Raw genomic sequence first — 144,179 nt, 5'->3', positions numbered from 1 at the left:
GACAGATCCAGAGATTGTAGAGAGCTTCAGGGAGAGCATTAGGGAACGATTGAAAAGAATGGGGGAGAGAAATACTGTAGAAGAAGGATGGGTAGCTTGGAGAGATGAAATAATGAAGGCAGCAGAGGATCAAGTAGGTAAAAAGACGACGGCTAATAGAAATCCTTGGGTAACAGAAGTTATATTGAATTTAATCGATGAAATAAGAAAATATAAAAATGCGGTAAATGAAGCAGGCAAAGAGGAATACAAACGTCTCAAAAATGAGATAGAGAGGAAGTGCAAAATGGCTAAGCAGGGATGGCTAGAGGACAAATGTAAGGATGTAGAGGCGTATAACACTAGGGGTAAGATAGCTACTGCCTACAGGAAAAGTAAAGAGACCTTTGAAGAAAAGAGAGCTCAGATGGAAACCCAGTTCTAAGCAAAGAAGGGAAAGCGGAAAGGTGGAAGGAGTATGTAGAGGATCTATACAAGGACGATGTTCTTGAGAACAATATTATGGAAATGGAAGAGAATGTAGATGATGATGAAATGGAAGATATGATACTGCGTGAAGAGTTTGACAGAGCACTGAAAGACCTAAGTCGAAACAAGGCCCCGGGAGTATACAACATTCCATAACAACTTGGGAGAGACAGCCCTACAAAACTGTACCATCAGGTGAGCAAGACGTGTGACACAGGTGGAATACCCTCAGACTTCAAGAAGAATATAATAATTCCAATCCGAAAGAAAGCAGGTGTTGACAGATGTGAAAATTACCGAACTATCAGTTTAATAAGCCACACCTGCAAAATACTAACACGAATTCTGTACAGACGAATGGAAAAACTGGTAGAAGCCGACCTTTTTTTTTCTTAATTTCATTTTGTTCGTTTTCGTTCATTGTATCTGCTCGGGGCGGGCGTCGAAAGACAGCCGTTTCAGTTCGTTGTTGATCCATTAACTCAGTTTTTTTATTAAAGAGGGCAGTTAGCCCTCTGACCGAACACGCAGAGTTACCGTGCCGGCTGTTCGTTTCTGTTCGTTGTATCTGCTCGGGGCGGGCGTTGAAAGACAGCCGTTTCAGTTCGTTGTTGATCCATTAACTCAGTTTTTTTTATTACAGAGGGCAGTTAGCCCTTTGACCGAACACGCTGAGTTACCTTGACGGCTGACCTCGGGGAAGATCAGTTTGGATTCCGTAGAAATGTTGGAACAAGTGAGGCAATACTGACCCTACCACTTACCTTAGAAAATAGATTAAGGAAAGGCAAACCTACGTTTCTAGCTTTTGTAGACTTAGAAAAAGCTTTTGACAATGTTGACTGGAATACTCTCTTTCAAATTCTGAAGGTGGCAGGGGTAAAATACAGGGAGCGAAAGGCTATTTACAATTTGTACAGAAAGCAGATGGCAGTTATAAGAGTTGAGGGGTATGAAAGGGAAGGACTGGTTGGGAAGGGAGTGAGACAGGATTGTAGCCTATCCCCGATGTTATTCAATCTGTATATTGAGCAAGCAATAAAGGAAACAAAAGAAAAGTTCGGAGTAGGAATTAAAATCCATGGAGAAGAAATAAAAACTTTGAGGTTCGCCGATGACATTGTAATTCTGTCAGAGACAGCAGAGGACCTGGAAGAGCAGCTGAACGGAATGGACAGTGTCTTGAAAGGAGGATATAAATGAACATCAACAAAAGCAAAACGAGGATAATGGAACGTAGTCGAATTAAATCGGGTGATGATGAGGGTATTAGATTAGGAAATGAGACGCTTAAAGTAGTAAATGAATTTTGCTATTTGGGGAAAAAATAATTGATGATGGTCTAAGTAGAGAGCATATAAAATGTAGACTGGCAGTGGCAAGGAAAGTTTCTGAAGAAGAGAAATTTATTAACATAGAGTATAGATTTAAGTGTCAGGAAGTCTTTTCTGAAAGTATTTGTATGAAGTGTAGCCACGTATGGAAGCGAAACGTGGACGATAAATAATTTAGACGAAAAAAGAATAGAAGCTTTCGAAATGTGGTGCTACGGAAGAATGCTGAAGATGAGGTGGGTAGATCACATAAGTAATGAGGAGGTATTGAATAGAATTGGGCAGAAGAGGAGTTTGTGGCACAAGTTGACTAGAAGAAGGGATCGGTTGGTAGGGCATATTCTGAGGCATCATGGGATCACCAATTTAGTATTGGAAGGCAGCACGGAGGGTAAAAATCGTAGAGGGAGACCAAGAGATGAATACACTAAACAGATTCAGAAGGATGTAGGTTGCAGTAGGTACTGGGAGATGAAGAAGCTTGCACAGGATAGAGTAGCGTGGAGAGCTGCATCAAACCAGTCTCTAGACTGAAGACCACAACAACAACAACAACAGGAGGAAACCATACATACGACGAGGGGGTCCAGTTGCATGGCCTGCTCGTTCAGCGAATCTCAACCTGTGCGATTTTTGGTTATTAGGCCATCTCAAAATTATCGTGTATGCAGAGCCAGTTCCAGATGTGGAGACACTAGAGCAGCGTATTCATGCTGCCTTTGACACTGTTCGGATGCAGCCTGGCCGATGTGAACGTATGAGACAGAACATGCCACGGTAAGTACACGCATACGTTGAGGTGCATGGAAACCAATGTCAACACATATTGAAACTGTGGCTGCACGGTACAGCGCGTATTAGACCGCAGTCTCTGTAACAAAGTATGACAGAATAAATGGTCTCTAGCGTGGAAACCATGCACTTCCGTATATAAGTTCATTAGAAATTTTTTGTTCCATGTCCTCTCATTGTTCAATCCTTGTGTTTGTACATGCTGGAAAAAATCAGCCTGTAGTACAATGCAAGCGGCAGGCCAATTTCTCCGTTTCCGAATTGTTCGTTCCCAGGTGCTGAGCAGTAAGAAACTGCCTTTTGTCAGAATCATTTACAGTATATCAGTGGATTTTCCTGTTTACCCGTATCGCGGCATGATTCCCAACTCGTCTCTGCTCCACTTATATACTCTCCTTACTACGTCATCTCCCGTAACGCCATCAAGCTCCGGCCGGAGTCGCCGAGCGGTTCTAGGCGCTTCAGTCTGGAATCGAGCTGCTGCTACGGTCGCAGGTTCGAATCCTGCCTCGGGCATGGATGTGTGTGATGTCCTTAGGTTAGTTAGGTTTAAGTAGTTCTAAGTTCTAGGGGACTGATGACCTCAGCAGTTAAGTCTCATAGTGCTCAGAACCATTTTGAACGCCATCAAGCGGCATTCAGTCTCGCGTAGGGCAGTGGTCATAACTTTTTGGCTTTATCGGTGTTCAGTAGACAACTCTCTTCCCGGACTTACGTCCGAGTGAACGTTGTTTGGACCCCTTCGGCAGAACGCCTGAAGTCCTGGCACATCGGCACAACGGGTCACTGCTGGCTTCTAGAGGCCGGTTGTCCAGTAGTGTGAAGCTGTACCGCATGTCATGCTGGATAGCCTGACGCACTGTATGTAGCAGCATTGAACATTCCGTCTTTCCATGCAAGGGCATTTCACCGCCTTTCGAAACTCTGTATGCTACCGAAGAATGTGCATTCTTACACGGTAGGGACTACACTAGGCCTATGATCAGTTTTCGGTTACACCTTGTATCAGTACCACTGCATCACCTGTTACAACGCTGCCAGAGCACGTTTTAGTGAAGACATGATCGTCGTACATCATGTTGTTTCATGGATATCGAATATCCTTTAACTTACAGACATGAATGTTGTATAATCACTCTTTACTAAATTGCACAATAATTTATGTATGAGCAAGGAGACCAAAAATCAACATGTTTCTTCTTTGAACTATGTTATTTCTGAATATCACCAAATTATTCCATTCCCTTTCTAACCGCATTTCATTGGCACGTTAATGGAAGTAGCATAAATACAGTTATTTTTGTCTGTTTCACATTTTATATTAAAACTCGCTGTATCTGATATCCACCGGGATTCCATCCACATAATGAGAGATAATTGTTATATTTTGCTCGTACCTGACTTAATGCAAAGGAGAGACAATAGGCTGGACCTGAATGTATTTCTCGACTAACAATGACAAAGTACAACAGTCGGATTTTTGTTCATTTTTTTCATTTATGTAACGTGAAGTTCAGAACTCAAATATCAGTCTTTCAAAGCAGTTCAATGCAACTCTAAACAATTCTCAAGAGAAGTAGACGTTGCAGTTTTCCAACCGTCTCTAATTCCCTAAATCAAATGGGATTTTTAAAAGGGGTGCTTGGCACTGTGGGAGAATGCTCGTCTGTCACATGGTTAGCGCACGTTAGATTCCAGTTAGATTCCAAATTGAGGCAAATTTTTAAGCAAAAGTAAGCCTTTCCGTGAAGGATAATTATTTTTTTCGTTTGTTTCGAATCGGTCTTTTTTTATTAAAAACGTATCCCTTCTTGTTTTTAATTACATATACCGCACAGACATCCCATTTTCTTTGGAAATATAAATTCTTAAATACCGATCATTTGTAAAGAATTGTTAATGAAGACCATTAAATAAAAAGGAGGTTAGGGAATTAATTTTTTTCATCTTTATGTATTTTGTGCTTCTCGGAAATGCTCGAGGAATATACACCTTTGTTTAAAGATTTGCATCAGTCAGGAGTGGAACCCTGCCCGCTTATACAGCAGGTGAGCATCCTGCTAAGGAGGCACGCTAACCTTCGAAATAGCTGACTCGCTTTAGTGAATTAACAACGCTCGGAAAACTTCAAAGTCGATTTTCTCAAGAACTCTTGAGAGTCCCATCGAACTTGTTTGGGTGATTCATTTGTGAATTTTGAAAGTCACGTGCCATGAATGTAGAAAAATACAAAACATCGATTAGCGTGTGATCTGGTTGTATGTAACAAAAACTGTTTGCAGAACTAAAATTAATCACCTAAGATATACACACAAGAAGGAAAGCAATTGTTCAAAATATTTTCGCATCGTAGTTAGCTCTACGTCAAGAAAGAAGTACGATTACACAATATGTAGATGATAAATAATAGGCAGATGTGAAAGCCGCCGAAGCAAGAGAGGTAGAATAGAGCTATAGACTATGTAAAGTACACGCTTTTGCGAAATGGGGGCAAGCCTCGTGTGAAAGCAGGAGCCGCCGGTAACGACATCATTGTCACAAGCTCTGGCATACGAATTAATGGCTGCACTCAGCGCTTGCATCATACGCATAGTTCAGCAGGGTTCAACGTGCACTTAATGTATTTCTGTAATGCTCTCCTATGTAGTGGCCGCTACCAGTACATTTGTATCGAAGAAGTATACACATTATCTTTATGTCTTGTAAAAGCATTTTCAAGATTATTATTCCGGCTACAACTTTAACATGTGAGATTGTAACAGTTCTGTATCACAGACGTACACTGAGTGGCCAAACGTCATAAGCTGAAAGCCTGCCCGCCTTTAATTGACTTTCACCAGGGAGTTAAACCCTGGTTTCATGTCCTCAACCATCTGAAAGTAGATACAATTTGACTGAGATGCTTACAGTTTCGAAGTGCAAAGAATTTTTCAAAGTACAAAAGAATTGACGAGATGCGAGTAGTATTCGCGTACTGAGGGTTCCACACAAACTTAATTTTGTATATGGGAAGCTCATTCATTTCAGGAATAGAGAATCTCGGCCATTTTTGCCAGTTATCGACATTGATAGTGAGGGTGTCGGTCCGAGGGATTCCAAGATTTTCGAGAATGTTTTAATGTCTATAATATAAAAATGACATAAAGTCATGCTGGAGGCAGGCGACCACTGTTATAATAATCAGGAGTTCTCCGTTAAGTTTGACTGGGTCGCGATGGTTTCGGATTTTATCCATCTTCAGATATCCAGGAGATTAACCTGCGAACGTTTGTTTCACATACAAGTTGAAACGCCATATCTACATGCAATAATCGCTCGTGGATATGTGACGACGGAAAATGCCGAAACGCGTCATATGAACAATAAAGCCATTCCTTGCCTGATGTTTGACTTTTACCATTGCGATCCAGTCAGTATGAATACAGAACTACTGACTGTTTTAATTTAGAGTTTGACGTCACGTAACAAATGAAAAAAGAAATCTTTTTGTGTGACATAATTATGAATTAACGACTTTCGGATTTTTTCTTTTACTAGTACTGTGGAATCTTGCTTCTTGCCAAATATCGTGATTCTATTGATTTATTACAGCGTCAGGGACCTATAGTCCTTAATATTTGACATAAGTTTCAACATGATGTGGTTACCCGTTCCATAAAAAAAATAAGTTTTTAACAGTAAGATGGACGGACAACAAAGCGATCCTATGGGGGTTCCGTTTTTATCGATCGAGGCACAGGACTCTAAAAATGTGGGATCAATCAGAGTTACCCATGACAAAATTGAAATTAGAATCCTCACTGTAGTCCTAACGCATCTTCTGACTGTATTTGTATCTAAATTGTTTCTCAGAGATACAACTTCCGCAAAGCAGATGCTTTTGAAATTTGTGTCCTACCGTACAAAGTACTCTGAAAAACTCTGAGACTGTGTGGTAGTAGAAATTATCTCAAGGACCCCGTCTCTGCTGGCACGTATCTCGAAGTTCCACAGCAACACAGAACTGCCTGTATAGCTGAAATTATTAATAATGCATTTCCAATCACTACTTAAGGCAGGTTACTTTACCCCAGATTTGAATACCATTAAAATGATTGGGGTACATGTCACGAACGTAGCAATAATTCCTACCCAGTACCTTTTATATGTTACGGTGATAGAAATTCTTCTTCGGAATAGCAGGAGTTGTAAAGCAGAAACTTTTTCAGTGTATTTTCAAATTTAACTTTGCTCTCTGTCAGACATTTTATATCACTAGGTAAGTGATCATAAAATGTGTTTGCAGCGTTGTGCACACCTTTTTGTGTAAAGACAACCTTAATGTGGCGTAATGAATGTTTTTTTCTTTTGTATTGTACTTATGTAAATCACTGTTCCTTTTGAATTGCAGTGGATTACTTACAACAAACTTCACGAGGAGATAAATATACTGTTAAGTAATAGACAAAATGCCTAACTCCTTAAACAGATGTCTACAAGATGAACGTGGCTGAGCAGCACTTATTATTCTTGAAGCAAGCTTTTCAGCAATAAGGCTTTCTTCGTTAAAGAAGAGATAATATTATTCCACATGACATTATTGGATGAAAATAGGCAAAATACGTCAACTTACTTATCTGTCTTTCCCCAAGATTTGCAATGATTCTAAGTGCAAATGGGACTGAACTAAGTTGTTTTAAGAGCATCAAAACGTGATTTTTCCATTTTAAATTTTCATCGATATGGACACCTATGTATTTAAAAGTTTCCACCCAGTTCATTATTTCCTCACAATTTGTTACACTTATTATTCGCGTAGTACCTCCAGATGTGCAGAAATGGATATTTCGGGTCTTTTTTAAAATCGCAAGTGAGACTATTCGCAGAAAATCAGGCAACGATACTTTTAAGAACATTGTTTTGAGACCATTCGCAGAAAATCAAGCGTTGGTACTTTTAAGAACATTGTTTACCATATCTTCTGCTACTGTATGTATACTTGGATTGATTACAATACTAGTGTCATACACAAAAAGAGATAATTCTGATTGATGTGTATTCTGCATCTACATCTACACACATACTCCGCAAGTCACCGCAGGGTGCATGGCGGAGGGTACACTCTACCACAACTAGTCGTTTTCTTTACAGTTCCAGTCCCAGGTAGACCGCGGGAAAAACGACTGTCTATATGCCTCCGTATGAGCCCAAATTGCTCGTACCTTATCTTCGTGGTCCCTACGCGAAATTTATGCTGGCGGCAGTAGGTTCGTTCTGCAGGCAGCTTCAAATGCCGGTTCTCTTAACTTTCTCAGTAGTGTCCTTCGAAATGAATGTCTTCTTCCCTCCAGGGATTCCCATTTGAGCTCCCGAAGTATATCCGTAACAGTTGCATGCTGGTCGAACCTACCGGTAACAAATCTAGCAGCTCGCCTCTGAATTGCTTCGATGTCTTCTTTCAATCCGACCTGGTGCGGATCCCAAACACTCGAGCAGTACTCAAGAATAGGTCACACTAGCGTCCTATATGCGGTCTCCTTTACAGATGAACCACTCTTTCATAAAATTCTCCTAATGAACCGAAGTCGATCATTCGCCTTCCCAACCACAAATCTCACATGCTTGTTCCATCTCATATCGCTTCTCAACATTACTTCCAGATATTTAAACGACGTGGCTGTGTCAAACAGGGCACTAATAGTGCTGTATCCGAACGTTACTGGTTTGTTTTTCCTACTCATCGACATTAACTTACGTTTTAGATTTAAAAAAATACAGAAGGAATTGGAATTAGAAGGAATTGGCTGTAATTTTGATGATTTATTAACAGCAAAATCGATTTTCGATCACATAATGATCATCTTCAGTGCTTCTGTTACTGATAATAACTAGACACCAGTGCCTACAAGCTTTAATTTGTACGCTAAAGCACTGAAGGTGATCATTATGTGATCTAAAACCGATTTTTCTGTTAATAAATCATCAAAATTACGGTCAACGCTGACCTTCCTTCTAATTTTATTTGTCATATGGTTGTTGTGCACACAGCACTCTATGGAGTCGCCAATCAACTTACATTTTTCTACGAGGCCTGTTCAGAAAGTAAGCTCCGATTGATTGCCAAATTGAAACCACAGTGAACATCAGAAATGTTTTACTTGTAACAATTAGCTACACCTTTCAGCTACTTCTCTACGTAGTCGCCGTTCTGACTTAGACTTTTGTCATAGCGTTGTACCAACTTTTCAATAGCCTCATCATAGAAGGCAGCCGCCAGTGCTTTCCGCCAATTCTCCACGCTGGCCTACACCTCGTTGTCTGTGTCAAAATGTTGTCTTCAAAGACAGCGGTTCATGTGACCAGAGATGAAACTCAGGGGGAGACAATTGCGGACTGTATTGTGGGTAATCTCACATTTCCATTTGAAAACGATACAGGAGCATCTTCATTGCCCCTGCAGAATGCGGCTGAGAATTGTCTTGAAGAAGAAACAGCACGACAGTTGTGTAATGTTAGCTGCATAGCTTCAGGCGAAATTTCTCACCAGGCCCTCGTACTTGGCGGCAGACACTATTTTCTAGACATCTTTACGCACTCACTGCGAGCTCAGAAATGAGAAGAGCGACGTGATGCTAACTGGGGTTATACTAGAGACACTACCCAACACATCTGTGCAAAGCTTTATCGGATTTTCATAGTCGTTTCCATTTCGCGACCGATCGGAGCTTACTTTCTGAACGCCCTTCGTACATTAAGAGCCAACTGGCATTTAGCGCACCAACTATAAATTTTGTCTAGGTCATCTGGTATCAACCTACAGTCACTTATCTTCAACCATTTCTTGCACACTATAGCATCATCAGCGTACAACCTCAGATTGCTGCCCACCCTATATGCCAGATCATTTATGTACATAGAAAGTAGCAACCGTGTTATCATACTATCCTTGGGCACTGTTGATGTTACCTCTGTCTCCGATGAACTCTCGCCGTCGAGGACAACGTACTGTGTTCTATTACGAAAGAAGTCTTCGAGCCAGTCACATATCCGGGAGCCTATTCCGTACGCACGTGTCTTCTTTAACAGTCTGCAGTGGGGTACTGTGTCGAATGCTTTTCGTTCAAATGGCTCTGAACACTATGCGACTTAACGTCTGAGGTCATCAGTCGCCTAGAACTTAGAACTAATCAAACCTAACTAACCTAAGGACATCACACACATCCATGCCCGAAGCAGGATTCGAACCTGCGACTGTAGCGGTCGCTCGGTTCCAGACTGTAGCGCCTAGAACCGCACGGCCACTCAGGCCGGCGAATGCTTTTCTGAATGAGATTTTCACTCTGCAGTGAGTGTGCGCTGATATGAAACTTCCTGGCAGATTAAAACTGTGAGCCGAACCGAGACTCGAACTCGGGACCTGCAAGGTTCGCAGGAAAGCTTCTGTAAAGTTTGGAAGGTAGGAGACGAGGTACTGGCAGAAGTAAAGCTGTGAGGACGGGGCGTGAGTCGTGCTTGGGTAGCTCAGTTGGTAGAGTACTTGCCCGCGAAATGCAAAGGTCCCGAGTTCGAGTCTCGGTCCGTCACACAGTTTTAATCTGCTACCTTAATTTAAGTATTAACTGTATTTTTCTTACTTGTCACTTCTTCTTCCGTATGTTTTTGCTTTTAGGAAGCTTTAATTGTCGACGGCTAGTAGTAGTGTTCCATAGATTTCGTGTTTGTTTTGAATACAGTCAGAGAGAGTCCCTTTAGTCAGCCATAGTGCCAGTAGTGTCAGTGTCGTCGTAACTGCCGTCTGCTTCACGTCTGCTGTGCAGCGAGCTACCTTAATTTAAGTATTAACTGTATTTTTCTTACTTGTCTCTTCTTCTTCCGTGTGTTTTTGCTTTTAGAAAGCTTTAATTGTCGACAGCTAGTAATAGTGTTCCATAGATTTCGTGTTTGTTTTGAATACAGTCAGAGACAGTCCCTTTAGTCAACCATAATGCCAGTAGTGCTAGTGTTTGTTTTTAATACAGTTCAGAGACAGGTAGTGTTATTTTCATTGTTTTCTACAAGGAGTGGCTAACAACCACAGTTTAGTCAACAATCAGCCGCCTTTAGTGAATTAGCAGTCTAGTTAAAAGTTGATTAACTCTCTACAGTAAATTGATTTCTTAGAATGGATAGGATGTGTGACTGCTGTGTACGGACGCAGGAGGAGCTGGCCACTGTTCGCGAACAGCGGAACGTGTTGATGGCCGCGGTCAGCCGTCTTCAGGCTGCTGCCTCGGAGTGTAGCGGCAGTGGGGAGTCTGGTGCGTCGCATGGTACACACCAGGTGTTACATGCTTCACCCACTGTCCCTGCTGTCGAGACATCTTCGCGGGTACCGGGCGCGGTTGGGCCACCCTCTCCCCAAGGGGAGTGGCGGGTTCAGCGGCGTTCGCGACGCACGAGGCGGAGGGTAAATGTGGAGGCTGGCCGTGTGGCATCGACCGCTCTGCCTGTGAGTGGACATGTGGCCCCTCCTTCAGCAAGGTCCGAGCAGGCACACGGGGGGAGGGGTTTATTAGTTATTGGGAGCTCCAACGTTAGGCGGGTGATGGAGCCCCTTAGGGAAATAGCAGAAAGGTCGGGGAAGAAGGCCAGTATTCACTCTGTCTGCCTGCCGGGGGGTCTCATCCGAGATGTAGAGGAGGTCCTGCCGGCGGCGATAGAGAGCACTGGGTGCACCCGACTGCAAATTGTTGCTCATGTCGGCACCAATGACTCTTGCCGTCTGGGTTCAGAGGTCATCCTCAGTTCGTACAGGCGGTTGGCGGAATTGGTGAAGGCGGAAAGCCTCGCTCGTGGGGTGGAATCAGAGATAACTACGTATTTGTAGTATCGTTCCCAGAACCGATCGCGGTCCTCTGGTTTGGAGCCGAGTGGAAGGCTTAAACCAGAGGCTCAGACGATTCTGCGGAGATCTGGGGTGCAAATTTCTCGACCTCCGCTATCGGGTGGAGAAATGTAGGGTCCCCCTGAATAGGTCAGGCGTGCACTACACGCCGGAAGCGGCTACAAGGGTAGCGGAGTACGTGTGGAGTGCACGTGGAGGTTTTTTAGGTTAGAGAATTCCCTCCCTAGGCCCGACAAGACGCCTCCTGAGACGTGGCAAGGTAGGAGTAGGCAAAATGCAACAGGGAATAACAATATTAATGTGCTAATAGTAAACTGCAGGAGGGTCTATAGAAAGGTCCCAGAACTGCTCTGATTAATAAACGGTCACAACGCCCATATAGTACTAGGGACAGAAAGTTGGCTGAAACCAGACGTAAATAGTAATGAAATCCTAAACTCAGATTGGAATGTATACCGCAGAGACAGGCTGGACAGTGAAGGGGGAGGCGTGTTTATAGCGATAAGAAGTACAATAGTATCGAAGGAAATTGACGGAGATCCGAAATGTGAAATAATTTGGGTGAAGGTCACGTTTAAAGGAGGCTCAGACATGGTAATTGGGTGTCTCTACAGGCCCCCTGGCTCAGCGGCTGTTGTGGCTGAGCACCTGAAGGATAATTTGGAAAATATTTCCAGTAGATTTCCCCACCATGTTATAGTTCTGGGTGGAGATTTTAATTTGCCGGATATAGACTGGGAGACTCAAACGTTCATAACGGGTGGCAGGGACAAAGAATCCAGCGAAATTTTTTTAAGTACTTTATCTGAAAACTACCTTGAGCAGTTAAAGAGAGAACCGACTCGTGGCGATATCATATTAGACCTTCTGGTGACAAACAGACCCGAACTATTTGAAACAGTTAACGCAGAACAGGGAATTAGCGGTCATAAAGCGGTTACTGCATCGATGATTTCAGCCGTAAATAGAAATATTAAAAAAGGTGAGAAGATTTTTCTGTTTAGCAAAAGTGACAAAAAGCAGACTACAGAGTACCTGACGGCTCAACACAAAAGTTTTTTTCCCAAGTACAGATAGTGTTGAGGATCAGTGGACAAAGTTCAAAACCGTCGTACAATATGCGTTAGATGAGTATGTGCCAAGAAAGATCGTAAGAGATGGAAAAGAGCCACCGTGGTACAACAACCGAGTTAGAAAACTGCTGCGGAAGCAAAGAGAACTTCACAGCAAACATAAACATAGCCAAAGCCTTGCAGACAAACAAAAATTACGCGAAGCGAAATGTAGTGTGAGGAGAGCTATGCGAGAGGCGTCCAATGAATTCGAAAGTAAAGTTCTCTGTACTGACTTGACAGAAAATCCTAAGAAATTTTGGTCTTATGTCAAAGCGGTAGGTGGATCAAAACAAAATGTCCAGACACTCTGTGACCAAAATGGTACTGAAACAGAGGATGACAGACTAAAGGCCGAAATACTAAATGTCTTTTTCCAAAACTGTTTCACAGAGGAAGACTGCACTGTAGTTCCTTCTCTAGATTGTCGCACAGATGACAAAATGGTAGATATCGAAATAGACGATAGAGGGATAGAGAAACAATTAAAATCGCTCAAAAGAGGAAAGGCCGCTGGACCTGATGAGATACCAGTTCGATTTTACACAGAGTACGCGAAGGAACTTGCCCCTCTTCTTGCAGCGGTGTACCGTAGGTCTCTAGAAGAGCGTAGCGTTCCAAAGGATTGGAAAAGGGCACAGGTCATCCCCGTTTTCAAGAAGGGACGTCGAACAGATGTGCAGAACTGTAGACCTATATCTCTAACGTCGATCAGTTGTAGAATTTTGGAACACGTATTATGTTCGAGTATAATGACTTTTCTGGAGACTAGAAATCTACTCTGTAGGAATCAGCATGGGTTTTGAAAAAGACGGTCGTGTGAAACCCAGCTCGCGCTATTCGTCCACGATATTCAGAGGGCCATAGACACGGGTTCCCAGGTAGATGCCGTGTTTGTTGACTTCCGCAAGGCGTTCGATGCAGTTCCCAACAGTCGTTTAATGAACAAAGTAAGTGCATATGGACTATCAGACCAATTGTGTGATTGGATTGAAGAGTTCCTAGATAACAGAACGCAGCATGTCATTCTCAATGGAGAGAAGTCTTCCGAAGTAAGAGTGATTTCAGGTGTGCCGCAGGGGAGTGTCGTAGGACCGTTGCTATTCACAAAATACATAAATGACCTTGTGGATGACATCGGAAGTTCACTGAGGCTTTTTGCAGTCGATGCTGTGGTGTATCGAGAGGTTGTAACAATGGGAAATTGTACTGAAATGCAGGAGGATCTGCAGCGAATTGACGCGTGGTGCAGGGAATGGCAATTGAATCTCAATGTAGACAAGTGTAATGTGCTGCGAATACATAGGAAGATAGATCCCTTATTATTTAGCTACAAAATAGCAGGTCAGCAACTGGAAGCAGTTAATTCCATAAATTATCTGGGAGTACGCATTAGGAGTGATTTAAAATGGAATGGTCATATAAAGTTGACCGTCGGTAAAGCAGATGTCAGACTGACATTCATTGGAAGAATCCTAAGGAAATGCAATCCGAAAACAAAGGAAGTAGGTTACAGTAGGCTTGTTCGCCAACTGCTTGAATACTGCTCAGCAGTGTGGGATTCGTACCAGATACGTTTGATAGAAGAGATAGAGAAGATCCAACGGAGAGCAGCGCGCTTCGTTACAGGATCATTTAGTAATCGCGAAAGCGTTACGGAGATGATAGATAAACTCCAGTGGAAGACTCTGCAGGAGAGACGCTCAGTAGCTCGGTACGGGCTTTCGTTAAAGTTTCGAGAACATACCTTCACCGAAGAGTCAAGCAGTATATTGCTCCCTCCTACGTATATCTCGCGAAGAGACCATGAAGATAAAATCAGAGAGATTAGAGCCCACACAGAATCATACCGACAATCCTTCTTTGCACGAACAATACGAGACTGGAATAGAAGGGAGAACCGATAGAGGTACTCAGGGTACATTTGAGGTCATCAGTCCCCTAGACTTAGAACTACTTAAACCTAGCTAACCTAAGGACATCACACACGTCCATGCTCGAGGCAGGATTCGAACCTGCGACTGTAGCAGGATGTAGATGTAGATGAAGTTTTGTTGCTTTTCGGAAATTTAGAGGTATGGAAAAAACCTGTTGTCCTTCATCCATAGTTTGCAGTATATCATGTGAGAAAAGAGCAAGCTGGGTTTCGGTCGGGCGATATTATACAGAAAATCGAGGGACTCCGTGCGAGATTACTTCGCAGTCAGAATAATGTACCCGGAAGCGCGGAGTGTGCACGAGTACGTGACATGAGAGGTGTTCCCCACCTAAGCAAACGCCTTTGGAAGTCCCTGCGTGTGATGTTGGTCGTTGACTTCCGAGACCTATGCGGCACCTTTGTTTCTGTACAGTCCTGATAGAAATGGGCTCCTGATGGCCCGTTTTCAAGTTGGCAGAGGTGATTCACAGTAGACTGTCAATCAAAAATGGTTCAATGGCTCTAAGTGCTATGGGACTTAACATTTGAGGTCATCAGTCCCCTAGACTTAGAACTACTTAAACCTAACTAACCTAAGGACATCACACACGTCCATGCTCGAGGCAGGATTCGAACCTGCGACTGTTGCAGCCGCGCGGCTCCGGACTGAAGCGCCTAGAACCGCTCGACCATAGCGGCCGGCGACTGTCGATCGCCCCGCGTGGCTCTCACTCCGTTTTCAAACAGCCGAAGTCGTCCTGTATATTTACTATCCATTATACACACTATCGACCTTTGCAATCAGAAATTTGTTTAATCTCCAATATGCTACGCCACTTATGTCTTACACCGATTGCCATACCAAGTTCAAGTTCCGGTAACTCGGGACGTGCTGACATGTTAACTGCATAGCTTTCTCTTACAGAATGTCAGTGTATCAGCGCTACACTCGCACCATATCTCGCACTAGCCACAACATCTAGGCTTTATACATGCACATGTTCAAATGGGACAACCACTCTCATGTATTTTTGGCACTCTGTTTAATTCTGTGTCTAAATCAATCGTGTTAGAAATCACCACTCTCTTAATATTTCGCCTACAGCGCAATTAAATACACTGTAGGAGTTTCGCTGGGAAGCCCTTGCATATCCTCCACATAGTCTCAATCTCTCTCCGGGCGATTTCCGTATTTTTGGAGGCCTGAAGAGAGAAGTTCGTGGTCGTAGATTTGCTTCAGCTAAAAGAGCACGCCTGGATACGGTCATGGTTTCGTAGACAACCGCAAACATTTTACCATGAAGGCATTGACCATCTTGTCTCACAGTGGGGTAAATTTCTTAACAGTTATGGCGATCACTTTTGAAGTAATAAATAGGTTACTTTCTGTTTTCCATCTGTCTCGTTTTCATTTGACTGCCCCTTGTAGATAGACACAGGTAAATTAGTTTGTTATCAGTTAATCTGATAAAACCTCAAACACTGTATTAAACTTCTGTCTCAGTTCGCAGCACTAAGAAATTTTCATGAGTCATACGTGCAGTTCTCTCACATAATGTTAAAAGGAAATTCATGAGTGCAAAGAGGAGTAAAGGCTGTTCTTAGTGACAGGTTTTTTGAGTAGAAAGAAATCTCCAGCATAAGCGTAAAGTAGGTTTTCCATATATAGTTAATTAGTTCTAAGAATCTGCGAGGTGTGCCAGGAGGCGACTGCTTGCTTCTCGCTTGCTGGCCGCTGGCACACGGCCCAGGGCCTAATAGCAGCTTGCTCAAATTCCCAACTGGACACCGGCCTCTTGCATCACAAGCTGGACTCACCAGTCTACCCAATTTTTCCTCCAGATTCCAACAGTCCGGTTTGTACAGTTGCGTATCTGCACCTGCCATCACTTTTCTTTATTTAATCTTGCTGCCTCCTTCGAATTCGACTGTATCTGGCACTCTTATCTAACGACACGATACTTACACCTACTACTGTCACAAAAATTTCGGATACGTACGTTTGTGACACTCTTTATTGTTATACAACGTAACGATCTGTCGTAGATGAATGCCTTCGAGTAAGTCACCGTATATCACCCTCCACTAAGAGTACTATTAATCCTGTCACGGGAAAAGGCCAAGTATAACACTTCTGGACAATACTAAATTAGCAATTCTCCGATAATGTTACTCTTGTGAAACGATTTTAATTTGACCGTGACTGTGCGTTATAAATGAGGTATCGGACTAGATTTCGTTTTTCGAAAGATTTTAATGGAAAGGAAGCCGTAGCAGAACAAACGGAATTCGAACCAAGGTAATAAAGTAAACCGCACTTTAGTAAAAGACATGGATGTGTGTGATGTCCTTAGGTTAGTTAGGTTTAAGTAGTTCTAAGTTCTAGGGGACTGATGACCTCAGATGTTGAGTCCCATAGTGCTCAGAGCCATTTGAACCATTTTTCTAGAAAAAGAAAACAGTCGACAGCCTAATTAGGCAAAGTTGCACCAAGTACTAGCACTATTCAAGAAGAAAGTTAATTATGAGGATTGATTTTACTTGACACTGAAATTATTTTTGCAATCACGATACAAGACAGTAGCGTACTTCAGGAAACAATTTAACAGTGATTTGGCATGGATAGCACAAGAGGAGGATTAAAATGTTTTGTCGTCAACCGTCTCTCAGTAACACTGTATAATAAAGCAGCAAACTAATGATCATTACAAATAAATGATTTAACTGATGTCGTAGCTCTTCTAACCTGGACATGAGGTTGTTTTATCAGTTTGATTATTGGAAAATGCTGTCAATCAGATCTTTATGTTATTTATTCAGATTACTGTTTATTTTACGAGTCCCGCCAGGTTAGCTGAGAGCGCTAATGCGCTGCTACCTGGACTCGGGTAGGAGTGCAGCCCCAGATCGAATCCGCCCGGCGGATTAACGACGAAGGCTGGTGCGCCGGCTAGCCTGGATGTGGTTTTTAGTCGGTTTTCCACATCCCCCTAGGTGAATACCGGACTGGTCCCCACGTCCCGCCTCAGTTACGCGATTCGAAGACATTTGAAGCACGTTCACACTATTTTATGGTTTACATTACACGCAGACAGCTGAGGTACACTGATTCCATCCTGGTGGGTACAGGGTGGTGACAGAAAGGACATCCAGCCACCCTTTCAATCAATCATTCCAAATCCGACCGTAACCATGCCACAAAAAAGCCTTGCAGTTCGGCCGCCAAATCCACCTTTTATATTTCCGCCATGGGGTTTCGTAGTGGAGGGACCTCCCTCCAGGTTTTACGTGATTACAATCCTAATTACTCTATGGATGAACTAGTACCACAAGAAAGTTTTAACATATCCATCCTTTTACAGAAAATTACTCTTACATTTACGCCCAAAATCAATTATTGCGACATAAATAATGAATAAAACATTTACACATATGTTACATAAAAAAAATTGATGATACAGAAGTCACATTAAGTAAAAGCAGACAAAGAAGCTAGGTAAGTTAAGTGCAGGTAACATCGATATTGGTGTTACAAGCGGAAGTGCCGACCAATAACCCATCTCTTTTTTTTTTTTTATAAAAACATATTGTCCGACTGCAATGTCACTTATCTGGTTTCAAGGACTTAAATTCTGACGGGTATAACACTACAGCAGTCTCTTTACTATCCTACTGCATCTATACAGCTGTATTTCCGTGGCTCTCCAACAGTCATTATGCTAATCGATGTGTTTCCGGGCACAGCCGGATATACAGGCAGTCCACGTATAGAACTAATATTTTCCGTGCATGAATAGAGAAATATTCTAAGAGAATCGAATATTATTGCTGCAACGCATAGGTTTGCTTTTTCTTTTCTTAGAGAGTGGGATATTAAACCTCACAGATATTAGTAATAAGCAATGAAGGTATTGAAAGTGTGTCATTCTGTTGGTAATGCTAATGTCCGAGGCATCGTGGAATTAATAGTGAAAACATTCTGAGCATTTGCCTTTTTACCCACGTGAAGACATCGGCTGATAATGTTTTTCATTGCCAGTGTTATGGCTATTATCGTTTCGAAAGAAATTATTTGCTTTTGAAGCTCTGGCCTTTGAAATCAAATGGCACACTTCCAACATCTTTTACACCCACCACTGACAGAGGTTGTACATGCCATATCGCTTTCTGCAGATTTACAATGCAGGTGCATATGCAATAGCGGTAGCATGCAACTCATTCAGAAGGTGACTGGATGGTGTGCAGGAGGTGGGCTACATTCCATACTGCCCCAACTCTTATCGATTACTGATCACACATGAAAAATCTGAAGATCCACAGCTGACGGGATTATTGTTCTCTTTGGTCAAATATCAGTGTCACATATAGTAAAATTTATTGTTGATATATAATCGATTAACCTAATGTTATAGTGACATAATTACAATACCTAATACTAGCGTTCATATTTACAGTAAGACAATGAATAAAAGGGCAGAACAAGTGATCGGAAACTGGAGTACATTTGCTAAGATCAGTGTGCGGTGGCAATGTGTAAGTTTTTAATACCACCACTTAGATCCCTCTTAATGGAATTTTATTATAGAAATAGCCGTCTAGTCTTGAAACTCTTAATGGCTTTTTCTTCCAGCACCGCAGGGTGAAATATGCAACACCATCTGTTCACATCTTGCATGTCATATAAACTGTGAAACAATGGCTGTCTGTACTGAAGAGCTGAAGAAAGCAACTGACTGAAGCGGACTGCAGAAATCCAGAAGGAAGTAAACCGTGAGTTTCAGCTAACTGTTTGTTCATCGATGCTATTTACAGTAATTTACTGACTCCTTGCTTTTCAAGGCTACATTCAACCTTTTGAAAATATCATACTAGAAAGTTGCTGCCCTGTAAAAGTGACCCGTCGAGGATATTGTACGTTGAATTAAATTACACGTTCTGAATATAGAACGTGGCACTCATGTCCACAATGTCACAGTTTCTTTTACGTCTGTCTGAAAATACCCCTGGTGTGAAGAGACGGCCCTAGCGTATCCGTAGGTTGATTAACACATCCAGCCCTAATGTCACAAAATTTATTGAAATCTTAATTTTGGTTTAGGATTAGTAAAAGACAAATTCTGAAGTATCTTAATTTGTTATCACACATAAACACTAAAACTTATAATTAGTCGTTCAGTTTTAAATATAAGAAGAAAATTTACAGAAAATACACTTTTTTGTCATCAGTAATCTGACTGGTTTGTTGCGGCTTGTCATCAGTTATACCCCTGTGTCAACCACTTCATTTCAGAGTAACAGTTGTATTAAACGTTCTTAATTATATATTCCAATCTATGTCTTCCCTTAAAGTTCTTTATCTCTACGTGTGTTGGCGTACCACAGGACATGGGCTCTATTCAAGTTGTAAAGGTTTATGTAAATAAAGAACTGTATTAATCCACGTGTGCATTTGTGTTGTAGAAAGAGGATACAGTACGGTTCCCTCAAGTAACATTGAAATTATTCTTGGATGTGTTTAACCCATATCCTACAATCCTGTTCCTTCTCCTTGGACGCGCGGGGTAGTCGCGCGGTCTTAGGAGCCTTTCACGGTCCGCGCTGCTCCCCCCGTCGGAGGTTCGAGTCCTCCCTCGGGCATGGGTGAGTGTGTTGTCCTTAGCGAAAGTTAGTTTAAGTTAGATTAAGTAGTGCGTAAGCTTAGGGACCGATGGCCTAAGCAGTTTGGTCTCATAAGACCTTACCACAAATTTACAATTTTCCATCTTCTTGTCAATCTTTCTCTTAACTTCCTTTCCTGGCCGATTCTCCTTCTCACTCCTTTTCTTATAAGTCAAACTGATTTTCATCATCCTTCTACAGCACCCAATCTCAAACATTTCGATTCTCTTCTTTTCCAGTTTTACCTCAAGCCATAATTCATTTTCATCCAATGCTGCGCTCCAAACGTACATTCTCGAAATTTATTCCTGAAATTAAGACTCATGTTCAGTAGTAGCAGACTTCTTTTGGCCAGGAGTTCCCTCTTTTCCCGTGCTAGTCTCCCAGTTAAGTCGTCCTTGCCTCGTCCGTCGTGTGTTATCTCCATTTCGTCTACTTCGTGGTCCGCTATTTTGATGCGAAGGTTTTCGCCTATCTCGTTTCTGCTAGTCCTCATTACTTCTGTCTTTCTTAGATTTACTCTAAATCCATAGTTCGCGCCCATAATAGCGTTCATTCCATTCAGCAGGCCCATAATTCTTCCTCACTTTCACTGAGGATAGCTGTGACATCAGCGAATACTGTCACTGAATTTTAATCCCACTCCTGAACCTTTATTTTTTTTCGTCATTGCTTCCTCGATGTACAGATTCATCAGTAGGGGCGACAGACTACATTCCTGCTTTGCACCGTTCCTAAACCGAACATTTGGTTCTTGGTCTGCCCTTCGCATTTTTCCTTCTTTGTTCTTGTACATACTGCACATTATCCGTCTTTTCATATAGATTACTTCCATTTTTTTGAGGATTTCGGATACCTTGCAACATTCTAGCTTTCGAACTTTTTTCTAGGTGGACTAATCCTATGAAGGTGTCTTGCTTTTTTGGAGTGTTATTTACGTTACCAAGCACATTCTAAAACCAAACTGATCGTAATCTAACACGTTTACAAGTAAAATAAAATCACTAGTGTAGTAATATTGAGTACAAATTCATTAGCTTGGTGATGGATGGTGTGCTCTGCCTTCGGGTCTCTCCTGTAGCTAGCCCGCGGATTGGTTACAGTCCTTGCACCCCCATGTAGGGCCGCCTTCGCTGGCGTATTGCCCATTCAGATTATCCTGAGGAATTCCCCACTTATGTAGCCATTTGCATGTCTAGAACCAAGTACTCATTACGGAATTAACAAGTCCCCCACACGAAAGCCATTTATGTGGGTGCTTACTAAGTAAACTAGAAAATTTACTGTCGAATGTTTGTTTCTGGACATCAAGACAGCGTCATGGTCAGAATAAATAATATGAAAAGCGTAATTCAATAAGCACTCAGTCTACAAGTCGCGAGGGATAGGAAGCGACGGCGGGCGCTGATGACCGTGCAGTTGAGCGCCCCACAAACCAAACATCATCATCATCAGGAAGCGAGGAATGTCATCTGCGATCAGGGCCAGGTGTGTAGCACTGGGACCATTCAAGTACAGAAATAACTTCAGTAGTACTGGGAACCTAAAGATAAACACTTAAATACAAAAAGAAGGGATTGTCATAAGCGATTCTGTATTCAGAAAATTAATCACTAAATTGGCAAAGACAAGAAGAATTCAGTGAGAGGTACCAGAAACACAGATGCCATATAATAGCTTCCCTTATCAACGTAAGATACATTCTGGAATTTCTGAATCCTGTTTCACTGTACTAGACCACTGCGACATCGGATACAGCATACTGGGGTCCCTTATTTGCGATGAAAAGAAAATATTTCACAAAGTACACAATTTCCTAATTCATGGACGCAGTTACTCTCCCGTTGAAACCACGAAAGGAAGGAAAGGTCATTGGAGAGGACGATGAAAGGTACCCTTATCTACGTTTCGGGGGCTGGGAAGCTTTTTAGTAGCTGTTAGTGTGATATTTACTGTCATTCTGCTTTGAATCACGTGGCCTTACTAAAAGCGACTTTCAAGGTGTCATCCTCCGCAGACGACACGTAACACGACAGTCTTTCATAAAATAGCAGCATATAGAATTTTTATGAAATTTATGTAATTCAATTACAAAATATGTAATAGCTCGACATAGTACCTTTCAGTTTCTGTACATTTATTGCATCGTGAAATTTACTCCGTCTTCTTTGACCATAATATTACACTCATTATCATTTTGAAGAATTCTTCATTGTGGCTAACAAATCCTAAACGGAAGGGTGGAGGTCGGGCCTCATTTGCAGATGTGTAATCTGAAAACTGCAGTTTTTAAATTAGGTGTAAAGTTGCAGCTGCGGTGTGGGGAGGAACGCTGCCGTTAAGGGGAAAACAAGAGCGCATGCAAACGGACGGATTTTGTGACGGCTTTGTATTGTCGGTTTCACTTCTTTACGCTCTACTGGCATTATTCATTATTTCATTTCTCTCGAAATACTGGTTCAGATTCAATATACGAGGGTCACTCCAAAAGAAATGCACATTATTCTTTTTAAAATCCATCTTTCATTCTACATGTTTGAAAGTTTTACAGTGTGTAGATACATCCTTTAAGAACAATATTTTCATTTCTCCACATAATTTCCATCCCTCTCAACTGCCTTATACCATCTTGGAGCCAGCGCCTGTATACCCACACGGACTAACCTGATGGAGCCACTGTTTGGCAGCGTGCACAAGAGAGTCATCATCTTCAAACCTTGTTCCACGAAGAGTCTTTCAGTTTCCCAAAGAGATGATAGTCACATGGAGCCAGGTCGGGACTGTAAGGCGGGTGTTTCAGTGTTGTCCATCCGAGTTTTTTGATCACTTCCGTGATTTTTAACTGACATGTGGCCGTGCATTGTCGTGCAACAGCAAAACATCCTGATTTTGCCGATGTGGTCGAACACGACTCAATCGAGCTTGAAGATTCTTCAGTGTCGTCACATATGCATCAGAATTTATGGTGGTTCCACTTGGCATGATGTCCACAATCAAGAATCCTTCGGAATCGAAAAACACTGTAGGCATAACTTTTCCAGCAGAAGGGTGTGGTTTTGAATTTTTTTTCTTGGGTGAATTTGCATGATGCCACTCTATTGATTGCCCCTTCGTCACTGGTGAAAAATGATGGATCCATGTCCATCACCTGTCACAATTCTTCCCAGAAATTCATCTCCACCATTCTCGTACTGTTCCAAAAGTTCGCTGCATACTGTTTTTCTTGTTTCTTTGTAAGCCACTGTCAACATCCTGGGAACCCACCTGGCACAAACCTTTTTTTAACGCCAACACTTTCAGTATTCTGTAAACACTTCCTTCCCCTATCCCAACGTAGCGTGACAATTCGTTCATTGTGATGCGTCTGTCAGCAGTCACCAATTCTTTAATTCTGTGCACATTGTCTGGAGTGTGTGTAGTACGAGGCCTACAGCTGCGAGGACAATCCTCAATATTTCCGTGCCCGCTTTCATCACGTAACCTGCTTGCCCACCGACTAACTGTACTGCGATCGACAGCAGCATCTCCACACATCTTTTTCAACCTCTCGTGGATGTTTCCCACTGTCTCGTTTTCACAGCACAGGAATGCTATGACAGCACGTTGCTTCCGACGAACGTCAAGTGTAGCAGCCATCTTGAAGACATGCTGTGACGGCGATACTCACGGGAACAGGTTGAACTAAGTTTGAAAACAAGCGGGAAGAACGTATTTATACACTGCAAAACTTTAACACATGCAGAATGAAAACTGCATTTTTACAAAAATAGTGTGCATTTCTTTTGGAGGGCCCTCGTACAATATCTGACGAAAAGAGTCTGGGCACCCCTATGTAATGGGGAATGGAACACTAGTCGTTACGGGAGGCCGGACAGAATAAAAGGAGGCGGGGATATTGTGTTGTCAGTAGAGGAGCAGTAACAGCAGAATGGGTCGTTCAGAAGGACTCAGTGACTTCGAACAAGGAGTAGTCATTGGATGTCACTGGAGTAACAAATGCATCATGTTCATTTCAAATCTTGTAAGGCTGCCCAAGCTGACTGTTGATAATGTGATCGTGAAGTGGAAACGAGAAGGAACGATCAGAGCTAAACCAAGAGCAGCGAGATCTAGTCTACCAACGGACAAGGACTGTCGAATATTGAGGAGTATGAATGTAAAAAATAGCATGAAATCAGCGGAAGGAATCACTCGTTACATCCAAAAGTGTTACCATCAAACCAGCTAGCACAATAACTGTACATACGGAGTTTAAAACAATGCGGTTCAATGGTCGAGCAGTTTCTGAAATCTCAAACATTCCCGTAGCCATAGCTAAGTGACACTTTTATTGGTGCAACGAGAGACGCCACTAGACAATGCGTGGGTGGAAACAAGGGACTTGGAGTGGTGACTCAAGCTACACCCTGTGGAAATACGGTGGAAGGGTTTAAGTTTTTCTAATGCCGGGAGAAAGTTACTTGGCATCATGTGTAGAGCCAACTTAAAAGTACGGAGGAGCTGGTGTTACGGTATGAGGGTGTTTTTTGTGGTTAGTGAGTGATCCCATTATTGCGCCAAGAAAACGTTATATGCAGGAGGATACGAGCACGGTTCACAGAATTTTGTACTGCGTACAGTAGAGGACCAGTTCATAGACGATGACTAATTGTACCAACAAGACAATGCACTCTATCACAAAGCAGCATGTATGAGTCAGTTCGCGGGGAGAACAATGTATGGAAAGCCTCCGCGTGGTCATGAATCTCTCCAATTTTATAGTGATGGTCTTTTCGCGAAATATACGGAGGAGAAGCAAAATATTGGATGACTCTGTTAGGAACGTACGCTTTCGAAACTTTAACAGTAGACTATACCGAGATGCAGAACGCCTCTCTTGCAGCTTCTGATGATGGAATTGGCAGATCATCTCTGTATTTTCGTGCTTACCAAATGAGCTTGTAACGGAACCTGCTGCTCCTCTTTGGATCTTCTACATTTCTTCTATCGGTGAAATCTACTACGCATCCCATACTGACTATCAATATTCAAGTATTGGTCGAATGAGTGTTTTGTAAGCTGCATCCTTTGTTGATGGACTACATTTCCTGAGGATTCCTTCAATGAATCTCAATCTGGCAGCTGCCTTACTCGTGATTAACTTGGTCGTTATACTTCAACAGCACGGTTACTTCTAGATATTTTATGGAAGTAACTGCTTCCGGTGTTCGTTCTACAATTGTGTAATAATACAATAAAGGGTCTTACTGTCTATGCATCCGCAGTAAGTTACATTTGTTTGCGATGAGGGTCAACTGCCACTCCCTACGTCAGGCGTCGATCCTCTTCAAATCTTCCTGCATTCCGTCGTAATTCTCTGATTTCTCGACATTTCTGTATACAACAGTATAATCCGCGAAAAGCGTCATGGAACTTCCGACTCTATCTACTAGGTCATTTATAAATAGTGTGAAAAGTAATGGTCCTGTAACAGTCCTCTAGGGTATGCCCAGAAGGTACTTCTACGTCTGAAGATTCCTCTCCGTTCAGAATGACATGCTTTGTTCTGTTTGCTACAAACTCTTCAATCCAATCATACAGTTGGTCTGATGTTCCGTAAGCTCGTATTTTGTTCATTAGGCGTCAGTGAGGTACTATATAGAATGCCTTCCGGAAGGCAAGGAACACAGCGTGTACCTAAGTGCCTGTATCTGCTGCTTTCCGTGTCTCGTGGACGAAATGAGCCACCTGGGTTTCACGCGATCGTTGATCCCGGAACCCATGTTGGTTCCTGCAGAGGAGATTTTCGCTCTCCAGAAGTGTCATAACACACGAGCACAAAACATGCACCAAATTTCTTCAATAGACCGACTTCAGAGATGTAGGCATATAGTTTTGTGCGTCTATTCGACGACCATTCTTGAAAACGAGAATGTCACCAGCTTTTTCCCTATCATTAGGAGAGCTTCACTCCTCTAGAGACCTACGATACACTACTGCTAGTAGAGGGTCGAGTTATTTCGCATACCTGTGTAGAATCGAACTGGCATCCGTCGCGTCCAGTGGTATTTCCTCTGTTGAGCGATTTCAGTTGCTTTTCTATCCCTTGTCACTTACTCCGGTATGTCATTATGTGTGCAATAGCATTGGTTCAAATGACTCTGGGCACTATGGGACTTAACATCTGAGGCCTTCAGTTCCCTAGAACTTAGAAGTACTTAAACATAAATAACCTAAGGACATCACACACATCCATGCCGGAGGCAGGATTCGAACCTGCGACCGTAGCGGTCGCGCGGTTCCAGACTGAAGTGCCTAGATCCGCTCGGCCACAGCGGCCTGCTGCAATAGCATTCCTGAAATGGACTGGTCTGCCCCGAGTCCCACCCTACGCCCAGTGGAGCACCTTTGGGATCAATTATAACTTCGACTCAGCTTCAGATCCCAGCGTACAACGTCACTACCGAATCTGATTTTGGATCTTGAGGAAGAATGGACTGCCACTCTCCCACAACAGTCAGACATCTCATTGAAAATGTCCCAAGTAGGGTTCAAGCCGTCATAAAGAGGAAGGATGGACACACTCCATATTAATGTCCACTAATAGGTGTCCAGATACTTCTGATCAGATAGTGTGCACATCCCAGAACAGTGTGGAAAAGGCGTTCCGTCTGAGAGAATGAAGCTTGACAGTATTCTTGGGTGGAGTACACGTGGACAACTGTTGTGGAAACTGCCATTACCTTTCCGGTTCATAATTAACAATTCATGCTGAGTGTGGTGTAACAGTATATGCCAAGAACTCGTCTCACCTCATCTCGCGTTGCTTATCGCCTTAAAGAATGTGAAAGTATGCCCATGCATCATTTTTTGTTCGTCGCTGATTTTTCGAGGCACCCATCTACCGAGTATAGACTAGGACATCTATGGATTCATTGCAGGTGGTACGGAAAGACGGTAGTACTGAACAGATTCGCGGAAAACTGTCTTGAGCGATTAGTTCAACAACCCACACGCAGTGAAAATACTTTGACATTCTAGCTGCAAAAAGGATTTACCTTATCGGCAGTGTCAGTTTAGAGACAAGGGTCAGTAATCACGATATCATAATGACGACGGCTGCAAAAGTTAATAGATACTTGAAGAAGACTAGGACAGTTTTGAAGCTGGAAAAAACAGATAAGCCGTTGTTAACTTAGACAATGAATGGACATCATTTAACTTCAGTATGACGGACGTAGAGAGATTATGGGTAAAGATTAAACTAATTGTAAATCGTGCTCTGGAGACATATGTGTCAAGTAACTAGATTAAGGATGGAAAGTACCCTTCGTGGTTTAATAATCAGATCCGGAAAATGATGAGGAAACGGAGATTGTTGCACTCACGGTTCAAAGAAGAATTTAGAAATGACAACGGGTAAAAGTCAGTAGAAATTCATGGGTCTATAAAAAGATCGATGTGCGAGGCACAAAGCTACTTCCACCGTCATACGTTAGCAGAAAATCTTGCTGAGAACCGGAGATAATTCTAATCGTAGGCAAAGTTGCTAAGGGTGTTGAAAGCTACTATTCAGTTACCCGACAGCTAGTCTGGTGCAGCAATAGAAGACAGCAAAATGAAAGCTGAAGATTCAATTTTTGATCTCAAAACAAACAAAAAATATTCACGCAAGAGGATCGCACAAAAACACCATCGTTTGACGCTCCCACAATTGCTTCTTGGAGAAAATGGAAATACGTATCTCTGGTGTTGAGGAACATCAAAAAAATTGAAAATAGATAAAATAGGTTAATCGCAAAGTCTGAATTAAATCTCAGCTCGGTTTTACTGATAACACTCTTTGGGATAACTAAATTTGTCTATTGCCCAGCACAATGACCCAACGTTGAATAAAAAGAAAAAAAAAAGAAAACAGGTCACTCCTATACATAAGAAGCGTAGAAGAACATATCCGCAAAATAACAGACCAAACTCCTTAATGTCAGTTTGCTGCAGAAATATTGTGTATATTCTAAGTTCGGATATAATAAGTTTACTTGAAACCGAAAAGATTCTGTTTACAAATTAGCCCAGATTTAGAAGGCATCACTGGTGCGAAAGTCAGCTTGCCCTACTCTTGGGCAAGATCCTGTGAACGTTGGATAGAAAACCACAGGCAAATTCCATGTTCCCACACTTCCGGAAAGCATTTGACAGAGTGTCCTCTACAGAATGTTAACGAAGGTCCAAGAATACAGAATGGATGTTCATAAAGAGTAGCTCGAAGACTTTTTAATCAGCAGAAGCCAGTAAGTTCTCATGGACGGCGAGTGTTCAAATGGCTTTGAGCACTATGGGACATAACATCTGAGGTCATCAGTCCCCTAGACGTAGGACTACTTAAACCTAATTAACCAAGGACATCACACACATCCATGCCCAAGGCAGAATTCGAACCCGCGAACGTAGCAGCAGCGCGGTTCCGGACTGAAGTGCCTAGAACGGCGAGTGTTCATCAGAGAAAAATACATCGTGTGATATTACAGTGTTTAGTGGACTGTACCATTGATCAGTCTCCACCACTCGACACATGGAACAAAAGTATTTGTAAGTTTTATAACATTATAGGAAATGAAAATGCTTTGTATTGTACGAGGGGCGTTTGAAAAGTCCATGCAAAAATAAAAACTACTTACGTTTTTGGGGTAAACCTTTTTTATTTTTCGACATAGTCTTCTTTTAGACCTATACTCTTCGTCCAACGCTGTTCTGATTTGTTGATCCCTTCCGAATAATAGGAATTGTCCAAGTCTGCAAAATAGCTGTTAGTTGCTGCGATCACCTCCTCATTTGAATAAAATCTTTGTCCCGCCAGCCATTTCTTCAAATTGGGGGACAAATAGTAGTCCGAGGGAGCCATGTCTGGAGAATAGGGGAGATGTGAAACGAGCTGGAATCCTATTTCTATTAATTTTGCGGCCACAACTACTGAGGCGTGTTCTGGTGCATTGTCGTGATGGAAAAGGACTTTTTTGCGGTCCTATCGCCGGCGTTTTTCTTGCAGCTCGGTTTTCAAACGGTCCAATAACGATGAATAATATGCACCTGTAATAGTTTTACCCTTTTCCAGATATTCGGTGAGGATTATCCCTTGAGAATCCCAGAAGACAGTCGCCATAGCCTTTCCGGACAAAGGAATGGTCTTTGCCTTTTTTGGTGCAGATTCTCCCTTGGTAACCGATTGTTTAGATTGTTCTTTGGCCTCAGGAGTATAGTAATGTATCCATCTTTCGTCCACAGTGAAGAAACGACGCTTAAAGTCCTGTGGATTCTTCCTGAACAGCTGCAAACCATCCTTGCAACACTTCACACGATTCCGTGTTTGGTCAAGCGTGAGAAATCGCGGAACCCATCTTGCGGATAGCTTTCTCATGTCCAAATGTTTGTGCAAAATATTATGTACCCGTTCATTCGAGATGTCCACAACACTACCAATCTCATGCACCTTAACTCTTCTTTTGGTAATTTGCTTGAAGATGAATTTATGTATGAGAGATCTGAACGAAAGATCTGTTAAAGTCAAGTGAAGTTTTCTTGGCAGTGATGTCACACTCATCTCATAGTGCAAGAAGTGATATGATATAGCAAGATACGACTGTACTGGGCACTACCTACTGTAGTTGAATAGTTAGCTCGAGGCCCCACATGCTATGGCACGAAAACATACAGGGTAGTCCATTGATAGTGACCGGGCCAAATATCTCACGAAATAAGCATCAAACGAAAAAACTACTAAGAACGAAACTCGTCTAGCTTGAAGGGGGAAACCAGATGGCGCTATGGTTGGCCCGCTAGATGGCGCTGCCATAGGTCAAACGGATATCAACTTCGTTTTTTAAAATAGGAAGCTCCAGTTCTTATTACATATTCGTGTAGTACGTAAAGAAATATGAATGTTTTAGTTGGACCACTTTTTTCGCTTTGTGATAGATGGCGCTGTAATAGTCACAAACGTACAAGTACGTGGTATCACGTAACATTCTGCCAGTGCGGACGTTGTTTGCTTCATGATACATTACCCGTATTAAAATGGAACGTTTACCAATTGCGAAAGAGGTCGATATCGTGTTGATGTATGGCTATTGTGATAAAAATGCCCAACGGGCGTGTGCTATGTATGCTGCTCGGAATTCTGTACGACATCATCCAAGTGTCCGTACCGTTCACTGGATAGTTACGTTATTTAAGGAAACAGGAAGTGTTGAGCCACATGTGAAACGTCAACCAGGACCTGCAACAAACGATGATGCCCATGTAGGTGTTTTAGCACTTGTCGCGGCTAATCCGCACATCAGTAGCAGACAAATTGCGTGAGAATCGGGAATCTCAAAAACCTCGGTGTTGAGAATGCTACATCAACATCGATTGCACCCGTACCATATTTCTATGCACCATGAATTGCATGGCGACGACTTTGAACGTCGTGTACAATTCTGCCACTGGGCACAAGAGAAATTACGGGACGATGACAGATTTTTTGCACGCGTTCTATTTAGCGACGAAGCATCATTCACCAACAGCGATAATTTAAGCCGGCATAATATGCACTATTGGGCAACGGAAAATCCACGATGGCTGCGACAAGTGGAGCATCAGCGACCTTGGCGGGTTAATGTATGTGGCGGCATTATGGGAGGAAGGATAATTGGCCCCCATTTTATCGATGGCAATCTAAATGGCGCAATGTATGCTGCTTCCTACGTAATGTTCTACCGATGTCACTACAAGATGTTTCGCTGCATGACAGAATGGCTATGTACTTCCAACATGATAGATGTCCGGCACATAGCTCGCGTGCGGTTGAAGCAGTATGGAATAGAATATTTCATGACACGTGGATTGGTCGTCGAAGCACCATACCATGGCCCGCATGTTCACCGGATCTGACGTCCCCGGATTTCTTTCTGTGGGGAAAGTTGAAGGATATTTGCTATCGTGATCCACCGACAACGCCTGACAACATGCGTCAGCACATTGTCAACGCATGTGCGAACATTAGGGAAGGCGAACTACTCGCTGTTGAGAGGAGTGTCATTGCACGTATTGTCAAATGCATTGAGGTTGACGGACATCATTTTGAGCATTTATTGCATTAATGTGGTATTTACAGGTAACCACCCTGTAATAGCATGCGTTCTCGGAAATGATAAGTTTACAAAGGTACATGTATGACACTGAAACAACCAAAATAAAATGTTTAAACGTTCCTACGTTCTGTATTTTAATTTAAAAAACCTACGTGTTACCAACTGTTCGTCTAAAATTGTGAGCCATATGTTTGTGACTATTACAGTGCCATCTATCACAAAGCGAAAAAAGTGGTCCAACTAAAACATTCATATTTCTTTATGTACTACACGAATATGTAATAAAAATGGGAGTTCCTATTTTAAAAAAAACGCAGTTGATATCCGTTTGACATATGGCAGCACCATCTATCGGGCCAACCATAGCGCCATCTGGTTTCCCCCTTCAAGGTAGACAAGTTTCGTTCTTTGTAGTTTTTTCGTTTGACGCTTGTTTCGTGAGACATTTGACCCGGTCGCGATCAATGGACCACCCTGTATGTATTTGTTACACTCAGCTTAATTGAGCGGCCCAGAAATGTGGCTGGTCTCAATGTTTGGCTACGTTTTTCGTTATAGGGTCAATTTTTAAGCTGAAATAAAATATAAAAAACAATGCGGGTAGGTGTTGCGGTGAAATTTAAAAAATATATTGAGTCACTCATGTTGATTTATAATTTGAACAAGTAGTTTATTTCTATTTTTTCACGAATAGTCTTCAGTATATTGATAAACAAAATACAGTCTGATGGGCTTTTACGCAAAGATAGCCTTTAACAACTGATGCTACAACACTTCAATATAAAATTCATATGTCGCGATCACGGCACTCGACAGTCTGTTCACAGTTCACAAAATTCACTATTGTCTGCTGTCCTAAACCACTATATTGCGCTTCACTTGATCGCTTTAGAACGTGGCTACATACATACTTGTCCCAAACGTGGCTACCAACCCACAACTACTCCCACACGGGCGACACGTTCGTCTCTTAGCGCCGCTCAAACCCGACTGTCCTCAAAGATGGCCGCCCTTTCCACCCTCGAAACGATTGCCTAACTCAGAACAATGTTTGCCAAAAATTACGAATATTCTAAAACTAAACACAAAACACACGAAACATTGAAAAGTATGGAAATTTTCCTGGAAACAACAATTTAAGGTAAAGTTTTCTGTATCTCCACCGTTTCTCACTAATAATGTTCTTGTGGCGCGATATTGCTTTTCCCTGATTTTTGATACTAAACGCAAATAAACAAATAAAAATACGTACTTAATTACTCATCTACCTCTTTAAACTTTAGAATGCTGCTACTAGTTTCGTCTCTTTAAATTTATTTAATATCAAAAACAGAGATTTTCTCAGTCTAATCCCATATTCCGACCTCTCATTCAAAAATGGTGCATATTCAGCTAAATCGGCTTATATTAATCGGCCAAAGCATTGCCGAGATATTAGCTTTTGAACTTTCATAAATTTGCAATTTTTAAGACAACAATAACTTTCAAACTATTACATATTTTTGTGGCGCGACTAGATAATTTAGTTTTACATATTTTTCTATCCATGAGTGCAAACTTTCACCTCCGTGTCACTCTTAGTTTTGTTTTTATCAATTTTTCTCTGGCATATAAAATTCTCCAAGCTCGCCAACACGGCCATATGCGCCCCTGCCAAGCCTCCACTCGGGTTTTTCCAACGCCGCGTACACGTTAGCCGCTCGCCACCGGCCCCATAGCAACCGCCAGCCACGTGCTCTGCGGCGGGAAACTCCCGCTCCAATCTCCCGCCACAGCTTGTACGCTCACAAAGAACTCTGTATTATCGAAATTATGCGATGACGCTAGTGAAATTTGGTTGGCTTTATTTCACGATAGTTTGAATGAAAGTGACTTTTCGGAGATCTTTTTTAAGCTAAACGAACTTTGTGTCCCGTATGGAAAGAATAAATACAAATTAATGGTGATATAAGTTTTCAAGTGACAGTTCATAATAAGGAAACAGAATCTTCTTAGCGAAAGAAGCGAAACTTATGTCAGCATCCATAGAGGTACTGTTACAAATTACTCTACGTACAATATTAATGTACAAGCTCATCGTACTCCTGAAAGGTCTCTGTTAAGCTCAAAGCCAAAGCATTCATTAATACTGATAGTGCAGATTAATTGAGTTTATGCTTCGTGGATTAATTACAGACTACTTTAAAACTGAATATTGACTAACCAGAGATAATGAATGGAGCTAATGCCGCATGAAATTAATATCTGCGAGGGATGTTCGGAAAGTAAGGTCCAATCGCTCGCGAAATGAAAACTACAGTGAAAATCGGATATATTTTATTCGCAACAGTTAGCCACACCTTGTAGTTACCTCTCTAAATTGTCGCCTCTCCGACTTGTACAAACTTTCCAGTACCCTCGTCACAGAAAGCAGCCGTATGTGCTTTCCGCCATTCTCTAAGCTGGTCTGCCTTTCGTTGTTTGTATCAAAATGTGTCTTCGTAGCCAGTGGTTCTTGTGAGCAGAGATGAACAACGGAGGGAGCCAATTAAGGGCTGTATTGTGGGTGATCGAACACTTCCCATCGAAAACACTACAGGAGCGTCTTTATAGCCCTTGCAGAATGCGGCTGAAACTTGTCTTGAAGACAGAAACGCATGGCATTTGCGTTATGTGGGCTGCATAGCTTCAGGCGAAATCTCTCACCAGATCTACATACTTGGCGGGAGACACTGTTGTTTTAGGTTTTTCTACATGATCACTTTGCGCTCTGAACTGAAAAGAGCGACGTGAAGCGATCGGCAGGCACACTAAAGACACTGCCCAACACATCTATGCAAAGTTCCATTGGATTTTCACAGTGGTTTCCATTTCGCGCCTAATCGTACCTCACTTTCCGAATACGCCTCGTATATCAGTGGAATAAACAAGACCAGGATAAGGAGATTTTCACATCTCAAATATTGCAACTATTAATAATAAAAAAACTTAAGTCCTCGACGATCGTTAGTCAAGATGAAATGTCGTGTGACGAGGGCCTCCCGTCTGGTAGACCGTTCGCCTGGTGCAAGTCTTTCGATTTGACGCCACTTCGGCGACTTGCGCGTCGATGGGGATGAAATGATGATGATTAGGACAACACAACACCCAGTCCCCGAGCGGAGAAAATCTCCGACCCAGCTGGGAATCGAACCCGGGCCCTTTGGATTTACAGTCTGTCGCGCTGACCACTCAGCAACCGGGGGCGGACGTTCGTCAAGATAGAACATGCATACTAATTACACATTGTCTTCGAACTATACAGTGGCACAAATTAAGCGTTACTGCAGCATCATCAGGTAACTGACAGGTAATACATTCCGTTACGGCATAAGAAATACGACGGGCTACAATAACTGTCATGAACGACTCAGCAAAGTGTGATACACAAACGATCTGCAACTGTTTCCTGATGACCCTGCAGTGTACGGGAAACTGTTGTCATTGAGTGGCTGTAGGAAGAGACAGGATAAGTTAGACAGAATTTCCACAGGTGTGATGAGTGGTAGGATTGTTCTATATGTAGTAAAATGTAAACTAACGCAGGTGAGTAGAAAAGCCATTCCTGCAACATTCAAAAACTCTGTTAGTGGCGTGCTGCTTGATACAGTCAAGTCGTTTAAATATCTAGGCCTAACGTTGCAAAGCGATATGAAGTGGAACGAGCACGTAAGGTCGGTTGTAGGAAAGGGTCATGGTCGACATCGGTCTTCAGGAAAAATTGTAGTGTAGCTGTGTCACAGGGGAGGGGGTGAGGGGGGGGGGGCAAAATGAAACTAGAGTGAAAGATATTTTATGCACGTTAGAAGAGGCAATCCAATTCCCTTCATTTGCATCTGGAGCAGATGATGTAAGTCTTAAGATGCATGATATACACTGATAACCCAAAACGTTATGACTACTGCCCACCGCGACGTTGAATGCCGCCTGGTGGCGTTGCGGGCAAGTGACGCGGTAACAAAAGTATGTTAGCGGAGTAGACACGGACGGGGAATTACCCTAGCGAAGGTATAGGCTGCAAATGAGGAAATTCATTGAGATAAGCGACTTTGACAAAGGGCAGATTATTATTACGCAGAGCCTGTAAACGGCGAAGCTGGTCGAATTTTCACATACTACTGTCTTGAGCATCTACAGAAAGAGGTAGAAGGACGGTGACCACTAGGCGCGAAATGGTCGGACGTCCACGACCGTTCACAGATCATGGGGTTTGGAGGATTGCCTGGTCTGTAAAGCAGGATAGATGGCGATCTGTGGCATCTCTGCCCTAACAGCACAATGCTGGTGTACGGACAAGTATTTCGGAGCACACCGTTCATCGTACATGTTGAACATGGAGTTCCGGAGCAGACCACCCCTACGTGTTCACATGTTGAACCAACTACATCGTCAAGTACGACCGCGGTCTGCAAGGCGCCGTCGGGATTCGACTATCGATCAATGGAAGCGTGTCGGCTCTTCGGGTAAATCAGATTTTTGCTACACTTGGTCTATGGTCGTCTCCAGAAATGCCGTCATCGAGGTGAACGGTGGCTCGAAACGAGCAGCGCGCCACGGACGCAGGCTGGTGGTAGCAGTTTTATGCTGTGGGAGATAATCTCCTGTGCTTGCATGGGACCTATGGTGGTAGTGGAAGACACAGTGACAGCCGCGAACCACCTGCATACCTTCATGTTCATGTATTCCCCGATTGCGATGTCATCTTTCAGCAGTGTAACTGTCCGTGTTTCGAAACGAGAATCGTGCTTCAGTGGTCCGAGGAGTATTATAGAGAACTAACGCTGATGTCTCGGCCACCAAATTCGCCTGATGTGAATCCTGTCTAATCCATCCGGATCGCTATCGGGTGGCATCACTGCGTATGGAAATCAACGACACGTTATTTACGCGAATTACATTACATGTGCGTAGACATCTATGCCACATACCTCCATAAACCTACCAACAAACCGTCGGATACATGATACGCAGAATAAGTGATGTATTTTCTTCCAAAGACGGATAAACAAGCTACGAAACAGATGGTCATAATGTTTTGGCTCATCAGTGTATTTTTTCGGCGAGTTTTGTGCTGTCTAACCTCTATAAATGAGACCACCAACAGAAAACTTGTGACACATTATTGAGTACTGATAGAATGTTTAGGATTTTCACCAGGTCGGATTAAAAAGACATCGAACAGTTCATAGATGGGCAGCTAGGTTTGTTGCTGGTAGGTTCGATGAACACACGAGTATTACGGAAACGGTCTGTGAACTACAATAGACATCCCTGGAGGGAAGACGACGTTCTTTTCGTGAAAAACTACTGAGAAAATTTAGAAAACCGGAATTTGCGACCGACTGCAGAATGATTCTAATGCCACCAAAACACATCTCGCGTAAGGGCACGAAGACAAGGTAAGAAAATTAGACCTCTTATGGAGACATATAGGAAGTCGATTCTCCTTGTCACATTTGCGAGTAGAATAGGAAAGGGAATAACTAGCAGTGGTGCAAGATATCCTCCACCATGTACCATCTAGTGGCTTGCGAGTAAATGTAGATGTACACATTTTGCAGTATTTGTGGACGTAACAGACCTCACCCCAGTGAGCCCCGACCTCGCTCCATACGATTAACGTAAATCATAAAAATATTCATTAAGTTCTAGCGGTGTTTGCGTAACAGTTATTCGACAAACAATCTCACTCATTTAGGTCTGATGCCCGTGTACTGCCTCTCTTTACTACTTTGTGTTAGTGACATTGTGCCACTAAATAGCGACATACTATCATCATAAGTTCACCTACTACAGTGGCACCAGCTGTATTACTTGTTGGGATTCCTTGTCAATGGTTCAATAGGTTCGGTATACTCTAGATCTGCTGCACAAGACAGACAAAATTACACGAAGAATACGACAATATCGTGATGAGAGAAAACTTCCATGATGGATGGTCGTTCTCTAGTACCAACTTGGGAAAGGGAAACTTTCTATGGAGTTTTCATTATGCTGTCCATCCTCGGTATACCTTTGGATCTGTCTGTTCTTCCTGAGCCTACTGCCGGTCACTGTTGTGTTCCCAAGATTTGTGTGTCGCGTACAGTTATTCTGTGAGTCGTGACTACAGAGGTTACAAGCCATTTCAGACTTAGCAGGTTGTCTGCCCTTCAGTTGAACCACAACTGATTTCTTCCACGAGATGCGTTACACGTGCACTTTCAATTTCATGCTCAGATTTTACATCACATCTAATTACGTTGATAAGTGTAAGTGAATTGTGCTGTAATGATTCATTACATATAGTTTCATACATTATGGATTTCGATAAGGTTGGTGTCCAACGTTCAAATTATTAAGTTTTTCCGGCCTATCCTGCCATACCAGTCAAAAAACAAGGCGATTTATGTTTCACGGCTTAGCTTAATTGGCGGTGCAAAATAAAAGCACGGCAAAGCACGTAGTAGACACCAGGAGTCGAACTCCGGTGTATTTAAGATCACGACATGAACAATACGCCAAACTCTGTTTAGAGTCCACGCAGAGAGACCATGTAAGTTCACTGCTCAGAGAACCTGAAAAGATGACAAGACCAATCACTGAAACACTGTGCTCCAGAATGGATCATCAACACGGATGGAATCCTGGAAACGTACCTTCAAACCATCATCTTGAGAAATCCTCAGAAATCGCACCCTCTAATACAATTGTTTATAGTTACAATTATCCTCCGCTATTTCATATTCGTATTGACACAGTTCGTACTCATCTTGTTGTAGTTTTACCTTTTAATAGCAAAAGTATTTGCACGGAGTCAAGCAGCAGAATAGAATAACGTTCCGTGACGCTTTCGTTGTAACTGAGACAGTTTCTGTTTCAATATTTGTATGCGAAAGTGAGCATTTCTGCTAGGTTAAAGGTGTAGCAACAAAATTTATTTTAGTTTTATCGTGGAACTCTTCCATTTGGTCCGTATTTGCTTACAAAAATAACAATATGGGAATTGTGAGTCCGCCTTGATGCAAAACACTTCTGTTATTTATTTATTTGTTTACTTACTCGCCAAACTAGTTTCAGCGACAAATATCACCATCATCGGTGGGTTCTTCATATCTAAAATATGCATGAAATAGCATAGTTACAAAACACTGTAAAACGTAATTACATGTGTACTGTTTGTTTTTTAAATATTGTTTACTGTGAATACTTTCACAATACCTTATTTATTACACATTACAGAATGGTTTTAAGATTGTTGTCGCTGTTTGCGGCATATTTTCTGCATTTTTCTGTTGCCGTTTTTCTAAGTAACAGCCTAGTACACACCAAAACTGCATCTACAACACTACCGAAATCCCAACTGTATAACGCTGACGTACGCAAGTTCACATTTTTTTATTTGTTTACTAACAGCAGGTCACACAATTGCAGATGACATGATTGACATGATGTAAACCGAGAAAAATGGCAACAGAAAACCACAGAAAATATGCCGCAAACAGCGACAAAAATCTTAAAACCGTGCTGTAATGTATAACAAATAAGGTACTATGAAAGTATTCACCGTAAACAATATTTAAAAAACAAACAGTACACATGTAATTACGTTTTACAGTGTTTTATAACTATGCTATTTCCTGCATATTTTAGATTTAAAGAACTGACTGATGGTGGCGATATTTGTCGCTGAAACTAGTTTCGGGAATGAATGAATAAATAACAAAAGTGTTTTGCCTCAAGGCGGACTCACATCTCTCATATTGTTGAACATTTATTATTCTTTTATGACATCAGAATTTTAAAAAATAAGAATGAAAATATTTGTTAAGAAGATTCATTTATTCTGTCAAACATTGACTACACATGTACAGCAAGAAGCTTAACATTAATTCTGACGCATCACGCTAAAATAAACGCTTACGCTATATGCTGAAATGGCTCCTTATTTCCATAACCTGTTTGCATCGTCTGTGTATTTCACACCGCAAAGAAAAGAAAAACCATATGTCATGACTTGACTTGCGTCCAGTGTAGCGGTAGATTATGCTGATAAAAACCCTGAGGATAAAATTATGGAACGTTCACGTGAAAGTGACATCAATAGAGACAGCACTATGGTCAAGACACTAGACTCGTAGTCGGACAGGAAAGGATCAAAAAGCCCCATCCACTCACGCCGATTTAATTTTTTGTGTTGCCTCTAAATTACTTTGGGTAATTACTGGGTTACAGAATGAAATTGTCGCTCTGCAGCGGAGTGCGCGTTGTTATGGCAGATCAAACCTATGTGCCGGACTGGGACCTTTGCTACTGGCAAGCAAGTGCTGTATCATATGACCTACCTGCATACGACTTACGACTCCTCCTCACAGATTTACTTCTCCCAGTAAGTCATCTCCTACCTTAAAAGCTTCACTGATGTTCTCCTGCCTCAAGGTACAGTCGTGATCAAACGTATCCGAACGACCAGAATTGCATTTCGCCTGATTCACATGCAACCCACATAACGCAGCTGTCTAGCAGGTCCTCTAATCGCTCCTTGGTACACTCGTTTGACTATTGAAAATGGTTCCAACAAGTCACCACTAGAAAACACTGCTCTGTATCGCAATAACTCAAGGTGTAAAGTATTACTACGATACTACAAATATCAGGCAACACCTTATCACAGGTAAGACTGTCCTTCAGGGTTGTAAGCTCACATTAATTTTATAAATGACATACCTGAAATGTTACCACTCTCATTATTACGTCAGATAGGTAATGCACATAGTAAGTTCGTCGTATTCATGATTTCCTCTTCAAAGTAACATACCGTACTGATTATTTAACACAAAATGACATTAAAAATTTAAGTTATTCACGAGCAGCTAGTTGAGAATATGTATGAACTTCAAATGACACGACGAACCGTCTCGTTTTGCATATGGATTCAAACTCAGGACATGCAGACTAAGCAAAGATTCCGTGACTGACGGAAACTAACAGTCGTTCCTGATTAGGCATACAGAGAGTGATATACCTCGATTTCAGACAGTATCAGTTAGCAAATACCAAATTTAAATTACATAACGCAAACATTTTTAACGGACGCGAATTCCTACCCAGCACCTATTGTCCCTGTTAACGAACTACGAGAGATGTTAAATATTGCTTCTTAACGAGTAGCTTATTTGAAATGCCGTGAGGTAAAGCTTTGTGCTGGACAGGGATTCGAACCCAGAACCTAATAAGATAGATATCAAAGCACAATCAACTGTGACATATCGGATTTTCTCGGTAGTAGCTAGATGTTTTAACTGAAATGACGAGACGAAACATTAATTTTTTCCTTCGCAGGACTCCAACCCGGCACCTATCGCTGTTATATTCTAGAGGAAACGAACGTTAAATATGGGTTTGTTGCACCAGCAGCGACATGTGAGCATGTTTGAACTAGAAATAATATGGCGAAGAGTTCAATGCTGACTGGGAATAGAGCTCCACGCATATCGTTGTTGACTACACACAAAGAGACGTCAGCTACCGAGTTTTCTCCGCCAGCAGCTTGGAGTAACATCTTGAACTTACAGTGATCTCGCAAGTAGCTCTGTGTCTCACTGGGAGTCAAAAACGTCAAACATCGTTAGTGTTGACAACGAATGAAAATACATTAAATATCGAGATTATTATCCACCAGCAGATAGGTGTTCTCATGCTAGAGCTTGATAATACATAATGAAATCTTTAGTGCCGGGCCAGGATTCGAACCCATTCACGCGCAATATGGGGAGATGTTGAGGAATCTGGAGTTTTGAATAAACAACAAACTGTAACCGAGCTGTATTGTCACGAAGGGATCAAATTCCGCGTTAAGGGCGGTCTGAGTTGCATTCCCAGTTCAGAACCAATTTTATCGACATACAGAACCTCAGATAAAAGATGGAATAAGTGTCCTGTGAACCTACATAGCGTTTGTTTCGTCACTAGAAATAAATAACTAGTATACGAAAAGTTACTAGTGATAGAGTTTCTACATGTCGCCACTCCAGACTTTACTGTGGCTCAACCGAACGTGTGCTTGGTAGAGAAGGAATATCATTTTTAATGTGAATTTCAGACCACAATGCCATTATATCTTCTTCACTTGGTGTAGCCACAAGAGAATGGAATCTGTCTCTCCCTATCTAAAATCATTGACCGAAGTTGGAATCGAACCCAGACAATAGACTTATGAACCTATTATCAGCCCAACAGACCACCAAATCCTCTTCTCAGGAGTTCATTTTTCTATCATAACGCTGTTGTACCACACTGGCTGAGAATTCTGACACACAGGCTCCCTGTATCAATTTGCAGCATGTTCAGTAAATTCATTTACTTGGTTGACCGAATCACCATGAACTAGCTGCCTCGGCTACCCAGTGCATGCATTCGTCTTTATTTTGTAATCACCAAAATAAAATCACGTAACTGCCACCAACACAGAACCGCCAACAGTGTAGGATGCAGAAATTAAAATAGGAAGTGTTCCTTTCCACTTGAGCTACTCTATTGCGCTATCGGTTTGTTGAAAACGTCGTGCAGTGTAAAAGAAAAGGTATAACTGTTTGTCTCTCATAAGTATTGACCTGGCGATATGCACTATCCTACAGCGCTGTGGAATGCAGAAGTTCTGGAGGAATTGTTCTTGACTTCAGGAGCCGCGAATATTAAATTTGAACTAATATTGCGAAAATTTTGTACTTGGATAGCTTAGGATGAAAATCTTTCTGTTTATTGCAATGGAAAACAATTGATTTTCTAAAACATTGTCTGTCATACACAACTTGAAACAGGTCATGTCGACCAAATCATATGGAAGAACTGACAGCGACGTATATCGGAAGGCAGTAAGATCTCTTATTTTTTGGTTTGACAGTACTCGATAGCCATTTCTAGGCGCAAGTAAATGGAGAAAGGCAGCGCGTTTTTGCTATCAAGTAACGTCTTCATCAATTACTTTAGTTTTAATGTAATCTACGAGTTATTACTGATGTTTGATATTAACATGAAAAGGATTCCGTAGACTGGGAAAGAACCTGTTCTTGGGAAACTACTTCCATAATGACCAAAAGGCATCAAATGATGTTCAAGTACAGTGTTCCAGCAGCGGTATGAAGAAAATGATAGTAATAACGACGCTAATAATCGAATTATCCGGTAACTTCACACTTCCCAGTGGATTTTCTCGAACTAAGAAATTTGCTGAATTTGTGAAAATTTCAAAATGGCTTCACATCGAGCCTATGATGCCTAGAAGTGTCTTTACATCCTGCTGACGTGAGAATAGCATAATCTCCGCTTCAGAAGCTTGCTTCTACTTAACCATTTAATAGTCTCGCGTTTTTTCACCGTGACTAATTTTGTAAGCTAAGCACATCACCTGTTACAGCACACTCCTGGGGCTGCGAAATGTGGCCACAGTGGTCTGGCGGAATGAACTATCACAGGTGCAATGCATGGGTTCAGGCATTTACTTTTAAGAGGCACAAAAAGATTTACTTTACCCCCGGTTACATCAAGAGAAAGACGTTATAAAACAGAATCCGCATTAAACATCACGTTCCTTCGTTACCAACTGGGCAGAGCCGGGTTACGTTGGGAAATGACATAGCGGAAGTCATGGTAAACAGAAATACAGTCGCCAGTAAACTTACTTACATTAGAAAATTTTATTTTATTTGATGGACCGATAGCCATTTAAAGGAACAGGCCTCTTACTTTACTTTTACTTGATTGAACTACAGACGTTGAAAAATTTGGTGCTGGACTGTGATTCGAATTCGTATTTCCTCTTTCGAGGATCTGAATCTCTCGGAACAGTCATTTTGTTCCTTTTCTCAAGACTGCAGTCTTCTCTAGGTCTCCTCCAAAGGTAAGTATATGGGTCCGAATCCTGATCCAGTACAGAATTATTCATAATTTCATTTCAAGCCCTATCACGTGCACACGGCCTGTCAGTGTAAATTAACGTGCATTTTTAATGTCTGTTCATGTGTTGCCAACAATCGCAATAGGTGTCGTTATTTCTGGTCAAACACGCACACACCTTACTATTGGTGAGTAAGCAACTGATACTTAAGCTATATTCGTGGATGCACGGTAGGTGAGCAGTTCGATTGTCACTTGGGCACAAAAGTTTGTATCCTTATTTTAGAGTCAAGCACCTAGCAGCTGCTCAGAAAAACCGATACGTAACATTTGATTTTACTTAGTTAACAATCCGATTACGTGTTGGTTTCGTATCTCCGTCACAGAACTTCACATCATGCACTTCATCTTTAAATGCATGCACACTTTGTTACTTCAGAATAGAGGTATATCAGACATCTTTCGTGGTTAGTTAACAGGGACGAAAGGGTCTTGATAGATATCCCGGTTTATTACAAAAACTGTCGTCTTTTATTTTCAAGTTTAGATTTGGTTACTGGTATTGGCAAAAACTTCGGTAATTCATGACTCTTCATGGCTAGTCATCAATATTATATGATTAGATCAGATTACATTAGATTAATTCTTGTTTCACAGATCATGAATACGATATTTCGTAATGATTTGGAACGTGTCATTTTAATGAAAGATTTATTTACATATCATGATTCAATTTCTTTACAATTTTTTACTCTCTCTCTCTCTCTCTCTCTCTCTCTCTCTCTCTATTTTTGATTTTTATCTCTCTCTCTCTCTCTATCTCTCTCTTTCTGTCACACACACGCACACACACGCACACACACACACACACACACACACACACACACACACACACACACACACATTATTTTTTTATTTTTATTTACTTGTTACGCTCGACTATTGGCGAGGCACGAAATGTCTGTGAATGAATTTCTTAGTTTTGAGTACACTTACGAAAGAAATATAAAAACAACTATGAGAGTTACTGATTTATGATGCTTAGTTTGCAGTTAGTTCTGAGTATTATTAGTAACTACGCTCCAGTCCCTAAGCCTAGTTACAGAAATGCGTATCAGACGCATTACGTATTCCAGGCCGTAGCAGCCGCGACTTGGAGACACCAGCTATGGTCACTTTCCAGCCCGCTCTAAGATCACATCGGTTCGTCTTCTTCCTGCTGGTATTGTAACTGAGATTTGGTAACAAGGCAATGTATGTTTGGCAACTCTGTGACCGACGAGTTACTTCTTGGTGTGCACGAAATTAAGCCTCAACGTTCACTTGATTTTACCTCTCATTTCCATTGAATAATCTGAGTTATTATCACTTGAGGTGTAACAAAATATTGTAAATTTACGGTTTTCAGCCCAAGAGAGTCGTTGCACGTGGAAATCGCAACTAATCTCGTCCTTCAAATAGCGGGTTCCGAGTTCTAGCCGCTATTAGTCTCGTAAGAGGAAACTAAGGCACACACATTTTCGCCATGTCTGTGGTAACGTGCTGACCTCTGAAAAGACTTCTGATATGGTTCGCAGTTCCAGTCTCACTAAGTGCAGCGTTTTTATCACTTCTGTGAAAGAGCTACAAGCAGTCAGATCAAACATCGATAAGGAAATCGCAAGAAAATACTTTCGCCTCATAGTGCAATGGTGAAATACTTACAATTCTGCACAAAAAGGTAACGGCTCTTTCCGCTGCTGACAAGCAAATTTTGGGTTTCTAGGAATGCATAACTTTATTTATGAAATGCCACATTTGCATACCTCTTGAGTATGACACAGCATACTAATTAAACACAGACCCAATCAAAATCTAAGTGAGTAGTATTTTACCAAGTCGTGACGATAGAGGCACGCTTGTGTACAGATACTCAGTTTTATTAAAACAGACTTTCGTCGTAAGGGTACCGCGGGTAGTTTTATTTCATTTTTTATAATACAGTTGACAATTTTCGTAAGGTTTCCTTTAATGTTGTTAAATCAATAGTAAACATGAGAGAGAAATTAATCATCAACGATATATGCGAATTCTCTGATGTCATCTATAACAGTCTGAAAATGCACATGCAGTTTATTGATTACATGCCTGTAGAAAACTTGTTCTGAGTTAAAGCTGTCAAACAAGGTTTGAAGAAGAATGAAATGCCACTACCAGACTACAGCTAATGTAGAAAATACTTTTCCGGCGTATTTTGGCACGATGCGCTCTACCCATACATAATACAAAAGTTTCGAGATGCATCTACTGTCTGGCTGTCTATTAAACCTGAAATGAACCAAATGTCGCAGAAGTTAGCCCTTTTCCCACATACTACTATTTTGGGTTGAGAAGTGGAGGAAATTATGTTACAATTTCCATTAGATTGATAATTTTAGCAGACGGCAGAATTGCGTTTTAAAAAAAAATATATCAGTGAATATATTCGAACTCGCGACATCTTATCTACCACGCACGATACTTACCATTACGCCACTAGCTGACACGTAGCTATAACGGCTCCTGAAGTCAAGAACAATTCCTCCAGAACTTCTGCATTCCACAGCGCTGTAGGATAGTGCATATCGCCAGGTCAATACTTATGAGAGACAAACAGTTATACCTTTTCTTTTACACTGCACGACGTTTTCAACAAACCGATAGCGCAATAGAGTAGCTCAAGTGGAAAGGAACACTTCCTATTTTAATTTCTGCATCCTACACTGTTGGCGGTTCTGTGTTGGTGGCAGTTACGTGATTTTATTTTGGTGATTACAAAATAAAGACGAATGCATGCACTGGGTAGCCGAGGCAGCTAGTTCATGGTGATTCGGTCAACCAAGTAAATGAATTTACTGAACATGCTGCAAATTGATACAGGGAGCCTGTGTGTCAGAATTCTCAGCCAGTGTGGTACAACAGCGTTATGATAGAAAAATGAACTCCTGAGAAGAGGATTTGGTGGTCTGTTGGGCTGATAATAGGTTCATAAGTCTATGGTCTGGGTTCGATTCCAACTTCGGTCAATGATTTTAGATAGGGAGAGACAGATTTCATTCTCTTGTGGCTACACCAAGTGAAGAAGATATAATGGCATTGTGGTCTGAAATTCACATTAAAAATGATATTCCTTCTCTACCAAGCACACGTTCGGTTGAGCCACAGTAAAGTCTGGAGTGGCGACATGTAGAAACTCTATCACTAGTAACTTTTCGTATACTAGTTATTTATTTCTAGTGACGAAACAAACGCTATGTAGGTTCACAGGACACTTATTCCATCTTTTATCTGAGGTTCTGTATGTCGATAAAATTGGTTCTGAACTGGGAATTCAACTCAGACCGCCCTTAACGCGGAATTTGATCCCTTCGTGACAATACAGCTCGGTTACAGTTTGTTGTTTATTCAAAACTCCAGATTCCTCAACATCTCCCCATATTGCGCGTGAATGGGTTCGAATCCTGGCCCGGCACTAAAGATTTCATTATGTATTATCAAGCTCTAGCATGAGAACACCTATCTGCTGGTGGATAATAATCTCGATATTTAATGTATTTTCATTCGTTGTCAACACTAACGATGTTTGACGTTTTTGACTCCCAGTGAGACACAGAGCTACTTGCGAGATCACTGTAAGTTCAAGATGTTACTCCAAGCTGCTGGTGGAGAAAAATTCGGTAGCTGACGTCTCTTTGTGTGTAGTCAACAACGATATGCTTGGAGCTCTATTCCCAGTCAGCATTGAACTCTTCGCCATATTATTTCTAGTTCAAACATGCTCACATGTCGCTGCTGGTGCAACAAACCCATATTTAACGTTCGTTTCCTCTAGAATATAACAGCGATAGGTGCCGGGTTGGAGTCCTGCGAAGGAAAAAATTAATGTTTCGTCTCGTCATTTCCGTTAAAACATCTAGCTACTACCGAGAAAATCCGATATGTCACAGTTGATTGTGCTTTGATATCTATCTTATTAGGTTCTGGGTTCGAATCCCTGTCCAGCACAAAGCTTTACCTCACGGCATTTCAAATAAGCTACTCGTTAAGAAGCAATATTTAACATCTCTCGTAGTTCGTTAACAGGGACAATAGGTGCTGGGTAGGAATTCGCGTCCGTTAAAAATGTTTGCGTTATGTAATTTAAATTTGGTATTTGCTAACTGATACTGTCTGAAATCGAGGTATATCACTCTCTGTATGCCTAATCAGGAACGACTGTTAGTTTCCGTCAGTCACGGAATCTTTGCTTAGTCTGCATGTCCTGAGTTTGAATCCATATGCAAAACGAGACGGTTCGTCGTGTCATTTGAAGTTCATACATATTCTCAACTAGCTGCTCGTGAATAACTTAAATTTTTAATGTCATTTTGTGTTAAATAATCAGTACGGTATGTTACTTTGAAGAGGAAATCATGAATACGACGAACTTACTATGTGCATTACCTATCTGACGTAATAATGAGAGTGGTAACATTTCAGGTATGTCATTTATAAAATTAATGTGAGCTTACAACCCTGAAGGACAGTCTTACCTGTGATAAGGTGTTGCCTGATATTTGTAGTATCGTAGTAATACTTTACACCTTGAGTTATTGCGATACAGAGCAGTGTTTTCTAGTGGTGACTTGTTGGAATCATTTTCAATAGTCAAACGATTGTGCCAAGGAGCGATTAGAGGACCTGCTAGACAGCTGCGTTATGTGGGTTGCATGTGAATCAGGCGAAATGCAATTCAGGTCGTTCGGATACTTTTGGGCATGACTGTACATCAGCATCTACATACATACTCCGGAAGCCACCGTATGGTGTATAGCGGAGAGTATCTTGTAACACTAATATTCATTTCATTTTCTATTCCACTCATGTGAAATATACGTTGGCTGCGGTAGAATCGGTCTGCAGTTAACTTCAAATTCCGATTACCTATATTTACTCAATAGTGTTCCGCGCAAAGAACGTTGCCTTCTCTCCAGAGAGTCCCATTTGAGTTCACGAAGCGTCTTGGGTAGCTTAGTTTGCAGAGCACTTGGACACGGCAGGCAAAGGTCCTAAGTTCGAGTCCCGGTCCACCACGGAGTTTTAATCTCCCAGGAATTTTCAATTACTGGGGTGGTTCCATCGACAAAGCCAAAACTGATGTCTTTCTCTGTCCTTGTCAGCTGTGCTAGCTTTTTTCCTTTAATGATCTCAATTTAAAAGAAAGAAGGAACTAAGTCTTCTATTCCTGCCTTTCCTTGGGTTAACTATTGTTACAAAGTGGATACATCACCCCGTGCGTGCAGACCGGTTTCAGTTGTTCGTTTAAAGCCGGTGTAAGCTTATTGGTTTGTCTATGAGAAGAGAGCAAGAACATAATTAATAGTGAACGGGGTGTGATAGTGGATTCCGACTGGGTGATACGCCCTGTTATATCGTTATATGGGAAGAACGCGATTTCAAGTGAGAGGTCAGTCGAACAACAGAGGAAAATTACTTCTAGAGTGGGCGCTGCCTGTGGATCCCCAAGCGGCGAAGGCCAGGACGGATGTAGCGCCGGCCGGAGTGGCCAAGCGCTTCTAGGCGCTACAGTCTGGAACCGCGCGACCACTACGGGTGCAGGTTCGAAGCCTGCCTAGGGCATGAATCTGTGTGATGTCTTTAGGTTAGTTAGGTTTAAGTAGTTCTAAGTTCTAGGGGACTGATGACCACAGCATGTAAGTCCCATAGTGCTCAGAGCCATTTGAACCATTTGAACGGATGTAGCGCCAAGACAAGGTACTGTGTCGATGGTTGCTCGTCTTGGCTGCTGGTGTGAGCCTGAATGCTGCAGGAGAGGATGAACAAACTGCACAGGTGGAGGTATCACTGTGAATGGCGCACTGGACGCACGTTCGAGAGGAGACGGGGCTCTAAATCCTAGCTGAACGTCATTCTGTGTTTCTCTTACAGTCAGCCTGTGAAGACATCACGCTAGTATCGTATAACCGCAGCCTTTGGCTTTGATAATGGCCGTTATTCAGCGAGGGAGAGACTTGACAAGTTTTCACAGGCACGTCGTATCCATCAGTAGCCACATGCGCCATAGAACTGCGGGATGTTAATTACTACATTTCAGCTGCTTTTAAAAATATACTCATATATTTTCTGTTGGATTAAGGTCAGGTGATTTAGCGCGCTTGACTTTTGTCGTCTTGGAAAATGTGAGTGTCTACAGCATACTTATCACGAAGTTGTAGAAGAAGGCTGTGCGGCTGGTCCCGGCGGAGGTTCGAGTCCTCCCTCGGGCATGGGTGTGTGTGTTTGTCCTTAGGATAATTTAGGTTAAGTAGTGTGTAAGCTTAGGGACTGATGACCTTAGCAGCTAAGTCCCATAAGATTTCACACATTTGAACATTTTTCTTTTCTTTTTACAGAAAGTAAGAGAGTGAGAAGCCAACATGACAATAAGGAAAACCTTATGTCTAAAATTTACGCATCGATCAATTACTAAGGTATTTACACACGAAAAATCTTGCAACTAATTGCAAAACATAGAAAAAACTAATTATTATCAATTTGACATACCAGGACAATGGCAAACGAAACACTTGTGTTTAGATTAAAATACTGCGTTTTAACGCAAAGGGCTTTGCTCACAAACATACACAACTACGTGTGACTTTGACAAAAACTGTTTAGCAGTTTGACAAGCCCGCATAATAGCAAAATAAATAACTTAAATTTAAGATTTTAGCTGTGTCAGAAATGACAGAATTGTTTGTGCAGGAGAAGACTTACAACTAAATATACAAGTTTGACAAAAGAGACTAACTGTTTAACGAAAATTGTGTGTCTGCATAATGGAAGAAACGGCTCACGTTTAAAGTAACGACTAAGTACAAAAAATTAATTGTTTAATAAAAGTAACATGCGAAAAATGGCAATTGACGAAGTTTCTGTTAAAAAATTTGACTTTGTGAGTGTCCAGTCAGCATGAATCGTTTTTAACACAATAACGCACTATCCTCTCTCTACTTATTATTTTGTGCCGGCCGCTGTGGTCTAGCGGTTCTAGGCGCTCAGTCCGGAACCGCGCGACTGCTACGGTCGCAGGTTCGAATCCTGCCTCGGGCATGGATGTGTGTGATGTCCTTAGGTTAGTTAGGTTTAAGTAGTTCTAAGTTCTAGGGGACTGATGACCACAGATGTTAAGTCCCATAGTGCTCAGAGCCATTTGAACTTATTATTTTGTGACGACAGACTCATCTGCGTAACAGAAACATACATCTAGGAGGAATATTTTCACACGAGATGTCACACTAGGTATAATATAAATTACTTTGCAATATTTGGCAAAAACGGTATTAATAGTTGTTTACAAGTTTTTTTATCATAACAACAAACAAACAAAAGTATTATTTAAAAAATTTACTCCTTCTCGTCGTAGCTGTCAAAAATAATTGTTGCGCAGGAGATCTGACCACTCTGAAATTTTGCAGCATCTTGAAGGAAGAAAGAGTTCTGGCATTTGCCTGGACCGATTTAGGAAATCACGGGAAACCTAAATCTGGGTGGCCGGACTCTGTAAAGTTATGGACTTCACAAAACCAAAAGCCTCATATCCTGTGACTACATCAGCGAGTCACAAATGGAGTCAGTCAACTCATCAAATCAAGTGTGTGTAGTATAGGATATTGGGAAAATGCAGTTAGTCTACAATAGAGATTTCTCATAAAGCACTTGCCCGACCCATCCCATAATAGTGGTCAAGTGAATGGGACTCATCCCAAATAGGACTACCTAGTGATATTGAACGTATGGTCACAGGTTTGTTTGGCCCATGGGAAAGCATCACGGAAACGCTGGAAGGCCAAAATTCGCAGAGGTTTGAAAATAAACGCAATCAATCACGTGTAAGCATGAGTAAAAAGTTTCAACAAAGGTCTAAGAATATACCATAATCTCCTACTTTATTAAGGACCATTTCCATTCTTCATCGATGCCTTTGACAACCATTGGTGGATCCCATTTCATGACATACGAGGTGCGACAATAAAATAATGAGACTGATTTCCTTTGCAAGATGTGGCAACCCTGCAGGCTTGCATAGTCACGATATCTTTGACATGGTCTATAAGCTGCTTCTAGTCAAAGCGGCGCATCGATGCAACTGCTCAGTCGTGAGTTGTGCTGTAATAAGGTAACACCTGTTTGTGTCTCTCGTCACGGAAATGGAACCGCATAATATTGGGCAACGGTATGCCATTTCTTTTTGTGTTAAATTTGGCGAAAACGCGACGACAACTTACGGTAAGCTTCAGAAGGCTTTTGGAGAGGAGGTTATGTCAAGAGCTCAAAATGTTTCGTAAAGGCAGAACGAATGTTGAAGATGAAGACCGCAGTGGACGACTATCAACCTCATGGACAGATGTCAACTTGGCCAGAGTGCGTGAACTCGTACAATCTGATCGAAGATTATCCATGAAAAACATTGCAGAAGTACTGAACATCAAGCAAGAAACGGTTAGTCTAATTATAACTGAAGATCTTGGTATGAGAAAAATTTGTGCAAAAATAGTCCCCAAAAATCTCACACGACAACAGCGAGAAACACGGAAAAATGCGACAGCCGATCTGTTAGAGCAAACGGAAATCAATCCAGAATTGTTGAGCCGTGTTATCACTGGTGATGAAAGTTGGTTTTTTCAGTACGATCCAGAGACAAAACGCCAAAGTTCGCAATGGTGCTCAAAGGGATCTCACAGACCAAAAAAAGCTCGCATGTCAAAGTCAAAAGTGAAACACATGCTTGTGTGCTTCTTTGATTCCAAAGGAATTGTTCATAAAGAGTGGGTGCCTCCTGGACAAACAGTTAACCAATATTACTACAAAGAAATTTTAGAAAGACTTGATAAAAGAGTTCTTCGTGTCCGTGCCAACATTGCTGATAATTGGATTCTGTATCACGATAATGCGCCATCCCGTACTGCTCTGTCCGTAAAACAATTTTTAACCTCATAACAAATTTCAGTACTGCCACAGCCACCTTATTCACCAGATGCGACTTTTTTCTATTTCCAAGAGTCAAAACGGCGGTCAGGGGACACCATTTTCAAACACCACAAGACGTCCAAAAAGCTGTGACGAGGGTCTTGGAGGATATTACAGAAGATGAGTTCCGGAAATGTTACCATCAATGGCAGAAGCGCTGGAAAAAGTGTGTGCAATAAGAAGGGAACTACTTTGAAGGGGACAACACGAAACTTGACTCAAACGCTAAGCGACATTTTTTCTTTTTTACATCAGGCTCATTACTTTATTGTCGCACCTCGTACATATAGTTGGCTAGTGTTAGGGCTATGGATATACTTAATAGAAAGGAAGAAAAATTAGGATATAGTGTTCCATCGATGACGAGGTCATTAAAGACGGAGAAAAAGCTCGGTTTGGGGAAGGATAGGAAAGGAATTCCACCCTGTCAAACGATCTGTCCCGCCATATCCCTTGAGAAAGTTAGAGAAACCACTGAAAATCTGAACCCGGATGGCTGAACGGACATTATAACCATCGTTCTCCCAAATGCAAGTCCAGTGTGCTACCAACGCGCCACCCCGCTCGGTGCATGTACATAAGAAACTAACCAGAAGGTTCAGTGCTGCTTTCATCTCACACATTCCAAATTAAGTTAAATGATAGCATCAAAAGTGGTGTGCAGTGAATTTTTGTTTCAGCGTATGCGTGCGGAGCCTTGTTGGGAACACCTTGATAGTAAGAAGAGTAGAAGTCAATGATGTTTATACATCCGAAACCTTTACTTCTGACCTAAACCAGTTATTTTAGGTTTTTTCTCTATAAGTTAGTATAACACAGAAAACAGCCTGTTTCTGGTTAAAATGACTAACAAGGGAAAGATAGACATGTGAGAGAAGTAGAAAAAGTAATAAAATGAGCGATATAGTCAGAGACTTTGGGTAATCAGAAATAGTCATATGAACCTGTTGCATATTCAACAATTTTGAGGAAAGGTTTAGTCTGAAATTACTTCAAGCAGTGAATGATTTACTAAATTTTCTCACGGGTCATGGCTCATACCCTACATGGCTGTATAGGACTGTCAGACGAGTAGATAGATGTCAATTGTAGCAGTTGACCAGAGATAGTGTAATCGTAACATGTGTCGTTGAATGTCCCAACCATATTGCTATTGAGGTGTTCCCTGGATTAACAACTTTGTGTCTATTAAGTCGTTCTTTCATTTCCTGCATCAATAAGCACTAACAAGTCTTCCCGCTAACAAAATATTATTACTCTCCGACAGACACAAATGCATGTACGAGAGTTTGAAATGAATAGCAAAAGGATTTACGTATTGGATGCGCTGTATCTCGATTTCAGTTAAGTAACTTTCCAGAGAACGCCTTATTGCCCTAGGTAGGAGCCAACTATCAATGGGATGTACAATGTACATTGCAGTTAGTTAATCAATGATGTTAGAAGTTCTAAGTTTTCTAATGGATCATTTATCGGATGCATCTGAGGAACACTCATCATGTCAGGGACCAATGAGCTGGAATGGTAAAGGAGGTAAGAAAATTGGAAAAATATTGTAAAAGTAAAAGTATTATGAAGCATTATAAAATTGAAAAGCATTACAAATAATAAATAAATGTGTAGCATATTGTATTTTAATCAGTCAGTGCTCACAATTTCCTTTGTGGTCTCAGTTAATAGTTGTGGAAACCGTGTGTCAGGCGTAGAAAGTAATTTATATATGGTGAGGGATGCGTTTTGTTGTTAGATATTATTAAAGAAATTACACAGAAATGTGGGTATTAAATGTGTACCAGTATGTGAAAAGGGTGAAAAACTACCAGATTTGACTGCTACGGTCGCAGGTTCGAATCCTGCCTCGGGCATGGATGTGTGTGATGTCCTTAGGTTAGTTAGGTTTAAGTAGTTCTAAGTTCTAGGGGACTGATGACCATAGCTGTTAAGTCCCATAGTGCTCGGAGCCATTTCCATTTCAACTACCAGATTCCTGTACTGGTGGGCCTAAGAGATCAAATAATATTGTGTATAAACAAATCTGAATTACATACAACCACATTACAAAATTTTATGTTGGTATAGTGTGTTGCGTTACAGTCTGCTACGCTGAAGCGCCAAAGAAACTGATATAGGCATGCATACTCAGATACAGGGATATGTAAACAGGCAGAATACGGAGCTGTTGTCGGCAACGCCTATATAAGACAACAAGTGTATGGCGCAATTTTCAGATCAGTTACTGCTGCTACAATGGCAGGTTATCAAGATTTAAGTGAGTGCTATAGTCGGCGCACGAGCGATGGGACACAGCACCTTCGAGGTAGCGATGAAGTGGGGATTTTCCCGTATGACCATTTTCCGAGTGTACCGTGAATATCAGGAATCCGGTAAAACATAAAATCTCTGACATCGCTGTGGTCGGAAAAAGATCCTGCAAGAACGGGACCAACGACGACTGAAGAAAATCGTTAAACGTGACAAAATTGCAACGTTTCCACCAATTGCACTAGATTTCAATGCTGAGCCATCACCAAGAGTCAGCGTACGAACCATTCAACGAAACATCGTCGATATGGGCTTTCGGAGCCGAAGGCCTACTTGTGTACCCTTGATGTCTGCACGACACAAAGCTTTACGCCTCACCTGGGCCCGTCAACACCGACATTGGATTGTTGATGACTGGAAAAATGTTGCCTGCTCGGACGAGTCTCGTATCGAGTGGATGCACTGGTACGAATATGAGGACAACCTCATGAATCCATGTACCCTGCATGGGACCCCTGATACGTCTAGATACGACTCTGACAGGTGACAAGTGCGTAAGCATCCTGGCCGATCACCTGCATCCATTCATGTCCATTGTGCATTCCGACGGACTTGGGCAATTGCAACAGAACAATGCGACACCCCACACGTCCATAACTGCTACAGAGTGGCTCCAGGACACTCTTCTGAGTTTAAACACTTCTGCTGGCCACGAAACTTCCCAGACATGAACACTACGGAGTATATCTGGGATGCCTTGCAACGTGCTGTTCAGAAGAGATCTCCACCCCCTCGTGTTCTTATGGATTTCTGGACATCCCTGCAGAATCCATGGTGACAGTTCCCTGCGGCACTACTTCGGACAGTAGTGGAGTTGATGCCACGTCGTGTTGCAGCACTTCTGCGTGCTCATGGGGGCCCTGCACGATATTAGACAGGTGTACCAGTTTCTTTCACTCTTCAGTGTAGTTGAGAAACATGCAGCAATAAGCAGAAAACAAATGAAATAAACTAAAAAAAAAATAACTTCTGATCACGATCACGAGCATTTCTCGAGAGAAAGACTTGCTTTAAATGCTAGAGGTTTGTGAAATGGGCTTTGAACCGAAATTTTGACGTCAAGTTCAATCATTAAGGCACAGATCTATAATTCAGTGGTTGTAAGGCAGCAAATATTATTTATATTCGCAGATCCTTGTCACACTCATTTGGTTTGCGGTTGAAACCGGTGACTGTGAGTCTAAATGCATAGAAAGTGTGAATGATATGTGATAAAAAAAAGCAATTGTAATTTCACAGTTCGGAGAACGTGAGCACCGAAGACGATATCCACCACTGTCAGCTCCAAGAGTGCAGCGTCTATGGATTTGATTACGACGGATTCCAATGCTTCACACGTTCTGGCAGGTTTCCCATCTTCGTTCAGGCGATCTTGGCTTGCTCCCTGCTGTACAGGGCGTTAGACTTTAACCTTCCTTTCTTTGGCTTGCTCCCCATATTTCGCTTCGTCCATGCACAAAAATCTGCGTCTACTGTCAGCAAATTACATTTAAGAGCACTACATAGAGAACTTATATTTGCACCATACCGTACAGTATCCTTGTAGCTACGCTATGTTTTCCTCGGCGACGAGTGTTCATCGGAGACAAGGGTATCGTTAGGAGTGCCTCAGGGACGTGTGATAGAACCTCTGTTGTTTTCTGTATACATGACTGATTTGGAGGCCGGAATGGGTAGCAATCTGCGGTTGTTTGCTGATGACGCCGTGGTGTACGGTAAGGTGTCGAAGTTGAGTGGCTGTAAGAAGATACGAGACAACTCAGAAAAACATTTTCAGTTGGTGTGATGAATAGCAGATGGCCCTAAATGTGCAAAAATGTAAGTTAATTCAGATAAGTAGGAAGAACAAACCTGTAATGTTTGGATACAGTATTACTAATATGCTGCCTGACAGTCACGTCGTTAAATTTCTGGGCGTAATGTTGCAAAGGGATATGAGATGGAAACGAGCATGTGAGAACCGTGGTAGAGAAGGTGAATGGTCGACTTCTGTTTATTGAGAGAATTTTAGGAAAGAATGGTTCACCTGCAAAGGAGGCCGCATATAGGACGCTGGTGCGACCTATTCTTGAGTACCGCTCGAGTGTTTGGGTTCCTTACCAGGTCGGATTGAAGAAAGACATCGAAGCAATTCAGAGGCGAGCTGTTAGGTTTGTTACCGGTAGGTTCGAACAACAAAGTGTTACGGAGATACTTCGGGAATTAAAATGGGAATCTCTGGGAAGGCGACGTTCGTTTCGAGAAACACTGTTGAGAAAATTTAGAGGACCGTCATTTGAAGCTGACTGCCGAACGATTCTATTGCCGCCGACATACATTGCGCCTAAGGACCACGAAAATAAGATACAAGAAATTAGGGCACCTACGGAGGCATATAGACGGTCGTTTCTCCCTTGCTCTATTTCCGAGTGGAACAGGAAAGGGAGTGACTAGTATTGGTATAGTGTATCCGCCGCCACGCTCCGTACGGTGGCTTGCTGGGCATCTATGAAGATGCAAATGTAGATGTAAATGTGGAATTGTCGTTTGCTGAGGTACTGCAGAACAGTTTTCTCTGCTGTGAAACACTCTGATAAGCTAAAGCTGCGTACCGGACCAGAATTCGAATCCTGTGCCCTCGCCTTTCGCGGGCAATGCTTTTAGCAACTGAGATACCTAGGCACTACTCACAATCCCCACGAGCGGCTTCCTTTCTACCTTCTCCTCTCTGCTACTCTCCCAGGTGTGACAGTTCAGCAAGGTATACAGGAGAGCTTCCTTGGGCTCGGAAAGTAAGACAGACGTACTGCCAGAACTGAAACTGTGAAAGCGCGTCATGACTCGTGGATCGATAGTTTAGTCGAAAAGGGTAGTGTTCGACAATAGTAGAGGCATTCGTCCGGATCCCGGTCTGGTAAAATTTTTAGTTTGCCAGGAAGGTTCAGAGTAACTGCGGTTTCTCTGACAATTAGTAGCAGCTTGCTAGCGCTTTTTTTCACAAATAAATTTGTGTTATGGTAGCTCATATCCAGACGTACTGTTACACACGAGAGCCAAATAATGGTTTTTTATTAGGTGCAATTGGATAGTAGTTTTGCCGGCCGCTGTGGCCGAGCGGTTCTAGGCGCTTCAGTCCGGAACCGCGCGACTGCTACGGTCGCAGGCTCGAATCCTGCCTGGGGCATGGATGTGTGTGATGTCCTTAGGTTAGTTAGGTTTAAGTAGCTCTAAGTTCTAGGGGACTGATGACCTCAGATCTTAAGTCCCATAGTGCTCAGAGCCATTCGAACCAATTTTTTATTGCAGTTTGGTGAACTATTGATTTAGTGAAGTACAAAACCGTATGGAGGAAAGGCCACCACGAATCCCTGTGGAAAAATGAAACACTGTCAGATTCAAAGGACTCATTGAGAAGTGACGAAAGTGTCAACAGAACGAGCATCTTTCTTTCCTACAAAATAAAGGCTACGTAGAATAAGACTACTGTTTATCAATGCCACCTATGAATGCTACTGTTTCACTTGACTCTCCAAGCAAAAGGGGAGTTATTTATGGTAGAGTAAATTGAAAGGGACATTTTTTGTTTCGTTCCGGTTAACGCCCAGTGCTAACACAAAGGCCTGGGGTGTGGCGGTCACATCCTGTGTTATACTGCTTCCTGCAGTTGCCATTACTATTCCTCTACGAGAGGCAGGAGCAGTTTCGGACGCACTTCCGTGGCTACGATTGACATTTCTAGAACGTTTTGTAATATTCAACATGCTTGTCACTCGTTATTATCTTTAATGTTCAAACAATGAGAAGTTGCAGTTTCATCAGTTATTATTTTTTTCTGCCATGAATGTACATGTTGTTCCGAGAGGAATGGTCAATAAGCATGGATCTAACAGGAACGATCATCCAAAGAAAAAAGGCCAGCAAACATACGCTCTAAAATGCATGATGTAAGAGTTGTCATTTATCAAATATGACTATATGAACTGTATGGAGAAAGATAGCAGACATGCGGTGTTTACATGGTCATCCTTCCCATCACAGATAACGACACTATCGGGACAACGCAACCTTTGCCAAGCCGCACGCCATTGACTATGCATGCGCCATTTGCAGTCAAAGCTATCGGAAGTTCAGGGTCATATCCCAGCGTGCATCCTGAATCGTTATACCGAACAAGAGTTGGCGTGGTGCCCGGCAGCGGTTTGCGTGGTCATCGACGATGACGACTTCTACAGATTGCCGCTACTTTCAAGAGTAACCACTATTACTAGGAAGTTTAAAGGCTTAATTTATACCTTTCCTTCAGTAAACGCTTGATTCCAACGAGGTGTGTCATAACCTCATGATGCAATTTCCACGTCTTCTTCGTAACAGAGTAGAAACGCTTATCCCTTTGTCTACCTGTTTACGTGGCATGCCACCAACAGGACATTTTATTTATTTATCGTATGATGAAAGAGGAATATAGACAACTATTTACAACAATTTTACAAATTTACATAGAGATACAAGCTATTTCAAGTTTGTAATGGGTTCATAGCTCGAAGTTCAGGTTGGAAATCCAGTCAGAAGATTCTGCAGACAAATTGTGAAGGTCTACCACTGTTCCCTTGAATACACTGAGGGAACATTTAAATGTTGTATCATATAGTGTTCGCTACTCTTCACCGCAGTCACATTCAAGGGAGGGCTTCCGTGTCCACTGGTGCTATGCTGCACATCTGCCACGGTCAGTACTGATCCGATCCAATATACACCAGTGTCGTCGTGGTAGATGAGCCCCTGTTGGTCGCTCGCAGGGAGTTTTGATTAATTGGCAGCGCTTCATGGAAGTTTGCTCCTTCCACTGATTGTTTCAGACTTCTTGCATGTTGAAGTTACTGTCCCGCAGACTGACTGCTGTGGGCCGCGATGCTTTTTTAGACCTCAGTCGCAGAGGTTCTGATAAATCAACTGGACGTTAACGGAATACGGACACTCAGCAGCTGGCTGGTCAACCATCTTAGGTAATGAAGCGAGGAACTTGGATGGTTCGGCTTGGCAGGAAGTACGTGCGGAACAAACGCAAAGCCATTTCAGCTATACGCCCTGTTACGTAGGCACTTCTGTTTCAATCGGGGCAGCCTCAGAACACGATATTTTATGATTTCGTTCTATTGGCATGAAAATTTAGTCCTTGACTGAGTGCGCTTTTGGCCGTTTGTCTCATCGGCCAAATTCTATCCCGATAATGCCTTTAAGGTGTTTATTTCTCGGTTTATCATAATTTTTAGATGAATATTCCAGTGTATGGCGTAGGAAATGGCGTGTTTGAATGAAACCTGTCAGGTGGGCGATAAAGGTGTGATGTTTGTCAAACAATTTCCTGTAGTTTTTATAACAATCTACTTGTTTTAATCAATCGTCTCGAACCGCAACATACACTTCAACAGGATCATCAGATATTAAAAATGGCTCAAATGGCTCTGAGCAGTGTTGGACTTAACATCTGAGGTCATCAGTCCCCTAGAACTTAGAACTACTTAAACGTAACTAACCTAAGGACATCACACACATCCATGCCCGAGGCAGGATTCGAACCTGCGACCGAAGCGGTCACGCAGTTCCAGACTGAAGCGCCTAGAACCGCTTGGCCACACCGGCCGGCCATCAGATAATAAACACATCCGATCTTTCAGTCGTTGCCAAAATTAAATAAATAATACTAATACAATTAAAAAATATTCATGAACTGGGGGTCACTACCTGAGCGGTAACGTTGTCGCCAGGTGGAAGTTCACGTCCCCAGGCTCGTCACACCTGTTACCAGCAACCTGTTATGATTAACACAGAATAGCTTTCAGCTTCTAGCCCGAATGGATGGGCCTGGAGAACATTCCTGCCAGTAAAGGCAGCCATTTGTCCAAACAAATCCGACACAGTTCTTAACTCCATAGGTAGAACCGCCACGATACAGGAAGATAGGCGAAGACGAAGGAAAAAAATAAAAAAACCTCATTTCCCTAACGAAGGTGGAAATTAGTGAAAGAAGCAGTATTTGCTTCCTAATTGCCGCGCGGGATTAGCCGAGCGGTCAGACGCTGCAGTCGTGGATCGTGCGGCTGGTCCCGGCGGAGGTTCGAGTCCTCCCTCGGGCATGGGTGTGTGTGTTTGTCCTTAGGATTATTTAGGTTAAGTAGAATGTAAGCTTAGGGACTGATGTTCAAATGTGTGTGAAATCTTATGGGATTTAACTGTCAAGGTCATCAGTCCCTAAGCTTACGCACTACTTAACCTAAATTATCCTATGGAGTAACACACACACCCATGCCCGAGGGAGGACTCGAACCTCCGCCGGGACCAGCCGCACAGTCCATGACTCGGCTAATCCCGCGCGGCAGGGACTTATGACCTTAGCAGTTAAGTCCCATAAGATTTCACACACAATTGAACATGTGAACAAGCTTCCTAATACGCTCACATTACCATAGCCTTCAGATCTGTTATCACAATCGTAGCGCTAAGTGGACTTCAGATAATGGTGAGTGCACACTTAGATTTTGCATTAAGTAGTTAATGGAGTCATCATAATTTTTACAGTTTGTTTTTTTATATGGTTCAAATGGCTCTGAGCAGTATTGGACTTAACATCTGAGGTCATCAGTCCCCTAGAACGTAGAACTACTTAAACCTACCTAACCTAAGGACATCACACACATCCATGCCCGAGGCAGGATTCGAACCTGTGACCGTAGCGGTCGCGCGGTTCCGGACTGTAGCGCCTAGAACTGCTCGGCCACTCTGGCTGGCTGGTTTTTTATAGTTCTTGAATTAATTGTGTGGCACATATTCTTAAAGCTCTCCGGCGAATACTCTTCGAATGCTACACAGCCCCGTCACATTAATGTGACTGCCGGCTATGTTCCACGACAAATGCAATAACCACTTATAGACGGCAGGTGGCACACTAGCAGTGGACGGGATATAGCGCATGTCAGGGGGACGTGAACAACACTGCCGTCGTTATCGTAATGAGGAGACGGAGCGATTTATCTGACGGCCAAAAGGACATAATCATTGACTTTCGGGTCAAGGATGGAAACATTTCCTAAACTGCCAAGTTTGTAAACCGTTAGCGTGCCGTCGTGGTCAGAATATACCGTGCATGGAAAAACGGCGCGATTCAAAACCGGCGCTGAGGCAAGTGTGGTGTACCATGGGCCATAGCTGACAAGGATGAACAATGGCTGCGGAGATGTGTACAGGCGAATCAAATGGTTAAAATGGCTCTGAGCACTATGGGACTTAACTTCTGAGGTCATCAGTCCCCTAGAACTTAGAACTACTTAAACCTGACTAATCTAAGGACATCACGCACATCCATGCCCGAGACAAGATTCGAACCTGCGATTGTAGCGGTCGCGCGGTTCCAGACTGTAGTGCCTAGAAACGCTCGGCCACAGCGGCCGGCCAGGCGAATCGACGTGCAACTGTTGAACAACTGAATATCCAGACGAGCAAAGTAACAGATGGGCTAACAGCAGTGCCTTTCAACCACCGTTCAGTGAAAGCTGTTGCCTCAGGCGCCTGGTTCATACACCCATGCTAAACGCTGTTCACTGGCGACGATGTCTGGAATTTGCACACCAATGCCGCAACTGGACGTCCACTGAGAGGCGATAGGTGACTTTCTCAGATAAATAGGACTAGGGCCTCCCGTCGGGTAAACCGTTCGCCGGGTGCAACTCTTTCGATTTGACGCCACTTCGGCGACTTGCGCGTCGATGGGGATGAAATGATGATGATTAGGACAACACAACACCCAGTCTCTAAGCGGAGAAAATCTCCGACCCAGCCGGGAATCGAACCCGGGCCCTTAGGATTGACATTCTGTCACGCTGACCAGTCAGCTACCGGGAGCGGACTCTTTTTGAGATTAATGACGTTTTATACTGCATCGGAGAGATGGCCGTTGGCGCGAACAGCGTGAAACGTCTGAAAGGAAACACACTACAACCAGGAGGGAGCATTATGGTCTGGGGAATGTTATCGTGGCATTCCCTGACTTACCTCGTCAATACGGGAGGGACAGTGAATCAAACCAGATATGCATCTATCCAATGGGACCATGCCCTCCCTTACATGCAGTTTGCTTTTTTTCGGCACGATGGCATCTACCAGCTGGACAATGTAATGTGTCACACAGCTCGCAGTGCACGTGCATGGTTCGAAGAGCACCAGAATGAGTGTACCGTACTGCACTGGCCACCAAACTCCAAACTCCTCAGATTTATCCCAATCGAGAATAGTCACAAACATATGGCTCACAATTTTAGACGAACGGTTGGTAACAGGTAGGTTTTTTAAATTAAAATACAGAACGTAGGTACGTTTGAACATTTTATTTCGGTTGTTCCAATGTGATACATCTACCTTTGTGAACTTATTATTTCTGAGAACGCTTGCTGTTACTGCGTGATTACCTGTAAATACCACAAAAATGGTTCAAATGGCTCTGAGCAATATGGGACCTAACATCTATGGTCATCAGTCCCCTAGAACTTAGAACTACTTAAACCTAACTAACCTAAGGACATCACACAACACCCAGTCATCACGAGGCAGAGAAAATCCCTGACACCGCCGGGAATCGAACCCGGGAAGCCGGGCGCGGGAAGCGAGAACGCTACCGCACGACCACGAGCTGCGGACTGTAAATACCACATTAATGCAATAAATGCTCAAAATGAAGTCCGTCAACCTCAATGCATTTGGCAATACGTGCAACCACATTCCTCTCAACAGCGAGTAGTTCGCCTTCCCTAATGTTCGCACATGCGTTGACAATGTGCTGACGCATGTTGTCAGGCGTTGTCGGTGGGTCACGATAGCAAATATCCTTCAATTTTCCCCACAGAAAGAAATCCGGGGACATCAGATCCGTTGACCGTGCGGGCCATGGTATGGTGCTTCGACGACCAATCCACGTGTCATGAAATATGCTATTCAATACCGCTTCAACCGCACGCGAGCTATGTGCCGGACATTCATCATGTTGGAAGTACGTCGCCATTCTGCCATGCAGTGAAACATCTTGTAGTAACATCGGTAGAACATTACGTAGTAAATCAGCATACATTGCACCATTTAGATTGCCATCGATAAAATGGGGGCAAATTATCCCTCCTCCCATAATGCCGCACCATACATTAACCCGCCAAGGTCGCTGATGTTCCAGTTGTCGCAGCCATCGTGGATTTTCCGTTGCCCAATAGTGCATATTATGCCGGTTTACGTTACCGCTGTTGGTGAATGGCGCTTCGTCGCTAAATAGAACGCGTGCAAAAAATCTGTCATCGTCCCGTAATTTCTCTTGTGCCCAGTGGCAGAACTGTACATGATGTTCAGAGTCGTCGCCATGCAATTCATGGTGCGTAGAAATATGGTACGGGTGCAATCGATGTTGATGTAGCTTTCTCAACACCGACGTTTTTGAGATTCCCGATTTTCGCCCAATTGTCTGCTACTGATGTGCGGATTAGCCGCGACAGCAGCTAAAACACCTACTTGGGCATCATCATGTGTTACAGGTCGTGATTGACGTTTCACATGTGGCTGAAAACTTCCTGTTTCCTTAAATAACGTAACTACCCGGCAAACGGTCCGGACACTTGGATGATGTTGTCCAGGATACCGAGTAGCATACATAGCACACGCCCGTTGGGCATTTTGATCACAATAGCCATACATCCACACGATATCAACCTTTTCCGCAATTGTAAACGGTCCATTTTAACACGGTCAATGTATCACAAAGCAAATACCGTCCGCACTGGCGGAATGTTACGTGATACCACGTACTTACACGTTTGTGACTATTGCAGCGCCGTCTGTCACAAAGCAAAAAAAGTGGTCCAACTAAAACATTCATATTTCTTTACGTACCAGACGAATATGTAATAAAAATGGGGGTTCCTATTTAAAAAAACGAAGTTGATATCCGTTTGACCTATGGCAGCGCCATCTAGCGGGCCAACCATAGCGGCATCTGGTTTCCCCCTACAAGCTAGACGAGTTTCGTTCTTTGTAGTCTTTTTGTTTCTACATCTACATCCATACTTCGCAAGCCACCTGACCGTGTGTGGCGGAGGGTACTTTGAGTACCTTTTTTCGGTTCTCCCTTCTATTCCAATCTCGTATTGTTCGTGAAAAGAAAGATTGTCGGTATGCCTCTGTGTGGGCTCTAATCTCTCTGATTTTATCCTCATGGTCTATTCGCGAGATATACGTAGGAGGGTGCAATATACTGCTTGTCTCCTCGGTGAAGGTATGTTCTCGAAACTTCAACAAATGCCCGTACCGAGCTACTGAGCGTCTCTCCTGCAGAGTCTTCCACTGTTTATCTATCATCTCCGTAACGCTTTCGCGATTACTAAAGGATCCTGTAACGAAGCGCGCTGCTCTCCGTTGGATCTTCTCTATCTGTTCTATCAATCCTATCTGGTACGGATCCCACACCGGCGAGCAGTACTCAAGCAGTGGGCGAACAAGTGTACTGTAACCTACTTGCTCTGTTTTTGGATTGCATTTCCTTAGGATTGTACCAATGAATCTCAGTCTGGCATCTGCTTTACCGACGATCAACTTTATATGATCATTCCATTTTAAATCACTCCTAATGCCTAGTCCCAGACAATTTATTTAATTAACTGTTCTAGTTGCTGAGCTGCTATATTGTAGCTAAATGATAAATGTTCTCTCTTTCTATGTATTCGCAGCACATTACACTTGTCTACATTGAGATTCAATTGCCATTCCCTGGACCATGCGTCAATTCGTTGCAGATCCTCCTGCATTTCAGTGCAATTTTCCATTTTTCCGTTGTTTGATGCTTACTTCGTGAGATATTTGGCCCGGTCACTATCAATGGACCACCCTGTATATAGTTAAAGGAGAGCAGCCATAGCATGTTAAAAATGTGGTTAACGCAAGGTAATAATTACGGGATTAGGAGATTCAGGAACAAACTGGGTCCACAGAGAATTGAACCCTGGGTCAACGACTTGTATCATTATGACTTTTCCATCCCAAAAATTGTTCAAATGGCTCTGAGCACCATGGGACTTAACTTCTCAGGTCATCAGTCTCCTAGAGCGTAGAACTACTTAAACCTAACTAACCTAAGGACATCACACACATCCATGCCCGAGGCAGGATTCGACCGTAGCGGTTGCGCGGTTCCAGACTGTAGCGCCTAGAAACGCTCGGCCACCCCGGCCGGCTCATTTCCATCAGAATGACAAATTTTTATTCCGCCTGAGTGTAAAACCCCAAGAGGTTTACAGAGGTGTCGAATACATCGGTTTCGAAGAGGTGAGCAACGTCTGCTGATGGAATATCTCACTGGTACGCGAAAGTTTAGTCCTTTATTGTAAACTTTCTCGAAATAATGGAAACGTGCAGAACGAGCAGACGAACTTAGTAGAGCACATAATTTTTGGTGTCGTACGGCGGTCGCGACTACCGGGTTCTTCCCGCGGCGGAGGGGGGCGTTGCTGGTGGTGGTGGTGGCGATGAAGCAGCGGGGATGCTGCCGAAAGAAGTGAAAGAGAAAGCGTCAACTTTTGGCCGTGGCCTTTGAATGTCGCGGAGGGCCCCTCGGCGAGAGAAAGCTCGGCGCGGAGGGTGGTAGTGGGGCGTCGGCGAGAAAGCGAGCCGTGGTGCGGGCGCGCGCGCGCCGCGCAGGCCTCAGTCCGCCATGGCCGCCTCCGCCGCTCGCTGCTGCTGCCTCGCGCTGCTGCTCGTCGCCGCCCGTGAGTCTCCAGCACAGCGCGCGCTTTCCAGCCCCGGCGCACCTTTCCTCTCTGACACACAACGCAATACCTGGCCCTCCCCACGCTGCTTTCCTTCACCGGCGATCGGTCGTGATAGGGTAACACGTTCTCGCAACACCACCGTCCACATTTCTTTATCCCTCGAGACCATTCTTACTGTCCGGGACTATATTTGCTTTACGAACTATCCGTACGAGATGCATCGTCATATTTTCGCGGCGTATCGACCGGTCCGACATGCAGCCGCAGAAACTCCATTTCTTCGACTGGCATTTCAGCCGTATTCCACCATCCGAGTGAGCTAATACACTGAAGTTATACAGCGCCCGTATTCGTTACTTTACACACAGGAGCCCCGTCGCTGTGCTGTATGACAGTGCCGAAATTGTAGAGTCGACTTCGTCTTTCTGAGAAAGAAGCAGTGGAAAGTCGTTTAGCGAAGGATTTAATTGCTGGAGATAGCGGTTTAAGTCTGGACCAACGCATGGAACCCGGCGCTTTCTTTGATCAACTCGCAAAGAGGTCGCAATAGAGAAGCTGCTATACATGCATCGATATTCCACCACGGCTCGAACGAACAAAATCTCTGGCCCTCGTGTATTCTGCCGCCGCAAGCGAAGGGCCGCCAAAACGAGATTTTGCTTCAGTGAATGTCGTCCTAGCCTAACACGACAGAGACAGCTGTATATTCTATATGACACTTTTCAAAGACAAATGATTTGTTGTATGAATCCTTCCGAAATAATTTACAATTTAGTTTAGTTCGAGATACTTATTCAGCGAAATCGGGTGCTTGATAAAGCTAAATGATGCTGGAATCACGCATGGGTTGTAGATGTCGAAACATCGCCACTTCTTTGCCGTAAACTGCATGGAGAGTATGAACATGAGATTTAAGACTCGTAAGATGTGCTAAATTAGTGTTTTTTGCAACACACACCTCCCTGTGTTTTATACGATTTGGAGAACGTACTTAATATTAGTTTTGCTCTTCTGGGTAATAACCCAAAAGAAGTAAAAAAAGTAATAAAACAAGAGATTAAGTGAAAAACATCGAAACTGCCTGATACGGCTGATTAAAATATTCGACGTTACCTCCCTGCGAAAGTCTTCGAAACGGAACTATTTTTTATATGCATCGGAAAAACGTCGAGATAAATTTGAACTAAAACTGGAAAAGGGCAGGCTGTACCGTGTGCATATTTTGAGATAACCGTTAGTATTAACGGAGGTGAAGGGATTTATTTTTTCGTTCTTGTCGACTCCGACTTGGAGTCCAGGCGAATAGGAAATCTTGCCCGTCCAGTTCTTCACGTAACACGCGTTACTGGCTTCTGCGCGCCGATGAAGTCACAGTGTTACGGGACCTGTCCCACTTGCGCTTACCTGCTTCTTCTCCTGCCTTGGCGCTGTCTGCAGCGTACTAGATGCCTTGCAAGGCAATTCCTTTGGCATACGTACCTATGTTCAACTTTCCGTTGCGTTAATTATCTACTGAACTTTACAGCAAATGCAAATTATTGTGTAAATAAGATAAAATTTAGAATTTATCCACCATATCACAATACAAAAATGTGTGTGTGAAATCTTATGAGACTTAACTGCTAAGGTCATCAGTCCCTAAGCTTACACACTACTTAACCTAAATTATCCTAAGGACAAACACACACACACCCATGCCCGAGGGAGGACTCGAACCTCCGCCGGGACCAGCCGCACAGTCCATGGCTGCAGCGCCTCAGACCGCTCGGCTAATCCCGCGCGGCATCACAATATATTGGGACAGATTTACAAGACGAATATAGTCTGAGAATATAAATGAAAATGCTTCAAAAATTGTCATTTATTCATTACGAATGTAATATCTAATACCAAGTGATGCTAATACTTATACTACATTACGAGAAATATTTTTGATCGAAATTTTACTATACGAATGTCTGTGAAATTGGAAACGGCCTGTGAGTGACTTACAGCTTTCTTCCTTTGTTTCACGCCAGCTGACATGTTCCAGCGCAGGATTGTTGATTGGCTGAAGTCTAGTATTATTATTAGTGTACGAAAACCGAAACTTACTATAACCTCCAGTATTATGCCATCCATAACGAATAAGTTGAAGTCACTTCATTTGACAGTCTGTAATCTTTTTTCGTTGAGGAGAATGTAACTGAGATGCATAATGTTACACGAATATCTGTTAAGTCATAGACAATCATGCTAAAGACATATTCCATCTGCATTCACCCTAACTTCTACGATATGCAAAGAGCTTTCAGGAGGAACTATGCCTACAGAGTTTGCTATTAAACATGCTCAGTTAATAGTCAGCAGAAAAGAGTAGTCGTTACTGGTTACTTACAATTTCTCGCAAACTATTCCAAAATTTTGTTAGTCAGAGCAACATTCGTTAAATGTCTATCTATCTATGAAACGGCACATTGTAATTCCTAAGACAGTCAAGGCTGTAATGTATTCAGAGTAGCGGTAACTTTCTGCTCCGCCCACGTCTGTAACCGAGGTTGCTGCGCAAAGCAGCTGCCTAGTCCGTCTGGGCTGCCTTTCCACTCACTTTGCTTGGATTTAATTACTCTCTCTGTAAGGAGCCAAAAACAAACCTTTCAGTAACTTCCTAATGGAAGTCGCTAAGTAGTCCATGTCTGTTTGTCTAGAAGGAAAGGAGGAAGGATAAAATTTCTCAGAGGCAACATTACAGCCGGAGCTGAAGCTCGGATTGGGACAGATGGGAGTGTAAATCAGTTGAGTCCTTTTGAATAGAATCGTCCAGGCATTTGCCTCAAGCGATGTGTGGAAATCGTAGAAAACCTAAGTCAGTATGGCTGGTCTTTTTTTTCTTTTTTTTTTTTGAGAAGGTGTGGTATAAAGAAACGGCTACGAAATCTTGTGCGTAATTGCCCTTTCTGACGGTATTACTCAGAGACACACTATCTCACAGATATTGTAAGTAGTGAAGCGACTAATATTTATGCTCCCCTAAACATAGTAGACGGAATAAAAGTATCGAGAACGTTCCCCGTCAACAGCTATGAAAGATAGACGTTCTATATGGTAAATAAGTTACAAGGGGGCAATCAAAAAATTTGTATTTGAGGGCGTTGCTGCAGCCCGTATGAAACCCAGAGTGGCTCCGATTTGGGTATATGAGCACCGACATGTAGGCAAGGGGTTAGTGTAGCATTAGAAAGGAAATTTTTTGATCGCCTCTCATGATATTGTGAAATACAGCAATTCTGGTCTTAAAAATTCTTCCTCTTAGATGTTTTCGTACTAGTGCCCCTAACAGATCAGAGTGACTGATACACCTCATACATTCTAAACACCGCACACAACGTTTGTGTAGGTGAAGGATGTTTTGGGAAAAACTGCAGTCGGTCACACTCTTTTTGAACTCGTTTATTGCTAGCCGACGTATGAACTGCTGCAATTTCTTCCCAAACCATGCCTGTACTCCTGGCGGAGTCTCAAGCTGAAATACGCCTCCGAGATGAAGTTTCGCAACTAAATCTAACTTGTAGGTCCACTAGCAACCAAACTGGATGTTGACCGATTCATTTCTGTCTTAGGGTCAGTTGAGGATCAGTTGCAGAACAGTTTTTATTGACCAACACCAATCATAACGCTTTAGTTTCTTCATCTTGACGTTAGAATGGCGCGAATCCACAGCTGTTTAAACTTGTATGTGTGGCAGTCACTACCTCTATTGTCTTATTTGTTGGAGGATAATCGGTTTCAAAAAGAAAAAGCAATGCTTTGCCAGAGGTGTTGTTATAGATTCGATACGAATCGTCATTAGAAAATTATCGTTAATCTGTGGATATGGCTTACTTACGTCGTTCAGTTGTATCCTGACTGGAGCGTAGAGCGTGCCAACTGAGAAATAACGAGCTGGGTCTTGAAAGGTGGGCCAGAATAAGCTATAAGAGGTTAGCTGAAGGAGACTTCCGTGAAGCGAGAGTGGTGGTGAGTTGGAAAGGAGCTCGCTTGCAGGTTAATGCGGTTGCCACACAGCTGGGCGTGTCCCGGCAGCTGCGCCGCGCTACACGCCCCAGTCTCGTGCGCAGAAGGGCTCTCGCGTCAGAACTTCGCTGCAGGTTTCGAGAGCGCATATCTAGACACTCTGATATATGCCAGGTACAAGCCTGCAGACTGAAGGCGTTCAGATGGCAGTGCCTGCAGGTTTCACAGCTCAAGGATTCAGGAAGAGTTCGAGGTTCAGCTGACCTCTGCCAGTCGTTGGAAATGCGGATGCAATTGCAGCCACAGGGCGACCTTAGTGGGCCGCTCGGCTACCGTAGACGCGACGTGATTTGCTAACTGTAACGAGCTTGTTCACCAGAAACACACGCAGTCTGGGCCTTGGTGACGTACGAAAGTCTTTTCTTTGGCGATTTCGCTGTAGTGCTCGGTGGCCTTTGGCATTACGAGGAAGAAATTCTGATTCTGAGATGCGATAATGTGAACATTAAGAGAAAAGGTAATTTTCTCCTTCAGAAATCGATCTTTCAAACACGCTACTTTTTCTGTTTCCACGTAATATGAGGATTTCTTCGCCAGAAAATAATTAAGAGCCCTGACGATGAAATCCTGTTCACTAGTCTCTTTCAATTGTGCAAGTATCTGAAACTAAGACTTTTGTTTTGAATAATATATTTCGTTTGCGATACTTTTAACATTACGGGTGTTGTATGTTTTGCGGGTCTGTTGGAAGAGTATGAACTCTCTGTCCTATAGAGTATATTATGTGAAACACTTGGAAATTTTATACAACAATATTTTTCTTCATTCTTGTATGTCCTGATAATGGTCACTTGGAATGAGGACAAAGGGAGTAGCTTCTTAACAGATAATCGATATCTTTCGTAAATCAATGTGTACTTGTATTAGAAATGCAGGGTGTATCACGAAAGATGGACGTTATTAGTATTTTAGATACTTTTAAAGCAGCGAAAAAGTAGGTACAGCAGCATTTTTTAATGGAACCTTGTAATTTTCTTGTGGCGTTTAAGAACTCTTGAACAATGGTGTTAAATGAAATAAAATTTGTTAATGATGGCAGTGGCGGCATTTTGAGAGCAGCTTGGCAATCAGATTTAGAGTATTTAATGGCTATTTCTACGGAACGATTCACCGCAAATATTAACAAGTGTTACAGCACTGCACGCCGCTCTTAGAGGGCTTTTCAACTGCCGAGTTCGTAGTTGTATTTAATATAACCATAGTTACATTAATATCTCCTGTAACTAACGGCATTACGAGTATTTTCCCTACTGCAAATTACTCTTCCCTTGGCATACTCTCACTTTTTAGAAACGTTGAGGTCCACAAGGTGGACACCCGGAAGACCTACCCAGGTGCAATGGTTCAACTCTCAAATTGTCATCGCTTCAATGTTGAAACGAGGTGCTGATGAAAAAGAGTTATTTATTTATTTGTATAATGTTCCCTCCGTTGCTCCGATTTTATTGTGCGGCCTGAGAGTTCATAAGTAGGCGCACATCACAGTATGTGGCGACCAGGTAACGCTCCTGTTGCTGCATCGCCACCACTTATACCAGACCGGCATAATTTAAACATCTCTTCCGCGGTTCGTATAGATGCTGCCCTGCGAATTTCATATTTTTGTTGCTCGGGTGTTGTATGTATTCTGTGCATTTCGGGAACCTTGCATTAGACGAAAGGGGTGTGACAAAAAGCCTTGCAATCACACTCACACAACGTCTCCCTGGACAATCATTAACTCGGAGCACGGATTAAATCTGGCCCACCCACCTATTTAGCTGAATATCGCTTACCGCATCGCACTCTGCTATAGTGTTTAAGACGACCTCTGCTGTCTCAGTAACATCTTCTCCTAAGCTTGTTTCCCACCTTTCCCCCTGCCACAAACTAACGACGTTTCGTGTTGTCCTTTAGCGAGAAAGTGAGGATGAGAGCCGTTTAAATGCCAAGGCCTCTACATAACAGCTTGATCCCGGAAAACGGGACTCCCGGCGTCGTCATCTTATGCAACTACACCACTCGGACATTCTACGATTGTACTTGTTTTTCCCTTTGTGACGTCAGCACAATCTTAAATTGTTCTTCATACAACATTCGCCTCTCTTGTGCAGCCAAGTGGAAAGCCGAGAAATAGGCATAGAAAAAGAGTTCACAAATTTTCCCTTGCACATTAACTTCTTACTGAAACAAACCGGCTTTCGGAAGCACGAGTAGAGGGGTTTCAATACTTTATCTATAACAGAGACGAAGAGTGACAAGTAATAGATCGATTCCCAGGCTTGTCACACAAAACCGTTTCTATCTTTTTAAGGGATGAGTTCGACTGCTTCCTGGGAATCTGTGTTGCAAGGGGAAGAGATCTGAATGGATAAGATGGAGAAGAAAATAGACAGTCATATCCAAAGAAACCTACCCCTCACTCACCTCAAACAATGTAGGCAAACTGCGGAATACCGAGATCTGGATAGCCGGGCTATTATTTGAGCTATATTGACCACTCTACCATCTAGTTCTGAAAAAGAAAAAAAGAAAAAGAAGAGGAAGACATTAGTGAAAACTGAGAAAAAAGGAAGAAAAAGAAGCGATAGTAGGAGATAGAAATCGTAGACGTAGATTGAATCGTCTTGTCAGGAAACGCGGACATACGCTGGATTTGTAATGTGTTCAGTTTTCAAAACCATGTAGATGATTACGTTCCTGATTTCCTGGTTCTTTGTCGTTCATACATTTTCGTACCGTGAAAGTGTACCTCACTCAACCACATCCAGACATACCTCGCAAGTTACCCCTCTAATTTTAAATTCAAGAGGATACCGATTCACTTCCAAATCCAAATTTGGTTTCGCTTTTCTGTAGTTTCTCGCATTCCCTTCTTCCAATTACTATGATACTCTACAGAAATTCTCCCATTTTCCAGAACGATATTTACATGGAAAAACTGGAAGATTTGAGGAGAAGATGTTACTAAATCAGCAAAAAAGAAACCAATTTTATCTGAAAAGTGGGGAAGAATGATAATAGCGGAATTATTGTTTGGCAATTACTCAGTAATTAGTACATTTCTCATAAGGAACGGGAAACTTAAACAATGACTCAAAAGCAATTAACATTGAGGTTATCTCATATTTTATGAATGTTATTTCTCGACTATCATGGTACATAGTCATCTCGCGGCCGAGATGCAGAGAATTAGCGAAGAATTTCCACCTTTGAACCTTTAGCTAAGAACGATTATATCCCATTGAATGTGAAGAAAAGACTAATTAAATTCAATTTTTGGAATAGACAGTTCAGCAATATGAAAGGAAGCTCACTATCTGGCGATGCAGGCGAAGCTGCTAAGCTGGCAGTGCACGTCTGAGAACGGGTCGCGGTACGAAGGACACGTGCGAACGACTCGCCATTCCCGGCTACGACCTTGGTGCGTCAGCGGACAGTTACAATCACTTGATTGCACAGCAAACCTTTCGCTTCCTCTGCACAATTTCACACTTTATCCAGTCTATACACGGAACGTTTCCTTCGATGTTCATGTTCGGTTGACCTTTGTCTCACCAAAGGCTTCTTTTCCTCATTCCACGGGTGGTGATTTGTGGACGTTTCCGATCCATATGTTGTCAGCTTTGTCATCTTTTTCAGGAGTCGTGAAGCGCTTCCTTTGGCTTGAGAAAAGTTATTCTAAGTCTACGATATACGCCACGAGAAGATTTGGCGCAAATGGTGCAAATCGCTCTGAGCACTATGGGACTTAACATCTGTGGTCATCAGTCCCCTAGAACTTAGAACTACTTAAACCTAAGTAACCTAAGGACATCACACACATCCATGCCCGAGGCAGGATTCGAACCTGCGACCTTAGCGGTCACGCGGTTCCAGACTGAAACGCCTAGAACCACACGGCCACACCGGCCAGCCACGAGAAGATTTCAAGAACATAGTAACCGTAGGACATTTTAAGCATAAATTTGCCTGCGTATCCACCAAGCGGACCGGAGAATATTAGCAACGCTTATTATCTATAAAGAATCTGTTTTCTTTTTTTGCAGCATAATAATGACGGGACAGCTTTGTTCGAAACGCATTTATACTTTAACTTTTAAGCGATGTGAACGGACGAAGAACAACGTCATCGTATATTACTTGTACCGAGCGAAGTGGCGTAATTTTTAAGAAACTAGATTCGCATTCGGAAGTATAGGTTCACAAATCTCCGAACAGCTACCTACCTTTAAGTTTCCCGTGGTTTTCCTAAATCACTGCCGACATCCTGCGTCATCCTTATCCGATATGAGTTTTCGCTCAGTCTCTAAAGAGGTCGTCGTTGACGTAACGTTACATGCAAATATTCTTTTCTTTCGTTTGATGGCACTTGTGATTTTGGCACTCACATGAAGTCTGGCTCGTTTCTCGTAATGATTGCTGATGAGTTCCTTTCATTAAAATATTCGAGTAACGCTGATCTCTTATGAGGACTGCCATTTTTCCAGGAAAGATACCCTTTCTACTGCTTGTGAGCGAGATAATGACAGCTGAGCGTTAGATTCGTTCAAACGGTTCAGCTGGATCTAAGCGCTATGGGACTTAACATCTGAGGTCATCAGTCCCCTAGACTTAAATTTAAACCTAACTAACCTAAGGAAATCACACACATCCATGCTCGAGGCAGGATTCTAACCTGACACAGGAGCAGCAGCGCGGCTCCAGACTGAAGCGCCTAGAACCGCTCGGCCACAGAGGCTGGCTGAGCGTTAGATTAAGTTGATTAATTGCACAAGCGTCTCCGATAATATCTTAGTCGCTAATGCCAACCAGTTAACGTCGCGTACATTCCGGAAGAGCACAGTTCCTTACCTGCTGCTGTCAAACTTAAACTGATGTTATGCTGCAAATATTTAGGGTCTATACAGGGTGTTACAAAAAGGTACGGCCAAACTTTCAGGAAACATTCCTCACACACAAATAAAGAAAAGATGTTATGTGGACATGTATCCGGAAACGCTTAGTTTCCATGTTAGAGCTCATTTTAGTTTCTTCCACCTACCTGTGCTGCTAGAACATGTGCCCTTACAAGTACGACACAACATGTGGTTCGTGCACGATGGAGCTCCTGCACATTTCAGTCGAAGTGTTCGCACGCTTCTCAACAACAGATTCGGTGACCGATGGATTGGTAGAGGCGGACCAATTCATTGGCCTCCACGCTCTCCTGACTTCAACCCTCTTGACTTTCATTTATTGGGGGCATTTAAAAGCTCTTGTCTACGCAACCCCGGTACCAAATGTAGAGACTCTTCGTGGTCGTATTGTGGACGGCTGTGATACAATACGCCATTCTCCAGGGCTGCAGCAGCGCATCAGGGATTCCATGCGACGGAGGGTGGATGCATGTATCCTCGCTAACGGAGGACATTTTGAACATTTCCTGTAACAAAGTGTTTGAAGTCACGCTGGTACGTTCTCTTGCTGTGTGTTTCCATTCTATGATTAATGTGATTTGAAGAGAAGTAATAAAATGAGCTCTAACATGGAAAGTAAGCGTTTCCGGACACATGTCCACATAACATATTTTCTTTCTTTGTGTGTGAGGAATGTTTCCTGAAAGTTTGGCCGTACCTTTTTGTAACACCCTGTATATTACTTATATAGCGCTCTATGTCACAGCCGGCCACGGTGGTCTAGCGGTTCTAGGCGCGCAGTCCGGAACCGCGCGGCTGCTACGTTCGCAGTTTCGAATCCTGCCTCGGGCATGGATGTGTGTGATGTCCTTAGGTTAGTTAGGTTTAAGTAGTTCTAAGTTCTAGGGGACTGATGACCACGGATGTTAAGTCCCATAGTGCTCAGAGCCATTTGAACCATTTTTTTCTATGTCACAGCTAAACCATTTAGAAATTATTGAAATTGCAGCTTGTGACATATGCGAGTTATGAAATGATTAAACTCATTAAACTCACGCATTCAATTCCTGGACGCGACTCCATTAATGTAAACGAAGTGTTATAGCAACAGAGCTCTATTCATAAAATGTTCTTCTTTCCTTCATTTAACAGGATCACATCTCCATAACAATGCAACTTTGTGAAATTGTTAACAAATTCCTCCTTTTCAGAAATATAAATGCATTTATACCTGTTGTCAATCTGATTTTATAAGTCCTCTACTCTACCATCACACTTATTTTACTGCCCAAATAGCAAAACTCACCTACTACTTTTGTTTTCTCATTTATTAATCTAATTCCATCAGTATCGCCTCGTTTTACTTTCGCTCTTTTCAGGACACTCTCCATTCCATTCAGAGGTCTTTCCAAATCCTTTGCCGTCTCTGAAAAACTTTAATTCCCTTTCCAAATTTCTCCATGGTTTCCTTTATTGCTTCCTCGAGGTACAGATTGAATAACTTCTGGCAAAGGCTGAAAACTGTCTCATTCCATTCTCAACCACAGCTTCCTTTTCATGTCCTTCGACCCGTGTAACTGCAGTCTGGTTTCGGTACAAGTTGCAAAAGACCTTTCGATACCGTATTTTATCCCTGATACCTTCACAATTTCAAAGAGTATAGTCCAGTCAACATTCTCATACACTGCGCGGTGTCCTGTAAATAGAAGAAAACAGAAGATGACCGAAATATATTTAAAAAAATGTAACCTACTTTGTCCCTAAATTGACAACCCACATTGCCGCGCGGGATTAGCCGAGCGTTCTAAGGGCGCTGCAGTCATGGACTGTGCGGCTGGTCCCGGCGGAGGTTCGAGTCCTCCCTCGGGCAATGTGTGTGTGTGTGTGTGTGTGTGTGTGTGTGTGTGTGTGTGTGTGTGTGTGTGTGTGTGTGTGTGTGTGTGTGTTTGTTTTTGTCCTTAGGATAATTTAGGTTAAGTAGTGTGTAAGCTTAGGGACTGATAACCTTAGCAGTTAAGTGCCATAAGATTTCACACACATTTGAACATTTGACAACCCACACTGGAAATAAGAAGGAAGCGGCAGCTTACCTTATTACGGGATGTGTCACAGTCCTATATGAACCAAACGGGATCAGGCCTACAGTAAAGCTTATCATAAACATGCCGAAGGCTTAGTGCATATTCTGGTTGCACACATCACACTGGATATGAAAACATACAAGGCCCCCAAGACTAGTGCACGCAGCTCTCAGCAGATGGCACCTGCAGACTGTGAGTTACGTAACAACAAACCATGACAGTTACTATAGATGACTATTGTTCTAAAAAATTGCTGATAAAATGCCTACATTAATAGACACCATTATGCCTACTCGAACCTCCCTGAAACCAGAATCTACGCACCTCCCACGATTTCGTGCAACGGGGGTGGGGGGAGGGGAGGCGTAGATTCTTGAGATTCTGGTTTCACCGCACTGTATCCCAGATCAGAAATTTCTAATTTATCAAATTTTAATTTTTAGACTAGTGAATCAAGTTCACTCACCATTGACATAGTTACCGCAGACTTTTAATGTCATATAGAATGTTGACAGTGTACAGAAGCAACCAGCTACAATTTTATTTTGGTTAACAGTATCCAAAAAACACTGTTGCTGGTTTCGAATTTACTCATTCATCGTCAGGCGACTTCTACAAAAACACATACATAGAAACACATACATGTCGGTTTGCAGGTGAGCTGCCGTGAAATGACCACCTGAAACATTTTTTCCCACCGTCCTGCTCCACTTATTTGTTCTTCATGTTTTCACATATACTCAAAGTGCTCTTCATTACTATTCATGTTCGTTGGCCGACAACACAGATTATCAAGAAACACTGCATATTATGAGTCACTTATATTTGATATCCATTCGTAACTGTCGAATAGAATTTTGACCCCAATCCTCCCGAATATGAGTTCCATTTCGTAACCACTGAGCCATCACGCTCAATGCCAGGGTTTGCGGAGGCATGTAAGTGCGTATGTTTAATACTTGTGTGTCTTCCTGTTGTCAAAAATTTGAGCAAACGATAAGTCTATCAGTCAGTGTTGGAGGGACTCGATGCTTGCATTATGAAGAAAAGAAAGAATCTAGCGGAAAAAGTTGTAATGGTTCTTAGGAAATGAAACGTTGCTATACACTAAAAATACTCGAAACGGAATGGCTTAAATTGCTGAGATTTAAGTAGCGTCGCGTGGTTCAGCTAAACTTCGAAGAAATTTTCTGAGAAGCAGTGAAATAATAGCTCCTGACACCTAGTGCGAATGACAAAAGAAGAACAATGCAATTAAATAATAATGCAGTTCACCTTAGGTATACTGAAATTTGATTTAAAATTACTTTTCTTGTGTGCGCAACGACACAGAGCAGAAATTATCTCATCTCTAAGGCAACACTCTTATGATTCACGATAAGTAGATTTAGGGCATTAGTAAGTAAGCAATCAAATTACTTGCAGGTATAAAGGGAGCCTAAAACGTAGGGGGGTGGTTTACATTTAAACTGTCGCTCCTTGGGAGGGCTCCAATGAAAAATGAATGATCGTAGGACAAGGAAACTGTGTGGAAACATTTGTAAGGGAACGTGGAAGAAAAATAACGAATAAACCATTGAAAGAAACAAATTTCCACGTAAGAGGGTTCAAATCTGGTGATCTTGGTGGTTACGCAGTTTGGATCGGTCAGTGATTCGGTTTGCCCCCGATTGCCGCAGACTCTTGGCGAAGTTACTACTGCCAGGGCTGAGAATGCTGAACATAATGTGCGATTTTCAAGCTGTGCACGAGAGCTGAACATTCCGCGGTCTACCGTTAGAAAACTGCTGCGAACAGTTGTGAAATGGTATCCGTAGAAACTTCACGTTGCCTAACAACTGTTGTCACGTGGTACAGACATTCGAGTAGACTTTGCTCTTACGGTTCTTGAAAGGGGTGAAGTTGACCATATGTGCCTTTGGAACACTTTGTGGAGTGAGGAATCACACTACGCTTACTGGGGCAGTGAACACTCACAACTGTCGCATTTGGCGATCGTCACCGCCAACGAACGTCCATGAAGTTCCCCCACATAGTGAACGCGTCACTGTTTGGTGTGGCTTCACGCCGCAGTTCATGATTGGTCCATTTATGTTTTAGGAACTCGGACCCCAAGGACCAAGAGTATGCAGCGTGAAAGACACATGTTACTGTGTTCTGTTTGAATCCTGCCTCGGGCGTGGATGTGTGTGATGTCCTTAGGTTAGTTAGGTTTAAGTAGTTCTAAGTTCTAGGGGACAGATGACCACAGCAGCTGAGTCCCATAGTGCTCAGAGCCATTTGAACCCAGAAGCTCAGGTACAATATCCCGATACTGGAACCTTAGTATTTCATGTCGTCATGCTTACTGGCATGCAGAGTTCGGCAACCGCTGATGCAATTAGCTGTTTGAGTCAAGTAAACTCCAAGAAAAAAACTCGAATTTCTGTCCAGTTGGGCTAGTCCGACCAGCAAAATCCCGAGATGGTTGGTGGGCCCTGATTGGGGATAGATACATCGACCTTGCTGGTGAAAATAGGATTTGGCAAGCACAAAGACAAGCAGTACAAACTCTTGCCTTGTTCAGAAGGTCATTAACTTGCTGAAATGTAAACCCAGGATGACTTGCCATGAAAGACAACAAAACTGGGCGTACAATACCGTCGACGTCCCGTTGTAATGGAAGGATCTCGCGGATGACAACCAAAGGGGTCCTGCTATGAAATGAAACACCACCACACACCCTCACTCCTGGTTGTCGTGCCACATGGCGGGGGACAGTCAGGCTGGTATCTCACCGCTCTCTGGGGCGTCTCCAGACATGTCTCCTCTGGTCATCTGGGCTCACTTCGAAGCGTGACTCATCACTCAAGAGAATGAGCCTGACATGACTTCAAGTGAGTTTGGTTCAAATGGCTCTGAGCACTATGGGACTCAACTGCTGAGGTCATCAGTCCCCTAGAACTTAGAACTACTTAAACCTAAGTAACCTAAGGACATCACACACATCCATGCCCGAGGCAGGATTCGAACCTGAGACCGTAGTGGTCGCGCGGTTCCAGACTGTAGCGCCTAGAACCGCTCGGCCACACCGGCCGGCTCATGTGAGCTTGTTGGTGCGCAGAGGTCAATGGTAGTTGGCACAAGGAGCTCCGTGAGCTCAGACCGCTTTCTCTGAGTCGCCTAATAATAATCACTGTGGTCACTGAAGTGTCAGTTGCACGCCGGGTCGATGATAATGATGAATCAGGGACTCCAAGTGCCTCTCTGACGACTGCTCGGTTCCCACGTTCTGTCGTCTCTCTAGGTCGACTGTTTCCTTCTTGATGCTATGTTCGGCCATGGTTCACCCATTTCTGACAATATCGTAGAACAGTAGCATCGCTCCTACTGAAATGTCGAGAGATTCGTCGATTACTCCAACAGACTTCTTTGAGTCCAACTACGCACCCTCTCTCAAATGATGACATCTGCGTATATTACCAGAATGAGATTTTCACTCTGCAGCGGAGTGTGCGCTGATATGAAACTTACTAGCAGAGTAAAACTGTGTGCCAGACCGAGACTCGAACTCGGGACCTTTGCCTTTCGCGGGCAAGTGCTCTACCATCTGAGCTACCCAAGCACGACTCACGACCCGTCCTCACAGCTTGAATTCCGCCAGTACCTCGTCTCCTATCTTCCAAACTTCACAGACGCTCTTCTCTGCAGATCTAGCACTCCTGGAAGAAGAGTCTCGGTCTGGCACACAGTTTTAATCTGCCAGGAAGTTTCATATCAGAGTACACTCCACTGCAGAGTGAAAATCTCATTCTGGAAACATCCCCCAGGCTGTGGCTAAGCCATGTCTCCGCAATATCCTTTCTTCCAGGAGTGCTAGTTCTGCAAGGTTCGCTGAAGAGCTTCTGTGAAGTTTGGAAGGTAGGAGACGAGGTACTCGCGGAATTGGAGCTGTGAGGACGGGTCGTGAGTCGTGCTTGGGTAACTCAGATGGTAGAGCACTTCCCCGCGAAAGGCAAAGGTCCCGAGTTCGAGTCTCGGTCCGGCTCACAGTTTTAATATGCCAGGAAGATTCATCTGCGTATATTGTTCACACGCCTGTCTATGAGGCATAGTTGCTAAACAGCTGAGTACACGGAGTGAAGTACGCAAAGATTTTATGCCCTGGTAGCAACATGTCCCCGATTTACTGTGCTTGCAAAGCTGCGTGGTGAAACTGCACAGCAGCTCCACACATTCATTTGTCAGCCGCCAAAATCTACAGTTTTTAATTTGTCATTGATACCTGTATGAGAGTCAATTTGTGACCAATTTGCATCACACGTTGCATTTTTTTTAACTTTGAGTGCGAACATTGGATTTCTTGATGCCTTTCTGCAGCAGATGTCATAGGAAATTTGGAAATTTGTGTTAAGATGTTATGGGACCAAACTGCTGAAGTTATCGGTCTCTTACACACTACTTAATGCAACTTAAACTAACTTACGTTTAAGGACGACACACACATCCATGCCCGAGGGAAGACCCGAACCTCCGACGGGGCAGATATCATAGTCTGTCGTATAAAATGACAATATTAACTCAAGAGCAAAGTCTAAAATATGGAAATTACCGGTCTTGATGATATATGTAGAAAGATAAAATCTTTCCGCGATTTCTGTTTTAGTAGTACGTCTTCCTAGAAATGTTTGATGTTTTACCTCTTACATGGATGGACATAACCTATGGTTCTTCTTCTAAGAATCCCTTACTACTTTTTCTCTACCTTCTTTATTTGAGTGATCCCAATGAAACACACTTTAACAATGAAGTTTTATGCAGTGGTGTAGACATATTCGGTCGAGGACAAGTAATGTTGGAATGTGTTGTAGCTATCGTGTCTGAAGGATACTCAGTTGGTGGCGGAGGATTAATGAGCAAAAAATGTTTCAGATGCGGCCAGCAACTTCAAATGCCCGGAGAAAGACGCCGTGTTCGAGGACTCGCGCCAGTGCGACAAGTTCTACGAATGCCGCGACGGGGTCGCCACGGAGAAGTTGTGTCCGGACGGACTCGTCTTCGACCCCCTCATCCGCAAGATCAACAAGTGCGACCAGCCTTTCAACGTCGACTGCGGTGACAGAATAGAACTGCGTAAGCTTCACATATTACTGCCATTTCTGTTCAACTATTCACTGGAAACGAAAAGAAGTCGTTGTAATGGCCCTTTCTATACTTCTGTTCTGTTAAATTGTTTTTGGCCTATCATAAATGATAGCAGAAACACTTGTTTTCAGTATTTAGTTTTAACTTACAAATTTTCTAAGCAGAATTACTGCAAAGAATTTGTGTGGACTAGTAAAGAGCAAATGCATTGTTACGAAATTTTAACACTGACACAAACTCTTGTTGGCAAATCGGCCTTTGGAGGTTCATCAGTCTCGTTTTACGTAACGTAGCAGATAGTAAGTAATCAGCCTAAAATGTAAACAGTAATAATGATGTTAATACAGGGTGTTACAAAAAGGTACGGCCAAACTTTCAGGAAACATTCCTCACACACAAACAAAGAAAATATGTTATGAGAAAATGTGTCCGGAAACGCTTACTTTCCATGTGAGAGCTCATTTTATTACTTCTCTTTAAATCACATTAATCATGGAATGGAAACAGACAGCAAGAGAACGTACCACCGTCATTTCAAACACTTTGTTGCAGGAAATGTTCAAAATGTCCTCCGTTAGCGAGGATACATGCATCCACCCTCCATCGCATGGAATCCCTGATGCGCTGATGCAGCCCTGGAGAATGGCGTATTGTATCACAGCCGTCCACAATACGAGCACGAAAAGTCTCTACTTTTGGTACTGGGGTTGCGTAGACAAGAGCTTTCAAATGCCCCCATAAATGAAAGTCAACAGGGTTGAGGTCAGGAGAGCGTGGAGGCCAATGAATTGGTCCGCCTCTACCAATCCATCGTTCACCGAATCTGTTGTTGAGAAGCGTACGAACACTTGGACTGAAATGTGCAGGAGCTCCATCGTGCATGAACCACATGTTGTGTCGTACTTGTAAAGGCAAGCAGCACAGGTAGAGTATCCCATATGAAATCATGATAACGTGCTCCATTGAGCATAGGTGGAAGAACATGGGGCCCAATCAAAACATCACCAACAATGCCTGCCCAAACGTTCACAGAAAATCTGTGTCGATGACGTGATTGCACAATTGCGTGCGGATTCTCGTCAGCCCACAGATGTTGATTGTGAAAATTTGCTATTTGATCACGTTGGAATGAAGCCTCATCCGTGAAGAGAACATTTGTCCTGAAATGAGGATTGACACATTGTTGGATGAACCATTCGCAGAAGTGTACCCGTGGAGGCCAATCAGCTGCTGATAGTGCCTGCACACGCTGCACATGGTACGGAAACAACTGGTTCTCCCGTAACACTCTCCATACAGTGACGTGGTCAACGTTACTTTGTACAGCAGCACCTTCTCTGACGCTGGCATTAGGGTTATCGTCAACTGCACGAAGAATTGCCTCATCCATTGCAGGTGTCATCGTCGTTCTAGGTCTTCCCCAGTCGCGAGTCATAGGCTGGAATGTTCCGTGCTCCCTAAGACGCCGAACAATTGCTTCGAACGTCTTCCTGTCGGGACACCTTCGTTCTGGAAATCTGTCTCGGTACAAACATACCGCGCCACGGCTATTGCCCCGTGCTAATCCATACATCAAATGGGCATCTGCCAACTCCGCATTTGTAAACATTGCACTGACTGCAAAACCACGTTCGTGATGAACACTAACCTGTTGATGCTACGTACTGGTGTGCTTGATGCTAATACTGTAGAGCAATGAGTCGCATGTCAACACAAGCACCGATGTCGACATTACCTTCCTTCAGTTGGGCCAACGGGTGGTGAATCGAGGAACAGTACATACTGACGAAACTAAAATGAGCTCTAACATGGAAATTAAGCGTTTCCGTACACATGTCCACAGAACATCTTTTCTTTACTTGTGTGTGAGGAATGTTTCCTGAAAGTTGGGCCGTACATTTTTGTAACACCCTGTATATGAAACGTGATACATTCAGCTTGCGGAACACTATGGCAGTCACGTGTGTTGATAACCGGAAGGAAGAGAAAGACGATTATGAGATCATTACATATAGAGCACGAGATAGAACTGTCTAAGGATGAGCTAGTAGACTGACCATATTCGTTTTAAAGGAACCACTGATGCAGCAGTATCAGGAGATTTAGGGAAAGGTAAATCTAGATAGAATAACGGGAAATTGAGCCCTCGAATTTGGAATTCATGCCTTAATTATTGCGCCATCTTGCTTCGTTTCACATACGAAGTGATGCACTTTGTTAAACTCAGGATGCATATGAGATTTAAGGCGATAAGCATACTGGAAATTGCTTTTTGCTCTCTCATGAACGAATACTAGTTAAAATAGTTGTGACTAACTGATATTATAATGGTCTGGCCACAACTGTGGGTTCTTTGATTGCTCGATGAGTTGGTGTTTTGACACAAATCTTTGCTAAAGGATTGCTTGATAGTTTACAACTGTTAGAGACTATTGGTGCAAATGGCTTTGAGCACTATGGGACTTAACATCTTAGGTCATCAGTCCCCTAGAACTTAGAACTACTTAAACCGAACTAACCTAAGGACATCACACAACACCCAGCCATCACGAGGCAGAGAAAATCCCTGACCCCGCCGGGAATCGAACCCGGGAACCCGGGCGCGGGAAGCGAGAACGCTACCGCACGACCACGAGATGCGGGCTGTTAGAGACTATTAAATTATCACCCGATGCACATATTAACAAACTGTTCTGTAGCAGTACAATGGTCTACATTTAAATGAAAAAGTTCCTCAGAAACCGTAACTATCACGTTGGTCCTATACTACCATGCTGACTCCTCCAGATGAGGTCACGAACTGGGCGAGAGCTTTTGCTAGCTCGACAGTATATTGACCTCAGCGTGAGGGCGCTGCTACACTGCGAGGGGAAGAGGAAAAGTTTCAAATTTAAGGCAAATTCAGAAACTTAAGTTTCGAATGCAACACAAGTTAATATACGTTTATAATATGGAGATAACAGTAAAACGTGAATATTCAGACCCAAATTCAGTATGTATCTTCTAACTCACAGCAGATTTGAAATGAGCAAAAGATACAGATAGGAAAGGTGTCACTTATTCTTACTGGGGATAGTATTAGTTAAAACATGAACAAAAGATCCCATACTTATACGTCCGGAAACCAATACCTCTTAAGTTATGAGCAATATTACTTGTGAGTATGTACAGTATTCGATGGTGAAGGCAGGATTCACAAGAGATGGCATATAAATTACCACAATATAAATGTGTGGGCAGATGCAAATCCTTGAGCAGTCGTGGATGTTAGGCATTAGGATCGCTTCAGCATCAATGTAATTGCAGGAATTGTCGATTGCACACTCATAGGGCCATGCAATTTACCATATAAATTAACAGGTGCTGCCTACCACTGATTTCTTGTGCGACGAATTACCAGTGCTACTGGAGAAAGTTACCCTTGCAGATACACGACTGTGGGTTATGCACAACGGGACACCACTCCGTTTACAACGAATGGTGCGGCAGTATAGGCGATGGAGTGGTTGTTGACGTCAGGTTGCATGAGCTCCCCATTCAGCGCACTAGAATCCGTTGGATTTATGACTACGGCGACATTTAAATGCATAGGTGTATGCCCAACCCACCGACAGTGTGCAGACATTACGGGATCGTGTGACCATACATGTGACGCCATCCGAATGAAGCCAGGTGTATTTGAAAGAGTGCTTGATTCACTACGAAGAACGGGTGAAACATGTGTCAGGATGTGTAACCATTCGCAGCGCTGCCTATAGTGCTACTTCCAAACAACAGACAAATGGGAATGAGAGGATAGATTGGTCCGTGACTCATCAGGTAGGCGCTTCTCGGCGTCATTATAGGAATTTTTCTTCTATATTTGACCAGTAATACCTCCCGTAGCAATATATGATACTTTCTTTAAAAAGAAAAGCGTTATGTGTCAGTTTAGTGTGGCTCATATGATGTCATTATGAAATGTGGTTAGTCTGAGCAGTAATGGAACACACACATCGTTATGTGATGGTGCCTATGACATGCGTAGTCAGCGGATGCTAGTAATCTCGAAATGCTGCTGTCACTGCTGCATGTGTGCAGAGGAGTACTGTGTGCAGCATCTCGTCTTCCGAAAACGCGCTCCATGAGTTTCAAGCCAGGAGATTAAGCTAGCTACTTCATGTGCTGAACTGCTAGATGTCGAAGCTACTAGTGAACGACACGAACCATCTATGGCTAACAAGAAGAACTCCCCAGCGGTAGGATCTACTTTTCGAAACCATCTATACGGTATCACAACCTGGGCCCTCGTTTGTAATTAATCGACAAAAAATTTTCAGTGATTTCCTGAAATTGATTACTTGCAAACGAGAGCCTATCAAATGACTGGCTGCAGGCAGTGATACCTGGGGTCTTAACCTACATCATCTTACAGATGGTTTCAAAAAGTCATTCCCATCGCTGGGGACCTCTCCTTGTAAGATTTATCATCCTGTAGGCAGAAAGCATAATGTATGTCATCTTTACGCAGGGGTAGTACTACGTGGTGAGACTTGGATGTCTATGAGTCCATCTAAGAATAACTCGCACACAGACACTGCCTCACGAGAAGGTTTCCAGTTAATGTAAATTAGGTAACTGATACCAGTTTCTGGCGTGCCGCCAAATATAAATAGAAACTAAACCGGGAGATATCCGCGTAGTGAACGGTTTACCACTGATATACGATCCAGATTGGACACTGACATGTTCACTGCAAACGCTGCTGTGATGGAAGATAAGGAGTACACAGGGAGCTGGCCGCTTTCGTTATATACCGAGCGCGAAAAGACTTTTTTACACAGCACTCGACTGAATCGTCCTTGAAATGTTTGAGAATGACCAGACCGTCGGTGAGGTGGGCCTGCAATACTGTTCCCACGAATACAAAACAATAATTAACGTTCTGCAGCTGAAATGACAGCCGTTGGTCGTCTTCGATTGAAGTTCGAGTCCTCCAACCTAGAGTTACAAGTTACTGTTATCCTTGATCAACAGAAGGCTCAACATTTCACCAGCTCGCTATCTGCCTGTCACTGGCCATCTTTCAAAGACCGTGCGTTAAATGATGCAACGATGCTATTCGACCAACGGAAACTCCTAACGAGAGGAAATGCGGTGAATAGTCCCAGCAATGGGTTCGAAAAGTGGCGGGGAGAGAAAAGAGGAGACATGGGAGGGAGGCGTTCATACCAAAATATTCTCCCACTCGAAAAATAGCCGAGGTAAGAAAAGTATGAAGTTGGAACCGAAAAAGACAGCATTCCAGCCACATGTAACTGAAACTGCGACAAAGTGCTCTTGTAACAAAAATTTCATCCATGATGTAGTCTCAGGAGGAACGACGAAGACAGTGAGGAAGCTCTTTTGATAACTTCAAGAGAAGAAAATTTTTCAATAAGGTACAACTTTTAGGCATCCTCCAAAGTGTAAGAAAGTTAGATATTTGGCTCGACTGTCTATGAATCCACTCTTTACAATTTATTGTTCGAAACACAGGGGAGTTTTGTCTTCTGTGGGAAGAGAAAATACAACATTGTTGTGTTGTGAGTTCTCGCGATGGCACTGAAAGTAAATCATGTTACTTGTTGCGGGATCAGGGAAGTGAGCCTTAAAATAATTCTTAAATTAACTCTACTTGAAAACATGAGGAACAGATCGAGAGAGGGGACAACACGCCGTAGCTCAGCTAGAGATTATTTATCGAGAAGTTAAGGACCTAGAGCCATTTAAGCGACATGATCTCTTATGCAACTGTAGTGGATTTCTGTATCGCTACACTTTACATTTAAAGTTAGAAACTGGATGACTGTTACAACAACAGTGATAGACCTTTTAATACCAAATCTCTACGTTTTGAAAATCAGTTCTTCTGTACTATCAAACATATGATGTCGCTCCTGCGAGATATGGAATTGTTTTGTTTATTACACGGCGTGTCGTACTTTCTATAGTGTTTCACTCTGAACGGCAGGACCAAAAAGCATCTACTTTCTTCCCAGATAAGCTCGCATAGAAAGTCGACAATGAACCTCTGCGGGTGGGCGGAAGCGTTTTTGTGAGCAGGCAGGCCGAGAAATTCAGGTAGCGGGAAGAAGCCAGTAGACGGCGCAGTAGCCGCGGCGCTTCATTTTTGCCGCCAGACGCGACCTGCAGCGGAGGAAGGAAAGAGAAAGCGTTCGCCAAGTGATGGAGCATGTCGGCGCTTTTTACGTCTTCCAATCCGTTCTCCTCGCCGCGTGTTACGACTCGCCAACTGGTAATAACGTGGCTCGCTTCGAATTCGCTACGCGACGACGAAAGCAAATGTTTGGTACGCTTGACATCACAGTTCAGTATAATCTCCTCAGTAAGGTGATGCAAAGTTCGTAATTAAGAAGCTGTTGCGATTTTCATTATGTTAAGCTGTTTCTGCAAAACGGAGGAGTCTCCTGATTCATTTCATAAGAGGAGAACCTCAGTGGAAGTCATATACACGACCCGCATCAAGTCACACTGCAACTGGGGTAGTCTGGATATTTGTTAAGTACCTACCTATTTGGATGCACTGGTACTCGTCTTGAGGCATCAAAATGGTAAATAAAGCATTTTATTGTTATCTGCCTTAACAAACATGTAGTTTTCTCTGCAGCTGTGGAGGTCTTGTGTGGAATCTCTGAGAGTATACCACCCTTATGTTCAAGTATAATCTTAGGCAATTTGCTTTCAGGCAGTAAGATGTTTTGTTCATGATTTGGTGTGTTAGGGCTCTACGAAAATTCGCCTTCCAGTAACAGTTACAAATGATGATAAGTTTACTACAATGATCATCGTTACTTGAGCCTCAAGTGTTTTATTGTCATTAAAACGTCACCTCGCCAGTTTGCATAACTTATTCACCTGCTTTTTTTTTTTTTTTCTTTCAAGGATAGCGCTATGACATATCAGTGCTTTGCAAACAGCAAGGAAGAGTAGGGGTATGACAGATATATCCAATCACATTCTAAAAGTCGTTAGTTAAGGTCTACACTTATGTGCAATTGAATGAGGGACACTTCCGTAGTAACTCCTTCTTTCATCACTGTCACACTTCAGGGTTAGGAAGATACACACATGCACAATCACTCAAATACTGCCCAAAACCCACGAAAATAGACCAGGATCAAAGGCATAAAATTCCTCTTCAGTGTACTAGCTGTGTTTAGCAAGATAAATATTAGTTGCGTTCAGAAGACAAGCATTTATGTGGAATGTCATCTAGCTACTATGACACAGTTTAAGTGCGATTTGAAGGTTTGTTGTCTTCCTCATACTATAGACGTCGGGCTAGTGCTGTAGTTAAACAGTCGATGCACGTGATATGTGAACAGAAACCTCAACCGTTCGCTAGTGTGAGATGATGTAACACGAAGCAGGAGTCACATTTCATTGCACATATTGGACAACGAAGAAATTCTCGTAGTGACACCGTGATTGAGCTGATATGAATGAAATTTAGGTTTTACTATGTTGCGCAATAACATAAGCCAAGTGTCAATTCGATTTGCTGAATAATTATGTCCTTTAAGGCCTTTTAAAGCTCTCTCACTAATTTCCTTCTCGAATTTATCTCTAGGGTAGAACCCTTCTTTCTAACTAGCTTGCTCGTAAGGATGTCTATGAAGCCTTTTCCCACTTTGTTTCATTATTTTACACCATCTACTTCGATTAACTTAATTTCAGTTCCCATACCTGGGCTTGACCACGACTTTTTCAAATTTTTTTCAGAAGTGTGGGCCATGAGGGGTGCGTTCCCCAACACGCAACATGGTAGCCAGCGTTTGTGGGGTGGGGGAGCGGGTGACGAGTGGGTGTCGGGTACCTATATGGTGGGGAACGCACTATTGATTCCCGCACGTCGAGGAGTAGATGCCCGTCCGTTTCGGGGCACTGGGTCTCAGGGTAGTGATAGCCATCAAGCCAGGTGGTAATTGCTGGCGGACAGGGAGCCCTCGTTCTGAGTAGGTGGCGTCATGGCGACTGTTTTGCGTCATGAAACGACCAAAGTTATCAGCTGGTGGCTGCGAGGCCCAGGCATTCTCAACAGACAGACTGAAATTCAGTGTTGATCGCTATGACCATGGTAATTTTCTCTACATGGCCACGTCACGAGAGGAAAGCAAAACAGAGCGGCTAGCAGAAACATCCCATCAGTTCCTGGTTTGCACTCTGGGCAATATGAGTTACTTTCTTTCTTTGTGGAGAACATTTAAAATGTGTTCAGCAAAATCTGTTCGCTTAATAAATTACGAATTGGTCACATCTCACTTAAAATCGTGCATCTCGCGCGTTACTCTCTTGAAACAACTTGGTGATGCAGCTGTTACTGTAACACCCCATAAGGTTGTAGACATGGTACAGGGTATCATTTTTCACCAGGACTTAATGCTACAGTCGAGTGAAGAATTACGCAATTATTTGCACAAGCATAAGATCCATTTCGTGCGTCGCGTACGTCGAGGACCGCCAGACAATAAGGTTGACACTGGAGTAATCATTCTAGGTTTTTTCAAGGGGAATTCGGTCCCAAATGCACGATTTACCGCAGTGATGTGAAGCCGTATTTCCCACTCCCAATGGTGCGAACCCTAAAGTGCTAAAGTTTTGGACGTACGTATGCCTGGTGCACAAGCGACTGATTAGTGGTGGCTGTGGTCAGCCACTCCACGCAAACTCACCTTGTGCGCTACTACCTGTCTGTGTCAGTTGCAGAAATGACCACCCTTCCTGCTGACCTAATTAAGCTTGCGCACTTACGCAGTCACCATCGGACAATTTCCTAAACATCCAACTTTTTAGATTCTTTTGGATGCAAGGGGCATCGACCCCCCTGAGTTTCCCATGTTTCCCTTTATTATCTGGGTGGGGCAGGGCAGTTGGGGTTGGTGTGTCTCCTGCAGCATGCTGGGTCTGAGGGCCCCTCGACACTACCTGCTAACTACGCTGCTTATTTGATCGTCCCTCTTTTACTCTGTTTTAGTTGCATTTAGGCACAGTTTGCCCTTTTCCTCTGCCACACGCTATTTTTTTTTCTTTCTAGGTGTAGCACTTTGATGAACTATGTGTGGGATTGCTATGGGAGGAATTGCCTCCATCGAATGCAGAGCCTCAGGGGACATTCACCTTGCCCCACTCACCTACTGATCTAATCATCTCACCTCACTTTATTATTACCAATTCAACTGACATCCACTGCGTTTTTAGCCTTCTCACTTTTACTATTCCGAATCTTCCGAATAGAAGGCATTCTTTACTCTGTAATTGTCTTTGCCTTTAATCGGGTTGACAGGGTTTCTCTCGTCACAGATGAGCCTCGGGAGACTCCTCGTGTCCTCTCTGTCATAAGTACTGATCAGACTCATGTATTTTCACTTCTCTTTAAATAGTTTCTTTGCTCTGGCATTAGTATTGCTTTCAGTGTACAGATTTTACCTCTCTTGCATACTTTCATAATTCGATTAATATCAATACCTCCAGATGAAGTGTCTCTTGACTGAGGGACTAATGACGTTGCTGTTTAGTCCCTTAAATCCCAGTCAACCAACCAGCCAGCCAATATTGTACTAGTCGACAGACGCTGACGCCATAGGCACACATATGGAATGGAGGATTAACTATGGGAAAGTTTAGTGAAAGTTTGGTCCCTGTTTGGTTTTATGACGAAAAAATGAGAAAAATGCGAAAAAATTATCCCTGCTACGTTTTGCAGCATTTAAGGAGAATTAAACGAAATTTTTTGTGTCCATTGTTAATATGAACGGGAGATGAATCCATCATATCACAACAGAAAAGAAACAGCAATCAAAATAGTTTGTGGAAACCTACGATCCGACACCAAAAAAGGTGAAGTTCACTTTCTCTACCGGACACCTGATGGCACATGTTTTTGGAATGCAAGGATAAAACAGGACACGACGAATACAAGTGGAGTGGCTTCGGTTCTAAGCCAAAGTTTCATATTTTATGACAATGCAACAGCCTAGAATAGTGTTTTGGCAACGGAAAAACTGACGCTATTTGAAAATGAATTGTGGGGACAATTTCCTGTTCATCAGGTTTGAAATTGTCTGACTTCTCTTATAACTTTGCTGTTATAAAATATTTTGGTTGCAATGGAGAGGTTAAAGCAGTTGTAGACGGGTATTCTACAGAACTTTTAATAACGCACTTCACGGACAGAATCTGCCAGACCAAGAAATTTTTTTTCTTTCTTACCTCAATATTTCCCATCCAAACTCATAAACGCAGAGCCTGTGGTGTGGGAGTCGGCTGTGTTTGGTAGTATTTCTTACAAAATTCTGGCCAATTTGAAGTTTTATGCTATCTGACAAAAAAAGTCAAGTACCCGAAAGACATCGTATTGATTTCAATTCACTTTCGATGGGTATGTAGATCATTAGAGTTGCTGTGCTCTTTGACAGCTAGACCACCCACCAAAGCACAGTTACGTTTTTCATCTTTAGTTTTCAAAAATGGTTCAAATGGCTCTGAGCACTATGGGACTTAACATCTGTGGTTATCAGTCCCCTAGAACTTAGAACTACTTAAACCTAACTAACCTAAGGACATCGCACACATCCAAGCCCGAGGCAGGATTCGAACCTGCAACCGTAGCGGTCACGCGGTTCCAGACTGAAGCTCCTAGAACAGCACGGCCACACCGGCCGGCTTCTTTAGTTTTGTTACCACGCTTGTTGGGGTATATAATGGGCGTGAACAGCGTCAGATCTTGAGTGACCACTGTGAAGATTCTTGGAGGTGCCGCTTATTCGTGTGAGACAATCTCAAAAGCGTGTGACAGAGTTAGAAAATGGCCTCATTATCGGCCTCCACTTGGCCGCTGTTCGAATCGTCAAATATCCAGATTTGTGGAACATTTGGATGTCACAGCGGGCTGATGTTGGATTGTATGGGAACGTGAGGGCAGACATACTCTCGTCAAGGAACCGATTGACCATGTGTGACCGCCACAGGGAAGGATCGCTGTACTACGCACCAAACACATTATGGCCCTTTCACATCTGCGCCTGCCGTCAGAGAACAAGTAATATACTCTCTATAACATTCTGTGTCATCCCGCATCATTCGTTGGAGTCTAGCAGCAGTCTAGCTGCATCCTGGCCAGAGGAGGTCAACGTCTTGCTGATAATTGGGCTCATACTACCAAGTTATTTGTAAATTGACTCGATTTTTGCAGTCACTCAAATAACACCACGTATTCTCTCTACCAGTGAAATTCCCATTTCGTTTCTCCTTCCCCTTCTGGGTGCTTTATTGTTTTTCATCGTTCAGTATACGTGAAGAAAGCGAAAACAGATTCTGGAAACCATAAACATCAAAGCGAATGGATGGAAAATTTTTCATTTGGTCCTATTAAAGGCTTGCCAGAATGAATGCTTCACGACAAAGACATGTCCATAAGCTGACTACAACTTGAAGACACTCTTTAATTAGAAACGTACAAATGACAAAAAAATTGGTAATCAGCTATGAAAAGACTGAACGCACAATTTGGAAAATACGTCGTATATCAAACAGCACTGTTCAACAAGCAAAGGAGGCAGCATTACATCATTGTCAAAGCCAATTTGTGCTATAAATAAAAGGAAATTGCTAAATATTCTGTCATATATTCAAGGAATCAAAGAAATCTTGCTAGATTTTACAGACATATTGTGCCGTGTAAACAAGAAAGTCAATTCAAAACACTCGTTTCTTCAGACGTACAATTGTGAAGACTGAGATATGAAAAATGTTTGAACACAGGAATCTGAATGACAGTTCTAGTGTCCGCGACGCAACAGAACTCTATAGACTTTGTGGAGGAGCTGATACGGATCACAACATCACAGACGAATTATTGTCGAGCATTACATTTATATATACACATATAAGCATATTTAAAATTTAAGTATCCATCCGCGTTTTGCTGTCTGTTTGTGAAGGCTCGCAGAAACTACAGTAGGGGAGTAAATGGTTCAAATGGCTCTGAGCACTATGGGACTTAACTGCAGAGGTCATCAGTCCCCTAGAACTTAGAAATACTTAAACCTAACTAACCTAAGGACATCACACACATCCATGCCCGAGGCAGGATTCGAACCTGCGACTGTAGCGGTCACGCGGTTCCAGACTGAAGCGCCTAGAACCGCACGGCCACACCGGCCGGTTGCGAAGATGGAAACACGTGTTGTACAAAGAGGTCCGTAAAACGTAACAGGTTCAAATGGGTCAAATGGCTCTGAGCACTATGGGACTTAACTTCTGAGGTAATCAGTCCCCTAGAATTTAGAACTACTTAAACCTAACTAACCTAAGGACATCACACACATCCATGCCCGAGGCAGGATTCGAACCTGCGACCGTAGCGGTAGCGCGGTTCCAGACTGCAGCGCCTAGAACCGCTCGGCCACTTCGGCCGGTAGTAGGGGAGTAGATACGGTTTCCACTGATAGCTAGATTGATTCACGAGGAAGGTTTGTGTGTATAAGTTCTCGGCACTACGTCAGGTAAGTCGTCCAGCTATACATGCGAAGTTAGGACTGGTCATTAGTTAAACACAGATGTAATATGATTCAGAATCGGTAATTTATGCTGCATTACGCTCTGCAATGTACTTGTGAAATGGAAATCAGTTACATTTCTAGCACCTGTCTGGAAGGGAGTCTTTTGTGCACGTTATCCTGCTGTTTATCAAACCCTTCAGGGGTTTTAAACTCGCTGCTGCAAGACGTGGCTATTCTTTTCATTTTTACGTCCCAAGTATCTAGCGCAAGGTAAGATAAGAAAATTTAATGTGATGTAACTGAGACTAATGTAAGCCGTATTACGTTCCAGAACCGCCCAAGTCGAACGCAAACTGCCCGAGGAGGAACGGCTTCTTCGCGCACCCGGACCCGTCCATCTGCAACGTGTTCTACAACTGCATCGAGGGCGAGTACACAGAGATCGCGTGCACACCGGGCCTGCACTTCGACGAATACCAGGGCATCTGCGTGTGGCCTGACACCGCCGGCAGAACGGGCTGTGGCGCTTCTGAGAGTGAGTCCTGCTGAAACAACTCTTATTTCCCAAGGCACACGGCATGCTTCACAGAGAAGGGAGGAGAACCAAGTCGGCTGTGGTAATGTCCAACAAATCATCCAAGTACAGGGCCGTTTCTACCATTAGGCAAGACTAAGGAGCCGCCTATGGCGCTGTGCAACACGGAGAGATTTACTACTGAAATTTCGGGAGAACGCTTTCCGTGAAGAGTCGGACAACATATTACTTTCTCCCACACACGTCTCGCGTAATGACCACGAGGAGAAAAATAGAGAAATTGCAGCCAATACAGATGCTTACCGACAATCATTCTTCCCACGCGCTAGTTACGAGTGGAACAGAGTTGGAGGGCTCAGTTAATCGTACAAATGTACCCTCCGCCACCCACCATTAGGTAGCTTGCGGAGTATAGCGTAGATGTAGATGTAGGGTGGCAACATTTTAGGGGTCGCAAAGGGAAGAAAAATTAATTTCGAATTGAAAAGCGAAAAATCTGAGCAAATGAGGAGAAAAAGATGTAAAAGAGGAAAAATTAAAACACCAAATTGGTTACAAATATGTACGAAACAGTTACTTAGTAAGTATTTACTTACTTTGGTGAAAGTGGATACTGAAAAAGATGAGATTTATTCCTCATTCGAAAAGTATTTCAACTAAAACAGAAACGAAGAAACACCACCAGAAAACGTAGTTTGATGCTTCGGCATATGTTCCATCAATATAGTTTAATTTGTAAATTCAAGGAAAAATTCATTCTCTCCAGGAAATAGTTCCACGCCTTTATTAGTCCGTATTCTTGCAATTAAATAAAATAAATAATTGACGCCAAATTTGATAGTACTGCTATATTGAGTTCTAGATTTTCAAGTATTCAGCACGTACTTCCTATTTCAATTATTTTGGGATATTTAAGAAACTGAGGGGAAAAATAAAGGAATTGAGGACAAAGCATGAATTGAGGTCTGGCCACCTTAGTTTAAAGATTAAAAGTACAATAGGAGATTTGCAATGTTGTGCCGTCGGATGTTGATGGTGGTGGTGGTGGTGGTGGTATCTTAATAGGGACTGTTAGACCAGCTTAAGTAAAAATATCTGTTAGATTTCAATTTTAACAGCACTTGGTCACGACAGTCAAGTTGAGGTACTTCGTGTATGATAAATTTATTAAAGTGTATAACTATGTTTCATTCTGACAGTGTATTAATTCTGTACATATTAGAAGTTCCAGTTTACTGTAACATATTCACCTATCTCGACAATGTGCTGACAAATGATAAGAGACGTGAGTTCTACGTTATTTATGTTATACTTTCTGACATGCGCAGCATCCACGGAAATCACCTCATTTTTCCGTCTGTCGAACTAAAATTAAATCTAATCTATTCTAATCTAATCTAATGATCTGTTTAGCCCTACAAGCTCTAAAGCGTGCGCATCGATGTTAGTCACAGCTGCCCTGAGACGTCTTTATAACACAGCGATGTTGTTGGGAAGGGGAGCTGTGAAAACAGTGTCTTTAATGTAATCCTAGAAGTAAAAATCACAGGACCACGCCAGCAACTAGAGATTGCCAGCCGACGGACGTCCATTCCATCGTCGTAGCTCAGTATCCAAGAACTCACGATCATCCTTGTGGAAGTGCAGTGGAGTGTCATCCTGCAGAAAAATGAAACCGATGTCCTCTTACAATTGCTGCTTGAATCACGCAAAATGTCTGCTCCGTTAGTTTTGGAGCCATATTACTGGAGATCACTGGAATAAAACCTTCTTGACTTGCTGTTTCCACACATATAATTACATAATACATTATCCCAATGAAAACATTTTTTACAGTCACTTGACAGTGTCTAGATCATTGTGAAGAGTCCTGAAATGCGGTTCTCATCTTCAATAACCATTTTTTATAGTTGACTCTTCCTGTAAAATATAGCGTATCATACAATTTCGACCATCAAATACCTCAAATTGTGTACTTTTCTGTGTTTACATCTTTTGTGGTAGTTTCCTGACGTCCTTCCCATGGATCATCTTCTGCAGCCTCACTTTCGTGTTTGAATCCAGCACCACAGTTTGAAAAGTGGTTGTTAATTCCACAATTTCTTATCATAACAGAAATATAGAACATTGTCTGTCTACTTGGAGCAGAAGACAAACGTAGCAATGAGCGATGTGTGCATAGAACACGGCATGCGTATTCAGTCTCTTTCATTTTCGCTCCACATCCTTCTGTTACTATTACAGTTTCTTTCGACAAGTAAGCATTCTCTTTGGAAATCTGGAACACCTCAGACTTACAAAAAGGACGGGACAGCCCAAGTCAATTTTGTGAATTCAGATTATTGTTTTGATGTGTCACATGATGTGATGTCATGCGCACTTCCTCTAGTTTTACCACTCTCTGTGTCCTTGGTGGAAAGGCCCTTTTTGGGAGCAATTAGGCGGATTGATGGAGCCATCGTCGAGTGCGATCGGCAGCATGCAGCAGGAAATTTAGTAAGCTTTTCCATCTAGTTTTAGCTATGTAATTAGTGGGGTATAGATATATCTGCTGTTTACGGCAGATTTACTTCTCATTCCATTATTTAGTTTTCCGATTAGCTAGTGGAATTTTTAATCTTAGTCGGAAAATCTCACTGCACACGTGGGGCATGCCTTACTTCAAAACTTCACCAGGTTTTATGTACCTAAATCGAAAGTGCAAGGGCAGTGTGAGACAAAAGAGTATAGTACAAAGTGCTATTTCCACAGTTTTGACAGGCAGAGCACATATTGTTATTTTACTCTTGTCAAATGATAGCAGATATGATACAAGCGCATGTTGTGTTGCTGTGGTCTTCAGTCCTGAGACTGGTTTGATGCAGCTCTCCATGCTACTCTATCCTGTGCAAGCTTTTTCATCTCCCAGTACCTACTGCAACCTACATCCTTCTGAATCTGCTTGGTGTATTCATCTCTTGGTCTCCCTCTACGATTTTTACCCTCCACGCTGCCCTCCAATACTAAATCGGTGATCCCTTGATGCCTCAGAACATGTCCTACCAACCGATCCCTTCTTCTGGTCAAGTTGTGCCACAAACTTCTCTTCTCCCCAATCCTATTCAATACTTCCTCATTAGTTATGTGATCTACCCATCTAATCTTCAGCATTCTTCTGTAGCACCACATTTCGAAAGCTTCTATTCTCTTCTTGTCCAAACTATTTATCGTCCATGTTTCACTTCCATACATGGCTACACTCCATACGAATACTTTCAGAAATGACTTCCTGACACTTAAATCAATACTGGATGTTAACAAATTTCTCTTCTTCAGAAACGCTTTCCTTGCCATTGCCAGCCTACATTTTATATCCTCTCTACTTCGACCATCATCAGTTATTTTGCTCCCCAAATAGCAAAACTCCTTTACTACTTTAAGTGCCTCATTTCCTAATCTAATTCCCTCAGCATCACCCGACTTAATTAGACTACATTCCATTATCCTTGTTTTGCTTTTGTTGATGTCATAAGAAAAGAATTATTAATCACAATATCCCATGAAACACTGTCCTTGCAGTATCACAAACTGTAAAAATTCTCTGACTTATTGGGTGTTACTTGAATATAATTGCCAATGTGATCCCAGAACACTCACACCAAATTTCACAGTAAATTCAGGCTCTGATCTTATTCAAATGTAATTTTTCATTTTATCTCCCTTCATTAAAACTTGTAAGACATGTAATGATAGTCATATGCGTAACAGACGCACTATAAATGATGAATGTAGAATGATATTAACCTGACTGACCTTTTTCGCTCCAGGCGATTTGAAATAATCCTTTTCTGTCGATTTGAATAACATTAAATTTGAATTTGAGCAAATCTCTCGTATATAATAGGAACACAAACAACTTACAGCGTTCATTCCATGAACATGGAGTTGCACTTAATCGTCTCACGTATCGGTCAAAATATTTGTCAACGAACTGAAGTGGGTCATCGAGTCATCCCCCCACGTATGCAACGACTTTTTCCTACAAAAATTATAAGCTCCACTAGGTAATCGGAGAGCTATATCGCGGCAATAAAAATGGAACCTCTCGTATCTATGTCTAGTTTTCGGATTACATAGCCGAAACTGGATGGAAACCTGAAGTTCCTATTGCATGGTGTCGGCCCCACTTGACGATGGCTGCGTCTGCTCGTCTAACTACTCACAGAACTTCGCTTCCACAGCTGAATGGTCAGCGCGGCAGGATGCCAAGCGAGATGCCCGAGTTCGGTTCCCGGCCGGGTCGGAGATTTTCGCCGTTCAGGGACGAGGTGTTGTGTTGTCATCATCATTTCATCTTAATCGACATGCAAGTCGCCGAAATGACGTCAACTAAAAAGACTTGCACCAGGCGACTGGTCTACTCGACGGGAGGCCCCATCCACACCCCCATTTCAGTTACTATTCCCAGAGGAGAGTATTTCCGCCAACGACATCATCAGCTGACTGAAAACTGGTGGAAGCCTACATCACTTCACGTCATGCCACTCACCAAAATAAACACACCCATTCACAAGTCTGGCACAAGTTGACCTGTCCATCCGGTAAGTCGGGGATTTTCCAGTTTTTCAAACAGAAAGAAATTTCGCGAAAGAAACTCTAAGAAGGGGGATTGACAAACAAAGGGACAGAAATGAGCATAAATTGGTCCATAATAGTACGAAACTCTATCGTGTTTAGCGTCTGCTCAAAGCCGGCAAACGCTAATACCATAAATTTCTATTATAATGAAACGTGTTTGAACTTACAACTACCTTTCAACTTATTAACTGTTGATAATAAAGTATAAGACACCTTATAATCCTTCAGTGACTTTGAATAAGTTCTGTTGGCGACAGACCTACAAAACATAGAATTTTATGGTGGAACGATATTCCAGTTTACCCATTTGAAAGAAACGCACAGAGCAGAAGAGCAAAAAGTAAAAATAATTTTCTTCTCCAAATCAAGATACCACTTGATTTATGTTATTGTAAAAATGTATAAGTTTAAAAAAAATTAAAAATTTTCATCGAAATCAATTCTGTGTCTGTGTCAGAGTGAAAACCCTACTGTCATTATAAGCCAATAGGCATCTTTTGCTGCATAAACCTACTCCCGACCTTTTTCATTAGAACCTTCAGTGATAGGTATTTACGTTGCTCCAATGTGTCTTTTAATCTCACCTCCACGCCCTCCATAAGATTGTCTCAGTATTTTCTTATTTCCTGGAGTCGACCAAAGAGCTCCCTTTATCATCTGACGTCTACTCGCACAGCCACCTATTTTCATCTCATTATCATTACAGTCATATTTAAGTATTCCATGCCAGAGCGTTCACTGGTCCAATATTTTTTTGCTCTCTTTTCTACTGTCAGTATGCATTTTTTCCATTTCTCGTTCAGTTACCATCGACATTTGAATATTTTTGCATTGAAAGTCTGTATGTCACGGCCATGTATAGACACTTGTAGAACACTCTGTACGTTACCAAAACCCCGCGAGAACATTTTTACTCTTCTGCGTAAAAGTTCAACTCAACAAAATACGAAAACTTCCAAACTGGGTTTATGATTTCATTGTTAATGTGTATTTTCTTTTCTTTTCGGTAGATTTTACAGTGTGTCCATAAATTATCTTTACAACTTTAAACTTCAATAACTTTAAAATTGTGCTAAGTATAACGAGTGGTTTTCTGCATGTGACAAGCTGGCACTCAAAGTTTCTTTTCCCCATCCAAATGGGTCACTTTCTAACATTCTGCGTGGTGTCTGTTTGTTCTAAGTCGTGTCTCCCTACCAATTCCGCGCAACGACGCTCTGAGCGTGTTTTTTAGGGAATTGATTAGTTTGAACCTGGGATCTTGCTGGTAAGGAGACCACACATGATATGTAGAGTTCAGAAGAGTTCAGTGAGACTAGCGATGATATAATCAAATACTTAATGATTTCAGCGTCAGCTCCACTGCACTATCTGTAAAAGAATCTTAATACTAACTAAATTTAGTGGAAGGGGTTCAAGACTTTCCTATTTTTAGTTAGCTGGTAAAATAACGTCGAAAAAGCAGTTAAGTTTACCATTGGAATTTTTATTCTACTCACTAAACATTGTTTATAAATTGTACTATTGATAAAAGGAAATATTTTAATACAGGATGATAAAAACAAACTGCGTTCAGCAAAAATGTGAACGAATATTCCCTGAATGGGTTTCGAAGTTCTATAATGGATCGAAGGATGACCTATGCCGTATCATATGTATAATCTAGGTTTAAATTAAGTTTCATAAAAGAGAAAACTATCAAAAATGGTCTACAGTGACCCTCAATTATCTTTAATTACGTATTTAACTTGTCGTAAATTACAGTGGCTGATGAGGCTTCTCAATCATTATATAACAGAAGAATCATTGCATTTCAGATTTTAACATCAAGTAGCAAATGTGAATACCATGAAGTTTAATTGACGATCGACACTAGTATTACGTAAAAAGGGGATGTAACAGATGAGACTTCTGCAGTTCTGAGTGAAGCCTTATGCGCTCTTATGAGACATCGCGTGCATTTATTACCTTGTAGGTGGTTAGGCAGCGTCAGGGGCGGCGGGCGGCGCAGCTCCACACCTCGCCGTCTCGGTAGCAACTCGATCGAACTTATCCTTACTACTGTTTACCAAAGTTGGTTTAATAAAAAGGTATCTGGCTGTGTTTTCAACTGACCAATCAGTGTCTCAATGTTAACCTTAAGCTCCGCCTATAAAAATTCTGTCTATCCAATGAGAAACGTTACATTTTTCGTGGTGGGGCAATGTTTTTAATGTTTGATACATAACAGAGACGCGTATACTCTCATGCTAAAACTTGCAGCTAGTGTGGCCCTTTTAGTGTTATCGTAAGATCTATACTGTTTTTCTGGAGGGCTCTATCTTTTAACATGGGCTGGGGGATGGACCTCCCGGCGATCGGCCGGCGATGTGGGTGTCCCATTGTCCCGCTCTTATTGTAGGGCCTTATGGCTTACACAGCTCTGCTATCGGCTTCCGTTCTCGTTTCTCTCCTCGGAACTGCGTCTGTTTCACAGTTGGAAGGTATGACATGCATTTAGGCGTTCTTGTGTTAGTCTGTGGTATTCCATTTACTCTCTCGTTGATCCTATTACTTTGGTTAATTTAATGTCAGGATTTATTCGGAGCGATGTGACATATTGCCGGATTTGCTATCATGTCAGGGTTTTCATGGAAGGTGTTGGATTTGCCTGACACCTTACAACTTCGTGCACACATAGTGGCCCGGACAATGTCCAGTCGATATTTATGTACACTGTAGGAACACGGTGGCATGTTCATATAAATTGCGAATGTGTGTCTTCAGTTCATGTAGGTCTGTAGCTTTGGTTCGGTGCACCTGGTCCTCTACGAAATCCCACACGATAAAGTTTAGCTGTGTGAGATCAGGTGATCGCTGTGACCACCGAAATGGACCATCTTTTCCGATCCACCTATTCGGACAATTTTCATCCAGAAACTGGCAAACATTGTGGACCAATGAGGTTGTCCCCATCCCGCTGGAATAAGACTGCCGGTTAATGTTTTCCAGTTGTGGTACAGAGACTCACGTAATATGTGCAGATAAACATCGATGTTGTCGGTAGACTAGCTGAAAAATAATGGACCAATGATACAGTTCTGCATAAGTCCACACACCGACATTTCATGTGTAATATGAAGATATTCTGAACTGATGCGAACATTATAACCGTCCATTTTGCCGAATATATGAGAAGTTGAGTCATCGGAAATATCTTTTCCAAAAGTCATCGTTTGGGTCTGTCTTGGCTACCTTACCCACGGCAAACAATTCAAGTTGAGGTTTGTCTCTCGGCTTTAATGCCTGAAGCAGATGTACCTTCATTTCGTTCACGTTGGCGTCTGAAACAGACGGACGACCTGCCCCTGTTTATATAGAACACTTAATGTTTTCATGAATTACGTATGCCAAGCCCGAATAGTTCGATGGGACGGTGCTATCCCCTTCCATACCGTTCACGAAATATTTGTTACACTTGTGTATCGGATTTCGTCTCTATGAGCCCGATGACATAATGAGATTTCCTGTGATGTCCACATTTTTCGTCAGTTCTGAAGATCTGGAAAATTAAAAAAAGCTTTGTGAATTATCTTGTCACACGTTGAAAGCCAGTTGTTGTTATCTAGTATAGTTCTAAAATTATAAATGTCTAATTTTGCGAAGATAATTTATGGACACCCCGCACATTACTTCACTCCTATTGCAATTGATTCTCACTCAAACATTCTCTTTTAAACTGTTCCATACGTTGTTTAACTGCGCTAGTGTTTTACACTAGAAGTATTTTCACATCACAGTGGTGACGGTTTAGTGTATATTGATGAAAGTCCAGCAGTGCGTTAATGCGCACGTTTTGTTACAGAGAAGCTGAAGGACGGCTTCACGTGCCCCAAGGAGGCGCAGGCTGACGGCAACGGGCAGGCGGTGGCCCACCCCAAGTACGCGCATCCCACGGACTGCCAGAAGTTCTACGTCTGCCTCAACGGCGTCGACCCGCGAGAGCTGGGCTGCTCTGTCGGAGAGGTCTACAATGACGAGGACCAGAAATGCGACCAGCCCGACAACGTGCCTGGATGGTCAGTAGCTACAAATCTGCTTCCTGCAGTGGCTTTCTCCCAAGTGCTGAAAGTCACGTCGTTTCTACCTAATATCTCGCAGGAAGTCGTCTATCCGCTAGAAGTACTGTAGCTCAATGTGACCCGGAATTCAATGCTCGAAGGAAGTCTCTGGCAGATATAAAGATAGACTCTGATAACCTCCTACAGCTCCTTGCTTAGTGAAGTGTGTGATTTAGAGGAGAAGTTAAATACTTTCTTGCGTCCAAAAGAAACGACTAGGGGTCTCATTCGGATATCCAGAATCACACACTAACATAGTGAGTGAGGTAAATATAGGAATTGCTGCGGAAATGCCTACCGACTATATAATAACTCCCAACTGCTTCAACAAGCCTTAAAATATAATAATTGGAAGCAGAGAGCAGTGGGAAAAAACAGTTCGACACCGTATGGGAGACATTGTTTGGCTCACTGATGGGTCGAAAATAGACCAAGGCCTTGGGGCAGGGGTGTACGAGGTTCAGCCGAGACTGGAGGGCATCATCTCTCTAGGAAAACTGGCCTCTGTATTCCAAGCTGAAATTACTGCAATCAGGGCATGTGTGGAGGAGAATATGGGTAGGTGATACAAGGACAATAGCATCTTCATCTATTCAGACAGCCAGGCAGCCCTGAAATCATTGGCAGCTCCTGCAACAAGATCTAAGATTGTTGCAGAATGCCACAGGGCTCTGGTGGAGCTAGGGGAAGCAATAGGGTAAACCTAGTGTGGCTCCCTGGCCACTCAGGGACTTGTGGCAATGAACACGACAGATTGGCAAGGATGGGGGTAACAACTCCATTTATTGGACCGGAATCTGTACTGACAATCACCAAGGCTATGATCAAATTAGAACTACGGAACTGGCTTAGGAAACAGCACGCAGGATATTGGACCAAGGTCCATAAACAAAAACATGGTAAGGTAATGATGCCCAAACCATGTTTTAAAAGAAGCTCTGTAATCCTGGGATCGAACAGGAAAGAGATAAAACTCAGAACTAGACTGATGACCGGCCGTGGGAACTTCAAAAAACACGGATTAGGAACCTAAATGTAGGCTCTGTGATGAGGGTGAAGAAACTGCATCACACGTAATCTTCTAATGCATGGCATTGGAGAGTAAAAGATACAGACTCTTCGGGACAACTAGACCTGAAGAAATTGTGTCTAACAAAAAACTGGTAGAGGGACTCCTTGCACTATTTAAGGGCATTGGTTGGCTTTACTAGATATACAGGGAGACATACTGCACAATAAACTTAGTTTCGGTGCAGGCAGTGGTGGGTTAGACCTAAGCTGTTTTAGCTTCCCGGTTAAAATGAAATCAAATTAAATCAAACTTAGATGGTTTTAGGTGACCAAATCACTCACTGAAATTGTTGATAAGGCTCTGAACATTTTTCATGTGCTGGGTAAGGAGAAGAGGAAAGTGCATTGGAATTTAACAGCTCTTTTATATCAAGGTCGTTAGAGACGGAGCATATTTTCCGATTGTAGTAGGATGGGGAGGGAAATGGATCGAGACCGAGTTTAAGTGATGTAGAGAAAACGCAGAAAATCGGAATTAAAATGGTCATACAGGGGTTTCCACTACTACAACCTAACGAAAAGACGCCTTGTCATTCTGGAGCATGTCACGTTAACTGAGGGCACTAGGTGTATAAAGGCGAGTAGATGATCATCTAGCAGAAAACTGCACTGAATACTTGGTTCAGTTACAGTAGAGCATTCAAACCATCCGCAAACCACACACTGCAGTCTTTTGATGATCCCTAGAGCACATTGCTTGAGGGAACCCTTACCAACGTAAATCTTGATTCATTGCGTCTTTAAATATTGTTGGCTGGGACGTGATGATTCTTAATCTGAATTTGTTTTCAACTGTGAAATTAGTGATAAGAAGTAATGCCTTTGGGGAGATATCTCTGCTATAATTTTGACACTTGATATCGAGTAATGTTAAATTACACAGCAATACCTCCTGTCCATACTTCCGTAATTCACTTCACGTAGACATGTTCATGTGAGACTATGTTTTCTACCATGCACAAGTCGTTGACTGAAAGAACTACAAACGTTTTTATTGTTACTACACCTTTCATGGCAACTTACTATCGTTAGGTCATTTCGTATGCTTCTAATCCACGGTAATTTTTCGAATTCTGATAGTAAAAGAAACATTGTCCCTGTGCCTCTGCAGGCACAGTGGTTAAGAAATAACACTGTAATTATTTTCGTACCAGCAGACTACGCGTAGTTTGTGTTAAACTCGAGTTGTCTCCCTTATTCTTTTTCTGATCTCAGTAACTATTTTGATCACATTAAAATATTCCTAAGTTCTATTTTCGTTTAACAAACAAATGTTTTATTAACAGATGTCCTAAGTTTCACGTCATGGACCGTTTTACGCTATAGTAGAGAACAAAAATGATATTCCATCACTTTGTTGTGCACTACAGGAAAGGCACTACGTTCTGTGATGGTATATCAACTTATAGTTGAAGTATGAGCACCCTTGAAATTAAATCGTGTATTGTTGTTTCGTAATTCATATGACAGGCTTCTACGGGTCGTAGAATGGACTTAGTAGAAAAATTTTTCGTTATGAACCCATGTTCGGAAATGTACCACTCGGATGTAAAAGAAGTTTGAAGATCGGATCACTTTCAGATTTCCCGCTTCACGGTACGCACACCCTGGAGACAATGTGCTCTGACGTCCATGGCATGGGCATTGTTTCTAGTATTCGTCGTCAGGTTGTTTTCTACGTGACGAATGACGTCCTCGTCAAAGTTGAGAGTGGGACGCGATCGTGGAGCACCTCAGTCGAGCCTCCTAACTGCGAACGTACCAGTTTCTCGCAGCCTTTGTTGTAAGCGGAAGAAAATGTGGCAGACCGAGACGATTCGGAAAACATTCTCGATACATGCGTTGCGCAGCTCTACCATTACATCCAGCTTCACCGTAAATTAGCAACATCTCACCGTACTCTTCAAACGTGTATTGCACCATGCTGTACTGTTTCTGGCGTTGTTACTGCTCAGTGACGGTCTGATGAATGAGCGGAGTCCGCCCCCGGTAGCTGAATGGTCAGCGTGACGGATTGTCAATCCTCTTGGCCCGGGTTCCATTTCCGGCTGGGTCAGGGAATTTTGTCCGCCCAGGGACTGGGTGTTGTGCTGTCCCCATCATCGTTCTATCTATCATCCACATTGACGCCAGGTCGCCGAGGTGGCGTCAAATCGAAAGACCGGCACCCGGCGAACGGCCTGCCCGACGTGGGGCGCTAGCCATACGATTAAATTAAATTGAGCAGGACGCTAAAGTAGTGAGTATAAAGAGACGGCACGTACTTCAGGGACTGATGACTGCACCCTCTTCGCAGTGCGTACGGAGAAACGGAAGATTTGGCAGTGATCCAATTTTGAAACTCAATTTATGTCCAAATAGTAAATTTCCGGACATGCGCTTTTTATCAAAACTTTGTGCACTAAAATCCTCTCTACAGGGTGGGTCAGGAGGAAAGGTACATGCTTGGAGGGGTGACAATATTGGTGATTCCGAACAAAGTAACTGCAAATGGACATACACTGATGAGCCAAAACATTATGACCATCTGCTTAATAACTGATTTGTCCGTCATTGGAAGGAAATACATCCCTGATTCTGTGTATCAAGGATCCGACAGTTAGTTGGTAGGTTTGCGGAGATGTGTGGCATTAGACGTCTGCGTGCTGGTCGTGTAGTTCTCGTAAATAACGAACCGCTGATTTGGGTTCAAATGGCTCTGAGCACTATGGTACTTAACATCTGAGGTCATCCGTCCCCTAGAACTTAGAACTACTTAAACCTGACTAACCTAAGGACATAACACACATCCATGCCCGAGGCACGATTCGAACCTGCGACCGTAGCGGTCGCGCGGTTCCAGACTGAAGCGCCTAGAACCGCTCGGCCACTCAGGCCGGCGCGGATTTGAGTACGCGGTGATTGCGCCCGATAGCGTCCCAGATAGATTCCACAGGATCTACATGAGGCGAATTTGCTCGTCCAGATACCAACGTGAGTTCACTATAATGCTCCTCAAATCACTGTAGCACAGTTCTGGCTCCGAGACACGGAAAATTATACTACTGAAAGATGACTTCGTCGTCGGGTAAGACAACAAGCATAGGGCATGCAGGTGGTTCAAGCTGTCAGCGTGTCTTCGATTACTATCACAGTACCCATACAAGTACAGGAGAATGTCTCCCATGGCTTTATATCGCTCCAACCAGCCTGCGTCCGTGGCATGCTGCGCGTTTCGAGCCGCCGTTTACCACGATGACGATGTTTGGGGACACAACAATCGACCTAGTGTGGCAAAACGTGATTCATCCGAAAATCCCCCACATTTCCATTGATAGACTTCAACAAAAGCCCGTACCGAGCTACTGAGCGTCTCTCCTGCAGAGCCTTCCACTGCAGTTTATCTATCATCTCCGTAACGCTTTCGCGATTACTAAATGATCCTGTAACGAAGCGCGCTGCTCTCCGTTGGATCTTCTCTATCTCTTCTATCAACCCTATCTGGTACGGATCCCACACTGCTGAGCAGTATTCAAGCAGTGGGCGAACAAGTGTACTGTAACCTACTTCCTTTGTTTTCGGATCGCATTTCCTTAGGATTCTTCCAATGAATCTCAGTCTGGCATCTGCTTTACCGACGGTCAACTTTATATGATCATTCCATTTTAAATCACTCCTAATGCGTACTCCCAGACAATTTATGGAATTAACTGCTTCCAGTTGCTGACCTGCTATTTTGTAGCTACATGATAAGGGATCTATCTTTCTATGTATTTGCAGCACATTACACTTGTCTACATTGAGATTCAATTGCCATTCCCTGCACCATGCGTCAATTCGCTGCAGATCCTCCTGCATTTCAGCACAATTTTCCATTGTTACAACCTCTCGATACACCACAGCATCGACTGCAAAAAGCCTCAGTGAACTTCCGCTGTCATCCACAAGGTCATTTATGTGTATTGTGAATAGCAATGGTCCTACGACACTCCCCTGCGGCACACCTGAAATCACTCTTACTTCGAAAGACTTCTCTCCATTGAGAATGACATGCTGCGTTCTGTTATCTAGGAACTCTTCAATCCAATCACACAATTGGTCTGATAGTCCATATGCTCTTACTTTGTTCATTAAACGACTGTGGGGAACTGTATCGAACGCCTTGCGGAAGTCAAGAAACACGGCATCTACCTGGGAACCCGTGTCTATGGCCCTCTGAGTCTCGTGGACGAATAGCGCGGGCTGGGTTTCACACGTCCGTCTTTTTCGAAACCCATGCTGATTCCTACAGAGTAGATTTCTAGTCTCGAGAAAAGTCGTTATACTCGAACGTAATACGTGTTCCAAAATTCTACAACTGATCGACGTTAGAGATATAGATCTATAGTTCTGCACATCTGTTCGACGTCCCTTCTTGAAAACGGGGATGACCTGTGCCCTTTTCCAATCCTTTGGAACGCTACGCTCTTCTAGAGACCTACGGTACACCGCTGCAAGAAGGGGGGCAAGTTCTTTCGGGCACTCTGTGTAAAATCGAACTGGTATCCCATCAGGTCCAGCGGCCTTTCCTCTTTTGAGCGATTTTAATTGTTTCTCTATCCTTCTGTCGTATATTTCGATATCTACCATTTTGTCATCTGTGCGACAATCTAGAGAATGAACTACAGTGCAGTCTTCCTCTGTGAAACAGCTTTGGAAAAAGACATTTAGTATTTCGGCCTTTAGTCTGTCATCCTGTGTTTCAGTACCATTTTGGTCACAGAGTGTCTGCACATTTTGTTTTGATCCCCCTACCGCTTTGACATAAGATCAAAATTTCTTAGGATTTTCTGCCAAGTCAGTACATAGAACTTTTCTTTCGAATTCATTGAACGCCTCTCGCATAGCCCTCCTCACACTACATTTCGCTTCGCGTAATTTTTGTTTGTCTGCAAGGCTTTGGCTATGTTTATGTTTGCTGTGAAGTTCTCTTTGGTTCCGTAGCATTTTTCTAACTCGGTTGTTGTACCACGGTGGCTCTTTTCCATCTCTTACGATCTTGCTTGGCACATACTCATCTAACGCATATTGTACGATGGTTCTGAACTTTGTCCACTGATCCTCAACACTATCTGTACTTGGGAAAAAACTTTTGTGTTGAGGCGTCAGGTACTCTGTAGTCTGTTTTTTGTCACTTTTGCTAAACAGAAAAATCTTCCCACCTTTTTTAATATTTCTATTTACGGCTGAAATTATCGATGCAGTAACCGCTTTATGACCGCTGATTCCCTGTTCTGCGTTAACTGTTTCAAATAGTTCGGGTCTGTTTGTCACCAGAAGGTCTAATATGTTATCGCCACGAGTCGGTTCTCTATTTAACTGCTCAAGGTAGTTTTCAGATAAACCACTTAAATAAATTTCACTAGATTCTTTGTCCCTGCCACTCGTTATGAACGTTTGAGTCTCCCAGTCTATATCCGGCAAATTAAAATCTCCACCCAGAACTATAACATGGTGGGGAAATCTACTCAAAATATTTTCCAAATTATGCTTCAGGTGCTCAGCCACAACAGCTGCTGAGCCAGGGGGCCTATAGAGACATCCAATTTCCATGTCTGAGCCTGCTTTAACTGTGACCTTCACCCAAATTATTCCACATTTTGGATCTCCGTCAATTTCCTTCGCTGTTTTAGAGATGCTCGTTCACAGGCTGTGCGTAATAACAATCTGCCCTTTGTCAAAGTCGCTTATCTCAATGTTTTCCCCATTTGCAGCCCATATCTTTGCTAGGGCTATCCAAATCTATTTCTCCTACGCTTACATACTTTTAATAGCGCGTCACGTGACACAACGTCACCAGACCGTATCCAGCATCGCGACGGGCAGTGGTCATAATATTTTGGCTTATCAGTGCATGCCATTTTCGTAGCATTATCCGACATACAGCTGTTTGAAAATCACGGTCGTCAGCCGCATTTTCTTCTTCACCAGCACTCAAATGCGAATACAATCAAAGCGTCATTAGAGTACTAGTGTTGTCTTTACTGACAATTTCAAAGCGCACATTCCGTACGGCCCATGAGACAATGTCTCACTGAAACGTATCCTCGACGTTGGACCGGTCGCGGTGGAGTTATTTCTTGGCCACCGAGGTCACTCGATCTTACTCCATTAGATTACTGATTGTGGGATTGGCTTAAGAACAAACTCTAAAAGCACAGAGTGGACATGAAGAAGAAACGGCTGGTTCGTATTTCACATGCGCGTGTGCAAGTAAAGACCGTACGAATGAGCTTAGATCAGCAATACATGCATTGTCTACAAGAGCTGCAAAGTTCATTGCAGTTGTCAGTGTACTTTTTGAACATTTTTTGTACAAAATTAACCAAAACATTAGATCACAATGTTTCATTTGCATTCGTCTTGTTCTCCATCGGTTTTATTAGTTTCCTCGGAAACTGTTAAGAACAGGACATACGTTCATATGACGGTCTTTGTTCAGAATCGCTATCACCCCTCAAAACACATACCTTTCCTACTGACTCACCCTACAGAACCCCTAGACCCCTGCAAAGGAATTTGAAAAATATCTTGTCGATGTCAGCGCTTAACGGCAGCACAGAATTCTCGATCATTTCTCATATTCACACTAGCGTACTCTAGAAATATCTTTACTCATGACTGAAAAGATAAATTGTGTTCCAATAAAAAGTTTGTCAAAGATAGTGTGCGTTGAAGTGCAATATAATGCTGTTCCATCAAAATTGACAATCAAGAAAACTAAAGTCTTTTGCTCTCAGATTAATTTCATTGTACTCGTATTTGTTTCAGAGCCTGAATGTAATCTGATGTAAAAGGAGATCACTTACAGCTTCGCTTGTGTGTGTACGAGCTTGTGTACATATATATATATATATATATATATATATATATATATATATATATATATATATATATATATATATATATATGTGTGTGTGTGTGTGTGTTTGTGTTTGTGTGTCTGACTGTATTTTTGTCTTGTTTACAAAATTTATAGTCAACAATTTTTCCCCCTTCTGAAACTATCTTCCTTTTATTTACAAATCCTACAATATTTTTTACAGTTAAGCATGACAGAAAAGCTCAGCTACAACAGTAATCCAATATTTTACTTTCCATTGTTTCCTCTGAAGTGAATGCATGCACTCAAATATGAATGTTATCTTCACTGTTTGTAGCGTGGTTCAAATGGTTCAAATGGCTCTGAGAATTATGGGACTTTAGGTCATCAGTCCCCTAGAACTTAGAACTAGTTAAACCTAACTAACCTAAGGACACCACATACATCCATGCCCGAGGCAGGATTCGAACCTGCGACCGTAGCAGTCGCGCGGTTCCGGACTGAAGCGCCTAGAACCGCTCGGCAACCGCGGCCGGCGTTTGTACCGTGAATCCTTTTTAGTGTGACCAGCACCTTGCGAAACTTGTAATTTTCTTGTATCACAAATAAAATTTGCACTTAAAATGAACGCCTTTGAAGCAGAAATTTCGACAAAAGAGCAAAGCAAATGTGAACTCTGCGCTACGCACAAGCCGTGCAAGGGAGTTTAAGTAGGATGGTAGCATTTAATGACAGGAAACAGTTAACATAATGTTCATCGTTCCGTGAGCACCCGTAAGTAAGGGAAGATTTCCTTTTTTTGTTTCAAATATTACGCCGATTTCTCTTGTGTCGTTTCAGTACCAAATTCTATACTTTGAATTCTGTGCCTATATCACCTTTCGGCCAGGACCAGCTCTATAGGATAAATAGTTCTGATGCTACCAAATTAAATACTCAGTCTCCTATCTCGTAATGAAACTGTTTTCTATATAATTAGTAATAGAGATAGTTGAAATGCAACTTCCATGATACAATAGTGATGGATTTCTTTTTTAAATGCCCCGCAAACCGGCGTATGATGCATGACAAGAGGTGCCTTGTATCTCTACTAGTCATTTACTTTCCTGTTCCACTTGTTAACAGAGCCGGAGAAAAACGACTATCTATATGCCTCTGTAAGAGTCGCAACGTATCTTATCTTCGTGGTCTTTACGTCGGTGGTACTAGAACCGTTCAAGTGACGGTTCTCTAAATTTTCTCGAAGTGTCTCACAAAAAGAACGTCGTCTTCCCTCTAGGGACTGCCGTTCCTATTTAAAGGACATTCGCACGTTCTTCAGAAATAAATAAATGTTTTTCTCCGAAATTTTTAGTAGAATGGACTAACATCCACGTTGTCTTATAAGGTACCTACAAAAGACTTTACAAAGAATGCTATTCACTCTATGGTGATCGCTATCGAGACTTCCGAAGCGATGAAGTACCTGCAATGCGTAAGAAAACAGAACTGAAGTTGGAACACGTATTGAAAGTGAATTTTATAAATGACAAGAAGAAGTCACTTTATACCCTGTACGTCTGCATCTTTTGTGTTCAGTTTATGCTAGATAAAGGCGAATTACTAAGAATGTTGTTTATGACATTATTTCAGTTCCACTGTTCTTAGTTATTTCAAATTTTACGCTGTACCAGGAATACTCCACAACGACGAATAATGCGAATTCTACTATCATATGTTTGTTAACGCAGTAGCTTTTGTGTGATCTTATACTATCTAATAAATAGGGAACTTACACTAATGATAGTACTGTGGTTGAAACTGATTAATGAGAAATTTTCTTTATGAATTCAATGGAAATTTTTCGGAAACGCTAATGGCAGTGTTACAAATCGTGGGACACAAGTGTTTTTTTGACGTATTTTTTATCTGATTCGAGCACAACATGAGGTTTTGAAGAACTTTTTGTAGTTCTAAGCAGCTTCATTTAGCCCAAGGTTAGACTTCTCACTTTGAAGCGTAGCGCAGGCTTCAGTTAAGAATCACAATAACTTAGAAGTGGTTTAAGCATGACCTGCCTGGTCGGAACTGGGTTCAAGCCCTCTGTTGGCAAGGAAGACCTTAAAACAGGTAGTTGACTAATGATGCTGTAAAAAAAACTGTGACTTCACAGCACTGCAAACTGTATTTTTGCTGATCGCTAGCGTCATTTCTTTCAGATACTTTGTGTGTGACGTATATACACAGTGTCAAGTGTGCTTCTATGGAGTGCAGCTATTGTCTTACGTAGAAATCTTGGATAGTTAGTTCACCATAATCAGTATTTTAAAACAGACATAAGTTCACACATATAATTTCACCTGTTTTGTTTACGATTTGCCATTATCTGTAAAAGCTGTTCCTGTAAACCTCTGTATATCCTTGAAAATAACGCTTGAATGATTCTGTGTAGACTGAACCTGATTAATAAGACTATGGTTCTTGTTTTACAGCGAGGACTGGTACAAGGACAGTCCAGATGTGAAGCCGAAGCCCAAGAAGTCATAAATCTTCAGCACATCTGCTGTGGGAACCCACTTGTAAATAGTTTCTATTATGGGCTATCGGGTCTCGAGATATTCACCAGCCTTCATACTTCAACATTCAGCATTGCAAAAACGACGAGTCAGAAGCGGACTGGGCAAAGTGAGTGAATGTGAGAACTGAAGGAAATAGAGCCAGGTTCCCACTCTCGGGAGAACAGTCAGTGTTTACTGAAAGTGACCTGACTGCCTCTTGAGATACATCAAGTTAAACAGCAATAAGAAATATATTGTGAATGAAATCTTTCGATTTCTATTTGTGCAATGATTCCAGTCACAACCATATTTGTACAGAAGTAAAAGAACTGAGAGACATTTTCAAGGCGTGAAAGCCCGTTCAATCTTGAGCGAATTACTAATAAGGTTCTACATTTCTTGACTGATGCGCCTGAATCAATTATTAAACTGAATTGTAACAGATATATCGATGTAGAGATATTGCCTTCTATATTAAGTACGAGATTTTTATGAAATTGTCTGTTTGAAGCAACAAGATGTACATTTTCCTAAATAAAATATAAACAATATACAACCATTCATGCCTTGTTTATTTAATGAATTTTTCTTTTATTACTTCCCAGCCGTCTTATCTTACATCTTCACTATTCAAAATATGAGTCTGGCCATAAATGAAAGTTTCCTTTCCAGGATCTGCACAATTAGACATCGCTTTGCGACGTTGTGTCCTATAACATGAAGTGGGGAGAGATAGTTGTAGATGCGTTTACTATTAGCTTGCTACAGATGCTTATTATTTATGTGCCATGTACTGTTTGTAGGTTTGCATGCTGGATCTGTTTTGAAAGTGTTTGTGCCGAGTAGATACGAATTCAGAACGTGCCGTTCTGCATGTACATAGCGATTTCAGAAATCTATTTGTAAAAATGACACCCATCACATAAATAAGTGAGAAAAAGAAAGTACTTGGAAATTACACAGCCCGTGATAAATAAGTTCTGTTATTTTATATTTCTTTTGCAGGAAAAGGGTAATTTATATGGCTTGCGCCTAAAACGTTAGAGAAACTGCGGGTACAAAGGAAGTCAAAGGGCTCTTTGTTTCCCTACATTATTACACGTCTACAACAGTTGTAATATAAAAGCTCTCATTCTTCAAATTCGAATTTCTCAGTACGAAAACATATAGTGAACTCCTTTAACTGTTGAAGTCTGATGCTATAATAACACTGTTCTCATTGACAGCTGAATATTAATTGTTATGAGAACTGCTGAGTGTTTCCTAGACTACTGTACAACACTGAGCACTCAATATGCCACATTTCATTTATTTGGAAGATACAGGGTGGACCAGAACGCCAACTAAAAACTTTTAGTTGTGGTAGTATGGACTAAAACAAGATAAAAGGGCTATAAAACGTGGGCTCTAAAATGCATACCTGAAGAGGTATGAGCGCTTGTTCACCTTTGCTACAATGGGACACTTCTACTGAACAGCTGCACATACCTCCTAAGGTATGCATTTTAGAGCCCATATTAACTAGTCTTGTTTTGTTTTGTTCTGTAGTATCTCCTAAAATATGGAAAGTAAAGAACTTGCAGTACAAGAGATGTTTCACAGTATCGAAGATGAACAAGTGCTCATAGCTCTTAATGTACGCACTTTAAAGCCCATGTTTCCTCGAAAATTTTTCTTGTATTGACCCACACGACCATCTCTGAAAGCTTGTCGATGGAGTTCTGGTTCACCATATATACTCAAGAAAGAATCGCACAAGAATCGATTTGATTTGTAGGAGTAGTAGCAGAAATAAACTTCAAGGTATATATGTCAAACAATCAAAACAGTTGTACTGTGTCAATGTTTAAATAAAGATGATAAGTCTTCAAACACGTTTCAGTTAACAGAGAAAAGCACATGTCTAGAAATTTTCCAACCTTCAAAGGTTACTGTTTCATGTATCAGATGATTTGAAGTTATTGGATTACAGAACTAAGAAAAATATTGGGATTTATGTCGCTATTGCAAAACAGAGTGACAAAACTAATCTCCTTGTCGCTGAAACTATGTCAAAGAGTAGTACAAAAAGTGTTCAAATGTGTGTGAATTCCTAAGTGACCAAGCTGCTTAGGTCATCGGTCCCTAGACTTACACACTACTTAAACTAACTTATACTAAGAACAACACACACACCCATGCCCGAGGAAGGACTTAAACCTCCGCCGGGAGGGGCCGCGCAACCCGTCACATGGCGCCTCAAACCGCACGGCCACTCCGCTCGGCGAAGTGTAGTACATCTGCAACACGGAGAATTATTATAAAACAGTCTTTGAATCTATTTAATATGAATCATTCTAACAATAATCGCAAAATCTTTGTATAATCAAAAGACCGTACTTTCTAAAGCATCCCAGGCATTTGAGTCTCTGGAGTTTTTTACTACAGTCATTTCAATCAATTTAGTTTTGTAGCTTTGTTACTGATAATGTTCGTCGAATATTCACTTGTTGACATTTCATCCACTATCTAAAAACGATTCTCCTTGTGGCGTATTTCAGCAATCTAAGCTATTGGAAGGCCGTTATAAAATAGAGAAGTGTAAAACCCCCACAGTTTCGGTGTTCTTGCGAGTCTAATTCCTTCCTACTGCATCAGGCATCTTGTACCGCATCGTCAGCGATTCATAAGGTGGGCTGCGGAAGAGCAGGTTTAAGTTTGTGATACGCTCTGTAGTTTCTTCTTGTGACGTAGTGGGATAGATAGAGTGGGGAATTACCTGGTCGTTTTTCAGTTTGCAGATCTATGAAGAAGGGAAGTTTATGACCACAATCAAGCGACCTACCTTCCCTTGTGCTCCCACTCTCCACCCTCGTCCCCTCCCCAACCTGGTACACTCCCAGAATACAATTTATCCCTTAATATGGCTCTACTGCACTTAGACGTGGTACACACGTTTAATATTTGCTCTTAACCCCATTTGTTTAAAAATGAACTGTACTTTTATCCATTAAAACATTTTTTATTATTCTGCTATTTTTCCACCCACTGCTACCCTGTAACTACTACTCTTAGAGAAAAACTCAATAGGATCTTTTTTTTTTTTTTTTTGGAAATTTCATGTAATTCAATTTTGTCCTAGGAAACAAAGTTATTCAAAACAAAGTTATTCCAGAAAAATCTAAGAAAGTGAAACGACCATGCCCCCCCCCCCACACACACTCACACCTACGCTGACAGCGCACCAGTCAGGGTTTTTAATATGTTGTTCATGGAACTCGCCCGAGCCCCTTCCCCACACTGTTAAAAAAATTACGACGATGCGACTTTTTTCTCCTAATTTTGCTTTATTGATTCGACTAGGTGGCTTGATATTTAACGAGGCGACGCGTGGGGTAATGTATTTCGACGTAGGAAAAACAGTAGTTGCATTGGGGTCAATAAATTAAATCGGTTTACCTATCAAACTATGTTGTTCAAGGTCCTGTCATATCAAAATTTACTGCTTAACTGATAGCACGTTTATGACAACTTGAGACTTACTTTTCAGTTCCCATATGATAGAAATTTTTAGGGGTCTGATGGATCCAGATCCTCCTCCTCACGCTATGGAGAATAACGTCCACGAATATCTTTCTTATAAATGTAAAAAATCTGAAACAATATATAAAAGTTGTACCGAGAAAACTCTGTGCTTGAGGGCAGGCTGTAAGTGAAGCACATGCATCATTAGCATTTGTGTTTCTGATTGATCGTTATGATGGAAAACTTTGATATCACTCCACAGAGTATAAACGCCTTCCATATTTACGATGCAGCATTCACTCCAGATGTTTCGTCGTGTGTCTTTCACGTTTCAGAAGAAAAGCATTGTTGGGCAAAATATTTCAAAGAATTACGAAATTTAGGCATCTAATAGTTTGCTAGTGTCCTGAATATTTGTGTGGAAAACTGACTGATAGGCACACATTGCAATGCAATCAGTATCTACAGAGTCGTGGATATTATTTTTGAGATAAGCAAATCGTCCGTAACACTTTTCGACGACTGCCACGTCATCATTTGAACGCGTCTAACAGTCCAAAACTTTTTTTTATTCATGCTGCATAGCAGTTGTTGAAAACAGTTCGAATGATATGAGAATTTAATATCAGAATTTTGTGAATTTTATTTAATTTGTTATTATAGTCGCTCCTATAACAGTTTTATAGCATGCCCGTTCTGAGAACGTAGAATAAAAGCGTCTGGATTCCAACTGCAGTCCACATTATATATCTTTTGCATCTTGTACGTTGTTGCCTGGATACAAAGAGACAAAATAAGTATTGTCCTAACTGATGAGGGGCACCGTCGCAGGTCGACCTTCCTCACCTTGGTCACTTGAGCACCTTGGCTGGAGCGGACCAATACCTCACCTCCAGTGCTGTTCAGAACGCAATATCCAGAGTTACGAACGAATACGTGCCGAGCAAAAGACAGGCTGTAAACGTATAATGTTGGCCTTTGAACTGCAGCAGCATAAAGAAAGCATACTGGGTGGTTCCATGACGATGTTAGGAACTTTCAGGAATGATGGAGAACGGTAAATGTGTCAAACTAAGGTAAGGGGCCTTGGTCCAGAAACGACAGAACCGAAGTTCACAAACCATAATCGTTCTTATATCTCTGACAGTGAACCTCTTCTATTGCAAGCTGTTTGCTTTCCATATTTTGGGAGGGGATAGTATGGACCAAAATAAGAAAGAACTCTCTGCTAACATCAGCTGTAAAATGCATATCTTAAGAGCTATGAGTATTTGCTCAATAGAAGAGACATGTTTCACAGTAGCAAAGATGAACAAGTGCTCATAGCTTTTAATATTTCTTTAAATTTAAAAACCTCTGTCACACCTGCCTGATGTAGCTTCACTGATCAGGATAGTAAAAACATGCGTATATTAAGGGAATTTTCATTGACAAAGCAGGCTTATCACATTCACACAGTTCAATACTGTTCTATCCTGATTAAATTGAGCTTAACTTAAATTCCATAAGGCGGTGAAGCAATTTCGAAGTCTCGGTGCGACGAAAATTGTCAGTCGATCTCCTGGAAACATTTGTAATAATTATTAACTTTCGGTGATCACATGGGGAAGACCGGAGATCTGCTGGTAAGACCGTGTTAGCCTATTTATTTGAAGTAACTGGATATCTTGAGCATACAAAACGGCAGGTTCGTCCAGTGTAAATCAGACGTTCTCCACTGATCCCGTGCAACACAGCGTAGTAAGCAGACGCTGTCAATAATAAACAGTTAAATAATACGCGAACACACTTACTTTAGCTTAGTTCATGTATTAAATTCCTTCTCATACAGAATCTCATCAAGATGGCGACTAGCCCAACAATACATACATATACATCCTTCTTTCACGACTAATCGGCAAGAAGTCCTCTATTCTTTTCATAAGAGAAAACATAGATAGCAGAGAAGCTATTCCATGGAGTAAATGGACGCTCTAAGGAATAATTGGGCTTGAAACTACTTTGCATTGATAATCGGTAAGATAAGAAGAGATATTTCGAGATATGTACTGAGTTATATAATTTATAAAATTTCTGAAAATATCGCGGAGAGACCGCTGCAAGAGACATTACAAGCTCTTAAGATTTGCATTTTAGAGCCCACGTTAGTGGGCAATTTTTTCTTGTGGTCTATACTACGTCTTTTAAAATTATCGAAAGCAAAGAGCTTGCAGTAGAAGAGGTCCAGTGTCGTAGGTATCAGAACTATTTTCACCTATAAATTTCGACGCCGTCGTTTCCTGGCAAGGGTCTCTTACCTAACATTGATACCTTTACCCTTCCCCATTTTCCCTGTAAGTTTGTTATATCCTCACAGAGTCACTCTGTGCAAAAAGGTTAAATTTTCCTGAGGTGTACCAGATGCTTGGATATGCAAATAATTAGCATTTCAGCGCAGCCGTAAAAAGTAGACAGCGTAAACGCCATATACATTCTGTATATAAGGAAAGATTATGCAGCGGGTTTATCATACAGAAATTGCACTCGAATATTGGTTGAATACCGTTTTACCCCTCGTATAAGAAGTAGCAACGTCCATCAGCATGTCTCAGAATTTGGCAGTACTATCATGGGCTATTCGGGGTTCCGCGATACTGCCGCTCGCGTTGATGAGAATCTCAGGACTGGCATGCGAATACCGAATCGATGAGTACAGGACGGTCATATTTAAGGCTATACAGGATCTCAATGGTTCCGTACGACTAGCGCACGAGAGTATAGACATATTATTCGCTCCGTAGAGTAGGATCACAGCCCCACGTCACGACTTTGACTCAAGAAATAGTCCTGTTTGCTGCAGGAAAATTATTCACGTGGACAGTGCGTCGACGTTTGGAGCACCATGGAGTGTCGGTACGGCGAGCACTACTGAGGCTTTCTTTATGCTGTTGCAGAGAGAGGCGCACCGACAATTATGCTCTCAGCGACAACACTGGACACTGGAGCGTCACCATTTAGTCTTTTGATACGAATCCCGATTCTGTGTGCAAGATCACTATCGGCATAACTGTGTGTAGAAGCTCCAAGAAGAATAAAGGTTCGCAGGTTGCGTTCGTCATCGTCATCGTTGTTGTGATAGTGTGGAGTGCCACTGGGTGCACAAGATCATCTCTGGTTGACATAGTCGGTAATCTCGACATCAGACGTGGCATTTCGCCAGCGCGTCCTCCAGATCTCTCAACCACTGAAAAAATTGGGTCATTTGTTGCTGAGAGAACCAAGCCACCACTGCCAGCCACAGTGGTTGATGAAATCTGGCACAGAGTAAAGCAACATGGAATGACAGTTCGACCAGATGTCCATCTGGGTTACAGCCTTATTGCTGCCAGTAGTGGCAGCTCTGCGTACTAAAGTCTACGCACGTATGAACTCACATAACCTACAAATTTAATAATGTATTCTTCCTATCAAACTGTATTGCACAATACCTAAAATTTATTTACAACCCTCGTGATGTTGCAGTTTTAATGGACAACAGTGTATATTTCTTTCTTTGTAGAGAAATCTATAGAATCACCTCTATCATTTCTTGTACCAAATCAGACCATCATGTTCAAGAATTCTGAGACGGTAACTAGTTAAGACAACAGCTTTGTCCTATTCCTGCGCAACAGAGCTAGTGCTCCCTCCCTATTCCTACGTCGACACGTCGGCAAACTCTAATCCTCGTTTCTTAAATGTTTCAAACAGACAGAGTTATTTGTGTTATTCCACCAATATACCTTGAGTCAGACGAAGATACCAATTCAGAAGAATTGTGACACGTGACCAAATCTAACTTACGGCTGATTGGAGTTCACAGGTTACACCTTTGTTTCATTCTAAACGTCACATCGAGACGTGTCTATCACCAGGTCGGTTTCTAGACATCTTCCGTAAAAGAATCATTGCGTTATGGTTATTCAGCATTAAGTATTCACTTTCTTTCTGTAGAAGATAGACTGTAGGCTGTATAGATCTACTTCCTGAGACATTTGGAATACGGTTAGGAGAGCAGACCATTTATAGTTGTTCACCATATGGAGGTCCGCTTGGACCATTACTATACAGGTCTGTAATACGAAGATATAAAGGATAGGATCTGATAGGGACGAGGTGATGTAAGACCCGTTTTATCTGGTTCATCTGCTGTTATTTTTATCAGTGACCATTGAACAAATACAAATCAGTGGAAAAGAAGCACAACAATTTCTAGTGCACGTCATGTGTTATCATTAAATTAATACTATGTATGTGTAATATTAAATAACGTTTTTAGATGAGAAATATTTTTTGAGCCTGATATCCGAAGAAAGCGACGCGTAAACTGAACAACAATGTAATCAAAAGGCGTTTAGACAACTAATCATCCAGTACAGTGGCTCACGACAACGCAATCTGCCTTTAGTAGAGATTTGGAGCAGTGTAACAGATACCTACGTCCATTGTTTTCGAGAATATTTCGCAACTGTTGCTGGCATCGTGGAGTGGGTAAAGTACGTCAGGCTACGGCCGAGAGCATCCCACGTGAAGTCAATAGAAATTCTGGTGTGCTATCGTGCTGGCCTTTCTGTTCATCTAATGTACATACTGTATCAGAAATACTTGGACAAGCATTTTCTTTACATCGAAATAAAAAAAAAATAATATTATGCGCACGTAAGTCCACAAAAACTTCGTTATTGACAGAATACTGCATAAAAACAAATCATCTCTTTGCATTATGATAAGGTTATAGATAATTTTCAAAATATCGTCCACTTGCTTTACGGTTGAAACAGATAAAAGGCTGTCGCACGCTTTCAATTATCCTGAAATAGTGTCGGATAGTTTCGTAAGATTCAATGACACGCAGATGCTGTATCTATACAATTCAAATGTCTATAGTAAAAAGTAATTCCTTCAGGTGTCCCTGCAGACAGAAATCTAAAGCACTGAGGTCGCGGGAATGGTCATGAATAGGAACTGGTCTATGTCTGCCTGTCAATTTGTCATGATGGTGTCCCTCAAACAGCGTTATTAATATAAGCAAACGCCATAGCACCGTAAAGCATATTATTTTGATTGTTGTCAGGGTCCAGCTTACCAGAATTTTTCCAAATATCATGAATCAAGTTCCAGTGCTGTCTGCAGTGTCTCAGGAAATGATGGCACGTGTCACTGTTAATGACGGATGGTGACGTTAAGTCCTGCAGCCTACTAAGTACTATTAGAGGGAATAGTTTGTATGCCAGCACAGGTTTTCTGTCTTCTCCCTCCTTCCCTCTATAACAATAATAATACATCACTACAGTGCGCAGGAAGTTATTAATCATTCACAGGACGCAAGTACTAACCTGCCACGTCATTTACAGGTCGGAGAAAAGTCATGACAAACCACGTTCACTAGGCTCTTGCCCAAAACGGGGATGTGGGATTCTCGCATCGGTCCACAATGCTCATTTTCTAAAAACGGTACTGACCTCGATTTTGTTCCGGTTTCCTATGCCAGCTGTATCAGCCCTTTAATCTACAAATACCCACAATTATACCGATGGTAAAGGAGTGATTTACTGGAGCAGTAATTGGTAGAGAACACGGAGTGAGAATGAACACGACACTTCTACAATATTATTTTTGTTATAGCAATCTCTATGTGCAACAAATGGATTTGTAAAACAGTAAGAATTTCTTAGATTCAGACAATAACATCGTTCAACTTCTGAAGTAATTCAGGAATCCCGTATTTCGTTTGTGGTCCGAAAACCCAAAAGTTTTCGTTTATCCTGAGAATTTTTTTTTTAACAGAAACAAAAAAAATTTCATCGTGTTTAGAAACTATAGATACTTTACAGAAATGGTTTGCAATTTGCTACAAAACGTTCTAACATTAGAAGATTTTCGCTGCAGTAAATTATCTCTGTTTAAGTACTGTTAAATCGTGTTGAGTTAATTAATTTTTCAACGCACTCGTCGCATACGTCCGATTTTTACTACCAATCGCTACCTTTTCACGGTCGAAATGCGTGTTATCAGAAAGACACGCAACTGTTGAAGCAATAATACCGACTGCGCCACGATGAATGAAAACCCACCGCAATTTACCACACAAAAACTTGCTGTTACTTAAGTCCTGCATGCAGCTTACATACGGAAAATGGCAACGATGGAATATCGGGCACAGAGATTCAGGGTGTAACAGCCAATGTGTTCCGTTGGCAGTCGCCATGACCGTATTGATTAAGGCGCTCTCTCTCTAAGCAAACAAGTCTTTCACTTAGCTTCAACAAACACTAGGACTCAGGTACTTTCTTCAGTCCTTTCACCTTTCAGGGGGTTTCAGTCCTGAGTGCATTCTCAAGTCTGCCTCTGTTCACTTGTATCGGGTGACTCTGCTCCAGCGTTATTATTTTTCACATACGCGAGTTGACTGCTCAGATTTGCTGCAGTTCGTGTAGTTTCTCAGTGACAAGATTATCATATCACTCTAACGAGACGTCCTTTGTTTCCTTCCGTTAACGTAGTTCGTAATGAAATTGCATCAAGTCGCAAACATTCAACTTCCAGCTGCAGCTGTTGACAGACTTATCATGGATTACAAGTGGGCTTAGAAAGCTATCGCGCTTGTCATACCAGTGTCTTATTGGAGGAAGACAACATATTTGTAAATAACACAATCATTTTGAATTTATTATATACTGTATACAATATCATGCAATACATATATATGTTACAAAAAAGAAATAACCCTTTCACACTAAACACAATTTCATTAAACTGATTAAGGAAGCTGTACTAATATGTTCAACAATTTGGTGGTACTCTTGGCATTTGATAGTATGGTGCTCATATCAACGTATGAATAGCAGTATATGTGGCTATGTGATCAGCCATTCTAATAAGATAGTTCTTTTCTAAATGCCAGTATCGCAATTTCTCAACTGCGTATCATTTCCACGTTGAGGCGGTCTTATCGAAGATTGCCAGTCTTCATTAAATGTACACCGAGATTAAAATCTCTGAATTATCGTATCTGCAAGAGCACCCATTTCGCAATTAAATGTAATACTGTGGTTAATTTTACGTAATTTGTCGTTAGTTAGTATGTTATGAATAACGAATAGATTGTACATAAATTGAACGATCAATGGTAGTCATTCCCCATGACTATATACCATTTTAATTGTTAGTAGCATGATTTTTCTTCTTGCTACTTTGTATAATCCCGTGGGTTTTGTTGTTGATAATATTCTTGTGAGGGATTGCTGCCATTATGTATGTAGCTGAACTCAGTAGAGAATCCCAAAACGCCGAAAAAATTTAGGGTCGCTGCTGTTTGGCAGAAAGCTCGGCGATCTCAAGCTCCCATCTGGTTCTTAAGCTCATACTTGCCAGCCACAGGCTCGTGCTGCTGATGAAGATGGATATATGTGCAAAATAATTGAATTATACACGTAACAGAAAGCTAGAAGTAACAGACATTACGTGCTCATCCTTACATGCTTTAAAATAAGTAGTCTAAAGCAACGTAGTCTTCACGCAACATCAAAAGCGAGAAATTTTCAGAAGACACGTACTAACATATTCCGTCTCTCTGTGACACTTTTAAAGCAGTGTAGCTATGTATCTCTAAAGTGAAAACGTACCTCTCGAGGGAGATATATTCACTGAGGGTATCATTAACGTGGGCTCTTCTTTTGGAGAGCTGTTGGTGTATGGCACTTTCTATGGGCACGCTGCCAGCCCAGTCCACGTTTGGCAGTCGTACCGAACTAGTTTTACAAATGCCAAGGCCAAATCCACCATCTTTCCTTTTCGGTGTTACGCGATAGGTGGCAGCAGGTTTCGGCAGGTTATTCGGCTTACGTAGTGGGAAACTTTTAACCATATACTTATTTTTAATTTGGCATTGATTACCAGTGACTACATAAGACATACAACGGTTCTTCTGGTGCAGTTAACACGCTAAACAACTGACACTAACAGGAGTGTGTACATCTACATCTACGTGATTACTCTGCAGCTCACATTTAAGTGTTTGGCAGAGGGTTCATCAAATCACCCTCAAGCTATTTCTATATCGCTCTACTCTCGAACAGCCCGCGTAGAAAGCGGAGAACTAAATCCTGGCGTGCGAGCTCTGATTTCTCTTACTTTATTATGATGATCATTCCTCCCCATGTAGGTAGGCGCCAACAAAGGATTTTTCCACTCCGAGGAGAAAGTTGGTGATTGAAATTTCATGAGGTCCTGCCGCAACGAAAAACGCCTTTGTTTTAGTGGCTGCCACACTAATTCGTGCATCATATCGATGGCCCTCTCTCCCCTATTTCTTGATAATACAACACGAGCTGCCCATCTTTGAACTGTTGAGATGTCTTCCATCACTCCTAACGGATGCGGATCCCACACCGCACAACAGTACTCCAGAAAAGAGCGGACAAGCGTGGTGTAAGCAGTTTCTTTAGTGGACCTGTTGCATTTTCGAAATGTTCTGCTAATAAATCTCAGGCTTTGTTAGCTTTCCCCACAACATTATCTATGTGATGGTTCCAATTTGAGTTATTCGTAATTGTAACCCCTAAGTATTCAGTCCCCCCCATGAACCATGGACCTTGCCGTTGGTGGGGAGGCTTGCGTGCCTCAGCGATACAGATGGCCGTACCGTAGGTGCAACCACAACGGAGGGGTATCTGTTGAGAGGCTAGACAAACGTGTGTTTCCTGAAAAGGGGCAGCAGCCTTTCCAGTAGTTGCAGGGGCAACAGTCTGGGTGATTGACTGATCTGGTCTTGTAACAATAACCAAAACGGCCTTGCTGTGCTGGTACTGCGAACGGCTGAAAGCAAGGGGAAACTACAGCCGTAATTTTTCCCGAGGGCATGCAGCTTTACTGTGTGGTTAAATGATGATGGCGTCCTCTTGGGTAAAATATTCCGGAGGTAAAATAGTCCCCCATTCGGATCTTCCGGCGGGGACTACTCAGGAGGACGTTGTTATCAGGAGAAAGAAAACTGGCGTTCTACGGATCGGAGCGTGGAATGTCAGATCCATTAATCGAGCAGGTAGGTTAGAAAATTTAAAAAGGGAAATGGATAGGTTAAAGATAGATATAGTGTCAATTAGTGAAGTTCGGTGGTGGGAGGAACAGGACTTTTGGTCAGGTGAATACAGGGTTATAAATACAAAATCAAATAGAGGCAATGCAGGAGTAGGTTTAATAATGAATAAAAAAAATAGGCGTGCGGGTAAGTTACTACAAACAGCATAGTGAACGCATTATTGTGGCCAAGATAGACACGAAGCCCACGCCTACTACAGTAGTACAAGTTTATATGCCAACTAGCTCTGCAGATGATGAAGAAATTGAGGAAGTGTATGATGAGATAAAAGAAATTATTCAGATAGTAAAGGAAGACTAAAATTTAATAGTCATGGGTGACTGGAATTCGAATGTAAGAAAAGGGAGAGAAGGAAACATAGTAGGTGAATATGGATTGGGGCTAAGAAATGAAAGAGGAAGCCACCTGGTAGAATTTTGCACAGAGCGTAACTTAATCATAGCTAACACTTGGTTCAAGAATCATAAAAGAAGGTTGTATACATGGAAGAATCCCGGAGATACTGAAAGGTATATAATGGTAAGACAGAGATTTAGGAACCAGGTTTTAAATTGTAAGACATTTTCAGGGGCAGATGTGGACTCTGACCACAATCTATTGGTTATGAACTGCAGATTAAAATTGAAGAAACTGCCAAAAGGTGGGAATTTAAGGAGATGGGACCTAGATAAACTGACTAAACCAGAGATTGTACAGAGTTTCAGGGAGAGCATAAGGGAACAGTTGACAGCAGTGGGGGAAAGAAGTACAGTAGAAGAAGAATGGGTAGCTTTGAGGGATGAAGTAGTGAAGGCAGCATAGGATCAAGTAGGTAAAAAGACGAGGGCTAGTAGAAATCCTTGGGTAACAGAAGAAATATTGAATTTAATTGATGAAAGGAGAAAATATAAAAATGCAGTAAACGAAGCAGGCAAAAAGGAATACAAACGTCTCAGAATGAGATTGACAGGAAGTGCAAAACGGCTAAGCAGGGATGGCTAGAGGACAAATGTAAGGATGTAGAGGCTTATCTAACTAGGGGTAAGATAGATACTGCCTACAGGAAAATTAAAGAGACCTTTGGAGATAAGAGAACGACTTGTATGAATATCAAGAGCTCAGATGGAAACCCAGTTCTAACCAAAGAAGGGAAAGCAGAAAGATGGAAGGAGTATATAGAGGGTCTATACAAGGGCGATGTACTTGAGGACAATATTATAGAAATGGAAGAGAATGTAGATGAAGATGAAATGGGAGATACGATACTGCGTGAAGAGTTTGACAGAGCACTGAAAGACCTGAGCCGAAACAAGGCCCCGGGAGTAGACAACATTCCATTCGAACTACTGACAGCCTTGGGAGAGCCAGTCCTGACAAAACTCTACCATCTGGTGAGGAAGATGTATGGGACAGGCGAAATACCCTCAGACTTCAAGAAGAATATAATAATTCCAATCCCAAAGAAAGCAGGTGTTGACAGATGTGAAAATTACCGAACTATCAGTTTAATAAGTCACAGCAGCAAAATACTAACACAAATTCTTTACAGACGAATGGAAAAACTGGTAGAAGCCGACACCGGGGAAGATCAGTTTGGATTCCGTAGAAATATTGGAACACGTGAGGCAATACTGACCTTACGACTTATCTTAGAAGTAAGATTGAGGAAAGTCAAACCTACGTTTCTAGCATTTGTAGACTTAGAGAAAGCTTTTGACAATGTTGACTGGAATACTCTCTTTCAAATTCTAAAGGTGGCAGCGGTAAAATACAGGGAGCGAAAGGCTATTTACAATTTGTACAGAAACCAGATGGCAATTATAAGAGTCGACGGACATGAACCGGAAGCAATGGTTGGGAAGGGAGTGAGACAGGGTTGTAGCCTATCCCCGATGTTATTCAATCTGTATATTGAGCAACCAGTAAAGGAAGCAAAAGAAAAATTCGGAGTTGGTATTAAAATCCATGGAGAAGAAATAAAAACTTTGAGTTTCGTCGATGACATTGTAATTCTGTCAGAGACAGCAAAGGACTTGGAAGAGCAGTTTAACGGAATGGGCAGTGTCTTGAAAGGAAGATATAAGATGAACATCAACAAAAGCAAAACGAGGATAATGGAAGGTATTCGAATTAAGTCGGGTCATGCTGAGGGAATTAGATTAGGAAATGAGACACTTAAAGTAGTAAAGGAGTTTTGCTATTTGGGGAGCAAAATAACTGATGATTCTCGAAGTAGATAAGATATAAAATGTAGACTGGCAATGGCAAGGAAAGCGTTTCTGCAGAAGAGAAATTTGTTAACATCGAGTATAGATTTAAGTGTCAGGAAGTCGTTTCTAAAAGTATTTGTATGGAGTGTAGCCATGTATGGAAGCGAAACATGGACGATAAATAGTTTCGACAGGAAGAGAATAGAAGCTTTCGAAATGTGGTGCTACAGAAGAATGCTGAAGATTAGATGGGTAGATCACATAACTAATGAGGAGGTATTGAATAGAATTGGGGAGAAGAGAAGTTTGTGGCACAACTCGACGAGAAGAAGGGACCGGTTTGTAGGACATGTTATGAGGCATCAAGGGATCACAAATTTAGCATTGGAAGGCAGCGTGGAGGGTAAAAATCGTAGAGGGAGACCAAGAGATGAATACACTAAGCAGATTCAGAAGGATGTAGGTTGCAATAGACACTGGGAGATGAAGAAACTTGCACAGGATAGGGTAGCATGGAGAGCTGCATCAAACCAGTCTCACGACTGAAGACCACAACAACAACAACAAGTATTCAGTTGAATTAACAGGTATTAGATTTGTGAGAATTACAGTGTAACAGAAATTTAGCAGATTCCTTTTACTACTCATGAGTATGACTTCGCACTTTTCATTATTTAAAGTCAACTACCACTTTTAGAACCATACAGATATCTTATGTATACCTTTTTCCAATTGGTTTTGATATCTGACGACTTTACAAGACGGTGAATGACAACATCATCTACAAACAGTCTAAGTAGGCTGCTCAGATTGTCTCCTAAATCGTTTATGTAGAGCACAAACAACAGAGATCCTGTAACACCTCCGTGCGGAACGCCAGATATTATTTCTGTTTTATTCGATGACTTTCATTTCTGACAGGAAATTATGGATCCAGTAGCACGCCTGAGACGATACTCCACAGGCACGCAGTTTGATTAGAAGTCGCTTTTGAGGAACGGTGTCAAAAGCCTTCTGAAAATCTAAGAATATGGAATCAATCTGACATCCCCTGTTGATTGCAATTCCTGTGAATAAAGAGCTAATTGTGTTTCACAAGAACTATATTTTCTGAATCCACGTTGGCTGTTAATCAATAAATCGTTTTCTTCGAGGTAATTCAGAATGTTAGAGCACAATATACGTTCCAAAATCCTCCTGCAAATCGACGTTATCGAAATTGGTCTGTAATTAAGCGGATTACTCCTATTGCCTTTCTATGTTTTTTGAATTTTTAGGTACGGATCTTTAGACGAGAGAGCGGCTGTTTGTGACAACTAAGTATTGAACTATTCAGAATTCTCTGAAATGAAACCTAACTGGGATAGAGTATGGATGGAGCTTTGTCTTTAATTAAGTGATTTAAGCTGCTTCGCTACACCGAGGATATCTACTTTTAAGTTATTCATGTTGGCAGCTCTTTATGCGAATTCTGGAACATTTACTTTGTATTCTTTGGTGAAGGAATTTCGAAAATCTGTGTTTAGTAACTCTGCTTTAGTGTCACTGTCATTAGTAACTTCCCCATTGTTAATGCACGGTGAAGGTACTGACTGCGATCTGCCGCTGCTGTTCTTTACATACGACCAGAATCGTTTTGCTAGATTTCGAGACAGAGTTTCGATGTGGAATCTATTAAAAGCATATCGCATTAAAGCTCGCGCTGAATTTCGAGCTTCTGTAAAACTTCGCCAGTCTTGGGGATATGCGTTCTTATAAATTTGGCATGCTTCTTTAATTGTTTCTTTAGTAGTGTGCTGACCTCCATGTTTACCATGGGGGATCAATACCACCTCTTATTAATTTACTTGTCCGCAGCTCGTGGTCGTACGGTAGCGTTCTCGCTTCCCGCGCCCGGGTTCCCGGGTTCGATTCCCGGCGGTGTCAGGGATTTCCTCTGCCTCGTGATGACTGAGTGTTGTGTGATGTCCTTAGGTTAGTTAGGATTAAGTAGTTCTAAGTTCTAGGGGACTGATAACCATAGATGTTAAGTCTCATAGTGCTCAGAGCCATTTGAACCATTAATTTACTTGGTAAATATCTCTCAACTGCCGTCGGTACTAGTTCTTAGAATTTAAATCACATCTGGTCTACGGTTACATAATTTACTAGTTACCCCTCTGCGTGACACACTAGAAACGTTTAGTTTCTAGAGCATATGACATGAATTTCTGTTCTTAATAAGCTGTCCTGTCCCCATTACTACATCTTCTTCAGACAACCAACATGCCCACCTACATTCCAAAGTCCAGCAAATCGTGCTGACGACACCGTCTTCCTTATCTCTATCCAATCCTGCAGTCAATTCAAAATTTTGTTTACATGTAATCTTTTGTACTCAAGAATCGGTCTCACCAAATGAAAGTAATATTCACAAGAAAACAGCCCGTTTTGATATATATTTGATATATATCTGGGCCTAACTTTTGGCCGTAAACTAACCTGGAACCTTCACTTACTGTTGGTAGTTGACTCCATCATTGAACCTGAGCAGCTAACACGCCTTAACCACCACACATTCTTCGTCTCCCTTACTCTCTTTCCCTCCACTGCCATACGGTCTCATCCTCTCCAATTGCAATATTAGCCAACTCCAATTTCCCGACCCAGAAATCCGAGCAGAAGGAGGTCCTTTTTTCCAGCAGTAATCTCTGATTCTGCCCATACCCTCCACAAAACACTGGTCTCGTATCCGGGAGAACAACAGTTCTGATTTAATTCTTCCGTGATTTCCATAAATCGCTTCAGGCAAATGCCGTGATGGTTTCTTTGAAAGGGCACGGCCGATTTCCATCCCCATTCTTCTCAAATCCGAGCTTGTGCTAGAGATGGAGCACAAGCACGGATTATGGAGAGATGGGAAAGGAAATCGGTAGTGTCCTTCGACAGGAACCATCTCACCATTTACAGCAAGCGATTTAGGGAAATAATGGAAAACCAAAATGAAACGGACAGACGGGAATTTGAACCTTTGTTCTCCAGAATGCGAGTCCAGTGTGCTAACCACTGCGTTACTTAGCCCGGTGTTTTAGTAACAATCATTACCAAAGCACAAAGGATAACTGAAGCAGATGCGAGGATTTACATATTCAGTTAAGTAGATAAACAGACAGTAAGGGCCGGCCCATATGGACGTGCGGTTCTAGGCGCTACAGTCTGGAACTGCGCTGCTGTTACGGTCGCAGGTTCGAATTCTGCCTCGGAAATGGATGTGTGTGATGTCCTTAGGTTAGTTAGGTTTAAGTACTTCCAAGTCTAAGGGACTGATGACCTCAGATGTTAAGTCCCATAGTGCTTAGAGTCATTTGAACCTTTTTTTTTTTTGAGACAGTAGCGTCATAGCCCAAGGAATAACTCGGATCCTTTGCCTTTGAGCATGAGCATGCAGAGGAAGTATGGCTCACGTTCAGAAAAATAATTAACCAAGCACTGGATAGATATGCACCTCGCCCAACAATTCGTTTTGGTTTGGAAGGGACGCTCGATGACATATAGCAAAGAAACTTGTAAATAACATACATAACAGAAGTAAAAGAAAGCATAGGGCATATATAATGAGTTGCTACACTGTCAGACGAGAAATGTATGAAACTTTCAACGGCTTCCGTAACAAAATCATATCGAAAGATCTCGCCTAAAACTTAAAGAAATTCTAGGCAAGTCTGCTGGTAGCACAAAAGGTAGTGCCCAGACACTCATGGATAAAACAGGAACTGAAAGTGAAGATAGCGAAGCAAAAGCAAATATGTTGAAATTGGTTTTTAAATGTTATTGTCTAAAGGAAGTTTCAGGAGTATTTATGTATTGTTATTTTTTCTTGCTTCTTCGAGGCATGCTGCAACGGGATGGTAGGTCCGCAAATGTTTAGTATTGAGAAAATTCGGTATTTTTTATGACGTCCGTCTCAGTTGCATTGATATAAAATTCAGCTCCAATGGTTACCGGTTTCGGAGTCAATCGCCCGTTTTCAAACCACACATCTAAAAATTACAAAGTACAAAAATGTGTACAAACAGTATGTATGTCCATATTAAAGGTACTTATATGCTTATAGACATACCTTGCCATTAACCGTAAATTTTCGTACAATGTAGTGCCAAAAGTCACAGCAAAGCATGCAGTGGGCAAGTACCCTCATTGACTGACACGAGACTCTGCGTCCGTTGTTACTGACTGCCACAACCCAACTGACAAATATTATCTACAGTAGCCAACAGAACGCCTTTGTGGGTTATTACAAATATCAGACATCTACACTGCACTTAAATGGTTTTTTATTTTATAAATCATTCACGATGAGTCCATTTCGGTATATGGCCATCATCAGGTGCTCTGTAAGTACATAAGTAAGCGATGGTCTTAGTACAATAGCCTGTAGCTACGATCAGAAAAGTTATAATACGTCGTTAGGTGTTTTTACCTTACATGTAATATCGTTGCTGCCATGTCCTGTCTTTTTTTAGGTTTATTAGGTTCTCCTTAGATGTACTCTGAAGATGTGTATCTGATTCTAGTTGGTTTATATGTATGCTATTTTTCTCTTGACAGCTTGAATGACAGTGGATCAGCGATGTTACACGTTTACATTGTTACCGTTATAAATAAGAGATGTGTGGAAATTACGCTGTTTTTATTATTTTTTTAGGTTTTTGTCTGGAATATGTTTTAGTTTTGTTTGAGATTTTGAGATTTTTGTGTTATATATTTACCTTTTCGTAATAATTTTGTTATTGTCTTTGATTTATGTTGGTGTTATGTCTTCGTTTTATACTCCTCGTATTGTTACCGGTGTTACTATGGATATACGTTATTTAGCGTCTATGATTTATAACTTTCCCCGTTTTCTTGTTTTATGATGTGAATAAAGTATTCTATGTACTTTTTGTGTTTTAGGACGGTTTGTTGGTTCTGTAAACTTGTAACATTGCTGTATGCATGTGAATATATATCCGTTTCCTCAAGGATGTTTATGAATGTTCCCTTCTGTGTAATGTGGAGGACTTATAGTGCTTCGTTTATACGTTCCACGTCGTGCTTTTTCTGTTTCTAGATGTCTAAAGAATGTGAATGGGTTGTTTTCATTTTCTCTGGCATGCTCTTTATATCAGATTTTGGAGTTCGTACAGGTTTGTCCTATGTAGAATTTGTGGCACGTGTTACATGAAATTTTATAAATGCCACTGTTGTTGTGTATGTGAATTTCGAGCTGCCTTTGTGAATTTTGTATTTGAGGCCGTATGTGTTTTGATATGTGAAGGGGATGTCGGTTTTGTTGAATAATTTGTTAATTTCGTTTGAGATGTTTCCTAGATAAGTTGTGGTTGTGTATGTTTTCTTCTTTTTCGTTGTGTATATGTTTAGTGTTGTTTCTTTATGTATATTGTGCCTTTCTGGTTGTCTTTTATTGTAATATAATTGTGTTACAGTTTTGGTGTCGTAATCGTTTTGCTGGGCTATGTATTCTAAGATTTTTATTTTCTTCTGAATTACTTTGTCTTCTAGTGGCCAATTTATTAATGTGTTGGGCATTATATGGACAACTGGGCCATTGTGGACTTTTGGATGACATGAGTGTACATAGGTCGAGAAAGTTAATTGCTTTTTTATTTTCGTGTTCTATGGTAAATTTCATTTTAGGGTGTAGTTGATTCAGTGCTTTGTGTATTTCGTCTATGTCAATAAGGTTACCTTCTATAAGCATTAAAGTGTCGTCAACGCGTCTGTGATAGTATGTGATTTTTTGATTATTGCGTTTTTTGTTTCGAAGAATTTTTCTTCCAAGCTGTTAAGGAATATATCAGCTATGGTTCCAGCAGTTTTACACCCCATCACGACTCCATCTTTTTGTGCACATATGTTATTATCAAACTCGAAGTAATTTTGGTGTTAGACAAGTTTTGTTAGTGGTAACATTTCTGTAGTGCCTTGTCTTGAGATTTTTGTGTATTTGAGTTGGTTTTGCTCTATGATATCTATTGTTTCCTGGACTGGGATGCTAGTGTATAGGTTAGTAATGTCCAAAGATAGAAATCTTTCATTTATGGGTATTTTTATGTTGTTGTCGTTTTTAGCTAATGCTCTAGATTTTCTTATTGCACATATTTTTTTTATTAAGGGGGTTGTTTAATTTCTTGCTTGTGAGTATGTGGGGCTGTTAACATTGTCTACTGCAGGGCGTATGTGTATCTTAGGATGTCCACAGAGCTTTGGTGTTCGCGGGTTCATAGGTATACATGTCCTTCTTTCATATTCTTTAAGTATTCTATGACATGCTTTTATGGTTTCCTTGGTTTGGGCTACAAATTTGTTTGTGGAGGTTCTATTTATTTGTGCGATACCGTTGCTACTAAAGAAATCGTTAGATTTTTGTATGTAGTCATTTTTGTTTATGATAACTAGACTCTTACCTTTATCTGTTTTAATTGCAAGGGCATTGTTATTGGGTAATTTTTTCATTAATTTGGAGTAATGTTTTGTTGTCTGAATAGGTATTGTAGCTTTTCCTGATTTTGAACCCTCTTTATCTTGCGTTTGCTATTTTAAAAGTAATTTCATTCTGTTGTTTTATAGGTAAGTTTGCTAAGTCTAGCGTTACTTTTCCAGATGCTATTAGTTGTTTTTGTACAGTATTTTAGACTCTGAATTCGGTAGTATACTTTAATCCTTTATCCAATAATATTTGGTATTGGTCATTTAAAGCAATTTCAGTCATGTTGATGGTTTTTTGTGAGAACTGAGAGGCGACATTATGTCGTTAGTTTTGGCCATGGGGTATTGTTTCCATCAGGCGCCTGTTTTTAATTTTGAGTGTAAATCTGATCTGGATGCTGATGTTATGCACATAGATACTTATAAACTGTGAGAAGGTGTCAAAAATTAATGGAGTAGTATTGTTACTTAATTTTGGGTGAGCTATATACATATCTTCATTATGTTCCTTATAAAATACACTCCTGGAAATTGAAATAAGAACACCGTGAATTCATTGTCCCAGGAAGGGGAAACTTTATTGACACATTCCTGGGGTCAGATACATCACATGATCACACTGACAGAACCACAGGCACATAGACACAGGCAACAGAGCATGCACAATGTCGGCACTAGTACAGTGTATATCCACCTTTCGCAGCAATGCAGGCTGCTATTCTCCCATGGAGACGATCGTAGAGATGCTGGATGTAGTCCTGTGGAACGGCTTGCCATGCCATTTCCACCTGGCGCCTCAGTTGGACCAGCGTTCGTGCTGGACGTGCAGACCGCGTGAGACGACGCTTCATCCAGTCCCAAACATGCTCAATGGGGGACAGATCCGGAGATCTTGCTGGCCGGGGTAGTTGACTTACACCTTCTAGAGCACGTTGGGTGGCACGGGATACATGCGGATGTGCATTGTCCTGTTGGAACAGCAAGTTCCCTTGCCGGTCTAGGAATGGTAGAACGATGGGTTCGATGACGGTTTGAATGTACCGTGCACTATTCAGTGTCCCCTCGACGATCACCAGTGGTGTACGGCCAGTGTAGGAGATCGCTCCCCACACCATGATGCCGGGTGTTGGCCCTGTGTGCCTCGGTCGTATGCAGTCCTGATTGTGGCGCTCACCTGCACGGCGCCAAACACGCATACGACCATCATTGGCACCAAGGCAGAAGCGACTCTCATCGCTGAAGACGACACGTCTCCATTCGTCCCTCCATTCACGCCTGTCGCGACACCACTGGAGGCGGGCTGCACGATGTTGGGGCGTGAGCGGAAGACGGCCTAACGGTGTGCGGGACCGTAGCCCAGCTTCATGGAGACGGTTGCGAATGGTCCTCGCCGATACCCCAGGAGCAACAGTATCCCCATTTTTGCTGGAAAGTGGCGGTGCGGTCCCCTACGGCACTGCGTAGGATCCTACGGTCTTGGCGTGCATCCGTGCGTCGCTGCGGTCCGGTCCCAGGTCGACGGGCACGTGCACCTTCCGCCAACCACTGGCGACAACATCGAAGTACTGTGGAGACCTCACGCCTCACGTGTTGAGCAATTCGGCGGTACGTCCACCCGGCCTCCCGCATGCCCACTATACGCCCTCGCTCAAAGTCCGTCAACTGCACATACGGTTCGCGTCCACGCTGTCGCGGCATGCTACCAGTGTTAAAGACTGCGATGGAGATCCGTATGCCACGGCAAACTGGCTGACACTGACGGCGGCGGTGCACAGATGCTGCGCAGCTAGCGCCATTCGACGGCCAACACCGCGGTTCCTGGTGTGTCCGCTGTGCCGTGCGTGTGATCATTGCTTGTACAGCCCTCTCGCAGTGTCCGGAGCAAGTATGGTGGGTCTGACACACCGGTGTCAATGTGTTCTTTTTTCCATTTCCAGGAGTGTAGTTTACTGTTAATTTCTCTTTGAATCCATAATTTTGCTTCATATTGTCTGATGTGAGGTACCAGAGTTGGTTCTGCTGAAATTTTGATGTTGACGAAGGCCGCGATGAGTTTCTTCTTTAGACAAACCTTATTGAATTTCACACTTTCGATAAGTTTTACCATTTTTATTCTTATCCGCACGTATTTCAGAAAGTTCGCCATATCGGCGCATGACACTGAGGTCCATAACTTTTGTTCTTTTGGGCCCGCTGTGCAAAATATGTGTTCTAATGACGTGATTATTACGAATATCAGCCAGCTACACTGCTCTTTAAATGGTTTTTATTTTATAGATCATTCAGGGGATGTACCCATTTCGGCATATTGTCAGTGTCAGGTGCTCTGTAAATTCGTAAGTAAGCGTTGATCTTAACACAATGGTCTGTAACTATGATCAGAAAAGTTATAAGAGATCGTTAGGTGTTTTTCCCTTACATGTAATATTGTTGCTGCCATATCCTGTCTATTTTTAGGACCATTAGCTTCTTATTAGGTGTACAGTGGAGATGTAAATCAGATATTAATTGGTTTTTATGTATGGTATTTTGCTATTGATAGATTGGATGACAGTGGATCAGTGATATTACATGTCTACGTAGTTAACATTATAAATAAGTGATGTGTAGAAATTCGCTTGTTTATTTATTATTTTTATAGGTTTGGTTCTAATTCTTTTCTGAAATTTTTTGCGCCTGGAATTTGTTTTATGTTGAGCTTATACGTATGTGGATGCACATGGCTGGCTATTAGTTTTCTATGATGCTGCCGCAACCATTGTTCTTTTCTTTGTTGAGATTTTAAATGTAAAGTAATATCAAATTATATTATAGAAAACTTTGACAAATATGTTTTACAAATTAACATGGCATTTAGATGAAAATATCAATTTTACATTGCAAGAAATGTTAACCTTTTTTACAAAATAACATAACGTTCAGATGGAACATAAAAAGTCAGGAAGCGACGTCATAGCACGGTCTCCTGTATACGACCCCATATTTTTGTAGCAGAGTATAGTATCAAGCATTACTACATCACATAGTCGGACTCAGTGATAAAACCTAAAATATGCTGTTCACACAAAAATGTGCTGTATGTGTCAGCGGTACTTATGGTTATTCCTTTTCTGAGCGAAAAGCAATTGTTGTTGTATTACCATCGTGCTTCGTGTACGCACACATGTAATTCTTTGATACACTTGTTCAAATGTGTGCGACCAGAATCTGCACTCCTCGCAGTGGCGCATGTTAGTTGTAACATGCTCTTTTGTATTGTAGCCCTATGCAACGATATATTACAATCATTTTATATAATACTTTTACCTACGATTACGATTATACGATCAATGCGTAAATAAGATATGGCTTTGAAGGCGGCCTTCGCGCCGTGAATTTTATATCAGTACAACTGAGACGGACAAAAAAAAAAAAAAAAAAACAAAAGCAGTTTTCTCATTATGCTTTCTGCCTGAAGATAGGTCTTCACACGGTCGTTTCCGTGTTCTTCCGTCTTCTACTGCTGTCTTAAATTCCACGTAGCTTCCATCCTTCATCACCGTTCAACTTCTTGTATCTTCTCCTTCCCTCCATTCTTCTTCCACACATTAACTGTCTCACCATTGCAAAGATGAGTACTGTCGATGTGTCATCGGTGTTGAGAAACATCTGAAATCGCTAAAATTAAACAGGTTCCCTTGAGCTGGATGGATTCCTTGTCACATTCTGTAAAGAATTTGAGGTTGATTCGGCTACAAGTGTAGCCGTAACATACCATTGGTCCCTCGAAAAAAAAACCACGCCCAGCAATTGTTGGAGAGAACAAGTCACATCCGTCACAAGAAGCGTGGGAGAAGTGATCCATAGGAGTGTCGTCTAATCTCATTGATATACATCTGTTGTAGAATCTACTTATCCTGTGCTTAAACATAGTGACGTATCTCGCAGAAAATCACCTTCTCCACGCCATCGAGCGTGGATACCCAAAACATCGGTCACGGGAAATCCAATTTGCGATGTTCTCACATGACATCCTGGAAGCTGTGGATCAAAGTATCAGCCAGATGCAATATATCATTACTTATGAAAAGCATTTGATTCAGCACCACAGCAACATTTATTAACGAAAGTACGATACATGGGGTAGCAGTCATTTTAAATAGTAGCGTAAGCCTTTTTGCGGATGATACTGTTATCTGTAATGAAATATTATCTAGAAAGGTATGCACAAATATTCAGGCAGAGCTTGATGAGATTTCAAAGTGGTACAAATATTGAAAAATTGATTTAAGTGTTCAGATATGAAAATTTCTGCACCAAAACCACAAGAGCAGCATCCGAAATAGCATCAAGTGGAATCAGTCACAATTTACTGGATGTAAAATTTTATGAGGATGTTAAATGAAATAATCACATAGGATGCTGCAAATATGTAATCAGACTACAAAGGAAATTCCCCCCCCCCCCCCCCCCAAAATTAACTTGCCTGACATATCGTAGAATATTGCTTCAGTATATGGGACCAATTCGAAATAAGTGTAACTGGGAGAATTGGATGCACACAAAGATGGGCAGCACATACCGTAAGTTGCTTGTTTTGAACCATTGAGGAGTGTCACAGAAACTCTGAAATACCAGAAATGGAATATGTTTAAAGACAGAGACCAACTAACCTACGGAATCCTACATTTGTGGAGTTTTAAGAGTCAGTATTAAGTAAGATAAATCGGAATGTACAACTTCCTACATATCTTATCCGTAGGGACCACGAAGACCAGATTAGATTACTTACAGCACATACAGATGTATTCTTCTCGTGCGTCATATGCAAATGAAATGAAAACAGTACCTAAAACGTCCTACAATGGACTGCACCCCCTATTACGCACTTCACAGTGTGTTTCAGATTATAGTTACAGATACAGATCTAGGAACAAGCACTGAAAGGGATCTATCAAATCTCCTACAAATAATTTGTCACGTTCTCGAGATGTTTCACTGTCTTTGGCTGCCTATTTGAGTCTGTAGTTAGCCTGGAGGAAGAGAAAGAGCCTTCGTCTTTATTTCTACCCCTATAAAAGAGTACCAGCACTATTCCTACATACAAATCCTGTGTGTCAAAGTGAATGGCCGATAAATGCGAGTGAAATGTGTACCCCGCAGGTGACGGGAATGAGAAGTCTGCTAGACCAGGCCCCCCAATCTTTGGGATGTAACGAATAGGCAGAGATGTTTAACTTTGCTAGTAGGGCAAGTTGACTTGTTCAAGAGTGTCCTGTTAAGTTGGCGTGGGTGCACTGACCCTTTTTGAGTTGCCCGTCCACTGTTTGCTTAGGCGGGTGGCTAGTAGTAGACAGTTGGACGACACTCTTCTCCCATGTGCGAGGTAAGGCAGTTATGTTTGCAATTCACTCTGTAATGGTATGGTGAAAGTATTGGAATGTTATTTAAGTGACTTAATACTCTGATTAATAACTTTTTTTTCGGCATTGGGATGTTGGTAACACTTTATTAGCCAGTTTCAGTACAACTGTGTTTGTACACGAATTTCGGAATTCCAGAGGGAGACGCTTTGTGTGTAGGCCAGGTTTCAAGCATGTGCCCTTGTAGTACAAAGGAACCACATCTGCTTATTGATAATCAAAGTAACTTCACTATCACTACATTGAGGACTCTTAAGAAAAGTGAATGGACTTAACGTGAAATTGAAATTTATAATACTTTTGACAATTTGCGCGGACCTCATGTTCAGTCGATCAATGTTAGTGATCATGTTGTGTGTAGTTAAATCAGTTACAAGAAGTCATATTTTTCACGTCTGTCTGTAGAACGAGAGCATTTCCATTTTTAACGTAATTTTGTTGTAAAATAGTTGGTTTCTCTGTTGCTCAGTTCACTTATGACCTTCCACATGTCTATCAAAGTGCGTGTAGGCTCCAACAGTGTTGCTAAATGAATAAATCTCAACTTTTGTAGCCTATCTAATACATATACACCTCGTCAATTTTTGTTTAGTTCTGAGATGCAAAATTAACACTGTTCTTCTCAATTTGCATGTATCCTCCCTCACGTACACCAAAGAGTATGTAGGCCCCAGCAGTGTTGTTAAATACATAGATTTCAACTTTCTGAGTTTATCTAACACCGAAACCGATGGTCATTTTAATTCGCTTCAGATACACGAAGTGGACATTGTTTTTCTCAGTTTGGCCATATCCATCCACATATCTGTAAGAGTGTACGGACATTCAAATAGTATCGATAAGTCAATAGAACTTCATTTTACGAGTAAATGAAATATCTTACCTCTATGTATAGTCAATTCTGTTGAGATTAATGATTATCGAATTAATGAAATTTCTCATCTCTCGGTACCTGTCCACAAATGCAGTCCACCTTTTCTACTGAGAGTGTTGTAGAGTTGTTCTGATTCTGATTTGTAGAAGGGAAAATCCCTTCTAGTTCTCTTTGTAGAATTTATGTACATACGACTGTTTTTCTCCTGCAGGCCAGAATTATATGTTACCACGTGCCTATCCTAAAGTCTCTGATACGATGTGGTATTCGGAACAAGTATGTACAACTATGAGATACAAGGACCAAGCGTCCCTGAACAATTGATTGTTTCATTCCATGTAGGGATCAATTTAACTTACGCTAATCTCTGCGCTTTGTGATTCTCATAGCCCACTCTACTTTTGTTTAGCGAATTCTATTTGGAATTTGTCAGAAATCTATGCTCAATATTTTGACGATCTCACAGCCAATTCTTTTTTAAACTTACAGATTTACCCGTAATATGTACCTTGAAAATAGTGTCAGCTCAGTAGAAATTGGATGCAAAGGGTCAAAAGAATTATTAAAGGATTATCCCTTTTCCGTATGAGATTTCTGTGTAAGTTGATATATATTGCTATCTTTAAATTCATTATACAATTACACAAAAGTGACAAAAGTCATAAGACATACGCAGATGGAGGTAGTATCGCGTAAAAAATGTGTGAAAGGGCAGTGTATTGGCCGAGCTGTCATTTCTAATCAAGTGGTTCATGTGAAAAGGTGTCAGATGTGATTGTGGTTGTACGATCGTAATTAACAGAATTTGAATCCAAAATTGTAGTTAGAGCTGGGCGCATGAGACATTTCATTTCGGAAAGCGTTAGGGAATTCTATATTCCGTGATCCACAGTGTCAAGAGTGTGCCGAGAATACCAGATGTCAGACATTACCTCTCACCACGTATGGCCTTCATTTATCAACCGAGAGCAGCGGAATTTGCGTAGTCTTGTCAGTGCTAACAGACAAGCAGCACTGCGTGAAATAATCGCAGAAATCAATGTCCGTTAGGACAGTGAGGTGAAATTTGGATTTATGGGCAATTGCAACAGACGACCGACGCGAGTGCCTTTGATAACAGCATGACATCGCCTGCTGCACCTCTCCTGGGCTCGTAACCACATCAGTTGGACCTTAGACGACCGGAAAACCGTGGCCTGGTCTGGTAAGTCCCTATTTCAGCTGGTAACAGCTGATGGTAGGATTTGTGTGGGGTACAGACCCCACAAAGCCATGGATACAAGTTGCCTACAAGCCAATGTGCAAGCTGGTGGTGGCTCCATAATTATGTGGGTTCTGTTTACATGGAATGTACTGGATCCTCTGGATGTTGGGCTGCTTGGAAGCCATTTGAAGCCACGCATGGACTCATGTTCCCAAACAACGATACAATTTTTATGGTTGATAATGTGCCATGTTACCAGGCCCCAATTGTCCGAAATTGGCTTGAAAAACATTCTGGATATTTCTAGCGATTGGTGTGGCCACCAAAATCGCCGACATGTATCCCATCGAACATTTATGGAACCTACTTGAGAAGTCAGTTCGTGCACAAAATACTGCACCACTTTCGCAATTAGGGACAGCTATAGAGGCAGCATGGTTCAGTATTTCTGCAGGGGTCTTCCAAAGACTTGTAGAGTCAATGCCACGCCGAGTTGCTGCACTGCGCTGGGCAAAATGTGGATACTAGGAGGTATCCCATGACTTTTGTCTCCTCGGGGTATCTCGTTCATTGAACTAGGATTTCCTATGACTATACCAGTGAGTTTGAATTTAGGGCATTAGAATTAACCTCTTTTATATACATAGCCCCCAAAGCAACAGGTTTCATTTACCTAGGGTGCCTTACCAAGGTTTATGGTCAGATCACTAAGACCTTCTGATAAGCAGCCAGATACACACACACACACACACACACACACACACACACACACATGTA

General features: G+C 42.1%; 1 protein-coding gene across 1 annotated transcript; it reads left to right on the top strand.

The window, feature by feature from the left end:
• The first annotated feature begins 66,201 nt into the window (after positions 1-66,201).
• LOC124555294 (protein obstructor-E-like) lies at positions 66,202-115,202 on the top strand. Its single transcript, XM_047129166.1, has 5 exons — positions 66,202-66,262; positions 82,188-82,388; positions 95,274-95,477; positions 103,939-104,152; positions 114,578-115,202. Exons 1-5 carry the CDS (start codon positions 66,208-66,210, stop codon positions 114,630-114,632), a joined length of 729 nt encoding a protein of 242 aa, XP_046985122.1. The 5' UTR covers positions 66,202-66,207; the 3' UTR covers positions 114,633-115,202.
• Positions 115,203-144,179: the final 28,977 nt, after the last annotated feature.

Source organism: Schistocerca americana, chromosome X (assembly GCF_021461395.2).
Source record: "Schistocerca americana isolate TAMUIC-IGC-003095 chromosome X, iqSchAmer2.1, whole genome shotgun sequence".
Taxonomy (NCBI): domain Eukaryota; kingdom Metazoa; phylum Arthropoda; class Insecta; order Orthoptera; family Acrididae; genus Schistocerca; species Schistocerca americana.
The sequence above is the reverse complement of the archived record's forward strand: the minus strand, read 5'-3'. Positions and strand labels throughout refer to the sequence as shown.

Bases quoted from the DNA above. Each gene is read 5' to 3' on its own strand.
- LOC124555294 (XM_047129166.1), top strand. From the start codon at position 66,208: ATGGCCGCCTCCGCCGCTCGCTGCTGCTGCCTCGCGCTGCTGCTCGTC. The intron at 66,263-82,187 runs GTGAGTCTCCAG...AAAATGTTTCAG, and splicing joins GCTGCTGCTCGTCGCCGCCC to ATGCGGCCAGCAACTTCAAA. The intron at 104,153-114,577 runs GTCAGTAGCTAC...CTTGTTTTACAG, and splicing joins CCCGACAACGTGCCTGGATG to CGAGGACTGGTACAAGGACA.